The following is a 144,179-nucleotide window of genomic DNA, read 5'->3' as shown; positions in this document are numbered from 1 at the left end:
ATTTTATCTCAGCGACTCCTTGTTCTTATTTCGTCTATAATCCCCCCCCCACCCCGCTCCAATCCTAAATTTTCCCAAAGCCTAACCTAAAATTTAGAGCCAACTCATTTAGTTTGCGTTCCCTTCAGCAGATTTTCTAAGGAAGTCTAGATCCCTGACTCTCTTAACCTTTTCTCAGGCGGGCTTCCCGTCCATCCACCTCCTGCTGGGAAAGAGGAATCCAAAGGTGGTGTTAATCGTGGATGAGCTCAAGTCGGGGACATCAGGGCCAGTCTCGGTTTGAGTAAACAGTTGCTTGGAAACGTAGTCCTTTTTTGCAGATGTAAGAATAGGGTATGCTGGACATATTTACTTTATGTCAGATTAGACTTAAAGAGTCTACTGAGGCTGTCTGGTTGCCAAAAATGTTTCAAATGTTTCTGGAAAATGTGCAGTAGCTTGTTTTTCCCTGCCTGCATTAAGCCTTCCAGGACAGACAGCAAATCACCAGCCTGTTGAGATTGAGCCTGGGCAATTTCTCTTCAAAAGCAGAGGAGAAGGCAAGGTCATACATCAGCTACCAAGTTTCAGCAGTGGCAGCCTGGGTGTCAGGACTTCTGGGTCCTCAGTCCAAACTCCCCATGGCCTACAGGACCCTGTGCAAACCCTTCATCATTTCTGAGCCTCAGTATTCTCTTCTGCCTTCCTGGATTGCCATGGTAAGAAGGCAACTGTACTAATTCCGGCTTGTAGCAAAGGGTTCTGTCTCATGAAAACGCTACAAATCAGACATCTTGTCTGCCAAATGAAAATAGGCCCCAAGCCCACTTCATCCCCAACTCCCCAGTTGAGGTTTTGTTGACTGTTAGAACCTCATAGAATAATTTGCACCCATAGTCTTGAGGTAATTGAGACCAACGGAATGTAAGTGACTTCAGAATGGCTTTGTAAAGAATTTGGCAGTGCAAGAAATGATTAAGGGGTCAATCAATCGATGGTAATAATAATAATAATTACAGGAATTTGTTAAATGCTTACTTTGTGCCAAGCAAAGTTCTAAGCACTGGGGTAGGTACAAGGTAATCAGACTGTCCCAAATCAGGCTCCCAATCCTAATCCACATTTTGCAGGTGAGGGAACTGAGGCACAGATACATTAAGTGGCTAGTCCAAGGTAAAACAGCAGACAAGTGGCAGAGCCGAGATCAGAACCTATGTCCTCTGACTCCAAAGCCCATGTTCTTGCCACTAAGCCATGCTGGTATTTTATTGAGTGCTTACTGTATGCAAACCGCTATACTCGGAGCTTGGGAGAGTATGGCACAGCAGAATTGGTGGACACGTTCCCTACCCATAACGAGCTCACAGTTTAGAGAGGAAGACATTTCTGGAAAGAAACAGGAAAGATATCCAAACACCAGTGCAGTCACACTTGATCTAGAGCAAGATGAAAATGAAGGTCAGCCCTTATTAGGGGAATATATATACATATGGATATGGATATACACAGAAACACACATATAAGAACAAAGAAGAAGGACAGGACACAGACTTTCAGAAACAGGGAGGGCAGTGTAGTCTGGGGGGTTTCAGAAGGCCCTTGTTCTAGAACCTGTTCTGCTCCAAACCATGCTGTGTGTTTTTAGGTGTCACTTCATTTCCCTGAGCCTCAGTTCTCCCTGTCAAGATTAGACAGTTGACCTCAAAGCACTTCAGAAAAATAAAAGTGCTGTATAAATCACGGCACTGTTATAATTGCTTTTGACTTTCAGACAGTACAACATCAGCGGAAATTTAAGGCACATTCAAAATTGAGGATTAATGGCAGTGAATCAGAGGGAGACTTTATATTTTCCCCCAAAGCCCAGTGTAGCAATAGACAGAGAACCTGGCCATAACAGCAACACTCTTTTTCTCAGTAATTTGTCGCAGGAAAGGGGATTTGATTGGCTGTCTTCTCAACGATTTCTGATGGCAAAACTAGGTCAGCTCGTGTTTAGTATCTAATTATTTACTCAGTGCCAGAAGAAAGCTATTCGTCATTTCTGCATACTGCTAAACTGCAGAACCATGTCAATTTGAAATCTTGAAATAACAACTAGATGGATGATTTTACCTCAGATTGGCTTGATAAAGACTTCAAAGGGCTGTGAAGCCCAGATCTAACAAACCCCATGCATGGATTGCTTTTCCATTGGGGTTAGAGGAAATTTGGCCTGAGTTGGGAGAAATAGGAATAGGTTGGGGACAGAAGGTAATCCCAGTTGCATCACTGGTATGCTGTGCATCCTGCGGCAAGTCTCTTAGCCTCTCTGGGCTCTGGTTGTCCTAACTACAAAAGGGAGGAAGCAGATATGATGTAAATTATAAATGGGAATAAGAGGCTTAACATGAATAAATACTGAAGTTCATGGAGTGAAGGAAAGGGAATACAATGTAAAGCTTATCTGATTTCCCTCTTTACTAGATCTCAGGCTGTGTGTGTGTGTGTGTGTGTGTGTGTGTGTGTGTGATTTTTGAGATGAGACTATGATAATAACGATAATAATAATTGTGGTATTTGTTAAGTGCTTACTATGCGTAAGCACCGCTCTAAGTCCTTGGATAAATACACTACAATCAGATATGGCACAGTCCCTTTTTCTACATAGAGTTCACAGTCTAATTTGGAGGGTGGATTCATGCTATAGATGATGAAATTGAGGAAGAAAGAAGCTAAGTGACTTGACTTAGGATACAAAGTAGGCAGTTGGCAGAGCTGAGTTTTGAATCCAGACACCCTACTGGATTCCTCTGCTCTCTCTAGTAGGCTATGCACCTTTGAGAAACTCAGGGGCTGGCTGGGATCAGTAGTTTGTGACAACAGAAACTTCCCATCATTTCAGGACCAAGTTCTCTGTTTATTCCTCCGACCACTGACAATCCACGTTTCTAAACTGGTCTAAGAACAGAAACCCAACTTCCTCCACAACCAAAAGATCAGTTGTACTCTCCTAAGTTCTTAGTACGGTGCTCTGCACTAGCAGTGCTCAATAAATATTGGTGATTGATTGATTGACTGACAGGGTATAAGGATGTTAAGACGTTGTGGGAAGGGCTACCCACCCACTGTAGCTCTCTACTCTCCGTGGGACCCAAGGATGAAGGAACCTGAAATCAGTTTCTGGAAGTTCATAAGGAGGTCAAGATGGATGGCTTGGGTGAGCAGGTACCAACACCCAAGCTAAATCAATCAGTGGTATTTATTGAGGGCTTACTGAGGTCAGATCATTGTACTAAGTGCTCAGGAGAGCACAATACTGTTGAGAGATTTGATCTGTGCTTTCAAGTAGCTCAGAATCCACTGCAGGAGACAGACATTAAAATAAATTAAAGGTTGGGGATATGCATAATATATGCATATGAGAGGTGGGGGTGGGGTATCAAAGTGCTTAAGGGGCATGAACTTCAATGAATTAATTTATATTAATGTCTGTCTCCCCCTCTAGGCTGTTAGCTGCTTGTGGGCAGGGAACATGTCTACCGATTCTGTTGATTTGTACTCTCCCAAACTATTATTATGGTGCTCTGCACATAGTAAGAACTCATTAAATATCACTGGTTGACTGATTAAACTCCAGGGAATAGATTACACTGAGGGAAGGGGAACAGCATGAGGAGATGAGAAGTTGGTCAGGGAAGGCTTCCTGGATGTGATATGATTTTAGTAGGTAGAACTTGGAAGCTGGGGAGATTGGTATCCTGTCAGATATGAAGAGGGAGGGCATGAGCAAGGGGTAGATGTGAGAGAGGTGAGATCAAGGCACAGACAGTAAGTATGTGCTGTCAAACTAACAGTGTACTTAGGCTTTGTGGCTCAGGAGCCCCCTGTATTCATTCAATCATATTTATTGAGTGTTTACTGCATGCAGAACACTGTACTAAGCGCTTGGGAGCATACAATACAACAACAAAAGGACACATTTCTTGACCATAACGAGCTTTAAGTCTAGAGGGGGAAAGAGTTGAAAAGAATCATAGGGGGAAGGAGGGTAGAAGAAGTGGGGCAAGATCGGGTAGGAGTGGGAAGCAGTATGGTTTAGTGGACAGAGCACAGGCCAGGAAGTCAGAAGCACGTGGGTTCGAATCTTGACTCTTCCACTTGTCTGCAGCTTTACCTTGGACCAGTCACTTTGCTTCTCTGTGCCTCAATAACCTCATCTGTAAAATGGGGATTAAGACTGTGAGCCCCATGTGGGACTGGGACTGTGTCCAACCTGATTATCTTGTATATCTCCCAGCACTTAGAATAGTGCTTGACACAGAGTAAGCACTTAATGAATACCATCATCATCAGGAAGAGAGGATGCAGTGAACTAGTGATCAGACAGGGGAGATATGAAATTCTCTTGGCTTAAACACTAGTGGGAGAGGAGAAGAAAAAGGTCCTCACTGAAATGGGTCCAGGAGAGTCATTCTCTTCAGCCATAAAGGTCCCAGTCAATCAGTGGTATTAAGTGCTTACTGTGAACAGAACACCATATTAAACATTTGGGAAAGTAAAATACAGCAGAGTTGATTGATGGGATCCTTGCCCATAGAGAACTTCCAGTCTAAAGGGGGAGACAGACTTTAAATAAATAACCTTGGAAAAGGCCCCCAGATTCCAAACAGCTCCTGTCCATCTACCAGGTCTGTTTTTTGCCTGTGGCGACTCGGTGTTGGATTAAACTATTTGCTCAGAAAATAACAAAGACGAGCACAAGGAAAGGATGCAGACAGCTGTGGAACCATCCTAGTAAGGCTCCCGAGAAGAACCCTCGACTCTGATCTTGTTTCCGTGAAGAGGTTAGAGATGGCTGTAGTCCCCCTCACACCTCCTATAATTCCTCATAGAGATTAGAGGTCAAGGAAGATAAAGACATTTTTCCATCTCCTCCCCACTTAAAGGGTGTTCTCCACAAAGAGAAACTTGGAAAATTATGGCTGGGAAAGGAGTTACCTCAGAAGAGACATCTCACCGAACATCGCATGGCATCAGTTAGCTGGGAATACCGAAAATTAGCCAATGAAATTAGCACGGGCCTGGGGTCTAAATGAAATCAGGCAGCCACCTGAAAAGACATTTATCATACTCTGCCTCTGCCTCCTCTGCTGATTTTGTTTGGTTTGCACAGGAGAGAAAAAGTAGGTGACTGTTCCAGAAAGATGTACTTGTGCTCTTTGAGGCCAAGAGTAGGGAGAGAGCAGGCTATAGGAAATATGACATTTTCACTGCAAATTAAGTAGGTTTTGCTGATTCCTTGTTAACACAAAGCCAACGTGGATAAAAGAGCAAAAAAGGTTATTTAAGGAGGACTTATGTCTCACTTCCATAAAGATGCTTGGGTCCCCTGGAGAGAAAACACAGGAAAGAAACAAGGCTGGTTTTAATGGAGCTTAGCTAAATGTTATGTTTGGCATTTGGGGACTAAGATTCAATGAGGAAAAAGATGATGTTACCAAGGCTGCTATGGAATAATAACAGGAAAGTGAACGTAGAAGGCCAGTCTGCTAAACTTGATTTTCACCCTTGAGGTTAGAAAGTTTACAGGCACAGAGTACATGCTGTATATTGTTTGGTTTTCAATCCATTTTCTGTCTCTTTATTACAGCCAAACTACTGCTGCTTTCTCTTACAAAGACAAATAAGACAGTTAACAAGGCTCCCTTGTTACATTTTTCTGCCTGGAGACAGATGACAGTCGGCAGAATTGAGTACATCAATTTTTTAGGGGGAGGGGGAGGAAAGGCATCTAGCAAAAGGTTTCAGAAGAGGGTATGAAACATTGAGATGAATCGTTTGTTTATCTTTGGTTCAAGCCAGAGGACTTCTTCCCCCCCGACCCCACCGCCTCCCCTCCATCCCCCAAAAATGTAAACTTTGAATATTTAGGGAAGCAGCCTTGCCTAGTGGAAAGAGAATGGGTCTGGGAGCCCAAGGACTTGAGTTCTAATCTCATTTCTGCCACTTGCCCGCTATGTGACCTTGGGCAAATCATTCAACTTCTCTAGGCCTGTTTCTTCATCTGTAAAACAAGAATTCAATACCTGTTCTCCATCCTTCTTAGACTGTGAGCCCCATGTGAGACAGGGACTCTGCGCAACCTGATTAACTTGCATCAACCCCAGTGCTTAGAACAGTGCTTGACACACAGTAGGAGCTTAACAAATACCATAAACAAGTTGGTCTTCCGCATAGAAATAACCAGCAAAAATACACAGCTAATTGGTCAGTGGTGTTTCCCTTAATCCACGTTTTACCCAAACAGTTCCGAATGCATTCCATATTTCTAAATATCAGAGTATTTAGACCAGCCTTAAAAATCTCCATAGACATGACTACATCACCATTTTTTAAAAAAACAAATCCACATTCCAACCCTGTAAACTGTTTCAGAGGCCAAAGCAGCTCTGAAAGGTGTCATTACAGTTTGTGTCTGCTGAGCACAAAGACCTCAGTCTTTGAAGCAGGGAAATGGGGCCAAGGAGAAATGTTCCGAAAATCGAGGTGATTGTGCCCAGCCAGAAAGGAGAGGCGAGCTCACTGCTGGAGAAAATATCATATGCTAGGGCTCCTTCACCAGAAACATTTCAGACATCCGAAATTGGTTATGGGGTCAGGCTGACCACCAGTGAAGTCAGTTTTCCATTATTTATAATCCTAGCTCCCAGGACACTATGCCCAGCATAAAACCTTCTTGGCTTTCAAAACGTTAAGAAAGTGGTCCAAGGCCAGTGTCTGCTGTATTCTAAGCCCCGAGGAGTCTGAAATTCTGCTCCTCTAGCCACAGGTACCCTCTCCCTCTCCCATGCCCTTGTCTTCCATATTGTTTTTGTGAAGGAACATAGTCTAAGAGGAAAGAGCACAGGACTAGGAGTCAGAGGACATGGGTTCTAATTCCCACTTAGCCAGCTGCTGGCCATATAAGCTTGGGCAAGTTGACTTCACTCCTCTGTGCCTTGGTTTCCTCAGCTATAAAATATATTACTTAAAAAATATTTTTCTTGCTTTTTTATGAAATTTGTTAAGCATTTACTATGTACGAGGCACTATAATAACGCTGGGGTAGATACAAGATAATCAGGATGGACACAGTCCCTGGCCCACATAGGGCTCAAAGTCTTAATCCCCATTTTACAGATGAGGTAAATGAGATAAAGAGAAGTGAAGTGACTTGGACAACATCACACAGCAGACAAGTGGCAGAGTTGGGATTAGAACCCCCATCCTCTGACTCCCAGGCCCATGCGCTTTCCACTAGGCAATGCTGTTTCCATTCTCCCTCCTATTTAAACTATGAGCCCAACAAGCCACAGGGCTATGTCCTACCCAATTATCCTGTATCTATCCTAAAGTTCAGTGCAAATGTTTGACACATTGAAGGGCTTAACAAGTATAACAATTATTATTTCATCCTTCCTTATGTGTCTGTCACCCACCCCCTCTCCCCTTCCTCTCCGAGGTCCTGTGATTCTCAGGTCTGTGTTCTTTCCATTAGGCCATGCAGCTTCCCTAGATGTTTGAAGTTTATATTTGTATTTGGAAGGAGGCCTCTGGTTTGAACCTGCAGGTCACTAGCAAGAGAAAAACAGTCGGACTTGGAGAGTGAGATGGGATGGATGTTCAAGATGCAAGATGGGGGATATTTCCATCCTCTACTCTAAATGAACCAGCATTTGGAATCAGCAAGGGACTCCCATGCGCCACCCTCTTACCTTACTTCTCTGATTTTCTAGAACAACCCAGCCTGCACACTTTGCTCCTCTAATGCCAACTTACTCACTGTTCCTCGATCTCATCTAGTTCACCACTGACCCTGTTTCCCACATCCTGCCTCTGTCCTGGAACTCTCTCTCCCTTCATATCTGCCAGACCATCACTCTTGTCACTGTCAAAGCCTTATTAAAAGCACATCTCCTCCAAGAGACTATTCCTTATCTTTCTCACTCCCTTCTGCAGCACTTTGCACTTGGATTTGCACACTTTATTCAGCCCTCTCTCAGCTCTACAGCACATATGTACATTCCCATAATTTATTTGTATTAATGCCTGTCTTCCCCTGTAGAACGTAAGCTCCTTGCAGACAGTGAACCTATCTACCAATTCTGTCATATTGTACTCTCCTAATCACATAGTACAGTTCTCTGCACACAGTAAGCACTCAATAAATCCAATTAATTGATGATAAAAGAGTGGGAGAGGTGTGCTGTCCCCAAATTACAGCCATGAATTCATAGTGTGCTTTGAATTTCCTACTCCTAATAACATGATGATTTGTGATCCTCATGAATCATAGCAAACTTAAAAATAACCCACATTCAAGATGTCTGTCTGTCTCTCTCTCTCTCAAAGAAAAAGCCAATACTGTAAGACATAGAGCACGTCGTTTGTCAGTAGCATTAGTGGTAAACTCTGATCTGTTCATTTTCCCCATGTGCAAATGAGATCATTAAATCACCTCTTTTTTTGCTAGGTGCTACTATGTTGGTATTTGTTAAGCGCTTACTCTGTGCAGAGCACTGTTCTAAGTGCTGGGGTAGAAACAGGGTCATCAGGTTGTCCCACGTGAAGCTCACAGTCTCTATCCCCATTTTACAGATGAGGTAATTGAGGCACAGAGAAGTTAAGTGACTTGCCCAGAGTCACACAGCTGACAAGTGGCAGAGCCGGGATTCAAACCCATGATCTCTGACTCCCAAGCCCAGGCTCTTTCCACCGAGCCAACACTGCTTCTCTGTGCCAAGTTCTGTACAAACCACTGGGGTAGGTACAAGCTAATTAGTTTGAACACAGTCCATGACCCACATGGGGCTCATTGTCTTAATCCCCATTTTACAGATGAAGTAACTGAGACACAGAGAAGTTAAGTGACTTGCCCAAAGGCCCCTCAGTGGATAAGTGGTGGATCCAGGACTTTATCTTTCCACTAAACCATGCTGCCTCTCCCCACAGTTCAGTCATTTTGTCTAACCTCCTGCCTCAAGATAAGATTCCACTTAAACCAATCCAAAGAGATGGATATCTGCATTCGTCTTAGAGATTTGAAAGGAAGGAATTTTGCAACTTGGCTCAGAAACTCGTTCCAGTGTCGAACAACAGTTACTGTGGGGAAAGTCTAACTGAACTCACCCCTCAACTTTCACTTGCTCTGTTTCCAAAGCACAGGTCGTACTTGATGGAGAGGTTGGAAAGCTCAGCCCAGAGGCAAGCTTTGAGATTCCCAGATGAAAGGTGAAGCTCTTTCCCTCTGGTTTATCTCCACATTTCAAGCAGTTCAGTTAGTTTGCAATTTGCACCTACTCCATGTGATGCACAAACACCACATATAAAACTGATGTATTGATCTTGGTGGGAACTGAAACCTGATTTTTCCCCAAGAAAGACAAGAAGGAAAAACTGACCCCTGAACATCAACTTGACACCTCTGATAATGTAACCTGGCTAGGAGCAATGATACCATATCCCTTTATGAACTGGGAAAGAGATTTGTCCCCAGAATAAGGGAAACGCTAATGTCTAAGCACAGCAATTTCAAAACGTTTATGTTCTTTCAACTTCTGACATAAATCTTCCCCGAAAACTCATACATCATTTACCATTCAGCTAACGACGATATGTTTTATGGCTTCTCTTAGTAAAACACATTACAATGCAATCTGTTTTTGTACAATGTCACTCCCAGGAAAAGGAACTGAAAACCTAGAGCAATTTATGAAGTCCTTTTTAAGTAAAAAATGCATTTGTGTGAAGATCTCCAGATACTACTGCAAATACTGGTTAAGCCAATTCTTTCATGAATTTTCCTGGTCCCTGTTACTCCCAGCTAGAGGGCAGACCTGGAAATGGACAATTCTATGACTTTTTTGTCACTAGAGAGAAAATGCCATCAAAAAACAGAGGAATAACAAATGAAATCTGATATTCAGTATGGAATAGCAGTAACTGTAAAACAGAGAACCTCTGCACCTATACATTTTCCCAGCTCTAGAAACGTGTTCATGAGCCAAAAGACCATCTCAAGCCCTCAAAGTGTCAAGGAGGCTGGGGTAAGGAGGCCGAGGAGCAGCGTGCCCTAGTGGAAAGAACACATGTCTGAGAGTCAGAGGACCTGGATTCTAATCCCTGCTCCACCACCTTCCTGCCATATGACTCACTTAACCTCACTGGGCCTCCTTCTCATTTATACTGTGAGCTCTATGTTGGACTGGGACTGTGTACAACCTGATGATCTTGTACCTACCCCAGGGTTTAGTGCAATGTGCCCTTAGTGCTTAACAAGTACCGTTAAAAAAAATGCATGGGATGCAACCCCATCATTTGTGGACATAGACAACTTGGCAAAGGTTTTCAGGCTTAGAATTTGCTAGAATCATATAATAGCTCATGGCAGTCAGAAGGAAGGGTCAAGTTAGAGCTCAGCATCGCCCTGGAAGGTGGATTTATCTTGATGAAGGCAAGGAGAGAAGGATTCTTCGGAAGTTCCACGGCATTGATTTCTTTGAGATAGCACAGTTGTATATTCCTTTTCTCTCCCTCCATGCTTCTCCACTTCCTAGACCCATCAGTTGTCTGTTTTAAATGGGAGTGGACGTATACCTTGTGTGTCAGATCCTGATACGTGCCATTTGACAACGTGCATTTCGTTAATAATAATAATAATAATAATGTTGGTATTTGTTAAGCGCTTACTATGTGCCGAGCACTGTTCTAAGCGCTGGGGTAGACATAGGGGAATCAGGTTGTCCCACGTGGGGCTCACAGTCTTAATCCCCATTTTACAGATGAGGGAACTGAGGCACAGAGAAGTTAAGTGACTTGCCCAGAGTCACACAGCCGACAAGTGGCAGAGCTGGGATTCGAACTCATGAGCCCTGACTCCAAAGCCTGTGCTCTTTCCACTGAGCCACGCTGCTTCGTTAATGAAAAACCTTATACCTTATAGTTGATAAAATCCAGAATGAATTCAGTTAGATCTGGAGCCAGCAGCTAGATTTAGGGATCTCCAGAAATACATGTCTTTCCCAGTAGTCTGAATCAACATACTCCACCCCTTCAAGATCAGGTCTCTGTAGAGTCATAATGAGAAGCAACACAATTCTTGTTCCTGCCTCTATAACAATCAATCAATCGATGACATTTATTGAGAGTTTACTGAGTGCAGAGCACTGTACTAAGCATTTCGGAGAGCACAATACAACAGAGTTAGTAGATACATTCCCTGCATGCAACAACCTTGCAGTCTAGAGGGGGAGACAGACATTAATTGAAAATAATTTATAGATTCATATGTAGATGCTGGTGGGCTGAGGGTGGGACAAATACCAAATGCCCAAATGTCTCAGATGCAAGTGCATAGACAACACAGAATGGAGAAGGAGCCCGGGAGAGGAGGGGTTAGTCGGGTAAAGCCTCTTCGAGGAGATATGACCTTCATAAGTCTTGGAAGGTGAGGAGAGTGGTGGTCTGGTATATATGGAGGAGGAGGGAATTCCAGACCAGATGGAGGATGTGGGAAAGGGTCAGTGGTGACACCTCCATAACTATAAAATGTCAAGAGTCTCTGACAGGTACATTGATTTATGCTCTGCAAACATGTATTTATCACAAGCAGTTGAGGGTGGAACCTTTCTTTTTTTGATACAGGTTATTTATAGGTGGATCCAAGATCCTGATATGTTCCAAGAACAATGACTGTATTTGTTAAGTGCTTACTATGTGTCAAGCACTTTTCTAAGCACTGCTATAAATACAAGATCATCAGATTGGACAAAGTCCCTGTTCTACAGTCTTCATCCCCATTTTCAGATGAGGTAACTGAGGCACAGAGGAGCTAAGTGATTTGCCCAAGGTAACACAGCAGACAATTTGGAGGAGCTGGAATTAGAACCCATGTCCTTCTGACTCCCAGGCCTGTGTTCTAAACACTGGACTATGCTACTTCCCTGCTTCTAAGAGACAGAAGAATAAAATTCAAGTTTCATTATCTTTTTCACTAAGTATGAGGACTGAACTCCACAATTTCAAGTCTAGGCCTGGCTCCCGGTCATAAAACTTCCATCTAAATGGCCCAAGGTGGTAGAAACTTTTTTAGGAAGAGGTCCCTCTTCTGCAATCTTTCCATCTTAGCTAAGGAGCAAAAAGGTGCTGTTGGATGGAGAGACCGGCAGAATTAATGAAGTAGTAGGGCATGGCCCATCAGACCCTTTTGAAGCCAAAAGGTAAGCGGAAATTGAAGACTCAGAACTCTCCAGTTCACATCTTCAGAAATTTTGAGTCCTTTCTTTGATCTGCCAGGGTGGTGCTTCTTGCAGCAAGCCATGGGCTGGAACTCAGAGGCCGTGAGAGGGACACAGGTGGGAGTAGACAAAGCAGAACAGAGACAGGAGCGGCCCACCACAGTGACATGAAGGAAAGTATCATAGGATGAGGTGGAGGAGGTCATAGACACTCCAGATGGTCTTGGATACATGGCCCTTGCTCGCTCAGGTGGTGGCTGAAGGCCCAGTGGTTCAGGATGATGATTCCTGAACTATCTTGGCTTTAAAGAGGGAGGACCAGGAGCGGCAGGGCAGGCAGAATGGGCCGGAATACTGAAACCATGCAGCAAAGAAGCAGGACAGAAGCAAAGGCCATGGGGAGAGGAAGTGATGTAGCAGAGATAGACTAGACAGTGAGTCTTAGACCCAGTCCCTTTCAGTGTCTGTGTCTTGAATCTGTGAGTGCATATGGCCTTTGTTGGGGGAAGGAATTGCTGACGAGTAACATGGATGTGAAAGTGCCAGCCTGATGGGAATATCATCACTGAGAAGCAGTGTGGTCTAGTAGAAAAACCCTTGTCTAGGAGTCAGAGAACCTAGGTTCTAATCCCAACTCTGCCACTTGCCTGCTGTGTGACCTTAGGCAAGTGACTAAACGCCACTGGGTTTCAGTTGCCTCATCTGTAAAATGGGGATTAAGACTGTGAGCCCCATGAGGGACACGAAGTGTGTCCAACCTAATTATCTTGTTTCAGACCCAATGCAGCACTACTCTAGACTTTGAAATGCCATCAGCAGAAGGTGGATGTTCCAGGGAGGTTCTGAAAGCAGGTAACAACCCAGAATCAGGAGTTATGGATTCTCACTGAAGGTGTCCAATCGACCTGAAGTCACCGAGTACACCACTGCAGGAGTGGTGTCAACTCTTTTACCCACCTTGTGACTCTTAGAACTGAGTGGCAGAGGAAGAAGTCAAGGAAACAGCAAAGCTGGAGAGATGGCCAGACAGGTTGGTCTTTTTCTCATCCAACCCCACAGATGGATGTGTTTGGAGTGTGTATGTTTGTGAAGGAAGAAGTTTATGGAGGTTGAGTTTAGGGGCCAAGATAATGGAGAGTTAATGTCGCCAATCTTTCACACCCTAACCCGCAGGAAAATCGGGCTGCGCCTCAGTGGCTGAGGTAGAGGCATTTAAGATTGCAGTAGATGATTAGAACAATGCTTAAAGGGGTATCTCTGAACCAAGTGATGCTGGCAGTCGAGGTGGAGGCCCTAGACACCAGCGAGACAGCCTGAGTGAAGGCAGTCTAAGTGACAGCTCACAGACAACTGTTTTTCTCCTCTACTTCAGCGTAGACATAACCTTGCAGAGATCCCAGCTCTTCTCCTTGTGGTCTACGGCTTCCAGGGTTCAGCCAGGAGCCGATGCGTGCCAGTCGATTTGGGGGTGTCAAGTCTGGAAAGGGGATTATATCAATGGGGCAAGGAATGGGAAGATCCACCTTTAGGACTGTGGAGCACAGGAAAAGACCAGACAAGGATAATAACCCAGTGAAAGGGGTTGTCCATGTTGACCACAGTGAGAAAAGAAAGCTAAAGAGGGAGAAAACCCCGGAGTTCGGGGCCTTCCTTCTACAGAGCCCTGTGGCCACAATGGCCCAAAACCAATGATGAAAAACTCAAGGATACCGTCGCCAGCCAAGGCTTCACTCAGGAGTGGAATGGGACCTTCTTGGGAGAAAGAAGGAAATGCTTATTACCGAGACTTTCATTTGTCTGCTTTCACCTTCTCCGGAGGTACTTTTTTTTGGGCAGTTCAAGCTTCCACAAATGGTCCGAGGAGTCATCTTTTCGTGGATAATTTGAGTCAGCCTGTAAAGGTCAGTTTGCTCAAATGGAAAGCTCTGGGCAGGTCGACCAAAGGGTGAAGAACATATTTCCTTTGGGCTCTCCCTTTTGGGCCAACAGGGATTGAGAGGAGGGCAACACCCCAGGTTTTTCTCCACGTCCTATGGGACACCCACTTGAATATGTCGTGCTTCTTTCCTCTCCTTACAGATGTTTTATTGCTCTGTCTCGCCAGTAACAGTGCACAGAGGAGATTCCTCTTTCTCCCTCACCCCCTCAGAAACCCTGGCTTCATTCACATTTCAGGATGTGAAACGAGATCCAGAAAGGCCGAGCCAAAGCAGTAACTCCTAGACTCCCACCCACCTCTAAATGAACGTCCTGTTAGCCTGGGTTGTGCTATGTCTGTCCTTCCAGGAGGCCTAAGCTGGCGGAGAAACCTTTGGCAGGTCAAAGGTCTCTGTCAATACCTGCTTGGGAGAATAAATCTGATTAGTGATCTAGAGGAATAACCCCTAGCCCCAGGCCCTGATGCAGCTGTTGCCTTAAGTCCAAGTCCCTATCCTGAATCACTGCCAAAGAGCCACTTCAAGTGTGTCTATGTGACCTAAGCACTTGGATTCTCACCCCTCCCATTCCCCTCAATAGCACTTTTGTTTATGCTTTTAAGATCTGCTTTTTCCTCCTACCTGTAATTTATTTTAGTTTCTATCATCTCCCCAGCTATACTGTAAGCTCCTTGAGGGCAGGGATCGTGCCTATCAACTCTATCATACTCTCCCAACTGCTTAGTACAGAGTAAGCACTCGATAAATACGATTGATTGAAAATTCAGTTACCCACTTCTCTTATGCCTCCCAGGTTTTTTCTGGAAGGTTGTTCTTTCCATCTCTGGATGCGAGGTGATTTTTAATAGATCATTAAGACTAGACTCCTTCGCCTGACAGGAGGCTTTTAGGTTTGTCCTTCCTCTTGCTTTTACCACCTAGGAAAAATTTTTGTCTGCCTCCCCCATTAAATTGCAAGAGCCTTGAGGGACGGACACATGTGTGTGTGTTTGTATGTGTCTGAGAGAGACAGAGACAGAAACAGAGAGAGATACTGGTGTACTCTCACAAGAGTGTGGTTCAGTGACTAGGGCTTTGTTGGAACTCAGTATCATTGATTGATTGGCCTGGCACACGGAAAGGAAACATGAATGATTTGGGTTTTTGACGACTAGGGAATCAGTTCCAGAAGCTCTTGGATGACACAGGCGAAGATATGGGATCAATGGAGCCAGCAGTGTTTTAAGGGAACACATCAATAGGATCATAGCAAGGAGGTGGGGGTGGGGGTTAATGGTCCAGAATAAGCATTTAGAAGTAGCACTGAAGTTTCTGTCGCCAAAGAATTTTTGAAGCAGAGAGCCAACTTTCCAGTCAATTAATAGATTAAATTTATTGAGCACTTATGTGCAGACCCTTGAATTAAGGGCTTGGAGGATATAATAAAATAGGTAGACATGATCCCTGCCCTCAAGAACTTCACTGAGTCTGCACTCTTGGAGGCAGAAGGCTGAAGTAGGGATTCCTTCTGGTCGAGATGTCTTATCAGTTGTATCAATTGAGGGCCTACTGTGTGCAGTGCACTGTACTGAGCACTTGGGAGAATGCAGTGTAACAGAGAGGGTAGTCACGTTCCCTGTCCACATTAGAGCTTACAGTCTCGAGGGGGAGACAGACATTACTATAAATAAATAGGAAGTTTAAGGGTCTTCAAATCCCTCATATATATCCCCAGCCCAGGGCATGGATTCCTAGTTGTTTTACCACATGCCTTTCCCCCCAGACCCAAAAGAAGATCCCCATCTCAGATCCTGCACAGTCTGGGCTGATTTATCCCCCTCCTCTGATTTGGCAAAGCCACATAGTTGTTTCACGATGAGTCACAACAAATTCCAACCTTTCCCTGGGCCCCATCAACATTTCACTCTGGCTTCCCCTTCTCTTCTTCCCCCTCCCACTGCACTCCAGTTTCCTGAGACAGGGTGACTCCCAAGACTGCAATTCCCTGGGCTCATGCCTTTCCTTGTGTAACCCACAAGCTCAGTTTGGTTTTCTGGGAATCCCTTTCCTCAGTCCAGACATTGCTGATGGAAAAAGTGGAGGAAGAGGAAAAACTGAAAAAGTCAGGATTGGCAGGGGGTGAGGTCAGCTGCCCTCTTGATGAGGCTCAGGGGCCTTTGACTAGACTTAATATTTAGGATTCAGGCAAGGTGTGGTTTAGGGATCAGTTTAGACAGACAGAAAAATATCTCTTTACTGAATTTTTCCTTGCCTAATAGCATACACAGGTACATGACAGGGGTGTAATTTGAATGAGTCATTTGTTTGAATTGCAAATGTCAGTCAATGAATCGCATTTATTGAGAACGTACTGTGTGCAGAGCACTGTATTAAGCACTTGAGAGAGTGCAATTGAACAATATAACAGACACATTCCCAGCCCTGGACTTCCTATGAGATCTACCAATCACTAGTAGAAAGCGTTGAATTGCGACCCAACGTGGCACACTTGTCCCCGTGATTGACATCTGTCAGTCATATGACGCAATCCGATGCTGACCTGGCACGCTCCATCCTGCTCTGCTTCCTGGGCAGCAGCTCCAGATGAATGGCCTGGGTGGGCCCTGGTGCCAGGGATCCTGGTGCGGGGGTTAGTTCTTGGGAAAGAGACCCAGAGAAGAGGTTTCATAATCAGGCATTTTTAAGCCAGGCATCCGCTCCCAGATCCACTCTCTTCCTACCTCTGTTATCCACACGCATCCCCAGTGGAAGAAGTTTTGCGGCAGAGACGCCATCCCCTCTTCCTCTACCCTGGGTCAGCTCTGAGGAAGAGGTCTTGGAGTCGAGGTCTCTCCCCAAGTACACTTCCAAACCCCACAGTACACAGTCCATCCCCCCTTTCTCCGCCGTGAGGATCATCCCAGAGAGCAGCCTCTGTGGTTGCTTGGGAGCCCTGTCTGTTCCTTGGCCGTGCAGCCCGGGAGTGGTTCAGAGAGGTGGTTCAGGGAGAGATGTGAAAAAGATAATCAAAAGGAGGGTGGTTTCCTAGTAGTTAATTCCTAAATAATTGAAAATGGGAGAAGAACATAATTTAAGTATTATTAAATTCTCTTCCCTGCCCACCCTTCCTTCACCTACCCCACCTTCAATTCACTGCGGGACCACCACCGACCGGCACGCCCGACACCCGTCTTGTGGTTGTCCTCGGTCCTCTGCTCTCCAGCTTCACAGAAAGTCCCACCTCCCTCTTCCCCGGCTCCGCCCCCCAGTCCCATGATAGGGCGACGTCATAATTGGAATTTTGAAGACGATCAATCAGAAGCTGATATATACCGCTCATTTATGGGCTCATCAAGTAGGATTTCACCTGATTAACGCGTCATAGCAGCAAATGCGCCAATCTGTCGTAGAATTGTTTACACTTCCCTTGAAGGTAGGCTCTGAGAGACAGTGGGAGCAACCCAGTCCTAATCCCCATTTCTCTCCCTAATAGACGAATCCCCTCCCAACCAGGAGAGACCAAACCATCTGCTTTAGGAGAAGGGCTGGGCTGGGAGGCAAAGGATATCCTGAACTCCGTTCAGGTTCCCGCAGAGAGAAGGAGTGCATTTTTCAGATTCTTGCAGATTAAGAGTTCCTATTTGATTACAGAGGGGCCATGGAGAGCCGCACTTTTCCAAATCTGTTCAAATCAATTGGACACACCAAGGAAAGCGACTGTGTCCTGCACATTGAAACAGCCCCAGGCGGAGAGCTTTAGCCAGAGAGCCTGATATCCTCGCTCAACTGCCTCTCCTTCTGCAACCAGTCCCCATCTGCTGGATTCCCGTGCGTGAGGATGGAATTCGGTGGGGTCGCTGTCTACTCCAGCTCTTTACAGAATCCCTGACCCACAGTCAGTTAGTCAGTCAGCCAATCATATTTATTGAGTGCCTACTGTCTGCAGAGCACTGTACTGAGTGCTTGGGAGAGTACAGTATAACAATCTAACAGACACATTCCCTGCCCATGACGATCTTACGGTCAGGCACGTGGCTGGGGACAGGGCATCAGCAGGAGGGAAGGGAGAGAGACGGAAAGAGGACGACAGAATTTCCCACCTAACAATTCCTTCCTCTGGAATGGAGGGCTGATAAATTCCCCTGTAGGTGGTGCTCAAGTCCCTTTGCCTTGGGGAACACAAAGCTGAGAGAAATGTTTGATTATCTTCGTCCATAAATATCACGGACAGAGCTGATTATGGGGTGGGAGGGGATGTTCCGTTCTGTTGGATAAGGATGGTCTTTGCAGATCCCCAACTTAGAAAGAGCAGTTAGCAACTATTTCCCAAATATGAAATGGGAGAGGATAGTTGAAATAAGAAGCAGCAGCATAGCTCAGTGGAAAGAGCACGGGCTGTGGAGTCAGAGGTCATGGGTTCAAATTCCCGCTCTGCCACTTGTCAGCTGTGTGACCGTGGGCAAGTCACTTCACTTCTCTGGGCCTCAGTTACCTCATCTGGAAAATGGGGATTAAGACTGTGAGTCTCACGTGGGACGACCTGATTACCCTGTATCTACCCCAGCACTTAGAACAGTGCTCTGCACATAGTAAGCGCTCAACAGATACCAACATTGTTACTGGAAAAAACACAGGCCTAGAGTGAGAGGACCTGAGTTGTAATCCCATTTCTGCCATTTGTCTGGGCCTCAGTTCTTCATCTGTAAATTGGGGATTAAGACGGAGAGCCCCAAGTGGGACATGGACTGTGTCCAACCTGACTGGCTTGTATCTAACCCAGTGCGTAGTACAGTGTCTGGCACATAGTAGACACTTAACAAATACCATTTTTAAAAATGTCAGCTGATATCTGAAGGATGGGGGAGTTGTCTACAGTGATGAGAATGTCAAAGAGATGGCGGGTCTGAGTGAGAAGATGAGGAATTCTGTTTCGGATATGTGAGGTTTTAGGTGCTGGTGGAAGATCCAAGTAGATATGTGACAAGCAGAAAGGTGAGATTGCAGAGAAGGAGAGAGGTCACGCTGGAGAAGTAGGTTTGGAAATCATCCATGAATAGATCATAGTTGAAGTTGTGTAAATCCAAAGGAGTGGATGTAGATGGAGAAATTCATTCAATAGTATTTATTGAGCGCTTACTATATGCAGAGCACTGTACTAAGCACTTGGAATGTACAATTCGGCAACAGGCAGAGGCAATCCCTTCCCTGTGACGGGCTCACAGTCTAATAAAGGACACCTGAACTGAGCTTTGAGGGACTCCCACTATTAGAGAGTGGGAAGCAGGGGAGAAGCCTGCTAAAAAAAACTTTGGAGTAGCAGACGGTGTCAGTGAAGCCCAAGTTAGATAATACTTCCATTCAATTTCAATTTAATTTAATCGTATTTATTGAGTGCTTACTGTGTGTAGAGCACTATATTAAGCACTTGGGAGAATAAGGGATGGTCTGTAGTTTGAAGGCAGCTGAAAGTTTGAGGAGGATTAGGGTGGAGTATAGGCCTTTGGATTTGGCAAGAAGGAGGTCATTGGCAACATTAGGGCAGTTTCCATGAACTGAAGGGGATGGAAGCAGATTAGAAGAGGTCACAGTCTAGGTAGGAGGGAGTAGAGTTTTCCATTTTACAGGTGAGAGAACTGAGGCACAGAGAAGTGACTTTCCCAAGGTCACGTAGCAGACACGTGGCAAAGCTGGGATTAGAACCTAGGTCCTCTGAGTCCCAAGCCCGTGCTCTTTCCGCTTCTCCATTTTCTTGATTTTCAACTGGTGTGACAAATTATATAATGTCTTATTCCTGGAAATAGCCAATTTAAATGGACAGTAAAGGTCAAGGTGGCTACTGAAATGGCTATCCTGGCAACTACCTGCTGGTTTGTGGCACTATGACACGGCATTGGCATTATGCTGTGGCCACTTATCAAACGGTATTAATCAAAGGCATTTTTTGAGCACTTACTGAGTGCAAAGCACTACAGTAAGTGGTTGAAAGCCTAAAGCAATAAAGTTTGTGGAGCTCATAGTTTATAGTAGATGATATAAATTAAAATTAATAAATTACAGGTATGTTCCTAAGTGCTTATTAAGTGTTTTCTCTGGCAGAATACTGTACAAAATGCTTAGGAATCAATCAATCAGTGTTATTTAATTTCTGTTCAGATCATTAGTTATTTGGCCTCAAAGCCAGGAACCTACAGAAGTGGCCAGCGAGAGGAAACTAGTGGTCAGAATCAAATGGAGGGTGTCCGGCAAAATCCTCAAAGAGGATCATTCAGCCTCATACAGGGGCCCACCGGGCCCAGTGAGAAATGGGAAAGCCAGGGACTTTCTGTGGAACAACCAAAAAAAGAAAAAAGTCTTCAAGGAGCCCCTGGAGTGAAAAGAGCATTCTCTTGCCCAGTGACTCAAGGAGATCTTAGTTCATATTGACATTTTTCCCAGGCACCAAGCCACACCCACAGTCTTTCTGGATGCGATGTTTCTCCAACTGAATGTTCTGTTGGCCTTGAGCATAGCAGAGCTAAGGACTGAGTCCCAGCCTCGTCTAAGTCCCGATCAGCCTGATGCTTGGCTGGGTGATTCTGTAGTGTGAGCCTGTCGGGACATCTGGCTTCCTCCTCTGTTTCATGATTTCTTTCCTTTCACCCTTCCCCCAAAGTAAAGTTCTCTGGGAACAGGATTCTGATAGTCATATCTCTGACTAGAGAAAACAAGATTTTCTCTTCCCCAGCATGTCTGCATAGATTGAACAGCTCCTGGTCCATGTGGCCAGGGTTGGGTTTCCGGGACCGACATCCAAAACCAAAAGATATTCCCACGTTTCCCTGGGGTAACACACAAGATGAGGAAATTAGGGACTACCCTGAGGATTCTGAGTACAACATATATTACGGTATTCAGGTTCAGAGAAGCTGTGAGTTTGGTGAAGGAGAGGGGCCTGGAACCTTCAAGCAGATTGGGTATGAGACTGGACTGAAGGTTTCAGCCTTTGCTCCTAGGAGAATATTGGTATCCCTAGTTGATGTATCTCCCTCTGGGCAGATTTATCCACATAGAGATCCTCTCCCTCCCTGCTTGTGCTATGGATCTTTGGGAAGGGTTGATCCTATGTCGTCTTCCCTGCAGGGCCCTCCTAGTAAGTGCTCAGTAATTTCCATAGATTGATTGATTGCTGCCTCTCTGATACCAAGACATAAACAACAGTCCAAGACTTTCTATATGCAAATCTGGAGGTCTCAAAGGACATACAGGCAGAGTACTGTGCTGTACTCTGTCAAGGGCAGATTCAACGAAAACCTCCCTATCACTTGCCAACTGTTTGTGTAGTGGATAAAGCATAGGCCTGGGAGCTCTGATCCCGGCTCTGACACTTGTCTGCTGTGTGACCTTGGACAAGTCACTTCACTTCTCTGTACCTCAGTTCCCTCATCTGTAAAATGAGGTCCAAGACTTGAGCCCCACATGTGACAGGGACTGTGTCCAAGTCAATTTGCTTATATCCACCCCAATGCTTAGTAAAGTGTCTGGCATATAGTAAGCACTTAAACCCCATCATCTGGTAGGCCATTTTTAGCATTTCTTTCTCCGACTCCATGCTTTTTCAAATACAGTGTTAGGAAGCGCCCCCTTTTTTCCCCATGACCTTTACCTCAAAAACCCTGAACCTTTCTCCCCCACCACAGGCCACAAGCTCCACCCCAGCTTCTGCCGCAGGTGTCTTTTTCCACCAAAGTGGTGGGAAAGAGGATGAAGCAGCAACTGCAAATCTGTCCCTGCTGCTGATCCCAACCTATCTCTGTTTCCAGTCCCTTTTGCTCTTTAGCTTTGGCCAGGGCTGAAACAAGACCGGTGAGATATAGGAAGGCCACCTCCCCAAAGCTGCAGGCCTGCAAACCCAAGGTTAAAGAGGGAGAGAGAAGCAGCATGGCCTAGTGGAAAGAACACAGGCCCGGGAGTCAGAGGACCTGGGTTCTATTACCGGCTCTGCCACCAGTCTGTTGTGCAACCTTGGGCAAGTCATTTAACTTTTCTATGCCTCAGTAACCTCGTCTGTAAAATAGAGATCAAGACTGTGAACCCCATGTGGGACATGGACTGTGTCCAACCTGATTACCTTGTGTCCTCAACAGCTCTTAGAACGGTACTCGATGCATCATGAAAAGGAAAAAAAAATAAAAGGTGGGTGAGTACAAGCAAGGAAAGAAAATATATGGCCAAACCTTGGCTGATGGCTGGCAGCATGTAGGAGATTTCCAGTGATTTTGCCAGCAGCAGCTTCTGAGAATATCCATTCCTTTGACCCATAAGTGTCGGAGAATTGAACTGTTGCCCAGTGCTCTTGAGCCTTGTTAATTCCTGGTATATTTGTTCAGGCAGGACTTACTTTGTAGCTCTTCAGCATCTATTTGGAAAACAGAGTGAACTAGTGGAAATAGCATGGGTCTGGGAGTCAGAGGATCTGGATTCTAATCCCGGCTCTGCCACTTACATGCTGTGTGACCTTGGGTAAGTCACTTCACTTCTCTGTACCTAAGGGATTCAATACCTAATAATAATAATAATGATTGTGGTATTAGTTAAGCACTTACTCTGTGCCAAACTGTTCTAAGTGCTAGGGTGAATTCCATCAAAACCAGTTGGACACGGTCCCTGTCCCACATGGGGCTCAAAATCTTAATTCTTATTTTATAGATGAGGAGCTGAGGCACAGAGAAGTTAAGTGACTTGTCCAAGATCACACAGCAGGCACGTGGCAGAGTCGGGATTAGAACGTAGACCTTTCTGACCCCCAGGCCCGTGCTCTCTCCACTAGGCCATGCTGCTTCTGGGCCCCATGTGGGACCTGAATAGCCTGAATCTACCCCAGTGCTTAGTACAGTGCTTAGAACATATAAACACATCAAATATCACAATTATTATTGTTAGAGAGAGAGGGGCAGTGACTGTTTTCCCTTCGTACGGAGGGGTAAATTGAGACCTGAAGCAATAAAATGACTCCTCTGGCTGCTCTCTGCAGCCCCATCACATTCATTCATTAATTCATTCAAACATATTTATTGAACACTCACTATGTGCAGAGCACTGTATTCAGCACTTGGGAGAGTACAATACAACAATAAACAGACACATTCCCTGCCCACCATGAGTTTACATTCTAGAAGGAGGGAGACAGACATCAATATGAACAAATAAATTACAGATATATACATTAGTGCTGTGGGGCTGGGAAGGGTGATGAACAAAGGGAGCAGGTCAGGGCTATGCAAAAGGGAGTGGGAGAAGAGGAAAAGGGGGCTTAGTCAGGAAAGTCCTCTTGGAGGAGATGTGCCTTCAGTAAGGTTTTGAAGATGGGGAGAGCAATTGTCAGTCGGCTTTGGGAGAGGAGAGCGATCCAGGCCAGGCAGGACATGGGAGAGGGGTCGGCAGCGAGATAGACGAGATTGAGGTACAGCATTAGAGGAGTGAAGTGTTTGGGCTGGGTTGTAGTAGGAGAGTAACGAGGTGAGGTAGGAGGGGGCAAGGTGATTGAACGCTTTAAATCCAATGGTGAGGAGTGTTCGTTTGATGTGGAGGTGGAAGGGCAACTACTGAAGTTTTTTGAGGAGTGGATGACATGTCCTGAATGTTTTTGTAGGAAAGTGATCCAAGCAGCAGAGTGAAGAATGGACTGGAGTGGGGAGAGACAGGAGGCTGGAAGGTCAGCAAGGAGGTTGATGCGGTCATCCAGGCAGGGTAGGATGAGTGATTAGCTTGCCTCTGAATTGGAGAAGGAAACAAGAAAAGAGGGAGGGGGGACGAGGGATGGCTCTTCACCGTACTACCGCCTTGTCTCCAATGCAAACAGAAATAAACATGGGGGGAAATGAAGGCACCCATCACTGCATGCTCCAGGAGGGAATCGGGCTCCAAGTCGACAGCCCTTCCTTTCCCAGATGAGGACCACTGAAAGACTGCAAGTTTCGATCAATCAATCCATATTTATTGAGCAATTACTGGGTCCTCTAGACTGTAAGCAACTTTGTTCTATTGTCACCACCCAAGTGTTTCGTACAGTGCTCTGAACACAGTAAGAGCTCGATAAATACGACTGAGTGATTCCCGAGCCCTGGTTGATATGGTGAGCCCCAACTGATGGTAAGTGTAACCAGGGGTTCCTCCCACATGAAAACCTCTTCAACTGTGAATTGTCTCCCTTTTTGGATTGTAAACTCCTTGCATCTTTTATCTCTTCTGGACTCTCTCAGGCATTTGATAAGGTGCTCAACTCATAGAAAGTGTTTAACGAATGATCGATTGACCAAACTCAGTAGTGTTTGCTATTAATCATAATAATAATAATGATGTTTGTTTAACACTCACTATGTGCCAGGCACTGTCCTAAGCGCTGGGATGGATACAAGCAGATCAGGTTAGACACAGTCTCTGTTCCACGTAGGGCTCACAGTCTCAATTCTCATTTTACAGATGAGGTACCCGAGGCACCGAGAAGAGAAGTGACTTGCCTAAGGTCACACAGCAGACAAGTGGCAGAGTCAGGATTAGAACCCATGACCATCTGACTCTATCCACTCCACCATGCTCCCTCTGCTGCTTCTTGTCATTTTGCCCTAGCTGGAAGGATAGCAGTTGGCTTCCAAATCAGCCTAGCAAATAAACTATCTGGTAGTGGAGGCAGGACAGAGGTCACCATAGGCAGGGCATGGCTGACCCATGCCAACGCTCTGGATCATCAAATCCTAAAAATGTACTTTTCCTTTTAAACCGGGTGCTAGAATACCATGTCCATTTTGGTCACTGTCCTTGAAGAAGGATGAAAAGAAACCAGAGAGCACCCAGAGAAGAGTGATAAAAATGATGAAAGGGATATAAAATGGGTTCTAGGAATTGAATGTACAAATGGAAGAAGAAAGAGCTCAGGGATGAGCTGGCAACTGAAAAGGGACCCTCTCCAACTGGTAAATCCCACTATTATATTGGCCTTTTTAAGGCAGTAAAAGTGGGAGGTGAGTACTAGTAGGATGGGTGATTTTTTAGATGGGTGCTTAGAATCCAATCGATCACTCTTACCCCCTTCAAAGCCCTACTAAAAGCTCACCTCCTCCAAGAGGCCTTCCCAGACTAAGCGCCTCTTTACCTCTTCTTCAGGTCCCCCTCCCATCCACATCACCTCAACTCACTCCCCTTGCTCTCCCCCCAGCACCCTACAGCACTTAGGTATTTATGTATATATGTGTGATTCTATTTATTTCTATTGATTTCTGTATACTTGTTTTGATGTGTACGTATCTATAATTTTTTTTATTTATATTGATGCCTGTTTACTTATTTTGATATCTGTCTTCCCCCTGCTAGACTGTAAGCCCTGTGTGGGCAGGGATTGTCTCTCTTTATTGCTGAATTGTACTTTCCAAGTGCCTAACACAGTGCTCTGCACACAGTAAGTGCTTAATAAATATGATTGAATGAATGAATGAATCATGTTTATTGAACATTTACTCGATGCAGAGCACTGTACTAAACACTACTAGCTGAAAGAGGCATGGCATCTTTTCAATCAATCAATTGTATTTGTTGAGTGTTTACTGCGTGCAGAACACTGTACTAAGCTCTTGGGAGAGCACAGTATAACAGAGTTGGCAGACACATTCACTGCACTCAGTGAGCTTACAATCTAGAAGAGAACACAGACATCAATGTAAATAAATAAGTTACGGATATGTACATAAGTGCTGTGGGGCTGAGGGAGTGCCGGGCAGTGTAATTAAGCATTTGGGAGACTAATAATAATTATTACGGTATTTGTGTTAAGAACTCACTATGTGTCGAGTACTGTCCTTAGCACTGGGGTAGATAAAAATTCATCAGGTCAGAAACAGTCTCTGTCCAACAGTGGAATTGATAGACAAAAACCCTGCCTTCAAGGGGCTTACAATCTAGTGGGACTTAGCACAAATAATAATAATAACGATGGCATTTGTTAGGCGCTTACTATGTGCAAAGTACTGTTCTAAGCACTGGGGGGAAACAAGGTGATCAGGTTGTCCCACGTGGAGCTCCAGTCTTCATCCCCATTTTACAGATGAGGTAACTGAGGCTCAGAAGTTAAGTGACTTGCCCAAAGTCACACAGCTGACAAGTGGTGGAGCAGGAATTAGAACCCATGACCTCTGACTTCTAAGCCCGTGCTCTTTCCACTGAGCAACACTGCTTTGGCAAAGAGTTTGTGTTTAAAAATGTCATTATTAGTAGTATTATTGATACAAAAACCCAGTACTCCTTCTCTTTTGCTGGAGCCATGGGTGATCAGGTTCAAATTCTGGTTTCTATTGTCCCACTTACAACCAATCTCATGGAGGGGGGGGGAGAAAGACCACAAAACAAGTTTGAACTCTGGCCTTTCTCCATTGTGTCTGGGAGCACTGAACCAGGCAATTCAGTGACAGCCATTCATTTGAAAATGTCTCATTTTTTGCTCCTGCACCATCCTGAGGTGTATAAAGACATACGGCTAAGGGAGCAGCCAAGAGGATATATTGTTTGGGGGATCAGTGAAGGGGTTAGAACATTTTTAAAAAAATGGTATTTGTTAAGCACTATGTTCCAGGTGCTGTACTAAACACTGAGGTAGATACAAGATATTCAAGTTGGACATAGTTCTTGTCCCACAGAGGGCTCACAGTCTTAATCCCCATTACACAGATGAGGTTACTGAGGCACAGAGAAGATAAACTTGCCCAGGGTCACTCAGCTGACAAGTAGTAGAGCTGGGATTATTCATTTATTCATTCAATAGTACTTATTGAGGGCTTACTGTTCATTCATTCAACAGTATACTGTGTGTAAAGCACTGTACTAAGCACCTGGGAGAGTACAATATAACAAAAAATAGAAGCATTCCGTGCCCCAAACGAGCTTACAGTCTAGAAGGGTAAACAGACGTTAATATAAATTACAGATATTAGACTAGAATTCAAGTCCTCTGACTTCCAGTGTGTCGTACTCTATCCACTAGGGAACAATGCTCTCACCCTCTGGAACATACCTTGAGCAGTCTGAAGGAGTTGAGAAAGATTCCATTTCCTTTCTGGAGCCTCATCCCAGACTCGTCACCTCAAAACTACATCCTTCTGTATGCCTAACTCACGCGTCTCCAGCTGCATCTTCAGCCCATTTGCTTGTCTGCATGTTATTTCCTCAGTGCAGGTGGAGAAGGCAGCTAGCCACCATCCTTCTCCTAACAGCCCTGCAGCCGCTGTGCACTTATGACATCTCTTCTCTGGAATAAATCACCCTAAACCCATTCACTCTGCTTCAGAACAATAGTGGCCTCGAGGGAGAGCCCATCTGGTTCCTCCCTGCGTCGCCGCACTTCAGAGCAGCCCCAAAATTTGGCAACAGATGATCTGAGGGTTTGGATATTTTATGGGATTTGTTAAGCACTTACTAGGTACTATGTTAAGCACAGATGGGCACTGTATTAACCGCTGAGGTAGATAAAAGATGATCAGGTTGGACACGGTCTCTGTCCCACATAGAGCTCACAGTCTTAATCCCCATTTTACAGATAATAATAGCAATAATAGTAATAATAATAGCAATAATGGCATTTGTTAAATGCTTACTCTGCCAAGTTACTCTACTGAGTGCTGGGGTAGATACAAGATAATCAGGCCCTACATGGGGCTCACAGACTAAGTAGGAGGGAGAACAGGTTTTGCACCCTGTTTTGCAGAGAAGGGAACTAAGGCACAGAGAGGTTAAGGGACTCACTCAAGGTTTTACAGCAAGAAACTGACGGAGCTGGGATTAGCCAGATATTTGTGAGGAAGTAGCTCTTAGAACCCTCAAGTGGCTCTGGGTCCCTTGAACTCGGAAACCCCACTGCTCATACGTCTCCAATTTTCAGCTACATAGTGCCTCCCGGCTTCCTTCTAGAATTTCTACCTCTTCTCAGAATGAAAACCAAAAATGGATACGGCATCGAGATAAAGGTCCAACTGCTGTCCGAGTGAGGGGATCACTTCAGGGTTCTTTGATTATGGGATTTCTTCTTCATAACAAATAGTGAACTAAAAATGCACATGCCTCTAAATCATGCTTCTTATACTGTGAGCCCCACATCGGACAGGAACTGAGCCGATCTTTTATTCCAGTGCTTAGTACAGTGTTCGGCCCATAGTAAGCGCTAAACAAATACCGCAGTGATTATCATCATTACGTTTTCTCTCTTCTCCTGAAGGATCAGGTCCTGACAAATGCTAGATGTTCTTGTCCTAACCCAGTCCTGGAATCTTCCATATTGGGTCCCCTCAGATCATTCCTTGACTGCAAGTACGTTGTGAGTTGCAGGGATGAACGCTGGCAGAAACTGGAAAGGACCAAGATTGTTCTTCTGTCATCACTGCAGGTGCTCACCAAGCATTTTGAAGTGACTTGATAAAATGGTCAGGCTTTCTCTCCAAATCCTGGCAAATCCCACCCTCTGCTGTCCCAGGGGATTGCGGGTGAACATTGAGAAAACATGGGAAAACAACTATTTTAGTAGAGGAGAGCAAGAAGGAGGATTTGTCTTTTGAAAAAATAAGCACCTCCCCAAAAGAAAGTGAAAATTTTTCCTCTTTCTCCCCAAAATAAATTGTCTGGTCTCGTCTCCCTTCTCTGATTCAAAACCCAGAAGCAGGGGTTGGGTATCCTTTCCTTTTTATTATTATTTTTTGCAATGAGACGGCCACTGGGTCTTCATATTTTCCCACTTACATCATCCAGCATGGTTTGAATCTGCAGTGATTGGTAAACCCTCAAAGGCATAATTGCAGTTGTCTTTGCAAAGTAAAATCAGATGTTTTTTTCCAAGCCCGCCTTCCCTCCCTCCCCTCCCCCGCTTCTTTTTATTATGTTCCTTGGGTCATTTCCAGATGTTTCCTACAACAACAACCCTCACACACAAAAAAAAAATTCACAGAGCGTCCGGGTGAGGCCATAGTGGGGTTGAAGGAGCCGCGTGGCAAGGGAGGGGTCTGCGGGTTGGAGGCGGTGGTCAGCCGTGATTCTCTAGAAGAAAACTTCAGCAGCTCTGATGCGATAAGGGTGGGCTTCCTTCCTTGAACTGGCAAGATCCGCTGAATGGGAAGCCCATCCCAAGCCCAGACCTGAGGCTACCTTGTAGTCTCTGCCTCCTGAAATTTGCTCTCTCTCCATGGTCTCAGGTTGAAGCTGCCAGGATGTTCAGCATGAGAGGAAGACTCACCCATTCTGGGACCCATGAAGCAGTTTTAAAAGCCAAGTTTGTGATGTTCCTCAAAGGTCTCAGCTTCTTCAAGTTTATGAAGCACTTTGAGAAGCACCATGGCCTAGTGGCAAGAGCATAGGCTTGGGAGTCAGAAGGACCTGAGTTCTAATCCCTGTTCTGCCCCTCGTCTGCAGCGCGACCTTGAGCAAGTCATTTCTCTTTGCCTCAGTTACCTCATATGTAAAATGGGAATTAAGACTGCGAGCTCTCTATGGTACAGTGACTGCATCCAACCCGATTAGCTTTTATCTACCCCAGCACTTAGCACAGTGCCTGACACATAGTATGCTCTAAACAAATAGAGCATGGGCCTGGGAGTCAGAAGGACCTGGATTCTAATCCCAACTCTGCCCCTTGTCTGCTGTGTGACCCCAAGTCACTTAACTTCTCTGTGCCTCATTTACCTCATCAGTAAAATGGGAATTAAGACTGTGATCCCCATGAGGGACAGGGATTTTGCCCAACCTGATGATCCTATATCTATCCCAGCACTTAATATACTCCCTGGCACATAGTACACACTTAAATACCATAAAATAAAATAAAAACCATTTAAGAAAAAGAAATGGCTCAACTGCCCTGACCCATTATTCACAGCAAGATTGGGTCTTTGAGGATGGACAACTCTTCTCTGGTAGCACAGGTAGAGGGAAGAGATGGATGGCACTTGGGTCCAGGATGCTGAGCCCTAAAGGGGAGGAGGGTCTTCAGACCAACAATGGATTCCCAGTTTCAGGAAGTTCCAGAGCGACCTAGGAAAGGGGCCAAAGTCCCCAATTGCCCATTGTTAACCTGGTGTCCTTCTAACTCTATTTTCACTCCTCCGTTCTTTGTCAGATGAGGAACTGGGGTCCCAAAAAATGACATCATGCACGTCACGTCAACATGCAGGATGATGTCATGTGATATCATGCAGCTGCCATTTTGGCAGACATCCTTCCCGTTCAACCCAAGCCTGGAGCATTTCTCTGGGGTCCCCTGACTTTCACAGTGGCTCCTCCCGAGCCCGTGCAGACCCCAATGCTGTGCCTTAGTTATAGACCTCGACAGTAGAAACTGCTGTGAAAGGAAGTGGGAATCTCAGCACTGTAATAATGAACATAAAGGCCTGGTACCAGTTCTGTACTGGGCAGCAGATAGGCCAGCTGAAACCGGTCTGCCCGTTGTAAAGTCGGACAAATGGCATCCCAGTTGAGGATATGTTTAAGGGTCTCTGAGCTCTGATTGGTTTTTTGAAATTCAGTTCACCTATTTGGCCCCCTTCTCCCATTCTCCCAGGACATTTCATCCAAAATGCAGGAAGGTAGAGGGCATTTCATTTGTAAGAGACATTCATCTTTTCCACATAGATTCCAGATGAGGGCTGGGACTGTGCAGGAAGAGAGATTCATCACTGGCTCAGCAACTTCACCATAGGGACAATGTAAATGCTGACTGCGGGTAGCAGTCTACAAACGCCGGAGAAGAAACACAACTGCTCTCAAGGACTATCATCACTAAGTAGAGAAGGAAAGGGGGGAAGGAAATCAACTCTCCTGAACACGAACAACATTTGAGAACAATATTAAGGAGAAATGAAACAGGAGGGGATATTTGGCACATAACAACAGTAGTTCAAGCGGGGTTTAAGCAATGACATGGGCGAGAAGTCCATGATGAATAACTAGACGTGCAGTTATGCAAAGGTAAACTCCTTGCAGCAGGGACCTTCGGCTATTTGTACTGCAAGCTCCAAAATGCTCAGTACAGGGTTTTGCACACGAGAACAGAATCCATCTCATCGATAGGTGAATAGTCCTGAAAGTCTGTGCAGAACTTTTATAGGCTACTGTCCCAGGCCTCAGTGCCCAGAGCTCCCCAGCAAGGTCAGGAGAGCTACACAAACTAGCAGCAATCTTCAATAATAATAATAATAATATCAATTATAGCATTTGTTAAGAATGTGCCAGATGCTGTTCAAAGCACTGTGGTAGATACAAGATAATCAGGGTGTACACAATCCCTGTCCCACAGTAGGGCTCACAGTCTTAATCCCCATGTGGGAACTGAGGCATAGAAAAGTTAAGTGACTTACTTTTAATTGATTTTAATTAGTTAATTGATAACACAATTTCATCAAGCATTATAACTTTTGCCCTAGCCATAAAATTAGGCTTAGCCCATAGACACACAGCAGACAAGTGGTGGAGGCAGGATTAGAATTCAGGTCCTTCTGACTCCAAAACCCATGCTCTATCCACTAAGCCACATAGCTAGTCCAGGGACTTAATGTCTCTGGGAACAACGCTGCTGTATTTTACTCTCCCAAGCTCTTAGCATAGTGCTCTGTACACAATAAGCGCTCTGGCCCAGTGAATACATCACGGGCCTGGGAGTCAGAAAGGTCAGGGTTCTAACCCCTGCACCGCCACTTGTCTGGTATGTGATTTTGGGCAAGTCATTTTGCTTTTCTGTGCCTCAGTTCTGTCATCTGTAGAATGCGGATTAAGACAGTGAGCCCCATGTGGGACACGGACTGTGACCAACCTGATTAACTAGTATTTACCCCAGCGCTTAGTACAGTGCCTGACAATCAGTGCTTAACAAGTGCCATTTTAAAATGGATAAATAAATGCTACCGACTACGGGAGCAAAGCTCAGTTTTCTTCAACCAGGCTGCCGCTTCAGTGAACGGAGTTGGGGCTGTCCCACCAGATCTCAAAGGAGGGGAGGAAGGTGGTGCGGTCTCCTTGGAGAGCTTTGGAGAACCCTAGCCTAATGCTCGAAGTTGCAGTTGTCTCACCTCTCTAGATTGTAAGCTCACTTGGGGAAGGGAATGTGTCTATTTTGTACTGAAGTCTCCCGAGCCTTTAGTCCCATGCTCTGCACACAGTTAGTGCTCAATAAATACGGCTGAATGAATGAATTGTTACCCAAACACCCTTCCCTAGCCAGGCCAGGGGCTTGCCTTACTGGCCAGCCAGGATGAGAAGGAGCAGAAAGCCGAAAGTTCCCCAAGCAAGCCTCTCACCACTCATGCCAGACCGTGGAGAAAGCAAGCAGATGGAGTACTCTCCTCTGACCTTGGGGAGGTAGACTCAGCAGGTCGTACCGCAAAAATAGAGTCATCCTCGCTCACCCTACCAGAAAGAGGGAGTGCGATTAAAGGAAGAGTGCGATTAAAGGAACCTTTTCAAATGGGAAGCAGTGGGGCCTAATAGAGAGAACGTATCCGGGGAGTCAGAGGATCTGGGTGCTAATTCCTACTCTGCCACTTGTCTGCTGTGTGACTTTGGGTAAGCTACTTAAGTTCTCTCTATCTCACTTCCTGCATCTGTAAAACGGGAATTAACGGGGGTTGTCCCATGTGGGGCCCACGGTTTTAATCCTTATTTTCCAGATGAGGTAACTGAGGCACAGAGAAGTGAAGTGACTTGCCTAAGGTCACACAGCAGACAAGTGGTGGAGTCGGGATCATGCTTAGAACAGTGCTTGACATACAATAAGCACGTGATGAATACGATAATTGAACTGTTCCCGGCCTTTGGCTTGCTCCCAGGACCTCCCATTAGCAGAAGTCTAATAAATCAATCAATAGTATGCATTAATTGCTTGCTTTGTGCCCTGAGCCCTTGAGACGGTACAGTAGAGTAGACATGATCCCTGTCCTCAAAGAGCTTACAAATCAAGGGGACAGGGCAAAGACTCCAGGTGGATCACCTGCAAACAGCAACTCTGGGAGGGAGAAAACACCAAGCACCGGAACTGGAGAGGGAGAAGACCGGACAACGGAAGCTGAGGGCATAAGTGCTTAGTACAGTGTTCTGTGCACAGTAAGCACTCAATAAATATGATTGATAAATACAACTGATTAATTGAACATAGGATATGAGCAAGATAAAGTTAGCAGCGTTTGATCCTGCCTGCTCCTAAGTTTCTGGCCTCTTTGCAATTCTGTTGTATTATACTTTCCAAACACTCAGTACAGCGCTCTAAATCTGTAAACACTCAATAAGTAGAATTGATATTGATTTCAACTGGATGAGAGGTTACAACCCACCTAGAGGCAGGGATAAGCTGGGGAACCTACACGGAATGGAAAGAGATTGTTTTCCAAAGGGTTCAGAGAAGCAAAACATCCAAAAGTTTGTTTCGTGCAAGTTGAGCTGGATTGGCAGGGATTCAATCTGTTATAGTGTTATACCGTACTCTCCCAAGCGCTTAGTTCAGTCCTCTGCACACCAGAAGCACTCATTAAATACCAATGATTGATTTAGCAACTGGAGGTATTTTTCTGGGCAGCAGCACGCGCCCTAGTCTGTTGGAGTTCCGATGACCAGGCAAATGTAGAATTGTCACCATGAAATCAATGGTAATTATTAATTTATGTTAATAAATATTATTAATTTATTCATATTAGAGTATGTTTCCCCCGTAGACTGTAAACTCACTGCTGGCAGGGAATGTGTCTGTTATATTGTACTCTCCCAAGCACTTAGTACAGTGGTCTGCACACAGTAAGCACTCATTAATGACTGACCGACAGAGCACTGTACTAAATGCCTGAGAGAGTAATAATAATAATAATAATGTTGGTATTTGTTAAGCGCTTACTATGTGCAGAGCACTGTTCTAAGCGCTGGGGTAGATGCAGGGTAATCAGGTTGTCCCACGTGAGGTTCACAGTTAATCCCCATTTTACATTTGAGGTAACTGAGGTACAGAGAAGTTAAGTGACTTGCCCACAGTCGCACAGCTGACCAGTAGCAGAGCCAGGAGTCGAACCCATAACCTCTGACTCCAAAGCCCAGGCTCTTTCCACTGAGCCGTGCTGCTTCCCTACTATATATACTATGAGAGATTTGGTAGACACAATCCCTGGCCACCAGGAGCTAAAAGCCTAGAGTGATAGTCCAACAGTAATATAAATAACCTAATAGTTATGTACATAAATTCTGTGGAGTTTAAGGTGGGGTGAATACCAAATGCCCAAAGAGTAAGAAAATGCTCAAAGAGTAGCCTTAAAGTCAAGCTTCAGCCACTGTAAATTATAGTTATCATGACTGTGATATTTAGAGAAGCAGCATTGCATAGTGGACAGAGCACAGACCTGGGAGTCAGAAGGTCATGGGTTCCAATCCTGACTCTGCCACTCTTCTGTTGTACGACCTTGGCAGATCACTTCGCTTCTCTGGGCCTCAGTTGCCTCATCTGTAAAATGGGGATTGAGACGGTGACCCCCATGTGGGACAGGGACTGTGTCCAACCCAATTTGCTTGTATCCACCCCAGAGTTTAGTACAGTCCTTGGCACATAATAAGCACTTAAATACCGTAATTATTATTATTATGTGCTTACTGTGTGCCAGAGATTGTAGTAGGCACTGGGGGGGAGGTGAGAGGGGATACAAGTAAATCGGGTTGGACACAATCCCTGTCCCACGAGGGGCTCACAGTCTCAATCCCCATTTTACAGATGAGGTAACTGAGGCAACAGAGAAGCGAAATGATGATAGAACTATTCATTAAGCATTGACCCTGTGCCAAGCACTGGAGTAGAAACAAGATAATCAGGTCAAACACAGTCCCAGTCCCATATGAGACTCACAGCCTAAGGGGGAAGAAGAATGATTCCCCATTTTACAGATGAGGAAACTGAGGCCCAGAGAAGTGAAATGATTTATTCAAGGTCAAAGATCATTCATTTATTCATTCAATCGTATTTATTGAGTATTTACTGTGTGCAGAGGACTGTACTAAGCGCTCGGAAAGTACATTTCGGCCCCCAAGATAAGGAAAGATGAGGAAAGGTCAGGCAAGTGGCAGAGGCAGGATTAGAACCCAGGCCTTCTGCCAGATTCCTTATGTTCTTTCCACTAGGCCACGCTGCTTCTCACAAACCTGGGCAAGTCCCAGGCACAAATACGTTGCTGAAGAGGCCTCAGAGAGCATGAAGCCCCTGCTTAAGGCGGACTGAGAAATGAGTGAGAACCTGATCCCAGCTAGTAGGGGGAGGCAGATAGGTTCAGTTCTGCCCCAACATGTGCTTTCAATACACATTTTGGCTAATAGACGATGAGGGAATATTATTCCAACAGCGCTAGCCTGTTTGGACTCGGCTTGACACATTATCGAAAAAACAGGTTGCATAAAAGAGCCTGCAGAATCAGAACTAACGAGAAATAATCGAACAGTCCTTAGTAGCGTATGACTGTTTACTTTGGAAGAGAAGCGGTGTGGTCTAGTGATTAGAGCACGGGCCTGGGCGTCAGAAGGACCTGGGTTCTAATCCCTGCTATGCGACTTTTTGCTATGTGACCTTGGGTGAGTCACTTCACTTCTCTGTGCCTCAAGTTATCTCATGTCTAAAATGGGAAAGGAGACTGTAAGCACCCCATAGGGGAAGGGACTGTGTCCAACAGGATTTGCATGGATCCACCCCAGTGTTTATTACGGTGCTTGGCACATAATAAGCACTTAATACCACTAATAATAATAATAATAATAACTGTGGCACCTTGTTAAGCACTTACTCTGTTCCAGGCACGGTACTAAGCACTGGGATAGATTCAAGCTAGTCAGGTTGGACACAGTACCTGTCCCACAGACGACGCACAGTCTCAATCCCCATTTTACAGATGAGATAACTGAGGCCCAGAGAAGTGACTTGTCTATCTCCTCCCTCCTCACAAGTGCCACCCCCTCCACCTGCCCTTTGGACTCCATTCCCGCTCCCCTTATAAAAACCATCCCTCTTTCCCTCCTCTCCTCCTTAACTTCTATCTTTAACCACTCACTCTCCAATGGCTTCTTTCCCTCCGCCTTCAAACATGCCCATTTCTCCCCCATTCTAAAAAACCCCTCTCTCTCGACCCCACTACCCCTCCAGTTATCGCCCTATCTCCCTCCTACCCTTCCTTTCCAAACTCCAAGAACGAGTCGCCTACACTCGCTGCCTTGAATTCCTCAACTCCAAATCTCTCCTGGACCCCTTCCAATCTGGCTTCCGTCCCTCCACTCTACCGAGACTGCTCTCTCAAAGGTCACCCGTGACCTCCGTCTTGCCAAATCCAATGGCTCCTACTCTATCCTAATTCTCCTCGACCTCTCAACTGCCTTTGACACTGTCGACCATCCCCTTCTCCTCCACACCTTATCCCACCTTGGCTTCACGGACTCCATCCTCTCCCGGTTCTCCTCTTATCTCTCTGGCCGGTCATTCTCGGTCTCCTTCGCGGGCTCCTCCTCCCCCTCCCATACACCAACTGTAGGGGTTTCTCAAGGGTCAGTTCTCGGCCCTCTTTGGTTCTCCATCTACACTCACTCCCTCGGTGAACTCATTCGCTCCCACAGCTTCAATTATCATCTCTATGCAGATGACACTCAAATCTACATCTCTGCCCCTGTCTTCTCCCCCTTGCTTCAGGCTCCTATCTCCTCCTGCCTCCACGACTCCTCCACCTGGATGTCTGCCCGACCTAAATCTCAACATGTCCAAAACTGAGCTCCTTATCTTCCCTCCCAAGCCCTGTCCTCTTCCTGACTTCCCTGTCACTGTGGACGGTAACACCGTGCTTCCCGTCTCTCAAGCCCGCATCCTTGGTGTCATCCTTGACTCGGCTCTCTCATTCACCCCACACATCCAATCCGTCACCAATGCCTGCCGGTCTCACCTTTACAATATCACCAAGATCCTCCCTATACTCTCCACCCACACGGCTATCTTACTGGTACAGGCTCTCATAATATTCCGGCTGGATTATTGTGTCAGCCTTCTCTCTGATCCCCCTTCCTTCTGTCTCTCCCCGCTCCAGTCTATTCTTCATTCCGCCGCCCGGCTCGTCTTCCTGCAGAAACGCTCTGGGCATGTCACTCCCCTCCTTAAAAACCTCCAGTGGCTGCCTATCAATCTCTGCATGAAACAAAAACTCCTCCCTCTGGGCTTCAAGGTGCATCTGGGCATCACCTTGCCCCCTCCTACCTTACCTCCCTTCTCTGTTTCTATTGCCCACCCCGCACGCTCCGCTCCTCTGCCGCTCACCTCCTCACCGTCCCCCCTTCATGCCTGTCCCGCCGTCGACCCCCGGGCCATGTCCTCCCGCTGTCCCTGAATGCCCTCCCTCCTCACTTCCGCCAAACTAATTCTCTTCCCCTTTTCAAAGCCCTCCTGAGAGCTCACCTCCTCCAAGAGGCCTTCTCAGCCTGAGCTTCCCCTTCTCACTTTGCTCCCCCTCTGCCCTCTGCTCCTCCCCCTTCACCTCCCCTCAGCTAAGCCACCTTTCCCTCTAGTTCTCCCCTTCTCCCTTCCCCTCCCCTCAGTGTGCTCATTTGTATATATTTTTTTCCCTATTTATTTTGTTCATGAGGTGTACATCCCCTTGATTCTATTTATCGTGATTATGTTGTCTTGTTTCTGTCCATCTGTCTCCCCCAATTAGACTGCAAGCCCATCATTGGGCAGGGATTGTCTCTGTCTGTTGCCAAATTGTCCATTCCAAGAGCACATAGTAAGCGCTCAATAAATACTATTGAATGAATGAATGAACTAAGGTCACACAGCAGACAAGTGGCAGAGTCAGTTCCTTCTGACTTCCAGGCCTGTTCTCTCTCCACCAAGCCATGCTACTTCTTCTTGCTGTTCTCATTATTATTATTCTTATAATTATTATGAACTTGGGAGAGAACAGAAAAGGTTTCCCTTATAATGAGGTTTTGCAGCAAAAACTTGATGCTCGCCTCAGAGGAGCACCCAGAGTACAGGGAGGGAAAAACTTTACAGGTGTAGTCTGAGCAGCAGCCACAGCGGCAGCATTTACTGAACATCTCCTTGCTACAGCGTGCTGTGCTAGGTGCTTGGGAAGTACAGAGTAACCAACTTGACACATTCCTTGCCCATAGGAAGCTGGTGTTCTTAAAGGAAAGACAAATCTAAACATTTTTAAAGCTAGAGGGGTCAAAATGAATAAACTTAGTGAAATGATAATAAATACATATAAATAAATGAATGCATAAAATAATATCAATAAATATAAATACATTTATCAATAATTTTATTAGTAAAATAAACTCATATACATGAGTGTGAAGAAGGGTACACATAATTCATACATGCTAGAGCTGGCTGAAGCAGAAGCAGCATGGCTCAGTGGAAAGAGCCCGTGCTTGGGAGTCATAGGTCATGGGTTCGAATCCCAGCTCTGCCTCTTGTCTGCTGTGTGACTGTGGGCAAGTCCATTAACTTCTCTGTGCCGCAGTTATCTTTAAAATGGGGATTAACTGTGAGCCTCACGTGGGACAACCTGATTACCCTGTATCTACCCCAGTCCTTAGAACAGTGCTCTGCACATAGTAAGCGCTTAAATACCAACATTATTATTATTACTATAGTGGATAGCGCATGGGCTTGGGAGTCAGAAAATCATGGGTTCTAATCCTGGCTCTGCCACTCGTCTGCTGTGTGACCTCGAGCAAGTCACTTCACTTCTCTGGGCCTCAGTTATCTCATCTAGAAAAAGGAGATTGAGACTGTGAGCCCCACATGGGACAAGGGACTGTGTTCAACCCAATTTGCTTGTAACCACCCTAGAGCTTAGTACAGTGCCTAGCACATATTAAGTGCTTAACAAGTATCACCATTATTATTAAGGAATGGTAAAGTTCAGGGTGCTGGGAAATTAATTGGGAATAGCTTGGTGGAGGATGTGGGATGTTGGAGGGATCTGAATGTGGGGAGAGTTGGGGTCTGCTTGATTGATCAATCAACCAATGATAATGATTGGGTACTTACTATGTGCAGAGCATTGTACTAATCGCTTGGGGGAGTACCCTACAACAGAATTAGTAGAAACGCTTCCTGCCCATAATGAGCTTATAGTCTAATCTGAAGAGGGAGTTCCAAGCTGGCGTAATATAACAGGAGTGAAGAGATAATATAACAGGAGTGAAGAGATAGAGGCAGAGGAATTGAAAGGGAGGGACAGCTAAAAAACTGGCTAGGGAGAAGGAGGGAGTTGGGGAAAAGAGAGAGAAGAGAGCAGATAGGTAAGATGAGGCCCATGAGTCTTGACACCCTGGGATGGATTGGCCAGCATCTAAATGAAAGGGCAGATGACAAACCTTCATCAGTCACTCAGTCATATTTATTGAACACCTACTATGTGCAGAGCCTAGTACTGAACATTTGGGAGAGTGTAACAGAATTAGCAGACATGATCCTTGCCCTCTAGAAGTTTACAATCTAGTTGGGGAGAAATACGCTCAATGAATTACAGAGAGGAGGAAGTAATAAGAGTATAAAAATATGTACTGTATTTCAGGAAACTGTGAGTGAAGTGCTCAAGTGGCGTGAGAGCACTGAAATGGTAGCTGGGGAGACCCAAGGTAAGGCGATTAAATATAAATCAGGAAAGGCCTCCTGGAGGAGAAGTGATTTCAGCAGGGCTTTAAAAATGGAGCAGTTTTTTCTTGTTGCTTTTTGTTTTTCCACTGTATCTGTTAAGTGTTTACTATGTGCCAGGCATTATACTAAGTGCTGGGGTAGATACAAACTAATCAGGTTGGACACAATCCATGGGGCTCAAAGTATTAATTCCCCTTTTACATATGAGGCTTAGAGGAGATAAGTGACTTGTCCAAGGTCATACAGCAGGCATGTGGCAGAGCCAGAATTAGAACCCAGGTCCTTCCGACTCCCAGACCCATGTTCTATCCACTAGGCAAAGCTGCTTCACAAGTTACGGTTTGTCATGTGAAGCGGGAAGGAGTTCTTATCAGTGGTATATAGTAAGTGCTTACTTTGCGCAGAGCACTGTATTTAATGCTCGAAAGAGTACAAAAGAATCGGTAGAAGGGTGAGCAAAAGACGAAGCAGCATTGCCTAGTGGAAAGACCATGGGCTTGGCGGGGAGGAAACTGGGGTTCTAATCCTGGCCCCTTCACTTGCCCTCTGTGATCTTGGGCAAATCACTTCACTTCTTTGGACCTCAGTTTCCTCATCTCTCCAAATGGGATTACAGTCTCTGCCTCAGAATGGATATGCACTTCCTTCTCTGGGCCTGCTCTCCCCTTGTTCTGCCCCAGATCGGGTCAGGGGCAGAATTTTACAAGCTTCACAGCTCAATCCACACCAAATATTTCAAGGCAATTAAAGAGGATTACCTGTTCTGTCTCAAACTTACACTGTGAGCCCTGTATGGGACAAGGACAACATCTGATCTGATGATATTAAATCTATCCCAGTACCTAGTACAGTGACAGAGCATAGCAAACACTTGAATAACATGAGAGTGAGGCACAGTAAATAGCTTGGCTTGGGAGGGACAAAGAGGGTGAGCTGGGAAGCAGTGTGGCCCAGTGGATAAAGCAAGGCCCTGGGAGTCAGAAGGACCTGAGTTCTAATCCTGGCTACCACTTGTACGCTGTGTGACCCTGGACAAATCACTTCACTTCTCTGTGCCTCAGTTACCTCATCTGTAAAACTGAGCTCTATGTGAGATATGGACTGTGTCTAATCTTATTAGCTTGTATCTACCCCAGTGCTTTGAACAGTGCCTGGCACACAGTAAGTCCTTAAAACCATCAAAAATACAAAAAGAAAAAGCTGGGGTGGAGTGGGAAAAAAGTGAGGATAGATAATAACGATAAAAATAATAACAATTGTATTTGTTATGCACTTACTATGCATCTGGCACCATACTAAGTGCTGAGGTGAATATAAGCAAAGTGGGTTGGACACAGTCCCTGTCCAAAGTAGGGCTCAATGATCTTAATCCCCATTTTACTGATAACAGGCACAGAGAAGTGAAGTGACTCGTGTAAGATCACACAGCAGACAAATGACAGACCCAGGGTTAGAACCCACATCCTTCTGAGTCGCAGGCCCATTCTACTCCTGGGGAGAGAGCTGATGTAATGCCTTAGAGCCACTTTGAATCTTTTAAAGGCCCAGAAGGATGCAAAAGGAAGCTGCCACTGGGGATGACAGGGTCAAGATAGAGGAGGACAAGGGACCCGAGAAGGACTTCCAGTGGAGGACAGTATCCTACAGGAACCTGTTTACTTGGCTTGCAAACGACCAGGACAAGTGGCCACGACAGAGGAATCACTCCCTCCTGCCTCCCCCGCATTCCCCTCATAGCCCAATCCCAAAGTGAACTCCACCTGGGAGACCCCAGAGCCACTCTCCACGGGAGACTCCAGCCCCATGTACAGAGCCGAATCCAGTTCGATTGCTTTTTGAAAAAACAGTCATGAGATCCTCTATTCAGAGGCTCCAGTTAACATCTGGCTAGCCTGTCGGGAATGTCCCGTGAGGCAACCCAGCTCCACCCCAGAACGGATTTGCATTTCCTTCCCCAGCCCAGCTGTCCCCTTGTTCCGCCCAAAACCGTGTCAGAGGCTGAACTTACAAATTGTATAGCTCATTCCACACCACATATTTCAAGAAACTGTATACTGCGGGTGGGGGATGAAAAAAAAAACCCTGAAGGCCAGAACTGGAGGGGCTGAAAACGGTTCGCCCTAGCAGAAAGAAATCCACCATTCTGGCACTGAAGCCCCTGAAAGCTGTTCAACTCTTCAAAAACAAAGTTCAGTTCCATGTCATGCAATATCGATCCCATTTTTCTTTTCCTGTCATTCCTAGGGCAGGTCGGGGAAAAGATTCTATATTGAAGGAAACGAGTCACATAGTCACTTAGAATGACAAGGTCTTTCTGGTATCCCACATCAGCTTGGAACCTGTTGGCACACTGAAACACGAACACGGTGTTATCCTGAGGTATAAAATGCACCTCTCACCTGAACGGGCTTTATTGCTTTTGTTCTTGTCTGTCCCCCCCCCCCCCCCCGATTAGACTGTAAGCCCGTCACAGGGCAGGGACTGCCTCTATCTGTTACGGATTTGTTCATTCCAAGCGCTTTAGTGCAGAGCACGGTGCTCTGCACATAGTAAGCACTCAATAAATACTATTGAATGAACAGGAAAGAAGGAGATGGAGCGAGGGAGGGTCATTAAGGGAGAAGCCGCGTGGCTTAGCGGAAAGAGCACAGGCTGGGGATTCAGAGTTCATGGGTTCAAATCCCAGCTCTGCCGCTTGTCAGCTGTGTGACTTTGGGCAAGTTACTTAACTTCTCTATGCCTCAGTGACCTCATCTGCAAAATGGGGATTAAGACTGTGAGTCTCACGTGGGACAACCTGATCATCTTGCATCCTCCCCAGCTCTTAGGACAGTGCTTTGCACATAGTAAGTGCTTAACAAATGTCATCTTTATTGAGAGCATTTTACTGGAATCAGAGTGAATGTTCCAGTGGCTAAAGAGTGTTTGAGACTGGGGGATTGTGGTAGACTGCCGAAGACATCCTTCCTCAGGAGACAGAGCGGGGCTGTCAGTGAGTGAGCAGGCCCCCTTTAAATCTTAGTTACCTCTGGGCTTAGGAGAAGGCTTGGAAGTGCAATAGTGCCATCTGGTGGATGGGTAGCCCAAAACAACTGCAATTGTCTGCCCAAATCTTCAGCTCCAGTTCCACTTTTGCAATTTGCATCAGTTGCCCACTATCTCTTTCTCTCACTCTCTCTCTCTCCCTCTCTCTCCCCCCGCCTCCTCCCCCCCCATTTCCCAACCCCAACACACTTTGCAGGAACAAACTATAACAGCTATCTCCAGTGTTTCTACCTTAGGTCTACACCACGTTCCATGCATTTTTCAGGAGTTGGTGCAATTTAGTACCTTTCCTAGGAAACTGGAAGGTGAGATGGGGAGGACAGGGGTGGGGAGGAATGCCTGACCACTCGCTGGTCCCCAGCCCGACCTCTTGGAGGGGATTTGGAAAAGCCTACCTGACCAACGATTAGAACTATAGGAAGGTTGTGTTGTGTTGGACCAGGTCTGGAGTGGTAAAGAGCAAGAGGACTATGCAATCTATGATATTTATTGAGCCTTACTCTGTGCAGTAAGGCTCAATAAGCACGTATAAGAGTACAATAAACTACAGTGACTGTAAGCTCATTGTGAGCAGGGACTATGTCTGTTTATTGTTTTAGTGTAATAATAATGTTGGTATTTGTTAAACGCCTACTATGTGCAGAGCACTGTTCTAATCCAAGCACTTAGTAACACTGCTTTGCACACAGAGTGCTCAATAAATACAAGTGAATGAAGGAATTACATGATATCTTCCCTCAAGGGGAGCAGATATTAAAATACATTACAGATAGGAAGTGCAATTGAGTATGAAGTTATGCACAAAAATGCCATACTGGTGGAGTGAGAACCTGAGCTCTTATTGAGCAATCAATCGTATTTATTGAGCACTTACTATGTGCAGAGCACTGTACTAAGCGCTTGGGAGAGTACAATACAACAAAATTGGCGGACATGCTCCCTGCCCAGAAAGAGCTTACACAGACTCAAATAGACGGTGACATTGTAGGCAGGAGAAATAAGGGTAGGGGAAGACTTCCTGAAGAGAGATGTGATTTTAGTAGGGCTTTGAAGATATGGGGAGTAGTGATGAGCTAGATGTGAAGTCCCCTAGACCGTAAGTTCATTGTAGGCAGGTAACGTGCCTACCAACTCTGTTGTACTGTACTCTCCTAAGTGTTTAGTACAGTGCTCTGCACACATTAAGGGGTCGATAAATGTCATTAATATTGATGACGATGTGCAAGGCCAGGGAGTTCCTTCCATAATAATGAACTTCTATTCTTCTGTTGCTAATGTTGAAGTACTGTTTTTGCTGAATTCACCCAGTAATAGCTAACCCTGCGCATTTGCCCTCTCCTTTACTTTTGGACTGTGAGCACCTCTGGGGAACGAGGATGGTATCTGAAAACATTTGTATCTTTCGCCAGTGTTGAGTACTGTGCACTTTGGAACTGTTTGATAAATGGCAAATAGTACAGCAAGGCTCTGTAGGGTGGGCAGAGGAAAAGAAAGGAGTGAGTGCTACCATGTTGCTCTGACTACTGCATCAGCCTCCTCTCTGACCTTGTTACACGTGCACTCTCTCTCTCTCCAGAGCTGCTGCTGCCTGGGTCATTTCTCAAAAACATCATTCTGCACTTATTTCCCCACTGCACAAAAGCCTCCAGTGGCCGCCCAGCCATCTCCCCAACCAGAAAATCCTCCCCATCGACTTTAAGGCTCTCAATCAATTCTCCTCACCTTACCTAAACTCACTCTTCACCCACTACAACCCAGTCCACACATTTCGCTCCTCTACACCCCAACCTCTGGGCCTCAATCCCGTGTTTCTCGCCAACGACTCCTTGATAACATCCTCTCTTCTGCTTCATATCTGACAGATCACCACTCTCACCATCTTCTAAGGCCTAAAATTGTATCTCCTCCAGAAAGCCTTCCCTGAGTATCTGTTCATCTTCTCACCCTAATCTCCCTTTCTGAGTTGCCTACGAATGTGGATATGTACCCCTAATCACTTGGATCACTCACCCCGACCCCATAGCTTACATCCATAGCCTACTACTTTATTGCTTACCCTATCTGTAATTTGTTTTTACATCTGTCTCCCACACTAAATTGTCATTTCATAGAAGGCTGGGATTGTTTCTACCAACTCTATTTTATTCTCCCAACCATTTGATAGAGTGCTCTGTACACAATAAATGCTCCAAAAATGCCATAGATTGGTCTCCTAATTAAAGTCCTTGATGTTAATGCATATGCTTCCATGCTCACAGAGTGGTAGCATGAAGCTCTTTCAAGAATGTATTGCCCTATCCCCTGAGAGTTGCCTCCTGAAAATTGGGAAAATTAAAGGGAGGAGAAGATTTGTGGAAGAGGTCCAGGAATTCAGTTTGCAAATGTTTTGAGCTTGAGGTCCCCAGGGGACATCCATGTAGAGATACACTGGAGGCAGGAAGAAATGCAAGTCTACAGAGAAGGAGAGAGTTTGGAGCTGAAGTAGTTTTGAATTTTAAGTAAAACATTAGATGTTAAATTTCACTGGAGTCATCTACCTCTAGAGGAGGAGAAGGGTCTCTAAAAGTACCTTAAGATCCTTGATCTTAAGCAGCATGGCCTAGTGGATAGGGTATTGGCCTGGGAGTCATGAGCACTTGATTTTTAATCCCTGCTCCGCCACTTGTCCACTGTGTGATTCTGGGTACGTGACTGAACTTCTCTGTGCCTCATTTGTCTCATCTGTAAAATGGGGATTAAAATTGTGAGGTCCACATGAGACATGAACTGTGTCCAACCTGATTAACTATGTACTCTTTCAAGCACTTAGTATCATGCTCTGCACATAATAAGCACTCAAATATGATATTCATCTACCCCATCACTTGGTACAGTGCCTGGCATATGGTAAGCACCTAAATACCATTATATTTTTTATTAATTAACCTATAGGGCTCCCTCAGACACAGGAAAAGCTAATGGTGAATAGAAAACTCCTGTGTGGAGTTTGGGTTTATCCAGCTCTCCCTTCCCATCCTCAGCTAGGTTAAGAAATTCCCGGAGCCCAACTTCTTCCTCAGTGTAGGTCAAGAGAGTCCAACACCAGTCCTGCCACAGAATCTCAAGTGGTTTTCTGGCCTGCCAGAATATCCAAACCTTGCCCCTATTAATCAACCCATGGTATTCACTGAGCACTCACTCTGTGTAGAGCACTGTACTAAGTACCGAGAAGAGTACAATGGAGAAAACAGGGCCACAGAGTGAGCAGCACTTTGTGCTGCTTTTGAGCAAAGTCTTTCCATGCAGCGGGAAACTTTTATGTGCTCTCAGTAGGAAGCCAGACTCGCTCTTTATGGTTAGGGGAAGCAGCGTGGCTCAGTGGAAAGAGCCTGGGCTTTGGAGTCAGAGGTCATGGGTTTGAATCCCTGCTCTGCCACTTGTCAGCTGTGTGACTGTGGGCAAGTCACTTCACTTCTCTGTGCCTCAGTTACCTCATCTGTAAAATGGGGATTGATTGTGAGCCTCACGTGGGACAACCTGATTACCCTGTATCTACCTCAGCACTTAGAACAGTGCTTGGCACATAGTAAGCGCTTAACAAATACCAACATTATTGTTATTATTACTGAAAAAAAAGAAGAAAATAAAACTTGCCAGGATTTACGGAGAGAGGAGAAGGCCTCTGCTCTCTCCCAAATGTGTTAGAGTCCTCAGGGAAAGGGCTCCATCCCTATCATGCCTTTGGCTTGGATTCTAGAGTTTTTACGTTATTTATGATCCAACCTGAAGAAAGAGAAAGTGGAAGGTAATGCAAACGCCTAGCACCCAGCTTTTCACAGAATGGACGTTCTCATTACTGGACAGTGGCTTCTCTAAACAAACCTTTGCTCCTCCCCATCTCCTAGATAGCCAAGTGTTTAGTATGGTGCTTTGCATAGAGTAAGCATTCAATAAATACAATTGCAGGAATGAATGAATAATCCCGGTGCCCTGGGCTAGAGGGGACTTCTCAGTGCTTTCCGTGTTCATCACAGGGCCAAGAGCCCACGTATAGGAGCTTAAGAGAGACTCGTGGCTGATGAACATAAGAGATTTGCACAACCCTGAACAGCTGAAGCATCTCGGCATTTCACTGCTTCCTAAAAACCCATTAACTGGGGAGTAGCATGGCCTATTGGATAGAGCACGGGCCTTGGAGTCAGAAGGACTTGGGTTCAATTCTGTCTATGCCATTGTCTGCTGTGTGGTCTTGGGCAAGTCTTTTAACCTCTCTGTGCCTCAGTTAGCTCATCTGTAAAAGGGGGATTAAGACTGTGAGCCCCATGTGAAATAGAGACAATACCCAAACTGATCACCTTGGATCTACCCCAGGACTTAGAACGGTACCTGGCACATAGCAAACATTTAATACCACTACTGTTATTGTTATTAGAAAATGGAGGAAATTGCTCCCTGACTTCACCTTTTATGTCACAAACCTTTTCTCATTCCTCCTCCCCCTAAGCCCCTGTGCAAACTATTTATAGCTGAATTCAACTATGCAGGAATTGAGATTTAGTCAGGGGTCTGCATGCACTGACCCCCATGTGGAGCAGGTCAGACCAGAGCCTTCAGCCCCTCTTGGTTCCTGGCAGCTAGAGGGTAGGGCTGTGATGCATTGCCAATTATATTGACCAGAAACACCCCATGCAAGGGTGGGAGATGGATTAATACCTTTGGATGACGGGCTGCTCGCCCACAGAATTAAACTTTCAAACTGGAGGACAGACTGTGTACAAGGCTAAGGGGCATATGTGCATTTTATTGGATTTTCTTTTAGACTTTCCTGTACATTTAAGTCAGTGTTGGCATTAAACAGACTCCTCACCCTGTTTCTACCCGGCCCCTTATGCTGATTGGAGGAGCCAGAGACAGAGTGGTTTATAAAGCACCATATGGGATTCATGTAAAAGAATCACATTTGATTAAAATGAGACAGAAATACCGTCCTCCACGGAAGGCAGATTGCTTGAAGGATTTACTCCTAAATATAGTCCTCATGTCACAATAATCCAAGTCTTAATTCCTCACATACAGCTGTAGCATCTCCCCTTAAAGGGCTGGTTGTCAGCCCAGTTGTTTGCACAGCAGGGCACTGGGCTCTTGTGAGCTGGAATTTCACAGACAGTGAGGAGATTTCTGCCAAGGAATTTGACCTGAGGATTTAAAGGTTTCTGGGAATTCAAAAACTCCTATCAGCTTATTGAAACTCAAGGTCCCCTGGTATGCAATAAGCTACCAACCCCAGCTTCCACTGAGAACAGAACAACTCTGCAGGAAACTGGAACTTGGACTGTTTGGGGGTCTCCCTCCTCATCATTCAGTGGGCAATCCCGGCTTTATGCTTGGTAAATGCTTGGGCTAGGGTCGGGGACTAAGACCACCCTACCTGACCACGACCAGGGGCAATCAACCCCAGGTCTCTTACTTGGGCGGGTAAGAAAATGCTCTGTAGTTTCTTTGAGGCATACATACCTTAATGTGATTGCAGAAGGCAACGCTAAATAATTTCATATTTTTGGAACTTGGGACTCGTGAGCTTATGTGCCAATGATATGCACATTAGACGTGAAGCCAAGAGCTCTGGTGCTTTTACAGGAAAAGGATGGGACCCCTGAAAATGGGGATTGTAAGCAATAAAATGGAATAAAGGGTCATGAAATCCTTTCTCCAGTCTTTCTAGGCTCCACCCTTAACTACGCACATTCCAAGAGGAAGGACGTAGGGGATTGGAGGTGGATATGGGTGTCACACAAGTTTCTGGCTTTGTAATAAATCTTAACTTGTCTGAGGAGAAGTCTCTTTTATTGCTTTTGGCAAAATATGAAAATGCAACTAAAATAGAGCTGAAAATGTAATGAGAGAGCAATATGTATTCGTTGAACCTTCATGTGCGTATGGCCTGGTGGTTCCCATTAGGGGATTTCACAGTGATAAACGTCCACTTTCCCCCTAACCACATTGTCCAACAATCACATAATCCATCTTTGACTAATGAGAACTTTGAGACACAGTGGCCCCACTGCTCTCTGGGAAGACACCTAAAAAAGACCTCTAAGAGCTTGCAATTTAAGTGGGAAAGGAAGGCTTCCTACCACACATGTGGTTGAGTTCTGAAGCTTTTTCTTCAGAAGACGGAAACCGAAACCAGCGTCACTGCCTAGTGGAAAGACCATGGGCCTGGGGGGTCAGAGGACCTGGCTTCTAATCCCAACCCCATCCCTTGTCTGCTGTGAGACCTTGGGCAAGTCACCTCTGTGTTTCTCTGTTACCTCATCTGTAAAATGGGGATTAGGACTGTGAGTCACATGTGGCACACGGACTGTATCCAACCTGATAAACTTGTATCTACCCCAGCCCTTAGTGCAGTGTCTGGAACATAATAAACACCTTAAAAAATAACCCCAATCTAGGAGCAAATTCAGTCATCAAATGTTTAGTATGATGCTAAGATGATATGGGCTACAAGCTCCAGCCAAGACGCAGGTAATAGTTTTGCAAAGGCCCAAACAACTATGGCCCAAACAGACTCCCAAAGAAAGCAAGGACAAATTCGGGATTGAACCAGTACCACAAATCAGGAGGGTTGATGACAGAAAAACCCAAAGTTGAAGTTTACAAGGCAATATTTAAAGCCAGAGAGGTTCAAGGTTTCCAAGGCCAAGCTGATGATCTGATTAACAGAAGCCAGATACCTTGTGTTTCTGTCATATGATCGTCTGAAAGCTTACTTTGGGGAAATAGCTGGAAAAAGGAGTCTAAAAAAACCCTTACATTAATTAATCTTAGCTTCCTTTTCACCTCAGGTATAGTTTGAACATAGTGGGATACTTTTCCCCACGGAGAGCCCTTCAGTCTGGGTCTCAGGGGAACATGCAGGTTCAGTACACCACAAGACCAAAAAAAGTCTTTAGTTGTCTTCTAGCTTCTCGCTGAGGAGAATTAGACCCTGCCCCTGGGGGCTGGGGTTTCTCACTAGAGACTGGGGAGCCAATCTCTTCCCAGAGTGCCCCAATAACTTTTGAGAAGTACAAGCAAAGCCAGCCCTTTTGCACCTTGGGATTTGAAATTCAGATTTCCTTCTGGACAATTCTTCTCCTAGATCTCCTTAGGATTTTAAAAGCACCAAGATGCAGTTGTGGCCTTGTTCTCTAATATGCATGTAGCCTTAAAAATGACTTGGGATGATTACACAAATGGCCTTAAAAATGACTAGGGATATAAGCACAATTCTCCCAAGTGCTTAGTACAGTGGTCTGCACACAGTAAATGCTCAATAAATATGACTGACACACACACACACATGGTTTTTCTAACCCCTGAATACTCTGTTAGGGATTTTGGTCCCCTTCTAGAGGGCCATTTACCTGTCCTACCTCATCACCCACCTGCTGATCATGTCCCTCTGATCAATTTTCTGTAGGTCACTATGTGAAGCAAAGCATCCATTTCCATCATCACGCTGGGCAGAATATACTTTCCCTCCAAAGCTTGCTCCCTTCTGCATCCATCTTCGTGACTTACAGGAACCTCCGGGAGAGCCAAATCATTCCCGTACTTCAGGGGAATTTTATGGACGATTGTGCTGCCCTGGAGAAATATTAACAAAAGGTTTACTTTCCTCTCTGCTCAGGGCAGGTGTCAACTTAGCCACGGCAACCAGAATTATGGATGTGATGTCTGAAGCTCTCTGGCTGCAGGTAAATTGTTTGGCTGCATGACAACAGCAGCAACCACCAGGAAAAAAAAAATCTCAGATTTATTCCATGATCTACTACTAAATTATCACTGCAGAAAAAGGCCAAGGTTTGGATCTAAAATATTTGGAGGTTGGTCATCAATTGTCTAGCCTGTCACTGGAAAACCAGGGCTGTGATTTCACAGCAGCCAGTGTAAATAGGCTTCTCAGATTGTAATTTGCAAAGTGGCAATTGATTTAATTATTATGTGCCATAGTGAAGGAAGAGTTAAGAGCGACCGGCAGGGTCACTGGAGATAGAGGCTCCATTCTTCTCTTTAAGCAATGCATAAGCAGTACTGAAGCAGTAAACAGGAGTTTAAACTAACATGAGCCATTTTGTATGAGTCCAAGCAGTTTATGTTGGAACTCACGTTCGTTTGCACTAAGAGTGTCACGCTCAGAGGGTCAGGGTTTCATTCTGCTGCTGATAAATAAAAAACCAAAACCCTAAATGGGATCTTGTTATATGCAATGCAATTACTGGGAGAGGACAACAGTTGTCCACGTCTCTCCCCAACCCCCGCAAACCAATCCAGCATTCATTCTGACTGGTACCAACGGGCTGCTCCGCTCAGGAGAACGGTAGCATAGTTGTCCTCCTGAGCATTCATTTGCAAAATGCCTTGGGATTAATCTTTTACCTACCAGTGCATGCTAAAAGGAGTTCATCAGGCATAATGGATAGAGCACAGGCCTGGGAGTCAGAAGGCCATGGGTTCTAATCCTGACTCTGCCATTTGTCTGCTGTGTGACCTTGGGTAAGTCAGTTAGCTTCTCTGTGCCTCAGTTACCTCATTCGTAAAATGGGGATTAAGACCATGAGCCCCTTGTCGGACAGGAACTGCGACCAACCCAATTTGCTTGTTTCCCCCCAGCGCTTAGTACAGTGCCTGGCCCACAGTAAATGCTTAACAAGTATCATAAACCTTCCCCACAGTATCTTAGATACACAGCTTCATATAGGAATAAGACTGAATACATAAAAAGCTTATACACTCCAAATTAATAATAATTTTGGTATTTGTTAAATGCTTACCATGTGCCAAAAACCGTACATTCAAGAGAAGCAGGTCTCCCATGGGGTTCAAAGTCTAAGAAGGAGGGAGAATGGGTATTGAGTCCCCATTTTGAAGATATGGGAACTGAGATACAGAGAAGTTAAGTGACTTGTCCAAGATCACACAGCAGGCCCATGGTGGAATAGGTATTAGAACTCAGGATCTCTGACTCCCAGGCCCATGCTCTTTCCACTAGGAAACACTGTTTCTCCACTCACATGGAGGACCTTCTAATTTTCTCTAGACCATAAGCTCATTGAGGCCAGGGAACATACCTACCAACTTTATTAAATTGTACTCTCACAAGTGCTCAGTACAGTGCTTGGCATACAATAAGCACTCAGTACGGTAGGTTGACTGTTAGTGCTGTTACTCACTCTGGATTTATGTGGAACCCCTTCTCCCGCCCTTAACATACCATCAAGAAAATCCCTATAAAAGGACTCTCAGTCCCAGGGTTCCACAAAAGAGTTGCTTTAGTGGGTCACCCTAACTCCATGGGAGAACTGAAGGATCAGGGTGACTATCAGGTGACTGGAGTGCTAAGAGGATGTGAATATTCCTTTCAATGATGCTTAGGTATTTGTTCATGATTATGGTCTGAGTTAAGTGATCTGTGCCAGGCACTGCACTAAACCCTAGGGTAGATACAGGCTAAGCAGGTTGGACACAGTCCCTACATCACAAGAGGCTTTTAGTCAAAGGCAGAGGAAGAACAGGTATTGACAACTCATTTTACAGATGAGGAAACTGAGGCACAGTTTCCCAGCTGTCACCCAGCAGAGGAATGATGGAGCAGAGATTACAAATCCCTCCTTCTCTTGACTCCCAGGCCTATACTCTTTCCACTAGACCGTGTTGCTTCAGTTTACTGCAAATCACCCTCATGAGTTTGTAATCGGTGGTACCAACATGCCCAAGATAGACTTCTGAAAGGTTTAATACTTTATAATTAGCTTGTTTTTGTAGTGGGGCAGAAGTGGGAGGTGGGGAAGGTTATCGAAGTGATTGATGACTGTGGTATTTGTAAAGCACTTACTATGTGCCAGACACTGTACTAAGAGCTGGGATGGATGCAAGCAAATCAGGTCACAGTCCCTGTCCCACCTGGAGTTCATAATCTCAATCCTCATGTCAGCTGTGTGACTGAGCAAGTCACTTAACTTCTCTGTGCCTCAGTTACCTCATCTATAAAATGAAGATTAAGACTGAGCCTCAGGTAGGACAACCTGATTACCCTGTATCTACCCCAGCACTTAGAACAGTGCTCTGTACCTAGTAAGCGCTTAACAAATACCAACATTATTTTACAGATATGAGGTAAAAGGCAGAGAGATGTGAATTTACTTACCTAAGGTCACACAGCAGACAAGGGGCAGGCCTGGATTAGAATCCAGGTCCCTACTATATACACATGATGTGAGGGTTAAAAATTGAGGCAAATCTAATAACATACTAAAAACCCATACCCTAGGTTGACGTTTTTCTGCCCCCCAGACTCAAAGAACGTTTACTGGGAAGAGTGAAGGTTGTTGCCCTTAAAACAAACATGAGGATCTTGTTCAGGTTTTGCTGTTGTGACAAGGCTTTTAATACCCCTTGCAGCGGGCAGCTCTCTGAGTCCCTCCTGTCATCACACATCCCAAAAAACAAGGCCTGGGATCTCAGACCCTGGGGGTCTCACCCTGTGAAAAGTCTGTCTGCTGGGATGCCACATGGGTGGTGAAACCAGGTGGCACAGATTAGATGGAACTCCTTTATTGACATGGTTTCAGTTATTTACAGGCCAGCTCCCAGCTCCAACACTTCTAGTTCTGTTTCTAGCGCTTTCTTAATGCAATCCGATGGGCCATGTAGAGAACACCAGATAAGGATAGCTTAGAGAATCAGTGCACACTCAGAAAGAGCACAGACCTAGGTCTTTTAAATAGTATTTTGCAATAGTATTTGTTAAGAGCTATGTACCAAGCACTGTATCAAGCACCAAGGTAGATACAAGTAAATCAGATTGAACAGCCCCGTCCCCTATAGGTCTCGGCCGTAATCCCCATTTTACCGATGGGGTAACTGAGGCAGAGAGAAGTGAAGTAACTTGCCCAAGGTCACACAGCATATAAGTGGCAGAGCCAATATTAGAACCCAGCTCTTTCTGACTCCAGGCCCACACGCTATCCAGTTGGCCACACTGCTTCTCTTCCTGGGTTCTAAATTCCACTCCCTCAGTTTGCCTGTTGCCTGATCTTGGGAAGGTCACTTAACTGAGCCATAAAGAAGTTTCCCCATCTGTAAAATAGAAATGAAATACCAATTCTCTCTCTCCCTTGGATGGTGATCCCCTTGTGGGGAAGAACTATGTCTGATTTGATTAATAATAATAATAGTTATTATTATGGTATTGTTAAACGTTTATGTGTCAGGCACTGTACTAAGCACTGGGGTGGATATAAGCAAATTGGGTTGGATACAGTCCTTTGTGCCACCTGGGGCTCATAGTCTCAACCCCCTTTTACAGATGAGGTAACTGAGGCACAGAGAAGTTAAATGACTTGCCCAAGGTCACACAGCATACAAGTGGTGTAATGGAATTAGAACCCATGACCTGTCTCCCAGACCTTTGCTCTACTCACTACACCGTGCTGAGTGTATTTAGCGTAATGGTTGGCACACAGTAGCATTTAGCAATTATCAATTAATGACAGTTGTTAAATGCAGAGCACCATACTAAGTGCTTTGAAGAGTACAGTGCCACAGAGTAAACATACTCCCTTGCCCCAAGGAGTTTACCTAGAGCAGGAAACAGTATTAATATAAATAGACAGGTATGGGCAATTGCTGAGAACCTGAAGGTAAGACAAATACCAAATGCCCAAAGGTCACGTTCCAAGTGCATGGACAACAAAGAAAGGACAGGGATTTAGGGGAAAAGAAGGATTATTTACAGACTTCGAGATGAGGTTGTGTCCATTAGCCTTGAGGTACTGACTGTGGGATAATTTGGAAAAAGAGTAAGCCCCATCTGCTTTTCTGAAAGTCAATAAATCCTAGATTCTAGACTGTGAGCTCATTGTGGGTAGGAATGTGTCTGTTGCTAGATTTACTCTCCCATGTGCTTCATACACTAAGCACTCAAATACAACTGAATGAGTGAATATTTACTCACTACTCTGTGCAGGGAACTGTAGTAAGCACCTGTGAGAGTACAATATAACAATACCACAGAGCTGGTAGACTCATTCCATACCCACAAGGAGCTCAAAGTCTAGAGGAAGAGACAGTTATTAATATAACTAACATATATGACTCCTAAAGAATAAATTCAGAAACATCCTCTAGACTATAAGCTCACTGTACTCTCCCAAGTGCTTAGTACACAGTAAGTACTCAAATATTTATCAAGTGGGCCTATACACTCATAAGTGCACACACAACACCAGACAGGGTCAGCCCCCTAAAAGTCAGACAAAAAGCCACCCCCTTTCTCCACCTGACTCCACACTCCCTTTCAGCCACAGAAATCAAACATTTGGGGCTCTTCTCCCTCTATCACTCACCTTGTCACAGGCCCTCCAACTAGGAGATGCTACACACAACCAGAAAAAAAGAAAGTGCAATAAACTCTGAGTCCTGTGAATAAGATGGGTCCTCAAAATGCCTTTTCAGTAGCCAAGCACTTGATCACACCCCCTCACTGCCTTTCTCACCCCCAAATCCAAGAAGTCTGAACTTCAACAGCAGAGGAGTCTCTTCCTGGGTTCTTAAAGGGCTGCACATCCTCAGAGGCTATTCACAACACCTGTTACATCTCAATCCTGATCATGCAGACCAGCTTTCCTGATCCTGAACTTCCATTTTGGAAGAAGGAAGAACCCACACCCTCCTCTCCCTGCAGCCCAAACACACCTTTCTAGACCACTCAGTACTGTCTCCCATTTTATGGTTCACAGAGCGTGCATATATCCTAAAAATCCAGACTGAGGAACAGAGTCACCTTGTTTAAAAATAAAAAAAGATAGGCTCAACTGTGAGCACATTCATCTGATGGTGGGGAAGCTACTGGAGAGGAAGGCTCAGTGCACCCTAGGCCCTAGCGGGAATAAGGTTGGCAGAGATGAAAGTTTACGAGTGGCACCGTGCCAACCGCTAACACTAGAACCGATTCCTCTGCTTAGGTTCCTGGTTCTGAAATGTCAGGTCTGAGCCTCATCTGTCTATCCTGATTAGAGACTCCATCGTTAATGGATGCCCACTTCAGTAGATATTTCTCTTCCTAAATGGAAGGGCAGAAGAATGGGATTCTAGGAGTGAAATGAGAGTGGATGGGAGACAAGTGGATCAGGGCTTCTGCTGACACCACCATCTCTACTTCCACCTGCCTGGTGGGGAAAGAAAAGAGGGGGTGGGGAGGAACAGGCCCCTATTCACTGGCCCAGGACCAGGGCATGTGTGGACTGCCATGACATTCTTCCATGGTAGCCCATTAGGTTCAGGTCAGTGTTTTGGCGAATACTGGACTTGGATGAAGAGGGACTGTCCTGATAATAATAATAATAATAATGTTGGTATTTGTTAAGCACTTTCTATGTGCCGAGTGCTGGGGTAGATTCAAGGGAATCAGGTTGTCCCACGTGGGGCTCACAGTCTTAATCCCCATTTTACAGTTGAGGTAACTGAGGCACCGAGAAGTGAAGTGACTTGCCCAAAGTCACACAGCTGACAGGTGGCAGAGCCGGGATTAGAACCCATGACCCCCGACTCCTAAACCCGTGCTCTTTCCACTGAGCCACGCTGCTGATGATGGAAGATCCTGCTTGCCACAGAGAAGCACCATGGCTTAGTAGATAGAACACAGGTCTTGGAGTCAGAAGGACCTGTGTTCTAATCCCAGCTCTGCCACTTGTCTGCTGTTGATCTCGGGCAAGTCACTTCACTTCTCTGGGCCTCAGTGACCTCATCTGTAAAATGGGGACTAAGACTGTGAGTCCCATAGGGGACAGGGGCTGTGTCCAATCTGCTTGTATCCAACTCAGCACTTAGTACAGTGCCTGGCACAACCTAAGTGCTTAACAAATTCATTCATTCAGTAGTATTTATTGAGCACTTACTCTGCGCAGAGCACTGTACTAAGCACTGTACTTAGTGCTTAGTACTTGGAATGTACAATTCGGCAACATATAGAGACAGTCCCTGCCCATTGATGGGCTTACAGTCTAATCGAGGGAGACAGACAAAAACAATAGCAAAAAATACAATCGAGGGGATGCACACCTCACTAACAAAATAAATAGGGTAATAAAAATATATACAAATGAGCACAGTGCTGAGGGGAGGGGAAGGGAGGGGGGAAGAGCAGAGGGAAAGGGGTGGAAAAAGGGGCTTCTTAGCTGAGGGGAGGTGAAGGGCGGGCAGAGAGGCAGCAGAGGGAGCAGAGGAAAAAGGGGAAGTTCAGTCTGAGAAGGCCTCTTGGAGGAGGTGAGCTCTCAGGAGGGCTTTGAAAAGGGGGAGAGAATTAGTTTGGCGGAGGTGAGGAGGGAGGACATTCAGGGACAGCGGGAGGACATGGCCCGGGGGTCGACGGCGGGACATGCATGAAGGGGAGACGGTGAGGAGGTGAGCGGCAGAGGAGCGGAGTGTACGGGGTGGGCAGTAGAAACAGAGAAGGGAGGTGAGGTAGGAGGGGGCAAGGTGATGGAGAGCCTTGAAGCCCAGAGTGAGAAGCTTTTGTTTTGTGTGGAGGTCAATAGGCAACCACTGGAGGTTTTTAAGAAGGGGAGTGACATGCCCAGAGCGTTTCTGCAGGAAGATGAGCCGGGTGGCGGAATGAAGAATAGACTGGAGCAGGGAGAGAGAGGAGGAAGGGAGATCAGAGAGAAGACTGACACAGTAATCCAGCCGAGATATTACGAGAACCTGTACCGGTAAGATAGATAGCCGTTCGGGTGGAGAGGAAAGGGAGGATCTTGGCGATATTGTAAAGGTGAGGCCGGCAGGTTTTGGTGATGGATTGGATGTGTGGGGTGAATGAGAGAGCTGATACTACAAATACCACAACTATTATTATTATCTCTCCTTTTGGGCACTCACCTTATCCCACCTTCATCCTCAAGTATAATAATAATGATGGTATTTGTTAAGCACTTACTATGTGCAAAGCACTGTTCTCAGCCCTGGCGGGGGCTGGGGGAATACAAGGTGATCAGGTTGTCCCAAGTAAGGTTCAAAGTCTTAATCCCCATTTTACAGATGAGGGAACCGAGGCACAGAGAAGTTAAGTGACTTGCCCAAAAACACACAACTGAAAAGTGGCAGAGCCAGGATTAGAACCCATGACCTCTGACTCCCAAGTCCGTGCTCTTTCCAGTGAGCCAAGTATCTGATCACCAAGGTAACACCGATGGTCCACCCAGTTAAATATTCTATCTTGGATTGGCAGTAGCATGCTTGGAAAACCCATTTCACGGTTGCCTCCATGATTCCATCCGAACCGCCTAACGTCGCTTACCTTTTCCCTCTGCATCCAATCAATCGATGATATTTACTGAGTATTTATGATGAGCAAAGCACTGGAATAAGCACTCGTGTGGTGTCGGGGAGCAGGACTCCTTCCCAATGGAAAACAAATTCGTCAGGTAGGAGTCATAGTTGGGACTTGCTTCATAAATTAATTAATAATTAATTGTGGTATTTGTTAAGCATTGTACTAAGCACTGGGGTAGACACAAGATAACTAATTTGGACACAGTCCATGTCTCATTCGGAGTGCACAGTTTAGGTAGAAGGGAGAAGAATTTAATCTACATTTTAAAAATAAGGAAATTGAGGTACAGAGAAGTGAAGTGATTTGCCCAAAGTCATGCAACAGACAAGTGGTTGATCCAGGATTAGAACCCAGATCCTTTGACACCCAGGTTAGTGCTCTTTCCACTAGGCCACACTATTTTACTGGGTATATTTGCCAGCCCGTAGGGATCCATATTTCAGGAAACTGTATGGTTCACCAAGAGTAAGACCCTCAAACCAATAGCAAGCTCAGCCTCACTTAGGACTTAATAATAATAGCTATGGTATTTCCTAAGTGCTTACTACATGTCAGGCACTGTACTAAACGCTGCAGTGGATACTACCAAATCAGGTTGGACACAGTCTCTATCCCATGTGAGGTTCACAGTCTCAAACCCCACTTTACAGAGGAGGTAACTGAGACCTAGAGAAGAGAAGTGACTTGCAAGCAAGTGGCAGAGCCTGGATTTGAACCCAGGTCCTTCTAATTGCCAGGTCCGTGCTCTATCCACTACGCCATGCTAATCCCCAGTCTGGCCTCTCTCACATTCAGGGTCCCAGGCAGGTTTCCTTGGATCAGAAGGAGATTCCCAGCTGACTGGAAAATCTCTGAGCACCTCAAAATCATTCTACCTTTCCTCCGGGGCCCTGAAGTTTGTGCATGAATGAATCCAAAGCCCTCTGGAACCGACAGGTAATTTTGCCCTAAGCAATGACCTGGGGCAGTAATTCTATAGGTTTTCCTTCCCCTGCATGACAGAGTGTTTCCTTTTGTTTGTTTCAAGCCTTCCACCTTGTCTTGGCTTCTGACATTTGCGAGGTGCTTACTTTGGGCAAAGTACTGTTCTAAACTGGGGAAAAGTACAGCACTTCGAATCAGACTAGCTCTTGGACTAGAGAGGTGTCACAGTCTCAGTGGTGACAGGAGAACAGACATTCTGGGAAAGAAATAGCGGGCGAATTCATGAAACGCCAACCCAACAATAAGCGACGCATCATTACTCAGGAGGAACTGTCATCGGGCTTCTTGATCTAAACTGTCACCACCTATCCAATGTTCTAAGCAGATTTAGGAGCTTCTGCCTGCTCTGATCTAAGAAAATACATCTCCCCCTAGACGGAAAATTCATCCTCTAGACTGTAAACTTGTTGTGGGCAAGGAACCTGACTGCTAGTGCTTTTTTTCCATGGTATTTGTAATGTGCCAGGCACTCCACTAAGCGCTGGGGTACATACAAGTCCATCAGGTTGGACACAGTTCCTATCCCACATGGGGCTCAGAGTCTTAGTCTCCATTTTACAGTTGAAGCAACTGAGGCTCAGAGAAGTGAAGTGACTTGCCCAAGGTCACACAGCAAACAGTTGGCAGAGCAGGGATAAGAACCCCGGGTTTCCGACTCCCAGGCCAGTGCTCTATCCACTAGGCCATGCTGTGGTCAACCCTAATGGTGAGATTATGTTTACTGAGTTGTCTTTTGTACTGTTTGACCGTGGCACCTTATTTTCCCTCCAGTAGACACTGAAGCTTATTACATAAGATCCATGCAGATTATACCACATTGTCATGGTCTGAGAGAAGTCAGTCACTGATGGGCACCCCTCACACTAGTTGGAGAAGGGGCTAGAAAAGGTGCCCTAAAATTTGCCTGCCAAACCAATCTCAAAAACGGATCCTCAGAAAATAACATCTGGGGGTCTCTCAGTCTTGCACTGCTATATCACAAAGAAAATTCCAACCAAATAGGATAAACCCGGTAAGCCATAAGGAACTTGTTTTCTGCTTACGCAAGAAGGAACGGAGTGACCGTTGCTTACTGGACTTCATTCAATCATATTTATTGAGCACTTACTGTATGCAGAGCACTCTTGTAAGCACTTGGAGAGTATAATATAAGAATATATAACAGACCCAACCCTTGCCCCAAATGAGGTTTTCAGTCATACCTATAAAATGGGACAGGACCTCCCTCTTGAGTGAGCCACCTTCAATCCAAAGGCCAGCGAGAGAGATTTCCCAAAAACAGAATTCTGCATTCACCATGGCACTGATAGTGCACTGTTCATGCAGTTGCCATGCACGTCTCGATCACTCAACTGTATTTATTGAGTGTTTACCATAAACAGAGCAGTGCATTAGGAAGAGTACAGTATAATTATGGCATTTGTTAAGCACTTACTATGTGCCAGGCACTGTACTGAGCCCTGGGATGGATACAAGCGCATCGGGTTGGACACGGTCTCTGTCCCACGTAGTGTCCAGAGTCTCAATCCCCATTTTACAGATGAGGGAAATGAGCCCCAGAGAAGTTAAATGACTTGCCCAAGGTCATACAGCAGACAAGTGGCGGAGCCAGGAATAGAGCTCACGACCTTCTGGCATCCAGGCCTGTGCTCTATCAACTAAGTCATGCTGCTACCCAGAGTTTGATGCTTCCCAGAGTATAAGAGAGTTGGTAGACATGTTCCCTGCCCACAGTGAGCTTGCAATCTAAAGAACACTCTCTCAGATACACTCTGATTCAGACACAGGTAAGGGTAATATCCTCATTACCCTATTTATTTTGTTAATGAGATGTACATCACCCTGATTCTATTTATTTGCTATTGTTTTAATGAGATGTTCTTCCCCTCGATTCTATTTATTGCCATTGTTCTTGTCTGTCCGTCTCCCCCGATTAGACTGTAAGCCCGTCAAACGGCAGGGACGGTCTCTATCTGTTACCGATTTGTACATTCCAAGCGCTTAGTACAGTGCTCTCACATAGTAAGCGCTCAATAAATACTATTGAATGAATGAATAAAGATGGAGCAAAGGGAGGGTAGAGGGATAGTGCAAACTGGTGAACCTTTTTAATGATGATGATGATAACAATATTTGTTTAATGCTTACCACGACTGTGGTAAATACAATACAGTAACAGAGTCCCTGTCCCACACAGGGCTCCTAGCCTAAGGGGCAGGGAAAACAGGCATTTATTCCCCTTTTAACAGAGGAAAATAACTGAGGCCTAGAAAAGTTAAATGACTTCCCCAAAGTCCCACAAGAGGCAAGTGGAGGAACTGCGATTAGAACCCAGATCCCCTGACTCCCAGGCCCGTGCTCTTTCCACTAATCCCAGCTTCTTCGGGACCAGATTACAGTTGATCCAGGTCTTTCCGGAACGTGTTGACCTGCTATAGATGAGAGCAGTTCCTTGCCCCTTCCTGGGACCAGGACTCGAAAGTGGACTGGACTAGCCCAGGTCTGACAGCTGGAAGCAGACCCACAACACTAAAGTACATCGTTGTCTTATGCTGTCAAGTCATATCCAACCCATAGCGACGCCACGGACCCCTCTCTCCCAGAACGCCCTACCTCCATCTGCAATCGTTCTGGTAGTGCATCCGTAGAGTTTTCTTGGTCAAAATACGGAAGCGGTTCACCACTGCCCCCTTCCACGCAGTAAACCTGAGTCTCCGCCCTCGACTCTCTCCCAGGCCGCTGCTGCCCAGCACAGGTGAGTTTTGATTTGTAGCAGATTGTCTTCCACTCGCAAGCCACTGCCCAAGCTAGGAATGGAATGGACAGGCCTCTGCTTGACTCTCCCTCCCATAGTCGAGACTGGTAGAGTACCGGAAACTCTCCAGGTGCGACCCTGAGAGGGGCTTAAGTACATATCCGTAACATTTTTGAAAAGCAGCACGGCTCAGTGGATAGAGCACGGGCCTGGGACACAGAAGGTAGTGGGTTCTAATCCCGGCTCCTCCACTTGTCGGCCGTGTGACCTTAGGTAAGTCACTTCACTTCTCTGCACCACAGTTCCCTCATCTGTAAAATGGGGATTGAGATCGTGAGCCCCACGTGGAACAGGGACTGTGCCCAACCCGATTTGCTTGTAACCACCTCAGCATTCGGTACACTTCCTGACCCACAGTTAAGCGCTTAACAAATACCACAGTGATTATTGATTGTGAATGTCTCCCCCTCCTTTGTCCGCCTTGAGGGAAGGAACACGCCTAATCAACGTTGTGATAGTGTATTCAGTCAAGTGCTTAGTACAGTGGTCTGGATACAGTAAGCGGTCAATAAATGCCACCGATTGACTGATTGATATTAACCCCCAGGTTGTCAGACTGCTTTGGCTTCATGGAGAGCTCACCTCCTCCAGGAGGCCTTCCCAGACTGAGCCTCCCCTTTTCCCTCTGCTCCCTCTGCTCCCTCTCTGCTCCCCCTTCACTTCCCCTCAGCTAAGCCCCCTTTCCCCCTTTTCCCTCTGCTCCTCCCCCCTCCCTTCCCCTCACCTCAGAACTGTGCTCGTTTGTTAGAGAAGCAGCGTGGCTCACTGGAAAGAGCCCAGGCTTGGGAGTCAGAGGTCATGGGTTCGAATCCCAGCTCTGCCACTTGTCAGCTGTGTGACTGTGGGCAAGTCACTTCACTTCTCTGGGCCTCTGTTACCTCATCTGTAAAATGGGGATTAACTGTGAGCCTCATGTGGGACAACCTGATTACCCTGTATCTACCCCAGCGCTTAGAACAGTGCTCCGCACATAGTAAGAGCTTAACAAATACCAACATTATTATATATTTTTATTACCCTATTTATTTTGTTAATGAGGTGTATGTCCCCTTGATTCTATCGTGATTAAGTTGGTCTTGTTTTCTGTCCGTCTGCCTCCCCCGATTAGACCGTAAGCCCATCCATGGGCCGGGATTGTCTCTCTCTGTTGCCGAACTGTCCATTCCAAGCGCTTAGGACAGTGCTCCGCACAACATCACCCTGATTCTATTTATCTGCTATTGTTTTAATGAGATGTTCTTCCCCTCGATTCTATTTATTGCCATTGTTCTTGTCTGCCTGTCTCCCCCGATTAGACTGTAAGCCCGTCAAAGGGCAGGGACTGTCTCTATCTGTTACTGATTTGTCCATTCCAAGCGCTTAGTACAGGGCTCTGCACATAGTAAGCGCTCAATAAATGCTAGTGAATGAATAGTAAGCCTCAATAAATACAATGGAATGAATGAATTATTGCAGTGGCCCCTGTCTTGCCTGCTTTTCTTCCCCCTTTAGCTGTAAGGATTCCACCCACCAGCAGGTGGCAGCATCGCTTTACTCTTGGGAGCCGCCAACCCTTAGGAGCCGGGCCATAAACTTTCCCACTGCAAAATCCCGATTTTTGAGGGATTAAACTGGGGAAAGGCCTGGTGCAGACAGATTCCAGGGGTAAAGAAGACTTAGCGATTGATGCTGTAAAGTCCCACCTAGCCCAAACTCCCTCTGAGACTGTGACCCTGTCACTGGGCAAGGATTGTCTCTCTCCGTTGCCCAATTGGACATTTCAAGCGCGTAGTACCGCGCTCTGCACATAGCGCTCAGTAAATACCACTGAATGAATGAAATCAAAATTCCTAATCAATCGATCAATCAATCGCATTTATCGAGCACTTACTATGTACTAAGAGCTCGGGAGACTACGATACAAGAGAGTTGGTAGACACCTCCCCTGTCCACAACGAGCCAAAGAAGAGGGTGCATTATTTGGCCAGCAAATTGGGTGCGTTATTTGGCCTCAGCTCCAGCTGTGGTTTACTTTCCGTGCATCCTTATTTCTGACTCCTTCGGCCACCCAAGTCTAAGAGAAGCAGCGTGGCTCAGTGGAAAGAGCCCGGGTTTGGGAGTCAGAGGTCATGGGTTCGAATGCAGACTCTGCCACTTGTCAGCTGTGTGACTTTGGGCAAGTCACTTAACTTCTCAGTGACCTCAACTGTAAAATGGGGATTAAGACTGTGAGCCCCTCGTGGGACAACCTGATCACCTTGTGGCCTCCCAGCGCTTAGGACGGTGCTTTGCACATAGTAAGTGCTGAACAAATACCAGCAAGCGTGGCTCAGCGGAAAGAGCACAGGCTCGGGAGTCAGAGGTCATGGGTTCGAATCCCAGTTCTGCCACTTGCCAGCTGTGTGACTGTGAGCAAGTCACTTAACTTCTCAGTGACCTCATCTGTAAAATGGGGATTAAGACTGTGAGCCTCACGTGGGACAACCTGATTACCCTGTATCTACCCCAGCGCTTAGAACAGTGCTCTGCACATAGTAAGCGCTTAACAAATACCAGCATTATCATTATTATTATTATTGTTATTATTAAGGTGGTGCACAGAGGGAAGGGGGATGGATCTGATCAGATCTAGCTTGTCTCTCCTCAGCAGTGTCCCATATGAGAGTGGGCTGTGTGGGGTAGCAGTCGAGAGGACGAGGGCGTGAGACTGAGGAGGAATGCTGTGTCTGGAGGGGAATCTAATGAGATTTCAACGCTGAGAGCATTTTAGTACACCAGGTTGAGTGTAGATCTGGGGGCATTGAGAGGCCGAAGGAGGCTAGGAAATGTACAGGCGGAGAAGACGGTTCTTCGGACGAGAGAACCCAGATGGCATTCTCCCGCTGGATTTCTGCAATCAATCCATACCCTACCTGAAGGCCAGGCCCGCGTTCACCGGCAAGAACTGAGGTCGCTTCTCTCTTGGAAAGCAATTACCCTGAGAATTTCCTTTAGATGAGGCTCAGCTGGGAATGGGCAGTTGCCCGTTGAAAGCCCTGGAGTCTCTGCCACAGGACACGGTGACCCAGTCCCCAGTCGAATGAACTCTCCAAGGGTCTGGGATGGAGGAAGCCATTCACTTTGGTTCTTGGCTCTTCTCTGATCATTCTCTCTTAAACCAATCTGACATCACTATTCTCCCCTCAGTCCTTTACCTCTAATCATCCCATCCCTGTCCTTCTTTCCTGTCACCAGCCCACATCCCCCTCCAACCAAGTCAGTTCCCATCAGCTCATTCCCATTCAAATCCTCCTTTATTATCCCTAGTCAATAGGGGCCCGTGGAGTCCCCAGTCCACAATAGGAATGCTTCCCTTCATCCTTTACCTGTTCTTCACTCAGTCACCGCTCCCTCTTGCCATCAGTGAAACCTCGGTCTCCCCAGGTAACAATGTCTCTCCTGCCCCTCTCTCTTCAGAAAGGGGCTTCATCTTCTCCCACTCCCCAAAACTCACTGGGATGGGGGAGGAGATGGCTTCCTCCTTGACCCCCAGTGGAACTTGTACCAAATCCTCCCCACTTTCCCTTCCTGTGAGGCCCATAACATCCACCTCAACCACCTACTCCAATTGCTCGTTACAGTTATCTACCATCCCCAGGCTCCACCTCCAACCTTCTAAACCATTTTGATCCCTTTTTTACTTTGCTTCTCTCTTTCTAGACTATAAGCTCCTTGTGGTAGGGAACATGTCTACCAACTCTGTCATAATGTACTCTCCTCAGCAGTAAACTCGCAATAAATACAATTAATTAACTGATTGAGTGATTTCTACATCCCTTCACTGATCTTCAGGGACTTCAATATCCACATGGAATGTTCCCAGTGACCCTCCTGCAGTCCGCTTCCTCTCAGTCCTCAACTTCGGCAGGCTCCTGCTCCGCACCACCTAACCCACTTACCAATTTGGTAACACATTTGATCTAATCATCTCTAGTCACTGTGAAATCTCTAAGATCTCAATAAATACCACTGATTGATTGATTAACCTCACCAACTCTGAAATTCTATTCTCTGACCACAAACTCCTCCAGTGACTTCTCTCACCACAAAACTGTTCTGTTCTTATTCATTCATTCATTCAATCGTCTTTGTTAAGTGCTTACTGTGTGCTGAGCACTGTACTAAGCGCTTGGAATGTACAATTCGGCAACAGATAGAGACAATCCCCGCCCAACAACGGGCTCACAGTCTAAATGGGGGAGACGGACAGCAAAACAAAACAAGTAGTCAGGCATCAATGCCACTTGTCAGCTGTGTGACTGTGGGCAAGTCACTTCACTTCTCTGTGCCTCAGTTTCCTCATCTGTAAAATGGAGATTGACTGTGAGCCCCACGTGGGACAACCTGATTCCCCTGTGTCTACCCCAGTGCTTAGAACAGTGCTCTGCACATAGTAAGGGCTTAACGAATAACAACATTACTATCAAAATAGATGAATAGAATCATACATATATACACATCATTAATATAATAGAGTAATAAATAATGTATACAAATATACACAAGTGCTGTGGGGAGGGGAAGGGGGTAGAGCAGAGGGAGGGAGTAGGGGGAATGGGGAGGGGAGGAGGGGCAGAGGGAAGGGGAGGGCTCAGTCTGAGAAGGCCTCCTGGAGGAGGTGAGCTCTGAGTAGGGCTCTGAAGAGGGGAAGAGAGTCTCTGATCTCTTAACTCCTTCCAATTTTCCAAAGTCTTCATGACCTATTTGGTCTCCATACCCACCTACCTTCTCTTGACTTACAAATCCACACCCTCAATACCACCCTCCATCAATCAATTGTATTTACTGAGGGCTGTGAACAGAGCACTGTACTAAACATATGGGAGAGTACAGCACTACAATATAACAGCCACATTCCCTGCCCACAATGAACTTACACTCTAGAGTTCAGTCTCTCAACTTAACTCAACTTTCTCTCTCCCCTATCTCTACGTCAATCTCACATCACCAACCTGCAACCTCGGATCACCTCCGTAGTACACTTCCCTCAGTCTTTTGCTCAAGCCAGAAGACAGATGCTGATGGAAATCCAGGCATCAAGTTGATAATAATAATAATAATGAAGGCATTTGTTAAGCGCTTACTATGTGCAAAGCACTGTTCTAAGCGCTGGGGAGGATACAAGGTGATCAGGTTGTCCCACGTGGAGCTCAGAGTCTTTATCCCCACTTTACTTATGGGGTAACTGAGGCACAGAGAGGTTAAGTGACTTGCCCAAAGTCACACAGCTGGCAAGTGGCTGAGCCAGGATTTGAACCCATGACCTCTGACTCCCAAGCCCATGCTCTTTCCACTGAGCCACAGTGATACCATCCTTTTAATCCATCCTCACCTACTATATCTCTGCCCCCTCCTCAACCTGGCAACAGTATTTCTCCATCCTGATTGACTCCCATGCCCATTACCCACGCCATAGATTTCAGACATTTAACTCCCTCCTTCAGCCTCCTGTCCCCTGGCCTCTCCTATCTCTTCTCCATTGCCCCGACTCCCTCCCTCTGCTCTACCCCCTTCCCCTCTCCACAGCACTTGTGTATATTTGTTCATATTTATTGCTGTATTTATTTCATTAATGATGTGCATTTATCTATGGTTCTATTTATCTATTTTGATGGTAGTGATGACTGTCTACTTGTCTTGTTTTGTTGTCTGTTTCCCCTTCTAGACTGTGAGTCCATTGTTGGGTAGGGATTGTCTCTATCTGTTGCCGGATTGTACTTTCCAAGCGCTTAGTACCGGGCTCTGCACACAGTAAGCGCTCAATAAATATGACTGAATGAATGAATCTCTTGTCCCTAATAACTTTGCCATAGATTTCACTGATGAAATTGAAATCTCCCCTGCATCTCTTTGGTCCTTCCCTCCACCTGCCCCATCTGTGAATCTTCCATCCCACATAGCAGTAGCTCACAAGAAGATCACCCACCTCCTCATAATAGCTACACCCTCCACCTGGGCCTGCAGCCCCATTCTTTCACACCTTATTAAAATATTTGAACTCTCCCTTCTTTGCCCCCTTACTGCCATTCTCAACCATTCACTCTTCAATGCCTCTTCCCCCACTGCTTTCAAACATGCCCAAGTATACCCTATCCTAGAAACACCCTCACTTGATCCTATGGCACACTCCAATTATCACCCCATCTCCCTCATTCCAAAGCTCCTTGAGAAAATTGTCTATACTGCTACTTCCAATTCCTCTCCTCCAATTCTCCTCTCCAAACTGGCTTCTGTTCCCCTCCACTCCATGGAAGCTGCCTTCTCCAAGGTCATCAATGACCTTCTTGCCAAATCCAATGGCTTCTACTCCATCCAAATGCCCCTTGAACTCTCAGCTGCCTTCGACATTTCTGGACCACCCCTTTCTCCTGGAAACTTTATCTAACCTTGGTTTCTTTGACACTGTCCTCTCTTGGTTCTCCTCCTATCTCTTTGGTCTCTTCTTCTCAGTCTCTTTCACCTCCTCCTCCTTTGCCTCAGCCCCTTTGGGAGTCTCTCTAGGTTCAGTTCCGGGTCCCTACCTATTCTCCATATACACTTTGGAGGACTGATTCACTCCCATGGCTTCAACTACCAACTCTTCAAGGATAATTCGCCAAACCATCACTCCCTCTTGGCAGTCTTGCATTTCTTTCTGCATTCAGGATTGCTGACCCCTCATATTTCACACATCCAGAATAGAATTCCTCACCCAAACCTTGTCCTCCACCAGATTTTCCCTGAATATAGACAATACCACCTTCCTCCCTGTCTCAGAAACACTGTCAAAGCATTATGTGGCCCAGCGGAAAGAGCACGGGGCTCAAAGTCAGAGGACTTGGCTCCACCACTTGTCTGCTGTGTGACCTTGGGCAAGTTACTTAACATTTCTGGGCCTCAGTTACCACATCTGTAGAATGGGGATTAAGACTGAGCCCTGTGTGGGACAGAGACTGTGTCCAATCTTGTATTTACCCCACTGTGGTGCAGTGCTGGGCACGTCGTAAGTGCTTAACAGATACCATTAAAAAATCCACCGATTTATTGGCATGCAAATAGTTCCCTCCTTAGCCATGCCTTCCCCTTGGGCATCAGTCAGAAAAATGGATCGACACTGCCTGTAGAAAACTCCAAGACAGAGCTGAGGGCAACGGATCTGATTCTAACTGAGAAAGACGGCCCCTCCCTTTCTCCCCCTCCTCCACCCGCCCTTCTGCTAGTGTCTACTTCCTGCAGTTCTTAGACTCCTTGGACATCTCCCATGACTAAGGCCGGATGAGATTAGAGCCTTCTTAACTCAAGAGACCCGTGAAGAAGCCAGGATTAGGCAAAAAGTGCTGAAAATGGGGAGAGGAATTTCCCTGGGAGAGAAAGAAAAAGGTGTGTGTTTCTTTATCAATCACTCAATCGTTCAGTGGTATTTAATGAGTACTATATACGGAGCACTGTACTAAGGGCTTAAGAAAGTACAACAGAATTAGCAGACACATCCCCTGCCATTATGAGCTTAAAGTCTAGAGCGAGAGACAGAAGTTAATGTAAGTACATAATTTATAATATATAATTTTAAAATGTAAATGCAAGGGCAGAGACGTAGCCCCTTTAAAACTTTAAAACTATGTCTTGATCTATAGGTTCCAGTACCAAATACATACTCCCCCTGAAGACTATAAGCTGCTTGAGAGCAGAGATTGGGTCTGCCAACTCTATTGTATTGTACTTTCCCAAGTGTTTAGTACAGCGCTCTGCACACAGTGAGTGCTCAAGCAATACCATTGATTGGTAGCTAGCGTGTTCACAGGTTAGATCCTGGTTTTGACTGCATGTTGGCTGGGTCACAGAAAATGTTTATGAGGTCCACAGATGTCCAAAGAGTCTGTCTTACAATGGGCCAGACCAGATAACGTACTGCCTTCTGATGTCCAAACTGAACCAGCCACTGATGGAGCAGGCCTCCTCTGTGGTAAATATTGATTCTGTTGGTCCATAGCCAGACTGTATCCCCAACGCCACCACTCCAGGGCCTGCCCAGCTGTTGAACTCAGCTCCCCTCTGCTGAAGCTCATCTCTCTTGAGTTGGACCTGCGTGACCAAAGTACTCCTCACTGATGTCGAACCCAAGATGCCAGAACCGATTGGAAAGAGAGCGTGAGGTCCAGCATTCCCCATGGGATAAACACGCCAAGCGCAACGGCTCTGCTCCGGACAGTCAGCCCCGGGCAGGTGTCACTATGGAAACCAGATGTAATGGAGAGGCCAGCACACAGGTTGCTAAGCAGCACCAGACAGAAGGCGGAAGTTCTCCGCTCCAACAATCTGAGCCGGGTCAGGACCTAAGGTGGCTGAACTGAGCTTCCAAGGAACTGTCTATAAGGGCTCGATTAGTAGCGTGGCACCAAACATAAATTGAGCTAAAGGTGGACTCTCTAGGCCCCTCCCCTCTGGCAAGGGCTTTTTGTCTCTAGGGTGAGGAGACCGAGAGAGATTGTGCCCATCTTACAACAGCAGTGAACTTTCTGGAAACGGGAAGTATGTATAGGGGTTTTTCTGGCGCCTCTAGGTTTAAGGGCTTGACCCATGGAGACAAGTAAGCAAGTAAAGATGAAAACTCGTTATGGGCAGGAAGCATGCTTGCTGATTCTGCAGAGCACCTTACAAAGCACTTGGGAGAGTACTGTGTGCTCTGCTCACAGTAAGTGCTCAATAAAGACTACTGATTGATTGACGTGCCTCACACAGCTCCGCGGGGTGGGACATCTGAGGAGAATGAGCGGCAGCAGGATACCCAAACAGTTGTCAAATTGAGAAACCGAAAGTAAGGAGGGTAAAGGAAGAGTTTTAAGGACCTGGTAAAACAATGCCTTAGACATTACTGCTTCCCAGTTGAAAACTGGGAGTCAAATGCTGAGGACAGACCTGCATGGTGCACAGCCATCACGAAGGGAGTGGTTGTTGAGCAAAAGCTTCACATGGAGCGACGAGGAAGCAAAAGAGAAAACAGCATCAGACGCTGCAAACATTAAACACCACAACACAACAGAAGACAACCTTTTTGTGAGGCCAAGATGGCCGGGACTGTTGCTTCCTTATTATCCTTTTCAAGCACACACCTGTATCAGTGGGGTCTTCGAATGCAAAGGACAGCTAGATTAAGGTATGTGAAGCAAGTGTAAAGAATGTCTTACCTTGTTGATTCCTTGAACATCCTAGTGTAAGGTTGGTAATAGGAAAAAGAATAAAATAAGCCTGGTGAATCTGGAATATTTATCTGTAGGATTACTTTGAAGTCAACATGACAGAGGATAGACCAGAGAGTAACTTGAGGGGTCCCAAGGACTTTCTAAGTGGGGAGGCAGTGCTCTGCACATAGTAAGCGCTCAATAAATACTATTGAATGAATGAATGAGACAGGTAGAGAGACATTTATTCCTGACAACTGGTGATGATGATCATGGTGATGATGATTATGGTATTTATTAACTGCTTACTATGTGTCAAACTCTGTTCAACACACTAACGCAGACCCTCAACTAACCAACTCATATCTAAGTGTTAGCCTGTACCACCCAGGCACAAAAGCCCTTTTAGCCTGCCTGCTGCTAGCCATGCTCACTTGCCCCAGGCAATAGTAGACCCAGGGATTAAGTTAGATGAGCACTTTAGAGGAAGCAGCATGGCCGAGTGGATTGAGCACAGGCCTAGAGTCAGAAAGACCTGGGTTCTGAATCTGGCTCTGCCTTGTGTCTGGCTGTGTGACCTTAGGCAAGTCACTTCATTCAATAGTATTTATTGAGCGCTTACTATGTGCAGAGCACTGTACTAAGTGCTTGGAATGTACAATTCAGCAACAGATAGAGACAATCCCTGCCCAATGACGGGCTCACAGTCTATACCAGGGAGACAGACTGCAAAGCAAAACAGAGCAAAACAAAAACAAGACAACATTATCAAGATAAATAGAATCAAGGAGATATACACCTCATTAACAAAATATATAGGGTAATAAATAATATATTCAAATGAGCACTGAATGAGCAATGAGCACAGTGCAGAGGGGAGGGGAAAAGGGAAGAGCAGAGGGTGGAGGGGAGAGGAGGGGAGGAGCGGGGGGGAAGGGGGACTCAGTCTGGGAAGGCCTCCTGGAGGAGGTGAGTTCTCAGTAGGGCATTGAAGAGGGGAAGAGAGCTAGTTTGGCGGAGGTGAAGAGGGAGGGCATTCCAGGTCAGAGGTAGCGTGTGGGCCAGTGGTCGACGGCGGGAGAGGCAAGAACGAGGCACAGTGAGGAGGTTAGAGGCGGAGGAGCGGAGCGTGCAGGGTGGGCAGTAGAAAGCGAGAAGGGAGGTGAGGTAGGAGGGGGCAAGGTGTCGGAGACCCTTGAAGCTAAGGATGAGGAGTTTTTGTTTTGTAGGCCTCAGTTAAAAAACATGGTATTTGTTAATGGCTTACTATGTGCCAGGAACTGTATTAAGCGCTGGGGTGGATACAAGCAAATCGAGTTGGATGCACTCCCTGTTCCACTTGGGGCTCACAGTCTCAATCCCTATTTTACAGATGAGGCAACTGAAGCACAGAGAAATAAAGTGACTTGCTCAAGGTCACACAGCAGACAAGTGGCGGAGAAGGATTAGGATCCATGACCCCCTGACTCCCAGGCCCGTGCTCTATCCACTACACCCTGCTGCTTCCCAGTTACCTCATCTGTAAAACGAAGATTAAGACTGTGGGACAAGGACTGTCCCCAACCTGATTAGCTTGCATCTACTCGAGTACTCAGAACACATAGTAAGCACTTAACAAATATCATCATCATCAGCGATGTAGTCAAGCACTCAATCCTATTTATTGAGCGCTTAATGTGTGCAGAGCATTGCACTGAGCGGTTGGGTCAGTACAATATAACAGACCTGGCAGGCATGTTCCCTGACCATAACAAGTTTACAATCTAAAGGACTTTGTTAAAATGGCAAAAAGTCATAGAATCTTGAGGTCACCTGGCCTTTGCCCCCAGTAACTCCTTGATAGTTCAGAAAGGTAGCCCACTGACTTTGCCCCCAGTAACTCGTTGTTAGTTCAGAAAGGTAGCCCACTGACTTCTTGGGGACCAGCCTTTTCTCCTGGAACCACTCACTTTGGCTTCTCTGACACTATCTTTTTCTGGTTTCCCTCCTACCTCTCTGTCCATTCCTTGTTGATCTCTTTTGCTGGATTCTTGTCTGCCTCCCTCTAAGTGGGGAGGTCCCTTCAGGCTCATAAATAAAATTTGTATTTGTTAAGCACTTACTATGTGCAAAGCACTGTTCTAAGAGCTGGGGGATACAAGGTGATCAGGTTGTCCCACGTGGGGCTCACAGTTTTAATCCCCATTTGGCAGATGAGGTAACTGAAGCACAGAGAAGTTAAGTGACTTGCCCAAGGTCACACAGCTGACCAGCAGCAGAGCGGGGATTAGAACCCGTGACCTCTGACTCCCAAGCCCGTGTTCTTTCCACTGACCCACGCTGCTTCTCAAAATTGGGTCCCCTTCTATTTTCTGTCAACACCCATGGCTTTGGGGAACTCAAGTGCTCCCATGGCCTCAACCTCCACCTCTATACTGATGACTCAGTAGACCTAATCTCTCTCCTTTGCATTCTCCTTTTTTTGGTGGTATTTCTTAAGTGTTTATTATGTGTCAAACAAGTCCCTGTCCTGCATGGGGCTCTAATTCTAAGTAGGAGGGAGAACACATATTTAATCAACAGTAAGCTCATTATGGGCAAGGAACGTGTCTGCTAATTCTGTTGTATTGCACTCTCCCAAGTGTTTTATACAGTGCTCTGCACAGAGTATGCATTCAATAAATAAGATTGATTTTACAGTGGAGGAAACAGGTACAGAGAAGTTAAGTGACTCCCCCAAGGTCACACAGCAAGCAATTGGCAGAGCTGGGTTTAGAGCCAAGGTCCTCTTACTCCCAGGCCCATTCTCTTTCAACTAATAATAATAATTATTAGAAGATTTGTTTAGCGCTTATTATGTGCCAGTCACTATATTTAGTGCTGGGCTGGATGCAAGCAAATTAGGTGGGACACAGTCCCTTGTCCCACGTGGGGCTCACAGTCTCAATCCCTATTTCACAGATGAGGTAACTGAGGCACAGAAGAGTTAAGTGACTTGGCCAAGAGCACACCACAGACAAGTGACAGAGCCGAGATTTGAACCCAGGACCTTCTGACTCTCATGCCCATACTCTATCCACTCTGCCATGCTGCTCCGGGACATCTCTACTTGCCTCCCTCCTACTTATCTTGTGAGCCTCATGTGGAACAGGGACTATACCTGACCTGATTAATCTGAACCTACCCCAATGCTTAAAACACTGCTTGACACATATTAAGCGCTTAACAAATACCATAAAAAATAAAATAAAATAAAAATGTCCTGCCGGCATCTCTGCTCGGCATGCGCAAAACTGAACTTTTCACTTTTTCCTCCTAAATCTCTTCTCCCCCTGATGTAGTAGCAGCATGGCTGAGTGGAAAGAGCCCAGGCTTAGGAGTCAGAAGTCATGGGTTCTAATTTCGGCTCTGCCCCTTGTCTGCTGTGTGACCATGGGCAAGTCACTTAACTTCTCTGTGACTCAATTCCCTCATCTGTGAAATGGGGATTAAGACTTTAAGACTGTGAGCCCCATGTGGGACATCCTGATTACCTTGTATCTACCCCAGTGCTTAGAACAGTGCTGGGCACATAGTAAGCACTTAACAAATGCCACCATTATTATTATTTCCCCATCGCGGTAGATAACACCATCACCCTCTCCACCCTTCAAGCCAACAACCTTGGCATTATTGTCGATGTCTCATTCTCTTTTAACCCACATATTCCGTCACCAAATCCTGCCGTCCTATCTTTACAGCATCTCCAGAATCCACCCTTTCCTTGCCATCTTAACTGCTGCCATGCTAGGGGAAGCACTTGACGTATGCTGACTTGACTTCTGTGTCAGCTTTCTTGCTGATTTCCCTGCCCCCAGCCTCTCCCTTCTCCAGTCCAATCTTCTCTATGGTGCTGGGATGATTTTTCTGAAACATCATTCTGCACGTTTCTCTATTTCTTCAACATCACCAGTGGTTGCCCATTCCTCTCTGCATCCAACAGAAATTCCTGATGACTTGTTTTAAGGCACGCAATCCGCTCTCTCCCCTGCTACTTATCCTCATCTTTCCACTACAACCCACTTCACTACCTTGGTTTCTTTCCAACCGACCTTGCTAACCTGGGGAGGTTGACATTCCTCTCCACATCAAGCAGAAACTCCTCACTGATGGATTTAAGGAATTCAATCAACTCTTTTCTCTTTACTTCTCTCATCTCTCCTGCCACCTACCTCTTGCTCAAGCCCTTCCTACTGCTTTGGTCCTCTCTCCCCCTTTCACGTGCAGGACTTCTGCTCTCTCCATCTCCAAAGCCTTTCTAAAATTGAAACTCTGCCAAGAAGTCTTCTCTGATTAATCCTGTATCTCCCCATTCTATTTCCCCCCGCTACCACCATGTCAACATACTGTCGTGTCCCCTGTGCACTTGAGTATCTTCAAAGCCTTTCTAAAATCTCAACTCCACCAGGAAGTCTTCTCGGATTAATCTTTTATTTCCCCACTCTATTTCCTCCACTACTATGTCACCTATGCACTTGAGTTCTTGAACTTATGTACATGTATTGATACTTGGTTGCTTCCCTTACCCCTAATTTATTTTTAGGTCTGTCTCCCCCACTAGATTGTAAGCTTCTCGAGGTTAGGGATCGTGTCTACTACCTCTTCTGGTCTTTTCCAAGTGTTTAAAATAGTGCTCTGCATAGAGCAAGCACTCAGAAAATATGACTGATTGTTTGATTGACTGAGATCAATCCGGGGTGACTGTGACATCCATTTCCTTTGAGACCTTTAAAAGAGAACTTGACCTTCCCCAAGTGCTCCGACAATCTTCAGTCTCCCTAGACCAAGCAGTGATTCCAGAAGGCCCTCCAGGAAGCCAGAGAAGAAGAGTGGCACACGCTGCTTATACGTAACAGATTTTATTACATTAAACAATAATAGGTTGATACCAACAAGTTCAAGAGAAGTTCAACATAGGCGCTTTGATCCCTGCAGAAGCAAGAAAAACACCCAAAGGGTTTCTCTGTCTTCCTGGGCCCCTTTTTGCCTCGCAGGCTGATGGCAAGCCTGGAGGCCTGTGAAAAAAACACATCACTATCAGTAGGAGGTCCCTTGTATCTCCTCAGTACCAAAGCGATGTTTGCCCCAGTGAGACGGAGAAAGAGGGAAGGAGGAAGGAAAGATAAAAATAAAAGCCAATTTGAATGGGCAGAGTTTGGGGGTTTGCTTGTTTATATAACCATATATCGCTATATAGATACATAACCAAAGGGAACACCTTTCCATCACCGATGTGAACTGGAGGTAAAACCCACCACAAAGGAGAAACTAAGCCCTGGAACTCGATGTCACGCTCCAACCTTGAACTCTGGATGGAGCATAGGAAAAACTTTCTGCTCCTTGAAGCCTCTTTCCCAAGAGCCAGTCATCAGCCTCAGAATTTGGGGCTGGAGTCTGTTCTCCTGTGGTTACCAAAGATCCTCTTCAAATTGCTCACTCTCATCTCCATCTCAGCTTTCAATACAGCCTTTGGCCCTCAACCCTCTTCATTTCCTTACTCCGTTGTTATTCGTTTCCCGTGGAATCCTGGAGAGAGATGGACCGAGCTCCTTTATTTAAGGTCAAAAGGATTCCCTTCTCCCCATTTTTGCATATTAATTGAATGGTGTGACCAAAGCCAGAGGCTGGGATGGCTCTTCCCAGTCAAATTACGCCCGGAGTCTTGTACTGTTTCTCCCTTACCATTAGACCCGGTCTGTGGAAAGCTGTGAAAATTGCTCTCTGCTTCGGGACCAACGGCAAGTACAATCTTGTTGTTCCATAAAAGACACGGAGTCCGAATTTGAGACTCTTGCTAACGGCTTCCGTTCCCAAACAGGGCACGTTAGGGGACAAAGGGGTGATGTTACCAGACAACATCCTTTAGCTGAAGACACGACCGGCTCCGCAACCGACAGAGCTCCTGCTAAGAGTGCTCAAAGCTGAACCCCGGAGGCCGGAGGCCGTGAGGGCCCTTGAACAGCAGGGCTTCAAGTGCCTTCATCTTGCTGTTCCCTCTCCCACGGAGGAGCAGAGGTGCCTTGGGATCTCAGGGCAGCCCTGGCCCTCAGACTGTTTGGAGACAAAGAGCATTTATCCCAGGAGATGAAGCCAGATGGTGGGTATTATTAACCTGCTATTAATCAAGCAGTTATATTACATCATTTATTTTGAGGTTCCACCGTGAAGCCAACGAGGGCTGGTAGGCACTGAATCATCAGGTTAAAGAGTCGCCTCTGGCCAGGGCATGCAGCAAAACACCAACCGGAGAGGGTCTTCCAGTAACACGCCTCTCCGGCTGGCATCTGGACACCACAGGCTGCTCTCGTCCCGGGGAACATTCAGCCCAGATGCAGGGCAGGGCCTCAGCCTGAAATCCTTCAGGGCCGAGCTGTCTGGGAAAGAGAAGGAGGAAGCGAAAAACAGGAAGAAGGAAAAGGATGGGGAAAGAGACCCAGGATGCCCTTTTGGTGTCTAGAAAGTACCCTCTGGAATGGCTGGGGCTAGACTGTCACGGGGTCCTCTCTGGTCTGGTAGCCAGAAAGCCAAATGGGGCTTGGGCCATGGCGGCAGGGAGCTGGACCGTTTCCCGGCTCATCTTCCCCCACACGGGGAACTTGATCCACTTCATGTTCCCAGCAGCACAGTGGTGTTCATTGAGCGCTTACTGTGTGCAGAGCACTGTACTAAGCGCTTGGGAGAGTACAATAGAGTTGGTAGACATGTCTCCCTGCCCACAAGGAGCTGGGCTTCGGCTGCTCTCGCCCTTCATCGGAACCCCAGTGTGGATCAGCAGCATTGGGAAACCCAGTGGCATCTGATCGCAACAGCAGACCCCTCAGCTTCGGAGCTCCCCGCTGAAAGAGCCCAGAGATGGACCCTCTCCCAAGTAATTCAGGGGAGATCCGGAGAGAGGGGACCCTCTGCCCTGCTTTGAATCCAGCAGGGCACAAGGTGGTGTTTGCCCACCGGCTCACTCAGGTCCAGGTGACACATTCTCAAAGCTCTGACCTTGTGACTCGTGGAGAGCCCGTTTCCAACCTTAAAACGATGTACACTCATACAGAACAAAAAGAGAGCTCGAACTGTATTATAGTTTAAAATGCTCTTATATTTTCTTTTTTTTTTCCATTTTTATCTCTTTTTCTTCAATTCTAATACCATTGTTCATCAAAACCCTGGCGTTTGCAGCAGCAATTCTTTAGTGAACAATAATATACGGAAGTGATTTCACAGTAAAACAGAGCTGCGAGAACGCCAGGTTACGCAACGAAAACAGAACAGGACTAAAAAAATTTCAAAGGGGGAAGAAAACCCTTGAAGTTCCATTCTGAAAAAACCCCAGATTTTTAAAGAGATTTAATATAAAGCCTTTAAACACGTTTAAAAGACTCCCCCTCTTTCACGTCTCCATTGCCGAGTTCGAACATTTACAGAGAAAGTGTATACAACAATCTCTAGAAGCAGAAACAAAACAACAACAAAAAACCCAACATATCCTCCAAGAATACATGAGGGATAAAATTACATTTGTACAAAAATAGATTTTTTTTTACCTTTACTGATGCTTTAGACATTTTTCTTATCTTTACTCTTTTTTATTTACTTGTCATTCTTTCTAAATTATTAGCTATGAATCTCGTCACAGCTAAGGCATTGCTAAAGATTGGGAATTGCTAAAGCTATTATCACACCACCTGTTGCTCCAAAGCATCTTAAAATAGATGCATCTCCTTGTCTTGAGATATTCACCTGAACCCGGATTTTACCAAATGAGGGGTCCTTATGTACTTGCTTGCATGAAGCAAATTTTCAAGAAAACAGAAAAAGAATTGATTAAAAATAAACACAAAACATTTGTAATTGCTATGGGTATAATATATGTATATGTGAGTGGGGATATATATACAGTGTATATATCTACAGTACATACATGTATACGCACGCACATATGTATCAACTTAAAATAGATCATGCACCCTATTCACTGATGGGGACAACATCAGCTGATTATCCAATGCTTTGCAGATTTCAAACACGCTTTCCGCAGGGGCTCAGGGACAACCACGCCCCTCCCTGGGTGGATGGTTTTGCCCAGAACTCCCTTGCCTGTGTGGACTGAAAGGATTGGGGGACCAAGGAAATGGGGTCCCCTGAGGGAAATGAGAGGAAATTCCCACACTGGTGGTGGTTCCCATGGAATCCCATCATCATAAATGGTATTTATTGAGCTCCTACTGTGTGCAGAGCACTGAACTAAGCGCTGTACTGGTTGACCCCAAGAGTCTTCCAGGAAGAGCCCCGTCCCCCCAACATCCACAACCTCCCCAAGCAAGGAATGCTCCAGGATTCCCTCAATTCAGAAGGGAGGTGAAAGGCCGGTGGTTTGCAGATCTCTGAGACCACAAGTCCCAGGTGAAAGATGAACTCATTCACCGTGTTGCCAGCCTCGAGAAGCTCCTCATGGGTCAATCAGCTTCCAAAGCAAGATGGATTTGGGGAAATGATGCTTTGCAAGCTGGGACAGCCTGGGCATTCCATGGCTCCTCTGACCCATCTGGACCAACGGGACTTTTCCCTTCACATGCTGGGTAGTTGCCAGCATGACAAACCACAAAAGTGGAGACAGACACACACAGAGTTGGGGGAGAGCGTGCTTGGGAAGATTTTGAGCGGTCTCTAGTTTTTTTCATGATTAGTAACAGGATCTGCCCTACTTCAAACCTTTCTCTTCCCCCGGCTCCGCTGCTGTGGATATGGGCCTCAACCAGGGGTGAAGGCCAATCAATCAATCAATCAATCAATTAATCAATCACATTTACTTAGCACTTACTTTATGCAGAGCAATGTACTAAGGGCTTGGGAGCTTGGAGTCTAGAGAGGGAGACACATTGCTATAAACCAATGAGGGAGCTGACTTTCTCAGGATTCCTAACATATATCCCTTGAGCTCCATTTCAGAACCAACCTCTCCAGAGTCCAGTGGAAAAGCAGCGGGAATGGGAGAGCAAAGGTTGGCTAACGAGCTGATGTGTGTGCTATCTTTAGAAAATTAAAGATTGTCCCACCAAATAATAATAATAATAATTATGAAGAAAAATCTCCTTAATTGAACCAGATTTTTGTGAAGATACTAAATGTCTGGTTAAATAAAAGTCCTATCTCTCTATTGAATAATGTGCCTTTGTTACCCACATATCACCTCTTCAACAAGCGGTATTATGTTTATAATAATAACAATAATAATAATGATAATGAAAAGAGGGGGAAAAAAGCCAGAGTGGAAAAAAAAATACAAATGCTTGAGTCAAATAAAACCTAAGATGTTCTCATGCAAAAGGTGAGGGATTGGGGTGGGGTGACTTTAAGGCTGCAGTGGTATGTGATTTTCGGGTTGCTCCTCACTGGAATGACTGGGAAGGCCAAAGCGAGAAGTTCATTTTTCCCTTCCTTTAGGACTCGACACAAGATAACCGATCCAAACACAGAAAGTCCCCAAGAGTATGGGTCTTCGTAGGGTCTGCGATCCATCTAATCCCAACCAGACAAACAGTAGCATCAAGCAGTTCCAGAACCTCACGTCCCACAATGGATCAGGAAAGATGAAACCCATAGGGAAGGATTGAAATTTTGCCCTCTTGCTATTCGTTATATGTTCCTCCACCTCACCCAAACTGCCCCATCCTAGCAATAGATGACTGTGGCCAGCAGTGCTTAGGCATGGGAATAAGGATACGTTATTTCTGATAAGAGCTGATCCAGGGCCAAGACTGAAATCGTTTCCTAGTTTGACCTTTTTTTTGAAGACGGTATGCTGTCGTGGTGTACATCCAGCTCCCTTACAATGCATTGATTGCGTTTTTGGAAAGCCGCTCCTCGTTCAGAAAAACTCACACTCTAGTATTCACCATACCACACGCACATCCACACAGCCACTCCTTCCAACATCACGTCACGCTGTATCCACACTTAACACTGATGGAAGAAACTTCTCTAATTCCCTCATAACATTCTAGATCAGAGACAAATTGAAAATACGTGCTCTGGAAGAACTGAGTGCATTGGATCAATAATCCACTTCCCTAAGGGGCAGATAAAACAATTAAAGATGCAACAGAGACTCCAAAATGGCCCTTACCTATTTTTCTGCCTCCCGCTAGCCGCCAGCTAGTCCCTGGCTTCTTTCATCATCATTACCATCAACTGTACTCATGGAGCACTTAGAGTGTGCAGGGAACTGTACTAAGCGTTTGGGGGAGTACAATACAACAGAGCCGGTAGACACATTCCCGGTCCCTGTAAGGCCCAGGTTAGACTGAGGGGCAGAAATGAATCAAAAGTCCTCCAGGTATTTTTGGCCTAGAGACGGTCCCCGTTGAAATAAGCGATTGGAAGAGGCGTGGGGTGAGTAGCGGCACTAACAGCTGGGGCTCCTTTCCTGGAGCCGACCAGAGCGATCAATTACTGTGCAATTACTGTGGGCAGAACACAGCACTATACTAAGTGCTTGGGTGAGTACAATATAGCAAAGTTGGTAGACTTGTTCCCTGCCCACAAAGAGCTGACAATCTAGAGGAGAAGAGAGCCTGGCTCAAACCAGAGTCCCACATCTCCTCACCTCAAATGGCTGCATTCATTACAAAGCAGGTACTTAAAGGGCCGGCTGCAGCTAACGGTCCGGGCTTTCGGAGGACAGAGAAAGAACTATTTGCAGAAATTTTATAACCTGCCATTACTCTCCCAGCGTGGGCAGGGGGGTGACTGACAGAGGGATGTCATTCTTGGCTTTTGCAGGTGGAGTCTTCCAGACTAATCATGGACACTTCCTTTGTCCTCCTATATTCTCAGTTGCTCCTTGCTCTCTTCTCCTTCCCCTCATTCCCACTCCCATGATTTGCCTTCTGCAGAGGGAGCAGCCTGGGTCATGAGTGGGGAAAATGTTCCTTCCCAGAACTTCTTCATGTCCCCAGGGGCTTCCATTGGAAAATGTGCACCGGAAACGTATGAGGAGGATGGGGAGGAGGAAGCAGAAGAGGAAGAGAAGGAGGTGGAGAACAAGGATGAGAGTGCTGAAGACTGCAGAAATGGGGCCAAATAAAGCAAAGTGAGTGTCGGGAAGCATGGAAAGACACTCCCACTGGCTTAACCTGGCAAAGGGAGCAGCACACGTCTGAAACGCGAAGGTAAATAGAGCTGAATGCTGAGGGAAAAAGTGTCATTTGCCTGTGGAAGTCTTCCAAAGAGTAGCAAGGCAGTTATTCAAAATGGGGGAGGCCCCGAAGGACATTCTTAGGCCTGGGAAGTGAGCCGAGGCAGGGACGTGCTCTCCATTACCAACATACAGGGAGCATACCGGCCCAGAGTTAGCCCTGTCAGGGAGCTCTCTGAGAAAAGCAAACTAACGACTTTACTGGATCAAATCTCCACTCTCCCTGGTCTGGCGGGTCTGTTTCCCAGAGAACCTGCCGGTCACCTCCACAACAGCATATCTAGGATAGAGCTCGGATGGCACACACCAACGTGGTCCTTGGGTCCCAAATTTTCTGGTCTGGCTGGTACATATTTAGATCAAGCCTGGCTAGGGGTAGTCACCCCATGTGTCCATCTGTCAGTTGGTCTGTCAGAACTAGTTGCAAAGTATTGGACAAGACCTTCCAGACAACTGTTTCCACTACTTCTTTATTTGCAATGTTCTCTCTAGATCTCTTTTCTGGGGATCCCACATCTCACCCTCCCTAAGGGTGATATGACCCATGATTCTGAAGACCATCCAACTCCTTGTTTTAGTTTGATGCTCTGAATCTGTGTGAATAATAAGAACTAGATCAAGGTCCTCCATGGAAGCACACAACTGACATGGGCCCTAAGTGCTCTCTAGTTATCCAATAACAGGATTTGATATCCCCCAGAAGGCACTTGGGCATCCGGTCTATGATAGAAACTATTCTCGTTCCACTTTTCCGCAAGGGATGTCTGTTCCCAACCCTGTCTCCTCTGGAATGACACACAGGTGGTCACCAATACCCAGAAGCCTCACCTTACAAAGTGCTCCCCATGGGCCTGGCATTAAGGAAATTTTCCTGGTCAACTGGTTGGGAGGAGTCTGGCCTTGCCCCTCAGGATCCTGAGCCTCCAGCTTCCTTCCAAGAGGCTGGTGAAGAGCTAAGCAGATGAGCAACTCTGATCGAGGGAGAACCAAACACAGTGATCAGGGTCCTTATTTCTCAGTGGCTAGTCCCTGAAATATCCAGAGACTTTCCCTAATGACAAAACAACAACCCCCTTAGAAGAGAAGAAGTCTGGGCATCGGAACAACGAGCAAAGGCCAAAACGCGGATTTAGGAAAGGACTTGAACGGTTCGACAGGCAGCCGGGTAGGAGGACAGAAGGGGTATGTTCGGTATCAGGAGAGGTTTGAACCACTGCAGCTTTAAAGCAACCTCTAAAAACCTGTGCATTGAAGTTGACTCCAGTTTAGATTGGCTCCATTACTGAGAGAATTGTCTTTGGAAAAATGGCTCACCCTACTGCTCTGGGTGGAGGTGAGTGGGGTGTTCAGTGGCAACAGCTGAACCAGCCCCGACCTAAAAGAAGGAGGGGAGGTGGTAGGCTTGGCATGACCAGCTGCTATGCTAGAGGGGGTCATTCGGAAAATCAAGATGACGGGTAACCCCCTGATGCCTGTTCCCCAGCCCTTTCTCTCCCTTTTCCTTTACTGAGGGGGCACTGGGCGCCTAAACAAACAGGCTGGTGACGGGAACCGCCAAACCACCAATACTGAGAGAATGTTTCTTCTTTTTGAAGAAATCAATACTTGACAATTTAAAAACAAAAAGTGAGTGATTTCCAAAACAAACCAACCAAAGAACCCTCTATCCTCCACGAGTGGAGGCCAGAGAGAAGGTGAACCCCACAGACCCCACTTTTCCCCGCTCTCTATTCAGTCTCCCACCCTACGCCATCCAACACCAATTTCAGATCACTCTTTAAACTCAAATGAGAAAAAAACCCAGCCGAGAAAGGGCAATGGATGAAGAGGGAAGCTGGCTTGGTAGGCTACTGGACCAGTTTTCTCTCGTTTTACTTCTTTAAACCCAATGCCCAACATCTCAAGAAAATCAATAAAAACATTCAATAAGAACCATCGATTTCTTTGATGGAGCGATGACCAAGTGAGCCAGAAAAGTCAAATTCGGCACCCGGGACAAGAAAGGCCATGGTTGCCGTCTGGGTTGGAGAGAGAAGAGCAAACGTGGTCTCTGGCATCAATGGGGAGGTGGGGGGAGGTAAGCGGGAGGTGGATTAGATCTCGGCTTGTCCCAACTGCTGCTCCCGGCGGGTGGAAGGACTGACCCGGCCTTAAGGGGGTTTTCTAAGTCATTTGGTGTGGCGCTTCCAGCATCTCCATCAGAAAGGTGTCAATGGGCGTGTCGCCTATTAGTTTGAAGAAGAAGAGGTGCTCGAGGCATTTCAGGCCGATGGACCGGAGGGCAGGGAGACGGAGCAAGAGCTTTGCAAACCTACAGGTGGAAGGTGGTTGGGGGGGAGGGAGAGAAGAGGAAGGAAGCATGAATGGCATGGTTTAAAAGCACCTTTCCACTTCAGAAGTGATCCCGAATATTTAGGCTTTAAAATACACGTTGGATGGAATTGTCTGGATTTTTTCTTTGGTGTGGGAAGGGGTGGCAGATTAAATAACAAGATGATTCGGGCCAAAGTAGCTTAGGCAACTTGAATTTTCTGGCACATTTCAGGGCTATCAGCTTCCAATCTTGCATCTTTCCCTGTATCCCTCAAGGTGCTCCCACCTGGCTTACCATCTCCCCCCCTCCCCCCACAGCCTTGTGAACCTGAACCGTGAGAGCGATGCGGAAGCCTGCCCCTCTCCTGGACTTCAGCTAACTCCCCGGGATTTTGATTTTGTCACCTGTAAGGGGAAAATGAGAACCACACCCAATGCCCTGCTTGGGGGGAAGCTGCTACATTAATGAAGCAAGGAAGCTGATGGATTGTCAGAAACTCTCAAGTGTGCATCAAGAGTTTCTGACCAATCAACAACATCCTCCCTGACACTCCCCAAGAAGAAAGGAAGAGTAGTCAAGGAGAGAATCACACCAGCCACATGAACCCAGCAAGGGGCCAGTAAAATCAGGTAGCCCACATTTGGGTCTCTCTCTATTCCCCTGCCCTACCATGTCCTAGCTCCCCCAGGCCAGCTGTCTTGGAGCCCCTCTCCCGCCTCTGTTCCCATACCTCCCGTCACTTGGCAGGTCCCTTAATGTTGGTATTTATTAAACACTTACTATGTGCCAAGCACTGTTCTAAGCACTGGGGTAGATACAAGCCAATCAGGATGGACACAGTCCCTGTCCAACATGGAGCTCACCGTCTTAATCCCCATTTTACAGATGAGATAACTGAGGCTCAGAGAAGTGAAGCGACTTGCCCAAAGTCACACCGTAGACAAGTGGCAGAGCCGGAATTAGAACCCAGATCCTTCTGACTCCCATGCCTGCACTCTATCCACTAGGCCATGCTGCTTCATACTAATCCCTTAGATTAAAAATTTGACCAAGGCTCCTTTCTATCGGCAGAGAAGGAAGCAGATTCAGATTTTCTCAGCCTGCTCAGTCCCTGCAGTCTAGTAGAACTGGCAAAATTCAACCAAGAGGGTGGAGCCTCTCTTTACTGCTCTTTCCTGGGTTTTGTGTTATCCAAGGGTCACTAGGATCTAAGTCATTGCTGAGAGCTTGTCAGCTTCTCTTGGAATGAACAGGTTTTCTTTAAGAGCTATTGCTGGCCTGGGCATCAAACTGAATCAAGGGACAGGGAAGGATTAAGATCTAACTCAGGACCTTCTTGTAAACAGAGGTAGATTCTGGGGGCGAAGCATGAGTGGATGTCTCTTTAAGACAACTGCACGTCGAGCTCCCCTCTCACCCTGCATACCTAAAGTTCCCTGTATGGATATTAAAGGAGGGTCAGTGGTGGGGGAGGGGGTGATGCTTATTAATAATTAACAAAACATCTTTTTATTTTTCTTGTGGTTTGTTGCCATACAATCAGTGTTTTAAAAAAGGAAAATGCAGTTTAAAGGCTGGAGCGACGCCAGGGAACTGGCTGTTTTCTGCTGAGCTGGCGAGAACACAGGGCTCCCAGCCAGGAAAAACAAATCAACCCTGCCATCCCCATCCAGGAAGTTTCACGTTAAACCAAACCAGATGATGGCCGTGGCTCCTCGGACACATTTAACTGTGAGCGTGCCGGCCCGTGGCTCGGGCTGGAGACCCGGGGTCAGGGTGGGGAGAGGGTGACTTGGGCGCTAAATTGGGCCTGTCACCTGACTTCACCCTCCCTCCTGTCTGCTTGGAGCATGGGGTGGGCCTTGGAACTGGGAGCTGGGCAGTGGAGTAGGGGCTGGCATACAGGGGTGACAGTTCTTGGGGTTGGAGTTCGGGTGTTCTCTTCTTTTGATTTCCCCTATTTTGCCCTGGGGAAACCGGCCTGCTCACCCTTGGAAAAAACCCAGAAACCCATTCAGAACTTACTGTCTGCTCCCTGCCTCGGGAGGAAGTCACAGCCCTGGGTTACCTAGTTGATGTCCTGTTTCACAGGGAAACTTGATTTTTTTTTTTAAATGAGATTTCATAAGTGCTTATCATGTGCCAGTCACTGTATCAACCTTTGAAGTGGATTTGAGATAATCAGGTTGAATACAGTCCCTGTCCCACATGGAGCTCACAGTCTTAATCCCCATTTTACAGATGGGGTAATGGAAGAATAGAGAAGTGAAATGACTTGCCCAAGGTCACAGAACGGACAAGTGACAGATCTGGAATTAGAACCCAAGTCCTCTATCAGGCCCGGGCTCTTTCCACTAGGCCATGCTGCTTCTCTTGGAAGATTAGCTTCACCAGCTTGCTCCTGCCCCTTCCTGGCGCTCCTGCTAACCTCCCAACTGTGGCATCCAAGCATAGGATCTTCCTGGTGGTTTGGGGCTGCCCCGCCCCAGCACCCTTTGCCTGCCTGTCCCCAACCCCCGGGGCAGGAAAGAGTCAGACAGACACTCACCTTCCTGGCTGGTCGGGATACTTGTGTTTGCAGTAAGCCTCGAGGGATGCGTAAACTTTCTCCCGCAGAGCCTCAACCTCGGCAGGGTTGGAGAGGCCCTTTGAGTCTGCAACGACAAACACGCCAAAGGTGAGTTTGGGGCTGAGGTAGGTGAGCCTGCCAGGAAGATCAACAGCCCCACGGCAACCCCAACAGCCCCCAGGCTCTTTGGAGGGGCCACCCTGTTTCTGCTGCTGGGGGGCTGGGTAACCCTCAGTGATTCAGGCCTCTGTCGATTTCAACACTGCCAAACGTCTCCAAGTAAGGAATCGGAAGGTTCGGTCTAACCAAGCCAATCCGATGAATGTCAGCTCAATCCCTATTTTTAAGCTCCTTGGGGGTGGGGGTCGTGTCTACTAGCTCTACTGTACTCTCCCAAGCACTTAGCACAATACTCTGCACCTAATAAGTGTTCAAGAAATACAACTGACTGATGGATAAGCTACTGGCTTGAGATGTGGCTTTAAACATCGGCATCATTACCACTGTCTTGTCTCAGGCACTGGTGACCTATTGAATGGGTCTGGGGCTGGGGGAAATCCTTTTCAGCTTATATTAAATTTGACCAGGTAACCTTATAGCTAAGGACAAATCACCAGGTCAGCCACTGCTTAAGGACATTAGCCCCTTCGGGGCCAGGACCACCACCTTCAGGACATGCTTTTCAGCATCTCAAAATCTCAAGTGTCCAGTGCCTGTTAACTGATAATGACGATTATGAGGTTTCCATATCAATTTCCTAGAGAAGGCTAACCTCTCTCTAGAGCTCTTTATTAGACATTTTTTCCAAGTGAGAAGTTTGGTACCTCTCTCGACACTTAAGACCGATTTCACCTATTCATCTGTTCCCCATTGTTCGACTTGTATAGCTCGTAAATGGTCTGTTGTGATTAAACGAATAGCCAAGCGGCAAAGCGGTCTGAAGAACAGAGGATTTGGGTTATGAAACAGGCATTTTTAACTTCCCCATGGTCCTCAATGCGCTGACTCTAAAAATCTTGACGATCTCCGAACCCAGTCCAAGTCCACCAGTCTAATCTGTTTCACCAACCGCTTCACTTCTCCCGCAGGCTTGATCAATCTCAAGACCTCAGGACCCTCGGCATTGCCTTTCTCATTCTGATTCCTCAAAGGGAACACTCTAGACTGTTCCACTTTACTTGTCCAGGCTTCAGTTCCCCCATCTGCATAATGGGGATTCAATATCTGTGCTCCCTTCCTACTCAAAATGTGAACTCCAGGTATGATTAGATTATCTCGTATCTACGCCTAAGCTTAATAAAGTGCTTAGCACATAGTAAGCACTTAAAAAATACCACAGTTATTATTAAAATCTGTCCCAACCCCCTTCCTTTCCCTCATCTCAGCCATTTCTGTGGTTTTTGGTTTCAAGCAAGGGGCTTCTGGAAGTTTTCCGTCCACATCTCTGCCAAGGTCCACGGTCCTCAGAGTCTGCTTGTTGAAAGGGGGAGATATTTTCCAGGAGACCGTTTCATTCCTGAACCTGCCAGACTGGATCCGACAGGGTCAACTTCTTCACCCTCTAGAGCTGAATTTCTCTAATACTGAGCTGATCCACATGACTGTTCCCTCCCCTCCACCCTCTTCCACTGGCCCGGTCCATCCCGCAAACCCAAAATGGGGATTTGAATATTCAATTTTCTGATTCGGAAGTTGGAGGTGGCCATCATCCGGGGGTGTGTTTCAGGCCGATAGCAGTGCAGGAAGTGTCAGAAGATACCTGTGCTTCATTAGCTTGCTAGGCAGCCTGTTCCCTTCAATCTTTACGTGGAAAAGCTTTCAAATGTCCCTATGGTCTGGGAGGGCCTCAAGACTCCTTGCCCACCACCATGGGTTGCAGACTGACCTATGAGGCTAAGCCAAACAGGTGCAATTGAGTTTGGGCCCGAGATATTGCAACCCAGAGACATACTAGAGGGTTATTAGAGCTTTGGGTGAGGGATTGTGGATCGTTGGTAAAAAGCACTCTGAGGAATTTCTGGAGGGGAGGGGTGGTGAGGGGACTGAGGGGGAATGAGGGGATTAAGAAAGGGACCACTGAGAAAGGGAAAGGGAGCTGAGAGAGGAACCCATGTTCCTATTTACTAATTATGGTACTCGTTAAGTGCATACTATGTGCCAAGCACTGTTCTAAGCTCTGGGGTAGAAACAATTTAATCAGGTTGGACACAGTCCCTGTCCCATGTGGGGCTCACAATCTCAATCCCCATTTTACAGATGAGATAACTGAGGCCTAGAGAAATGAAATGACTCTCCAGGTGGAGGATCCGGGATTAGAACCCATAACCTTCTGACTCCCAGGCCAGTGCTCTTTCCACTATGCCATGCTATTTATTCATTTTACTTTATTTTATTTTATTGGGTGCTTACTGTGTGCAAACTCCAGAAGATAAGCCATGCTCTGCATGATGTACACTTTCTAATACGGGTTGGGAAACAATGTTTTTCTTCTGATGATATTTACTAAGCGCTTACTATGTGTCAAATACCGTTCCAACCCCTGTGGTAGATACAAGTTAATCAGATTGGACACAGTCCCAGTCTCTGTCTGGCAGCTCCTGAACACTAAAAACCAAAGCTCTTGGTCCAGTTGCCTCAAGACCTAAAGCCAGCTAACATGTCTCTCTATTTCATCCTTGCAATTTTCCCAGGCCCTAAAAAAAAACTAGCCTGGATATTCTTGGGTGAGGAGAAGGGAAAAAGCAGGAATCAATGTCTTCCCACCAGCTCTCTCCCCAGCTTTAGTCCTAGTGGGGCTGACCTGCCCTAGAAAATAGATGGATTGATCAGATAGATAGATCAGAACTAACTTCCAAAAGATGGCTTCATAGAATTTTGGGAGTGTTTAACCATTCTCAGAGGCCCAAAGATACAGCTGAGGTGGGGAAAGAAGGAGAAGGAGGAGGAACTTTAGGGTAAGGAACAGGGCTGCCATGCGTTGTAGGGTCAAGGGGAAAGGAACGAATGGGGGAATGGAGAATCCACAAGAATCCAGAACACCAATTGTAAAGCACAAAGAAATGGAAAATAATAATAATAATGGTATTTGTTAAGCGCTATGTGCCAAGCACTGCTCTAAACACTGGGGTAGATATAGAGTAATCAGGTTGTCCCACGTGGGGCTCAGACTTTTAATCCCCGTTTTATAGATGAGGTAACTGAGGCACAGAGAAGTGAAGTGATTTGCCCAAGGTCACACAGCAGACAAATGTCAGAGCCAGGATTAGAACCCACGTCCTCTGTCTCCCAAGCTCATGCTCTTTCCACTAAGCCACACTGAGACCCAAATGTTGAAAAGGGGATTCTCAAACCACCTTCAGTTGCCAAATGGGGGAGAGGGTTCTGGATTAAAGTCTCTGGAAAGCCCTGTTCCAACAAGAGGACCATTAATCCTGGGAATATCACTGGGTCCCAGGTCACTTGGACCAGAAGGAAACCAGAGAATTGAGCATTGGTTGAACTCCAGGCTGATGCTGGCAGACAGAATTGGAATTTCAATGCGGGGAAGCTGTAAGTACCAGGGTTGAAGAGGACGATGGCTCGCAAGCAGCCCAACTCCGTCTTGTCCATCTGCATGTCTCGCATTTTGGACACGAGTTCTGTCAGGACTCTGTGGGGGAAGGGAAAAAAAGAAATGAAAAAAGAAAAGCAACGAAACAAGGCCTTTCATCCCAAGTGCACCTTCACAATTAATCAGTGTGTCAGGATCCTGTCACCCCGAAGAGATAACTGAGGGCTGAAACTGGGATGGGCTTCTGAGAAAAATGGAAAAAAGGAATGTCACGCTAGGGGAATTCTTGACCAAAAATGGGAAGGAAAGGCTAGAACCAGTGTAAAATTCAATGTCGCTGCCAGTTCTTTTCAGCTTTGCCTTTTCTGTTATTCCAAGTGCTCAGGTTCAACAAAAGCTTCCCACTCCCTGAACCAGCGTCTCTGGATCTCTCAGTGGGAAAACGGGCCCTGGGCCTTTGGAACTGGGGTGATAGGTCAGGACCCCTGAGTCCAATTCCTAAATCTGTCTCCTATTTGGATCCTCCTGGTCTGTAAAATGAGTCCATGGGGGATCTTTGTGAGGTTCAGCCAATCTTTTCAAAGCCCTGAGGATCCCGGAACCTATGCTGTTCCTGAACACATTTTCTCAAATGATATTCATGAGCTCAAAACTAGCACATGGGGCTCAGTTCCCAGTTCTGAGTGTATTCTGCCCTAGCCTCAGAAGCCTGCCCCACATCCTTTCCCATCCCCTTGGGGTGGTGAAGCGGGTCAGGGAGAAAAGGAGGAGGAGGAGAAGGAGGAGGAGTTTGAAGACCAGAAGGATCTGGCCAGTACAGTATCCTGGCATTGTTCTTCCTGCCCTCTATTCCAGCAATCCTGGGGTTCTGCTCCAAGGTTGCTGGGGCTAGGCCTCACCAACACCTGGTGTGGAAGGAAATTTTCACATCCATACTGATTACTTGGTTACTTGAAGAACGCAAGAAGAGGGGCCAGGGAGAAGTCAGAGATTGAGTTCTCATTTCTTGTCTCAAAAATTCCTTGCCTCTTGGAAGAGCATACACTGTAGAGCCAGTTTTGCTAGAAAGTGGAGGCTAAAGCAAACCAAAGAGAAATAGGCAAATAATGTTTGCAAAACCCCAGGGATCCATCTGCCCAACCCTCCTTTACTTAGCCCTACCCACAACCCCAGCTTTCGATTTTCCTCCAAATGGACAGGTCTTGGATCTTGTTCTAAACCAGGGGCAGAAACTGCCAGGGAGCGTGGTAGGGAAAATCATTCTTAACGGAGGCATGGAATGTCAAAAGAGAAGGACTCAGGCCCTCCCTGCCACCCAGTCCGAGGCTGGCCCCCACCTGTCGAAGATGGCGCCGACTCCCGCGCTGTGGGCACTGTTCCGATGGACGTGCAGGCCTGTGGCGAGGAGGATGCCATCTTTCACTGCTATTGAGCGGTGAGAGAAGGAGGCGATGAGCAGCTCATTCCAGCCTAGAAGGGAAGGACATATGGATCTTGGATTATACAGCAGAGAGCCCACCTTGGCAAGGGACAGTGAGAAGCTGAGCCAAGGCCTCCTACTGAAATCCCACCTCCTCCAGAAGGCATTACCTGATCAGTTTTCTTCTTCCCAGTTCACATCCTCATAACTAACACCACAGTACTTCAGCCCTCCAAACCACCCATAGCAGTTTTATACATATAGATTGCATATTTTACTATTTAAGCACTCTTTATTGTCTTCCCCAAAAGAGGGCAAGTTTCTTGTGAAAAGGAAACGTGTCACTATTCTGTGCTTCCCAAGTGCCTGTTAGACTTCACCGCACTAAGGGGGAACTCGATATTTATATGCTACTACTATTTATTTACTTGTTCATCTTTCCTTTCTCTTTTACCTCCTAAGGGAAATTTATTAGGGGTCTGTCTCTTCTGGTATACTGTAAGCTTTTTGATGGCAGGGGTAGTGTTTTTTTCTTCTGCAGTACTCTCCTCTCTCCCAAATGCTGAACGCAGCCTTCTACACACAGTGGACCCTCAATAAATAGAATGACTTAATCATAAATGCTAGGAATTGATTGACTTGACTTTCCCAATTTAGGGTTCTTCACTAAGCCAAGCCCATTGCAGACTGAATCTTTCTAGTATTTGCAACAAGCTCCCCTGGTGAGCCTGTCTGGATAGATCCGCGGCCAGTAGGTCCAAGAAGGATATTAAAGGGATAATAATAATGATGTTGGTATTTGTTAAGCGCTTACTAGGTGCAGAGCACTGTTCTAAGCACTGGGAGAGATACAGGGTAATCGGGTTGTCCCACATGAGGCTCACAGTCTATATCCCCATTTTACAGATGAGGGAACTGAGGCACAGAGAAGTTAAATGACTTTCCCACAGTCACACAGATGACAAGTGGCAGAGCCGGGATTTGAACCCAGGACCTCTGACTTCCAAGCCCATGCTCTTTCCACTGAGCTACGCAGCCAAGCCTGAAGAGAAAGCAGTGTGGGCTAGTGGAGAGACCCTGGGCCTGGGATTCAAAAAGACTTGGTTTCTAATCCTGACTCTGTCACTTGTCTGCCATTGGAACAGGTCACTTCACTTCTCTGTGCCTCAGCTACCTCATCTGTAAAATGGAGATTAAGACTGTGAACCCCGTGTGGACCAGGGACTGTGTCCAATCTGATTATTTTGTATCTATCCAGCACTAAGTACAGTGTCTGACACAGAGTTTCCACTTGATCAATACCATTAAAAAAGAAAAAAAAGAGTCAGATTCAGAGGTGATGATTCCACGAGTGTATTGTCAGAGGAAATGTTTGGAATGTTCAGTGTCCTCAGAAAGGTTCAGATGTTTGGACAACTGATTCAGAGGTGGGTTATTAGAGAGAGAAGGTAAGCTTACTAAAAGACTCGAGAAAAGTTATATATGTTCACTAGACCCTATATGTTGGAAGTTAGACGTCCAACTTTGGGGATGGAGATCAAGGAGGGCAGTCATCGAACTGTTCTCTGAAGCACTCTGTTCCTTCTGTTGGAGATGGAATATTGATGGTAGTACTATCTTAGGCTCCCTTTACCAAACCCTGTACTCTATTCCTCAAGGAGAACAAAACATGCAAGTGGCGTGGGGGGAGGGTGGGAGGTGTTTTAGACCAAATCTGGAAGCAGAACTCAAATTTTCTTGGAAATGACTGCTCATTAAAGATTCCAGGGTATTTCTCCAAGAACTTTGGGTGAGACCACCTCCTACACCCTTTGGGACTTGAAATCAGCAGCTCTACCAGTCAGCTGTTGTTCTAATCAGAGTGGGGTGAGGCAGGGAGTGGCGGCCCAAAAGTCATGGGGTAAAAAACAGAGGCTTCGCCATCACTGATCTACTACAGCCCAGACCACCCACTGTGCTCCTCTAGCACCAGCTTGCTCGCTGTGCCCCGATCTCATCTATCTCACTGCCAACCCCTCACCCACATCCTACCTCTGGCCTGGAACTCCCTCCTACTCCGTAAATGCCAGACCACCACTCTCCCCACCTTTAAAACTTTACTGAGGAAACATCTCCTCCAACAGGCCTTCCCCGATTAAGGCCTCTGTTCCCCAACTCTCTCTACTTTCCGCATTATATTGAATATATAGTCTTTGGGCACTTGATATTCACCCCACCTTCAGTCTCACAGCACTTAGGTACATAGCTGTAATGCATTTATTCATATTAATGTCTGTCTTCCCCTCTAGACTGTAAGTTTCTGGTAGATAAGGAGCATATCTACCGACTCTGTTGTATTGTACTCTCCCAAACTCTTAGTACAGTGCTCTGCACTCAGAAAACACTCAGTGAATATAATTGATTGATTGATTCCCCTACCCCCACACCTGAAAAGTGACCAGGGCAATGCCTTCCCATGGTCTCCGTGGATTAGACACCTACGAACTCTCATCAGTCTCAATCAGAAGAGACTCTTCAAGATGCAGAAAAACCTAATCATCTAGAGAACAGCAAAATAAGATGATCAATGGGATCGAAGACAGCTGTTCTGTGGAAAGGTTAAAGGCACTGGGATAATTTAGCCTGGTGGCAATGATGGTCAATGAAAGGTCTTTATGGATTAGGAGGCTGTTCACTCGTCCATTGGGGACTGAAAAAAAGGAAGCGGATTTAAGGTCAAGCAGGAGTGTTTTAAGCTGGATAAAGGAAGAAGACTCTTCCTATTAGGTGGAAACCACCTAGAGTAGGTTACCAAAGCAGCCATCATACTGGGTAGTTCAGTTGTTCACTTTCCTTGAAGCAGAGAGCGGATCCCTCTCACTTATCCAGATTCCTTCGAGTTTTAGGATTCATCGAGTCCACGATTTCCAAACCCAACGAAAGCACCAAGAGCTAATCAAGTTCACAGACTCTGGCTAGTCCCTGGGAATGTTGGAGGAACTGAAAGTAGCCAGGAAACGGCAGGCTAGTGTCCCACAGTCCAAACTCAACCAGGCCAAAGAAAAGAGAAGAAATGGCAGTTTGAGGACATCACAGACACTGACTAAGAGAAGGGCTGATATCAGAGTGACCACTTCCCTAAATCTGAACCTCACAGCACCAGACCTCCTGTTTCCATGGCCCTCCCACCTCAACATCCTAGGATCGATCTTATGCACAACGCTCCCAGCACTAGGCACGTTTCTGAGGTGGTAAGCCTCGTTTCTCCTGTCGCCTTATTTGGCAGAGCACGTTTGGAAAAGACAGAAGGGTGGCTAAACCCAGATGGTTTTCTTCCCCCTGGAGTAACCCCCAAGATTGTTAAATCATTTAAGAATCCACAGAAAGGCAGGTGGGGGCTCCATCCCCTTCTGTCTGCTCCAAGGACATGGCTCCTTTTAATTCTGCTGCCGCAGATGCATGAATGAATTCAACCGGCGCTCTTAGCTAAGTTATAATCCTTAAATATTTCATGGGCAGCTGCTCTCTGCAGGCTGCTCTCTATGCTCAATAATACATAAAGCCGCGGGTTAAAAGACTTCAGGGAGGTTATCTGAGTCCCCACTGGATAAAGACACGTGGAGTCCTATTCTCCACCGGCATCTTCCTTGAAGTTCTTCCTCAGGCCTGGGGTTCGGCACAATCAGGATCATAGGCTCACTGCTCAGCTACATTACAACCAGGGCATGAGATGACGCCAGCATCAGATCGGCTCAGAGAAGGCCCCTCCTCCCTTGCGGCTCCAGCGGCTCCATTCTTCCCCCATCAACCTCCATGTGAGAGAATGGACCAAGCAGTAGTCTGAAGAGAACCCTATTGGGACTGGCTCAGGAGCACCTTGAAGGAGAAGGGTCAGGCAGATTAGCGTGGGAAGTCAGGGAGTCCTCAGCTAGGGCACGGAGCCTGCTTCCAAGGCCTGGCCCCAGGAAATTCATTGTCGTGAGGCATTAGATGCATCTGTAATTCCCACACCTGGGGCTTTGCACTTCAGCTGCACTGTTGAGCCACAAGTCTTCCCGGTCTCCTCCAACATGAATGGATTCCCAGTGTTATTATGGAGGGCTCTAAGGCCCCCAAGAAATGAGTGGGGGCCAGGGATCCAGTTAACAGCCCAAACCAGGATCCTCTGCAATATGCTCAGTTTCTAGCTTGTGAGCTCGTTGTGAACAGGGAATGTGGCTTCTTATTGTTGCATTGTACTCTCCCAAGCACTTAGTAGAGTGCTTAGCTCTCAATAAATCTGACTAACTGCTCAATCCACTCACCTAGATCTCTGATTCCCATGCCTACAGTAAGTGCACGTGCTTGCCAACGCTGGGCCCTTCAGGGGAAGGAAGAGACTGTCATGTGAGAACAGAATATATAAGAAAGGCCTAAGTCTGACACCCTCAAAGTGAGAGTTTCATAATGGGACCGACCCCAAGGTGAGCCACAGCGCAGACCCATCAGCCTGCCCTGTGGATAACTGAAGTTGACAAACAAGGGACCATTATTCATAAGATTCCACTGAAGCGTGGGGTGGTAGATCAAAATAAATAGAAGGAAACACTTCTTCATCCAGGGGATGGTAAGCAAATGCAATGCATTACTTCAATAAGTTTTAGAGGAAGATTCATAAACACACAGTCCATAATGGGCTACAAAATGGAAAGTTGTGAATGCAGAGGGAGTAGTAGATGGCAGTAGAGTCCAACCCAATACATGAGAATACATTTGGGTGTGGGAGTGCCAGCATGATGGGAATATCATCATTGAGAAGCAGCATGGTCTAGGATAAATAATCTGTGCCTGGGATTCAGAGGACCTGGGTTTTAATCCAACTCTTCCACTTAGCTGCTGTGTGACCTCGGACAAGTCGCTTTAGCTAATCTGTGCTTGTTACCTCATCTGTAAAATGGGGATGAAGACTGTGAACCCCACGTGGGGCATGGACTGTGCTCAACCTGATTAATTTCTTTCTACCTCAGCACTTAGAACAGCGACTGGCACATAATAAGCGCTTAAAAAAAGTCATAAAAAAAGAGGTCAACCATCACGCTGCTCCCCTAAGCCCTTCGATGCTGGATGGACCGCGGGTCTGACCAAGTAAAGGAATGGCTTACGGCCTTTCCAAGGTGACAAACAGCTATAAACCATGGAATCGACGAAGGGCATGTCCACTTGAACATCAACAACTCACAGAAAACGCCTGAGGTATCTCCTGCCCACATGAGAAGGAAAAGAAGCTGGCTGAGGTTTGGAATAACAGGATTTGTCTTTCACAACCGAGAAAACATGGTGTAATCACGTTCCAGTTCTGAAACCAAGAGTAATGCCCAAGGTGCTGTTCCTGGGGACCTGAGCAGCTTAGAAGGAGTTGGTGACTTTAGTTTGGATTCAGGATCTAGTGAGATTCCCCACTGTGAATCCTCAGAAACAGCCTGCATCCAGCCACTCCAAAGGGCTGAAAGAAAAACAGTAATATCACAAAGCCCACCTCAATGTATGGATTTTGTTGTTTTATGAGTGACGAAGTTTCAGTTGGTTTTGCACAGGGCATGTCTACAGAATTCTGCCCTGTATGTTAGCCAATCAGATAGTGTAAATCATCTCTCAACATTCCACTCAGCTTATAATTATATCTCTTGCATCCCAGGGACTGAATGAGGAATTTGTGTTGCAATTCTCCAGCCTCTGAGTAACCAGATACCACACCAAATACGGCCTGAGCGGGCCAACTGACTTCTGGGCTTGAAGCTCCAGGCACTCTGGACCTGAATTTTTCCTGGTAGCCCAGAGCTGTTTTCCAGGCCGATATTCCCCATCTGCCCCAGAGGAACCCAATGCAGGGTCAAGCGTCCATATCGGGGGTGAATTTGTTCCATTCATTTCTTGGAGAAGGAAAAAGGACAGGTTGTCACTATCTTCTCGCCTCAAAGAACAATCTTTTCCACGTTACGCTATGGCTTTGCCAGATGTAGAGTCAGGACAGAAGGTCAATCTCAGATATAGGGGGCTGTTATGATCTCACAATTTTCACCAACCAATGGCATTTATTGAGCATCTACTGTGTACAGGGCATTGTACTAAGCACTTGGGAGAGTTTCATCTCCCAAATCTAGTGAGTTTCCTTGAATGTAACTCTTAATTTGACTCAAAATGGACTTCACTTGAGTTGTTCCTTTGAAAACAGAAAACTATAGGTCCACAGGCAAACTGAGCCAGGCTAATGACCTAACCAGTCGAGCCTTTTGCTTCTGACTGTGACACCAAATGTCTGTCAATTTTCCACCTTTGCTGAGGCCTCGGGCTGCCGATACGTGCCTGACTTCCAAAGGGAGACGAGACCAGCGAGTTACCGAGAGTGACTGGCAACTGGTTAGAAGCAGTTTTCCAGGGAGATTGGATGGAATGAAGAACTCAAGATAACCTAAAAGTGTGGTGGAACTAGAGAGGGGGAAGGATGCACTGAACTGCATTTTCAATGATTATCCTAGGTTCCCCTAGACGATGACTTCTGCATGAGGCCTTCCCTGAAGAAGGAGGCCCAGCCCTCCCTGGAGTCCCACTAGTGATTAAGAAACACAAACTTACCTGCTCTTAACAGAATAACCTGGTCATCCAAGGGCAGTTCTGAGAAATGGGGAATCCTCTTGGCCCATTCCACCAAGGTGAAGAGCTGTTTGTCTGCTGCTTGACATATGTTGGTGACAGGGTCATTGGGCTGCAAACCAAGAGAAGCAGGCTGAGAGGTAGAAAAACAGAATACAGGGGAAGACATCTTAGCAAAATTCCAGGATGACCCCACTACTCTGGAGGAATCTTCCAGAGCAAGTAGACTAGTTATCCGACCCACTGTGGCCTATTGGCTAGAGCACGGCCCTGGGAGTCAAAAGGACCTGGGTTCTAAAACCGCTCAACACCACTTTGCTGTGTGACTTTGGGCAGGTCACTTAACTTCTCTGTGCCTCAGGTCCCTCATCTGAAAAATGGGGATTCAGTACCTGTCCTCCCTCCTACTCAGATTGTGAGCCGCATGTGGGAACTGATAACCTTGTACCTATCCCAGCACTCAGTACAGGGCTTTTTACCATGATACCACTGTTTGGAATGAAACTAACTGAGGACCAAGGTTTGGAAGGGATTATTCCTTTAAGAGCTGGGAAAAGTGTGAGTGGAGCAGCGGATTCATTTTGGGATTGAAGACTCAGGCATTGCCAATACGGACCAAACAGCAAAACCCAAGGGGACAATCTAAACTCAGGGCATGAATGAGTTCTTACAGCACACTTTAGTCATTCACTTGTCTCATCTTGGGCTGAAATATAGTTCAAATCATAGTCACACTCACCTAGTCCTACTATTTTCCCCCAAACTCCCAAACGCTGGTGTGTCTTAAATGATATGTTCCCATTCCACTTAAACCTAAGGCAATTGACAGAAAACAAATGCCACATGACTTTGGGGTGAAATTGTAGGATTTAACCCTTGCAGACACGGATTTCTGGTTATGTGATATCGTGTTTGTGCAAGGAACCCAAATAGCTTGGGAATCCACCCGACTGACACTGAGCCCAGGAGGTCTGGGGGCCTGGGACCAGCCTCCTTCTGGACTCTGGGGAGAAGCATCCCATCGTGGCAGCAGGGGAAAGGGCACAAGTCAGGAGCTGGAGAAGCCCAAATTGCTCTTCGCCAGTCAGGAGGATGTTCTGGTGTCAGCATGCCTGGCCCGTTCTCTGGGGCAGGACTATGGAGGTTCCAGAAACACTCTCCCAGCTCCACAAACACTGAATTGGCATGAAGAGCTAGATTTACCACAAGCAGATTCATATCACAACAGGAATTTTCTACTAGAAAAATCAACTCCAAAAATGTGACTTGCCCCACGCAGACCCGGCCAATGAGTTAGCCAACGGTTGTCAACTAGGAGTACACGAACCCCTGGGAGTACTTCAAAGCACTCCAGAGGACAGAGCCAATTTGGCACAGAATGGGATCTCTAGGGAAGCCCAGGACAAGTGAGAAGAGAGTGTCTTTCCTTCTTCTCCAAGCTCTGAGGCATACAGGAACTGTTTTCTTTGGTCACCTGCTCTGACTGCTGCTGCTCTCTGCTAAAGGAGAACAATGGCTCTCTGTGAGAGTGTGTGTGTGTGTGTGTGTGTGTGTGTGTGTATGTGTGTATGTGTCTGAGAGAGAGAGAGAGAGGGAGGGAGGGATAGAGAATGGGTGAGGGAATAGAGTCATGTACATAGGTGGTAGGTGGGAATAGGACAGCATGTTGGGAATGTACATGGAAGATGGAGAACATGTGAGAGGGAATTAAATAATTGGGGTGGGTAGGCAACTTCAGGTGAAAGCTGGAGACTTTGGCGCTGCAGTTTCTAAAATTGTCTGAAAAAACTCTGATTTAGGTTGTTTCCAGTTATTGCCCATCCACCTCCACATCAAACAGGAACTCCTTACCATAGGCTTCAAAGCACTCAATCATCTTGCCCCTTCGTACCTTACTTCCCTGATTTCCTACTATGACCCAGCATGCACACTTCACTCCTCTAATGCCAAACTACTTACTGAACCTCAATCTCATCTATCTCGCCACTGACCCCTCACCCACATTCTGCCTCTGGCCTGGAACGCCCTCCCTCTTCATATTCGACACAGACGATTACTCTCCTGGGCTTCAAAGCCGTATTAGAAGTACATCTCCTCCATGAGGTCTTTCCAGACTAAGTCCTCATTTCCTCTTCTTTCACTCCCTTCTGTGTCGCCTTTGCACTTGGATTTGCACTCTTTATCTATCCCTTTCGCATTCCCACATCACTTATGCATATATCTGTCATTTATTTATATATATTAACGGCTGTCTCTCCCTCTGGACTGTAAATTCACTGTGGGCAGGGAATTTGTTTACCAACTCTGTTGTACTATACTCTCCCAAGCACTTAGTAAGGTATTCTGTGCACAGTAAGCGCTCAGTAAATATGACTGATTGATTGGTTGATTTAACCTAACCTGTAAGGTCTTTTTTCAGGTGGAAAAAACTACATCTTGGTGACTTTGCTAAGGTGCAGATGATACCGAGGCCTATACAGGGAGATGGAGCAGGGGCAAAAACTGTTTTTTATTTTAAATGGCATTTGTTAAGCACTTACTATGTGCCAGGCACACTACCATAGGCTTCCACCACGTTCACAGTCTTAATCCCCATTTTATAGATGAGGTAACCAAGGCACAGAGAAGTTAACTTGCCCAAGCTTACAAAGCAGACAAGTGGCTGAGCCGAGATTAAAGCCTAGAGAGAGTTCAGGGAGCATCTGATGAAGTGGGATTAGGGCTCAGGTAATTTGTAAATTCTCCCACCTGGACACCACCATCCACTCAATGGATTATTGCAAAACACCACGTGACATGCCTGGGGAGTTCCCACAATGATATAAACCAGGAGTTAGCTGTGGTTGGCGGATACCATAAATGGGTAAGTCTACAGGATCGCGATACATTCGGTTTTCCAATAATTCAGAGGTTATGTTCCTAATGCAGCCCACCTTAAGGAAAACCCCTGCTGCTGCATGTATGCCTTGATTGGCTTTGCAAGCATGTGCCCAACCACACCTTCTGACATTTCACAGTACTCAATCCAGAGAATTGCGCAAAGTCGGAAGAACGGTGCTCCCTAATAGCGTTCTATCCAAAACCAAGGAGTGAAAAATATGTTAAGGAAGAAGTGAAGTGATACGTGGCCTAGTGGAAAGAGCACGGGTCTGGGAGTCGGAGGACCTGGGTTCTAATCCAGGCTCTGCCACTTGCCTTCTGTGTGACCTTGGGCAAGTCACGTCTCTGGGCCTTAGTTTCCTCATCTGAAAAATGGGGATTCAATGCCTGTTCTCCCTCCTACTTAGACTGGGAGCTCCATGTGGGAGAGGGGCTGTGTCTGATCTGATTAACTTGTATCTGCTACAAGCTTAGAACTGTGCCTGACACATGGTTAGCACTTAACAAATACAATAATGATAATGATAATAATAACTGAGTGTCCCCCGGGGCTCCAGTCCCAACTCTCACCAGTGCTATCAGTCTCTCATCTACAAACCTAAGGCAAAAAAAGGCTTTTAGAAAGCCCCTTTGCGCATTGATTTATCCTGCAGGAATGCTAGGGTTTCATCATTCCATAAAACACAACAACTGGAGCATTAAAACGGGAGAAAAAAGCTCCCTTTGAAATAGTACCTAATAACAAAAACCATCTGCTTTTCAGTAGGACATTCAGTCTAAACAGACCAAATCCCTGTTTAAAGGAACTGCTAACAGCTCAAGTGGGATGGCGATTACAAATTGGATGATACTATTCACCGCTGTTGGAAAACCTTGGGGGACTAGGAGACTGGAAAGAGGACGGAAGAGCAGAAAAGCTCACATGCGTCTGCCTCTCATCTCAGTCTACTGCTACGTTAGACTGGGGGCTTGCTGAATCTGGCTTTGAGAATTAAAGAATGTAAAAGCGATAGTGTCTGTGTTATACTGTGGTGTGGTATTCTCCCAAGAGCTTAGTAGAGTGCTCTGCACACAGTAGGTGCTCAATACATACGATTGATTAATAGTAGTAATAGCATTTATTGAGCACCCACTGGGTACAATGCACTGTACATCTCTGGCTTGAGATGTATCAGACAGATGACACATTCCCTGCCCACGAAGCCCTTTAACTCCAATGAAGGGTGGAAAATAACAAATACCATTGATTTATATAAAAGTATTTATAAATCATTAAAATACACAATTGAATGTATAATCGACTAAATAATTTTCTACTCGGAAGTGCTGGGAATTGATATAGATAAATACATACATGGTAGAGAAAACTGATGGGTTTATATGACTTGGAATCCTGGAAATTCATCAGGAAGGCATGTTGGAGGTGGCAGATTTTCATAGGGGCTTTGGATATGGACAGGGCTGTGGCCTGTCAAGTTGGGAGAGGGTGAGAAGGAGGGAATCCCAAGTCAGGAGTTCCAAGTCAGGGGAACAGTGAGCAAGAGGGTACAAAATGGAGGCAGAGGAGTTAAGAGTGAGGTACACTTAGAAGGGAGAAAAAGAGAGCAGGTTGGGAGCAGGTGGGATAAATAATAATAATAATTATGGTATTTGTTAAGCACTTAACTATGTGCCAGTTACTGTACTAAGCACTGGGGTGGATACAAGAGATTGGGTTGGACACACTCCCTGTCCCACATGGGGCTCACTGTCTCAATCCCCATTTTACAGATGAGGTCACTGAGGCCCAGAAAAGTTAAGTGACTTTCCCGAAGTCACACAGCTGACAAGTGGCGGAGTTGGGATTAGAACCCGGGCTCTTTCCACTGAGTCACACTGCTTCTCACTGGTGGCGAGCCTCAAAGGCAATTGTGAGGAGTTTTTGCTTGACACAAAGGGACACGGGGAGGGTTCTGAGGAGTGGAGAAATGTATGCCAAGTGACACTTCAGGAATAAGCCCTGTGCAGCTGCCTATAATAGAGAGCGGAGAAGGGAGAGGCTGGAGGCAGGGAGACCAGTGAGGAGGCTGATACAGTACTATAGCTTTAAGATGATTACAGCTTGTACCCTAGTAGTAGCTGTTTGGTGTGAAGAGGAAGGAAAAGATGTGGGAGATGCTGTAGAGGAAGAATAAGCAAGATTTGACAGTAGATTGAATGTTACAGTTGAAGGAGGGCAAGGAGACAAAGATGATATTGAGGTTGTGGACTTCTGGTACAGGAAGGATGGTGGCATTATCGGCTGAGATAGGAAAATTAGGAGAAGGGAGGATGAGTAATTTGGTTTTAGTGGACTGTAGCTCCTTGTGTGCAAAAAATGTGCCTACCAACTCTGTTGTACTGTACTCTCCCAAGTACTCAGAACACTGCTCTGTACACAGTAAGCACTCAATAAATTCCATTGATAGACTGATTTAGTAGTTTGGGAGGCAGTGAGACCTTGTGGAAAGAATACAGGGCTGGGAGTAGTCCCAGTTCTGCTTCTTGCCTGCTGTGTGACCTTGGACAAGTTACTTAACCCCTTTGTGCCTCAGCATCCTCATCTCTAAAATGGGGAGAAACTACATGTTCTTAGGACTGTATCTGATGTATCTTTCATTTTGCACTTAGCCTGATGTTTGGCACAGAGAAAACACTTAATACATATTATTGCTATTATTATTATTGAGACAGAGATGGGTAAAGGTGAAAGATAAGGGAACAGAAAGATCTGAGAGGTGAATTACAAATATGACTCGATGCTCTTTAACTTCTTGTGTTAGCCACACCCATAACAAATGGCTCTGGGAGCTGGTTTGTGTCTCTATCTCTCAAGGACCTATGCTTACACAGGTGGGAGGGAGACAGAGTCGGGGAGGACCACGAGTTTGGGTTGCTGCCATTCTTCATTGTAAGTCCTGAATAAATACTTCAATTATTATTACTTGTTGGGTTTGAGGTGCCAGCAGGCATCTGGAGGTAAGAGGAGATGTGGGATTGCCAGTCAGATGAGAGATCAGGGCTAGGCAGATAGAACTGGAAGTTGTCCACATAAAGGTAATAGCTGAAGCTATGTAAGTGGAAGAGCTCAACAGAAATAATAATGATGATAATAATAATCTTTGATACACAATTACTAGGTGCTAAACATTATACTAAATGGTGGAGTAGACATGAGATAATCAGGGCGGACATGGTCCTTGTCCCTGTCACAAAATCTAAGTGGGAAGAAGAACAGGTATTTTAACCCCATATTACAGATGAGAAAATTAAGGCACAGAGAAGTTACAACTTGTCTGAAGTCACAAATGTGCAGAGTCATTACAGTACAATCAAAATGACAGGTAATAGCTCCAATCACCATAAACATTGAAGTCAAATGGTGAGGGTTACTGGAAGAATGGCCAAGCAAGAAAACTACAGCAAAAGAGATTAAGAGCTCACTATCCGCCACTGGTTGGGCAAAAAGGCGATATGACACTCTTTCCATTTACTGGGTGAAATATTCATCTTTTCACAATCAATTGATCAATAAATGGTATCTACTGAACATTCACTGAGTGCAGAGCACTGCTCTAACCACTTGAGAGAGTAAAAAACAACAAAGTTGGTAGATACAATAAGCAGACCTACAAGAAGCAGACCCAACAATAGACCCAAATGCCATTTGCCAGGTTTGGGACTGAAGTTAAGATCCAAATATCCCTAAATATTACATGGTGATTCCCAAGAAATTCTTAGAATTCCATTCCATAACCAGAGCAATGATCTACCCACCTGCTCTCACTATTGCAACTATTCGGAGCTCCCAGAAATCAGGACACCAACCACTTTAGTACTAAAAATTGCATGCCTAAATCCCAGGACTCCATGTCACTTTCATCCATAGGTGGCAAAAGTCGCTAGGGCTACCAGGGCAGATGCCTTGGCAACCACCTGCTGGTCTACAGCGCTAGGCTGGTCATCGGCAATTTGTTGTGGCCCTCATGTCTGTAAGTGGGTCTTGTTCATAAGCATCTTGCAGCAACCGCTGCACCACTGCACCACTGCCCACCTAGACACTTGTGACGCCCAGTGCCCCAGCGGGGCCACAACTGACAGAGATAAGGGGGTGGGAAGGGAAGGGAAGGGAAGGGAAGGGAAGGGAAGGGAAGGGAAGGGAAGGGAAGGGAAGGGAAGGGAAGGGAAGGGAAGGGAAGGGAAGGGAAGGGAAGGGAAGGGAAGGGAAGGGAAGGGAAGGGAAGGGAAGGGAAGGGAAGGGAAGGGAAGGGAAGGGAAGGGAAGGGAAGGGAAGGGAAGGGAAGGGAAGGGAAGGGAAGGGAAGGGACATTTCTGACTGAGATGTGTCTGGGTTTATACCGGGAGACTCCATCACTAAGATCATTAGGGCAAAGCCAGATGGGTGGGGATGGATCAAAGATACAGGGACCAGTGGAGTTACAGACCAGTGAGCAGAGATCTGGGAGGGAGAGAGGGAAAGGGGTGTCAGGCTGGAACTGAGAACACTGTTCAGGGATCCCAAATTGGAGAGCTCTTGTGAGATGGAGGAGGTATATTTAGGTCAAGATGATGTGAAGACAAACTCCTTTCATCTTGATAACCTAGAGAGAGATAAGGATATAGTGGCTGGAATTTGAAATACCAGGGAAGTCCTTTGCAAGTCTAGTGGAAAGATCATGGGCTGAGGAGTCATAGGGCCCGAGTTCTAATCCTGCATCTGCCACTTGCCTGTTGTGCAACCCCGAGCAAGTCACTTTTCATCCATTCAATCAAGCGTATTTATTGCGCACTTACTGTGTGCAGAGCACTGTACTAAGAGCTTGCGAAAGTACAATGCAACAACGAACAGACACATTCCCTGCCCACAACGACCTTACAGTCTAGAAGGGGGAAGACAGACATTAATATAAATAAATAATAATAAATAATTGACTTTTCTTTGCTTCAGTTTCCTCATCTGTAAAATGGTGATCCAGGCCTTTTCTCCCTCCTCCTTAGATTGAGAGCCCCATATGGGACTGGGACCGTGTCTGACCTGATTACCTTCTCCCCGGGGGCTAATTATAGTGCTTGTACATAGGAAGGGCTTACCAAATACCACAAATGTTATGAATATTATTAACTCCGTGGAGCTCTCGGTCTGCCTCGGACACTCAGGTTTCCAATCTGCCATGCCCCACGATCCAGGATGTGTGGGTCCCACCCAAGGGTCTGGAGTCTTCCTCTTGCTTAGCAGCTATGTCCCCTGGGGATGATGAGTTAGGATGATGGGAAGCCTGGCACCTCATGACATCTGACTGGCTCTCCTGGGTGTTGAGGATATTCAATCGGATGCGGCCTAAGAAATGGGCGTGGACTCCGGACATCAAAATGTCTCGGGGGGAGCTCTTTTAGGACTCACTGAATTGAGTACAGGAGATTTAGGTTAGACCTGAGAAAGAGGAATGGAACAGACTTACAAAGAAGACTGGGCAATTTCAACCATGGAAAGTATACTCACAGGCAGTTTAGGGGAGGCCAGCCTCTACCTCTTGAGGTCACTTCCAATAATAACAATGGCATTTGTTAAGCGCTCACTATGTGCAAAGCACAATGGATTTCTTGAGCGTTTTCTGTGTGCAGAGCACTGCACTAAACCCTTGTGAGAGTATGCTACAACAAGGGTGGTAGATATGATCCCTGCCTACAGCTTACAGTTTACAGGGTGAGACAGATATTACAATAGGTTAGATATAGGGGAAATAGTAGAGTGTAAGAATATTTATTTATATATGAGCTGTGAACTGGGGTGAGTGTCAAAGTACTTAAGGGGTACAGAGCCAAGTTCATAGTCAATGCAGAGGGGAGGGTGGATAGAGGAAATAAAATGCTTAGTTGAGGATGGTCTCGGAGAAGATGTGATTTTAGGAGGATTTTGAAGGCAGGGAAAGTTCTGCACTCAGTGCGCTCTCAGTAGATACCATTTACTGACTGACTGACTGACTGACTGACTGAGGAGAGTGGTGGACTGCTGGATATAAGAGAGAGAGCTCCAGGCCCGAGGGAGAATGTGGGCCAGGGAACGGTGGAGGGATAGAAAAGATCAAGGTACACTGAGCAGGTTGCGGACAGGAAGAAGATGGCAGGGGAAGATAAACCCATCAATAAAGCCATGCTTCAGTCCACATGCAAGAGCCCTGCTTTAATTACACTTCAGATCTATTTTCTGGGAACAGCCGCGGCGTTTACTGACAGAATTTTAATCACCGTAGCAGGAGAGGCAGCTTTCGAACATTATCCCCTGCAGCTCAGAGAGCCCTGCCTGTCTCAGCGTGTTTAGCAACTGAGCGGCAGGGTGCCTTCTCCAACCCTCCTTCCTCCGGGAAACAGTTCTCCCACTCCCTGGCCCCAGGGAGGGCACCACAGTGGAGCGTGTCAAAACGGACAAGCTCCAAGGGCACCGGTTCCTCCCAGAAATGGGGACTTGGGGGGCGTCTTCCGGGAGTCACTGACTTGAACCCCTTCCTTCAAATTCCATTTAAGAGTGTGTGGGCACCGATCCCCCGGGTTACAGGCTTCCCTTTCCTGCGGTCAGGGAACGGTGCTGAGACCGCAGAAGCCGGAGCCTCGGATAGAGGACGGATGGAAAAGGTGGACCCGATTGAGCCAGGATCCCCGCCGCTGTTGAGAAGGCGAGGAGTGTTGAGAAAATTCTGCGGATGGGACATTGGGAAGACTGCACAAGTCCAAACCAATGAGCCAGATCCCCGGCCCACAGAGCCTCTGGGACAGAACGATTCTGTTCTGGCTTTGGGAAAGGCTTCCCCAGTTCCTTCTTGGAGCTGGGAGAATGCTATTAAAAAGAAGCTCAGAGCACTTAATGCCTCTCTCCCACGTCCCCTCAAAGCCATTCCTTCTCTCCAACCCTGAATCCCTAAGGCTTCCTCTAGGCAGCTGCTACTCACGACCCAGGATCCCAAACCCCGGTCAACCCCTGGGCCATCTCCCCCTCTGCCTGATCTGGCTGATGACCCATTTTCTGTGCAATCCTCTCCACGCTGATCGCTCCTGGATGCCCTCCAACCCCCTTCGCTCTGCTGAGGCAGGCAGCACTCTCTGGATCGAAGGCTGGTAGTGGGTTTCAGGTTGTTTTATATGACTCCAGTGGGTATCGGTGCAGTGCCTACTGTCATGTGGGCTGCAGAGGTAGAGCAGAGGGACTTAAACACTCAAACAGAGCTTTGATTTTAATGTAGGAGTTAGGTTACTTAGAATTCAAGTGCAACTATAATGTCTGGGGATCTGCTGAAGACCCCAAATGGGGAACAGAACCCCAGTTCTTGGCCTTGAGGCTGAGGCAAATGGAAAACATCAAAATTCATCTATCTCTCATTTACCCACGCCATCCAGAGATATGGATCCATGGATAAATGAAACCTCCAGATAATCCAGCAATATTTTTCGCTATTAGTTTCAAACTTCCTCATCAAAACCTTCCCCACATCTACAGCTATCAAGCTGGGAAATGAATTCATTACATTTGACTTTTTCCTCCTTTTCCCTATCCCATCCACCTACTCTCTAACTTTCCCCCTCTTCTGACAGAGGTGGAAGTGATTGCCCAATGAAATGGCTGAAAGATGGATCAGTAAGAATGGAGAGGAGAAGGAGGAAGAGGAGGCAGAGGAGAAGAAAAAGTCAATAGACCTAATAAATCAAATTCTGATTCATTAAGACCTAACATAATTAAAACTATGCTGCTCTTTCTGTTCCCCAACTCAAAGCTTTGGAGGATTTATTAAAATTTCCACAGGGCGGGCAGGTGTACACTCTCTCTCCATCCATGTGACCAACACAGAGGCAAACATTGCTGCTTAGGGGTTAAGGAAGCCACTTCTAAGAGCCCATTATTCCAAGGACAGAGATGAACAGGAAAGCAGAGATGAACAGGAAGGCCCTTCACTTCCATGAATAAATATACCAAGCAATAGCTGAGAATATCAGGATTCAACCCAACCTATTATGAGATGTGATGACCAGATAAAGCTTTGTCTTTACTCTTTAGACTGTAATATCCTCGGGGGTAGGGAATCATGTCTTCTACTTCAAGTGTATCCTCTCATCCACATGGTTCAGTGCTCTGCACATAATTAGCACTAACTAAATACTATTAATGTATTGATAGATTTTGTTAATTTAACAGGAGTGTTGCTGCATTAACCACTATCACGAGAATCATTCCTTTTGGGCAAATTCTTGGTCCTGAAATGGTTCACTAATCATCCTCAATAGGTGACTATATCATCCTCATGCTCATCAATTCAGGGATCAATTTGGTTTTTATCCATCCTGACAACTGCTTGGCACCTATTCACGCAATGAATAATTAGTGCACTGGTTGAATGGAATGTGGAGAAGATGCAGTCCCTCTATGTCTTCGAGGAGGTGACATTTAATGGAGACCAGACAGCCAAATTGTCATTAGAGATGGATGTCTTTGGGGAGGATTGCTGGACTGTTAGTCTTGTAATGGGGAGACTGGGATGACAACCAAGAGTGAATCCAGATGTGTGTGTGTGTATGTGTGCATAGAGAAAACGAGAGAGATTGCACTGTCCAAATTCAAAGAGGACACTGCTGATGAAATTTTTATCAGTGGATGCAGGTTTTGACTGACGCATGACCAACAAGCCCTTCCATGCTGGTGTGAGCAAATGCTTCTCCTTGCGTCATCTGCTACCACGGAGCGCCTAGCACCCAAGAGAGGTGTCTTGCAAGGGGTGGCGGGCGTTGGGGTGGTGAGGGTGGGGGAGAAGTGATCGTCCCAAGAACAGGGGAGAAGCCTTGGAATCAAGAGGCGGAGAAGATCCATGGGGCCGAGGAAGGGCCCGATCGTGACTGCAGCGAAGGATGGCAGCCGGAAAGTGGCAGCAGAAGAGAAGGCAAAATCCTTGGGGGTGGAGATGGGAAAGATTGCGCAGAGAGACGCAGCACTCCCCCTCTTCCCACCCACTATTCTGGTGTTGCTCTGCCACCTGCCTTTTATCTCAGCACCACGAATGTCCCCATACTGACGGGAGCCACACAGCACAATAACAGGGCGTTTCAACAAGCCTCCTCCCTCCATTTAGATGCAACCCACATCCCCATTCACAGTAATGCCTGCTGAATTATGCAGGAACCAGCATTCAATTTGCTCCAAGAGGCGGGAGGAGATACAGTGCCAGATGAAGCCATTTATTTCAGCTTCCTCGCGGGGGTTTGTTTCCAACTCTGGGCACCTCTCGAAACGGCCTCCCGAAAGTATGTGAAATCCTCGCAGCTGGCAATTGGGGAAGCGGTCCCTGACCAGGCTGGTGGTCTCTGTCCTCCCATTAAAGGCCTTCCCAGCCATGGCGGGAGGGGTGGAGGGGGCGATCCCAATTCCACCCCACCCCCTTTAGTAAGGCACGGCCTGTGGGACCCATCCTGTTCAGCTCTTCAAAGCTCCCAAAGCCCAGAAGGCAATCCGCTCCACTCTGTTTGCAGCTCTCCAGGTTTCAGACACCCTGGTGTCTGGTGGCCTGGGGGTCTCGAACCTAGCCAGGGGAGAGAGAGGAGACTGGATTCTAGTGCCAGTTCTGTTGGCCTTGCTTTGTGAACTTGGCCAAATTACCTAACTTTTCTGTACTGTTTTTCTCCCTACAGAACAGGGATAGCAAGAGCTGCTGACAGGGATGTTGAGAGGATGAATGAGAAGATGACGAATGGGAAAACTCTTGGGAGAAAAGATGGATTTTTATCACTTGGTGCCTGGGAGTGTGATTCCCTGTGCATTCTGCTACTTTGCATATGGAAGGCACAACCCATCCCAGAGGTGGCTGAGTTTTCCCAGGGGAGCGATAATGATGCAGTTCCCCAAGGGACTGAGGGGATGCAGGGAGCACCCTGCAAAGTGAGGAAGTAATTCTGCTTTCTAAAGTGATTCTAACCAAAAAGCAATCTTGTGGACCTAGAAGAAGAGAGATTTTCAGTCCTGCAACTTCAGTCCCAGCCCAGAGTATAATCAACTCAGAGCTGAGCTGAGGCATCTGGCTGGCTTAGAGAAAGTCCGGCCTATTACCACCTGGAAGTAGCGTGACAATCCCCGGAGATAGGGCGGGCAGCTGCCTGTTGGAAACCTGCCCTCTGCGGCCTCCCAGGGCCAGAGAGGCTCTTGGAGAATCCAGCTAGCTAGCAGGATAAATTTAGTTCCCTGATTGTCTGCTTTGGGGCTGCCCCAGAAAAGGACAAGGACATGCGCAAAACCTCTTTCTTGGGTTGGTTGGGCGGAAGAAGGGGAAGAGAGTGTGTGAGGAGACTACTGGGAGTGAAGCACGGTAGTGAGCACCTAGTACCGTCAGACTGCTCAAGTTCTCCAGGGCTCCACCGCCAACTCCCTGTCCTCTTGTGACTTCAGGGGAAGCTCAAAGAAGCCGAGTGGTTGGGCGAGGAGCTAAGGAAAGAGGCTTTTTTGATCTTCCCTAATGAAGTCGGGTTCCCTTCCAAAGCAAGTTAACACAGCTCCCTGGTGGCACGGCTGAGTGCCCCGAGGGCTGAGCACTGTTTTCAGATGACCAGAAGGTAGGGAGACTCCGTGGGCACCCTTGGTATTTTGGCTCTACTCTACTTGGTCTGAAGGACACCCCAGGCTCTGGTGCCCCCCAACCCAGCCCTCTGGTGGAAGAGTCCATTTCATCCCAAAGGGGTCCAAGCACACCCTTTCCTTATCCGGATAACAGCTCTCCTATTTGGGTCTGAAGACTGGACTCATGCTTAAGAGGGTCCTCCCCACTAGCAGCATGCAACGTTTCCTGCTTTTTTCCACCAGATGGAAACTTCCCAATCCCCCAGTCTCCCTGGTTTGTTAGCTGAGTGACAAGTGAGGAGCGATGGGATGGGAGCAGAATACATCAAGGGAGGTTCATTTGTGGCCCCAGGGGGTAATTTGAGACTCAAAATTTCCCTTGGACTAAACTCTAATTGAGGCAGATTCACCTGGCGTTCACAATAAAATGACTTCTTTCACTGTAAGAATGCATCACCATCGGCCCCTTCTCCCAACCTACCTGTGGGGTTCTTATCATTCCCATTTTGCTGATGGGGAAGCTGAAGTTCAAGATCCACCCAAGAAGTCAATGGTGGGGCTGAGAAAAGAGCCCAGGAGTTCTTACTTCCAGATCAGTGAGTACTGCCATTGGAAGTTGTAGGAGTAGAAGCATATAAAATGGTATTTCCTGAGAGCTTACTATGTGCAGAGCACGGTACTAGGCACTTAGGAGAGTACAATGCAACAGAGTTGGAATTCCTGTTCCCTTCCCACAATGTGGTTAGAGTCCATTAAGTGCACATTTGGTACAGTGCACTGTATTAGGCCTTGGGTAGCATGAATAAAGACGTGATGTATTGTCTGCCCACAAGGAGCCTGCGCCCCTTTAATGGTGGGCTGAAGTACTGACTTTGGCTTCAGAGAAGAGTCTCCTCCTGATGACCAGCTACGATGCAATGACCGCCCTCACCCCGACCATTCCAGCTGCAGCTGACCCAAGCTCCCAAGGCAGAAGGCCTGAAGTGAGAGGTAAGGTGAGGCAAACTATTACTTACCGAATTGGGGTTTAATCCCATGTTCGCCTCGATATATGTTTCTGTCTTTGGTTCTACTGCCAGTTCGGCTTCCAGGATCTTCTCCACAGGCATGTCCTCATTGGCGCTACTCGTTGACTCCACCTCATTCTCGTTCCGATCCTTCCCTCGCTGCCTCTCCTCCTGCACAGCTGAGAAAGAGGAGAGGGAAGAGAAGAGGTGAGCTTTGGGAGGGGGGATCAGGGATGAGGAAAAGTTACCGATAGTCTTTTGGGGGTCAACATGGCGGAGCACCAGGCTCCTGGCCTAGGGAGGGTGACTTCCACAAGTTAGGTTGGGGAGCACAGGGATGGTTAAAGTTGATCCCTGTGCACGGGAGTACACCTCAAAAGAGCTGAAGACTGGGCACAGCATGGTATGATTTTCAAGAGAACTTAGCAAAGAGAAAAGAGCTGGAGAGAGCAGAGCTTTGACAGGCCTGAGGAAATGCCATGTTATGGAAGGGAAAGATGGGAACAAAGGTCAGTCATTGGGCGAAGTGAGGGAATGCCAGCAAGCAGGGCAGTAACTCCGAAAAAAGCTGAAGGTCTCCTTGGGTAAGGCGGCCGTCTTGGACACAGTGGTCAGAGGACCTGCTTGCCTGGAGAGGAGACGGGTCGAATACCGAATTAGTCATGTGGTCTGCACATGGACATGCCGGGACCACAGGCTCCGCGTCTCCCCTAAGGAAAGGCGTTCCTCTGTGTACCTTGAGTCATTCGATGACGGTCAGGAGTTTTCTATCGTCTTTGGTTCTTGGTTACCCTTTCAAGAAAAACACTCTGCCTGGGGCATGGAGCCACCCACCCGGCCACTCCTCACCTGCTTCTCTGCCTCCTTCCTTCCCTCTTTCCCTCTCTCCACCCCTACTCCATCCCACCACAAATCCACCCCCACATCTCTGGTAGTTTCTTCTTGGTCTCATTTTGGTTTTCTTATCCAGACACCAGTTGTCAATTTTGGACTGAACTAAAAAGAAAATGGTGGGGAGGTGCAGGGGCACCTTGAATGTTTGGATAGGGAAAAAAGAAAGTTTAATAATTAATAACTTTAAAGAAAGATCAAAGAGCTATCCCTGTGATTTGGTGGAACATGACATCTTGTTCTCCACCAGAGAAGCACACTATAAACCAAAAGGAAGAAAGGACGGGGGGAAATAGCACAAGAGAAACAGAGAGACAGAAAGACAAGTACAGACTCACAGAGAGAGAGAGGGAAAGAGAGGTAGAAGGAGAGGAGAGAGAGAGAGAGAAAAAGAGAGAGCGTTCAGATCCTCCTCAGGAAAACAATCTGTCCACCTGCCACAACCTTTACTTCCAGGGCAACCAACACTCCAGGGCCACTGGACGGAGAAAGACCTCTCATTATCCTGAGTCTTTGTTCTCCCTCTCTGGCTTCCCCTGAAGGATCAGCTAACCTCACTTTCTGCCACAGGTGCCAAAAGCTACCCACTCACCTACTCCCCCAGGCCTGACCTTCCAGGGAAAACCCCGGGAACAATGTGTACCGCGTCTCCCTCCTCCTCCACCCTGTTGCCCTCCTTCCCTTCCCACTCGATCATCCAGTCGGGGCAGCCATGGCACTTCCTCAATGGCACACGAGATCCAAATCTGACGCCCCTTGGAACTGATCCTCCCAGCTTCTTTCCAAAGCCCACAGTGAGACGCACATCACATGATCTGCATCACATCACGGTCTCCATCACATCGCATGGTCTACATCTCATCTGGCCAATCGACGGGTCTCGCTCACTCGCCGCCCCCTATGATCCTTCAGTAGATAAAGCCCCTTGAGATGACTCTTCACAAGACAATTCCTCCTGTGGCAAATGGCTACAAGCACGATCGGGCCCCGCTCCCAAGGGAGGAATCAATAAAACAAATGTATTTATTGAGCACTTACTGTGTGCAGAGCACTGTACTAAGCGCTTGGGAGAATACCACAGAACAGAGTTGGTAGACAAGTCCTGGCCCACGACAAGCTTGTCCGGCTTTGCTGAACAGAAATTTGCCTGTGCTTTAGTTCTGATCAAAGCAGACCATGCCAGGCAGCCATGAATTCCATGGCCCTCAATCTGAACCTGGTGCACTGGAAATAGACCAAGGCATCAGGGGATGGTTACGATTGATTAAATCATGGAAATTCAAACTGAAAGTAGCACATGCTGGATTTTCTCTTGCAGACCCATAACTTTCCAAGTTACACACGCACGCACACGAACACACTGTCCCCTCCCTGACCTCCCAAAACTCCATCGAAGCCCAGGAAAAGAGGGCAGCCAAGTGTAAGGCTGAGATTCCCGTCAGAATCCACCCTAGAAGGCCTTCCCGCTGTGAAAACTTTCTAATCGGCTACGGGACTCTTTTCCCAGTCTTTCCTGGTTGTTGTGAGCTGTTAATCATCTGCCAGATCCCACCCTAGAGGTGGTTGAACCAAAGTGATTATTGTAAATCTAACCCTGGTAAAAGGCTTGCGCTCCTCTGGGAGGAAAGGCATAATATAAAGGTAAAATACGGTTATGTTCGCCAATGGTGAAATCTCAAGGCCCCAGTGATACGTGCTGTGGTTTGTGAACATCCGAGTTAGCATCTTCCAGCCAGGATTGATCACACTACCACCATTAATAATAATAATAATAATAATGGTATTTGTTAAGCGCTCACTATGTGTCAGATACTGTACTAAGTGCTGGGTTAAAATCAAGATAATCGGGTTGGACACAGTCCCTTTCCCACATAGGGCTCCCAGTCTCAATCCCCATTTTACAGATGGGGTTACTGAGGCACTGAGAGTTTAAGTGACTATGTCTGAGGTCACACAGCAGGCTAGTGGCGGAGCTGGAATTAGAACCCACGTCATTCGGATTCTAAGGCCCGTACTTTATCCACTACGCCACAGTGCTTCTCTGCACACTGCATTCTCTTAGCCTCTTCTTACGTATGATCTATCTTGAGGGCCATGGCTAAGTTCAGTCTGAGGCGGAACCTGGGTGAATTGGCCAGTGCTTCCTGTTACATTAGAGGGGTCTGACTGGGTCCATTTCTGAAAAGATGGCATCATTCCATCTGGGTTCCCTGTCATTTTTTCATTCAATTGATGGTACTTTTGAGTGCCTATATTGTGCAGAGCCCCTTTACACTTGGGAGAGCACACAGAAATTTGCATCCGTGATTCCTGCCCTCAAAGAACTCTCATTCCAGTGGGTAAAATAGACATAAAAAGATTTTACAAATAAGCGGAGGATGTGCTCAAATAATAGAGAATGTAAAATGATAAGTATATTAGTGCCATGGGAAGAGCAAACGTGTTAGAGAGGAGGAAAGATGCTAAGGCATCAGGAAGGAAGATGTGATCTGGGGAGAAGAAAAAAATACCTGGGGAAAGTTTCACGGAACAGTGGGATTTCAGATGGGCTCCAGAGATGGGAGTACTATGGGCTGGAGGATTGAAAGGAGGAGGGAATTCTAGACAGTGAGAAGGGTGTGAGTGAGCGGTCTGAGGCGGGAAGGCCAAGCACAAGGACTGTGAGAAGGTAGGCTTGGGAGGGATGAATAGTGCAAGCTGGGGTGTAGTGAGACATGAGAGGATAAGTACCAGGGAGATGACTGGTGGAGTGCCTTAGAGTTTTCATCTGATGCAAAGCTGTATGGGTGACCATTGGCAGCTTTTGGGGATTGGAGCGAGGTGTGCAGAATGACATTGGGGAAAGATGATCTGAGCAGAAGTGTGGAACTAGAGAAGGAAAAAGCTGGAGGCAGGGAGACCACTGAGGAGGCTGTTACACTAGCCAAACCAGGATATGACAAGTAAGCTGTCCCATTTCTGGTCCAGAGCACCCAAAATACTGGGGGAGATGCAAGGTCCCAGGTAGGGTTCACAGTCTTAATCCTTAATCCCTATTTTACAGAGGCACAGAAAAGTTAAGTGACTTGCCCAAAGTCACACAGCTGATAAGTGGCGTTGCCGAAATTAGAACCCATGACCTTTGACCCCAAACCTGTGCTCTTTCCACTAAGCCATGCTCCTTCTCTAGCAGAAGCAGCGTGTACATAGGTGTACATAAGATGTGTACATAAGTGTGGGGCTGGGAGAGGGGAAGAACAAAGGGAGTATGTCAGAGTGATGCAGAAAGGAGTGGGAGAAGAGGAAAGAGGGGTTTAATCTGGAGGATGTGTGTTTTCAATAATTCTGATATACTGTACTCTCCCAAGTGTTCAGTACAGTGCCCTGCACAGAATGAGCACTCAATAAATACCACTGACAGACTGATTGTTTCTGGGATACATGTCAGACAGAGAGTATTTAAACCAAGCTGACCCAGGCTTGAAATCCTCTCAGAATAAAAATCAAGACAACTACTGGTGCACCAGTCAAAGGAGAAGCTGCCTTGCTCCAGGATAAAGTGATTGGCTGTTCTACTAGTCTGCCCGTGCAGTTCTATTTATTGCATTTACTTCTGTGCTCTGTGCCCCAGGGGGCACACGGCTGGTGGGGAAGAGAGAGCGCTCACCCCCCTAGCATGATCACTAACTGCTCCACATGGGTTCTCCATCCCGAAGCCTCAGGGCTGAGCCCCTGCAGACATTCCCAGTGGAAGGATCCACCACTTCTGTCCACTCTCTCTTCCCTCCCTCTCCTGGAAAGCCAGGATTCCTCAAAGATCTGCTTCCTGGTTTACTCCACAATAGATCCAGGAAGATCACCTTTAATTCCACCCCGCCCCCCACCCCATCCTTGGATTGCTGGTATTTTGTCTGTGATTCACCCTCCCTCGCCATTCTTTCGGAGGCTTGCACGGATCTGCGTTAGCTCACACGACGGCTGACAGCGAGTGGAGCCCGGTGAGAGGGAGAGCGGGAGTGCAGACCTGGGCTGTTCCTAAAGGAAGGCTGCCCGGCCCGTTACGGGAACTATGCCAAGCCTGCCCGCTGGACCCGGATCTGATGGCAGATCTCCCCATGCTCCTTGTCCCTGGACCACTGTTACTACTGCATGGACAGGGAACTAACTGCTTCTAACAGACAGCACCAAACTCCACTGAAGTTTTTTTCTTTATCCTGGGCTTTTATGGTTGGGCCAGGAGGAAAAGTCAGTCTTCCTCTTTTTAGTCTCGCTTCCCACCCTGACTGCCTCAGCAAAGCACCCGCAGCGCTGAGGATGGACTTAATAGGAAAAGGAATTGGGAACTCTCACAGATGTGGCTTAAACCGCTTGGAGAAGCAGTGTAGCCCACTGAAAAGAGCACAGGGTGGAGAGTCAGGGGGACTGGGTTTTCATCCTGGTTCTGCCACTTGGCTACCGTCTTACCTCGAGTATGTCACTTAATTTTTCTGCACCTCAGTTTCTTTCTCTGTAAAATGAGGGTCAGACACCTGTTCTCGCTCCCCCTTAGGCTTGTGGGACAAGCCTGTGTCTGATCTGTTAATATTATCATTACTATTATTATTATATTCTATTCTACAACAATGCTTAGTACAGTGCTTGGCACATGGACAGCATTTAACAAATCTTTCTTATGTGCCAAGAGTCAGAGGACTTGGATTCTAATCCCAGCTCTACCACTTGTCTTCTGGGTGACTTTGGGCAAGTCACTTCACATCTCTGTGCCTGTCATCTCACCTGTAAAATGAGAATAGAATAGGGAGAACCATGTAGGATATGGATTGTGTCCTTCCGATTAGCTTGTATCTATCCCGGCACTTAGTATAGTGCTGGTACATAGTAAGTGCTTCACAAGTGTTATAAAAAAACCCCAGTATCTTAATGATTATCATTAAGCCTGGGAAGCAGCATCAGAGAGTTGTCCTACATTCCTCCTCAGGGACAGAAGGTGATGATAAAGACACGTGGGACTCTACAGAGTGTGCTACTCTCCCCCATCTCTCCCTTTGTAACAGTAATAATAATAATTTTGGTATTAGGTAGGCACTTACTATGTGCCAGGCACTGTATTAAGCACTGGGGTGGATACTAGCAAATGTGGTTGAACACCAGTCCCTCCCCCACATCAGGCTCCCACTCTTAATCCCTATTTAATAAATGAGGTAACTGAGGCCCAGAGAACTGAAGTGTCTTGCCCAAGGTCACATAGCAGACAAGTAGCAGAGGCAGGATTAGAACCCATGTCCTCTGACTCCCAAGCCCATGCTCTATCCATTAGGCGGCGCTGCTTCTATAAATGAGCTGTAACTTCAGTTTTAGAGAAAAGCAGAGAGTAAACTGACATCAAGAGTGGTGCTCAGAAAGATGAAGCCATCCATTCTTTCCCCAAGACCTCAACCTTGTCTGTAAACTAACTAGAAGGAGTATTCCAGCCATCAAATACTCCCTCAGCCTCAAGTGCTTGAGTAGCTTAGCACTCTGCCCTCTCTCCCTCCAGGTTCACTAGCAGACTTCAAAGGAAACTCTGACGCATGGAGGAGCGAAGGTCTGGCCCCATTGCTCACAGCTGGAGAACCAAGTCACAGCAGGATGGGGTGTCCAACCTCCCCCTCCACGGGCAGATGCCCAATGGGTCCTGATATTTTCCTTCTTAACGGCAAAGAAGTAAATTACCTTCATCATCGCTTAGGTGTCTGCTCAAATCTAACAAAGGCTCACCTTCACAAACATAACACACAGCCACTTCTTGGAAACCGAAGTGTGGGGCTTGAGGGTGGGGGAGAGGAACTTAAAAGGCAGTAACGAGACGCTGTCTTCCACATGAAAATGGAGACGTCTCAAAGCAAGTACTTACTGATTTTGAGTGTGATACGCAGCCGCTGCAGGTGATAGTACAGAGTCAGAGACTTACCCAAAAAGGCCCAGAAAACAAGTCAGGAACGGCTGCAAAAATCCAACTTTGGGAGTCTTCGATCAGGTCCAGACTCCTGGCAATTACTTCTCCTTGAGAAATGTAGGGAAAAGATCTTCAAGGAGAACGGTTCCTGCAACATTGGATTTCCATTCAGCAGTGGCTCTTCTTAAAGCTGGAACTGGGTTAAGTGCTCTTTTCCCGGTGATGCACAGATCCTTGACGGTCTTGTCGAAGCCCCCAATGTGGTCAGGGGCAAACGCTGAGTTCTGTAATGTTTCTGCCTTGTGCTTACAGTTGTGGACCGGACCCAGGGGTTTTTCCTCCAGGAGAAACTGATGATGGCGATGATGAGCGTTCTTCAGCGACCCAGCAGGCCTAGCGCGCTCCCTCCATCTACAACTCTCCACAGTGGGTTTTTCCGATTGCAAATTTTCATGCCCCATCATCACACCCACTTTCTTTTCCTTCCCCTCCTTCTGGAGTTCAGGCCACTAGAGATTCACATTAGGCCTGGGTGTTATTCATCACTGCAGGTTGATTAAGAGGCAGCTGAAAGCTGACTAAGAGATGAACTCATTCTCGACAGAAGGGGTGGACCAGACAAGTGTACTACTGGAGAAGGGGCTGCATGTACTCAATAGTTCCACCATGGAGATAGGTAGGCAAAGCTGATTCCTTTGTGGGGAAGGAACAGCTAAAGGGATTCAGGTCAGCATGCAAATTCGAAAGTCCAAATGGTGCTACCAAGCTGTCTTTCTATACACCCAGGGAGTTTATCTCCTCAAAGTCTCTGGTGATGTCCATTCATTCATTCATTCATTCATTCATTCAATAGCATTTATTGAGCACTTACTATGTGCAGAGCACTGAACTAAGCGCTTGGAATGTACAAATCGGTAACAGATACAGTCCCTGCCCTATGACAGGCTTACAGTCTAATCGGGGGAGACGGACAGACAAGAACAATAGCAATAAATAGAATCAAGAATCTCCAGGGTGGAGACCTTCCCAGGAACTAACAAGAAATGAACATTCATTCATTCATTCATTCATTCATTCAACAGTATTTATTGAGCGCTTACCATGTGCAGAGCACTGGACTAAGTGCTTGGAATGTACAAATCGGCAGCCTAATGGCCTGTTGCAAAGCTACAACTGGGACTCTCTAGGGCTTTGAATCTTCACTGAGAAATTAATATGTGTATGTAAATTTTATCACACGTCAGCTGCATGGCAGCTGTCTGGAAATATTGAAACAGGAGTACCTGGTTCTTGCTGACTTCCCTGGTGTCTTGTGGGTTGGGATGGATGTTGCTCCATCCCTATAACAAAATGAAATTTAACAGTAAAGATCATTATATATAGATTTGTTTTTTTAGTTTCAACTACATCCGTCATCACTCACTTGGTGATGACAATTGGTCCTTGGGCCGAAGGGTGGGTGGTGATAGGCAACCCTGAGATAGAGAAGCAGCGGGACCTAATGGAAAGATCACAGGCCTGGGAGTCAGAAGGACCTGGGTTTTAATCCCAACTCTGCCACTTGTTTACTGTGTGACCTTGGACAAATAATTTAACTGCTTGGTGCCTCTGTTATCTCACCTGTAAAAATGGGGATTAACACTATGAGCACCACTTAAGATATGGATTGTGTCCACCTGATTAGCTTGTCTCTACTCTAGTGCTCAGTACAGTGTCTGGCACATAGTAAGCTCTTAACAAGTAGCATTAAGAAGAAGAAGAAGAAAAAAAAAAACTGTTCCAACCTGGGGATGCCCAGAAAGGGCAGAGGGGATGGACAATCTATCAGTGGCATCCACTGAGCACTTACTGTAAGCAGAGCACAGTACCAAGCACCTGGGAAAGTACAATACAACAGTAGACAGGATCTCTGCCCACAGGTAGCTTCCAACCTTCCCTCCAGAGAGGGTTCAAAGTCTCCAAATTACTGTATGTGTCTGGGACCTAACTCCCTTTCTTTAAGCGTCCTTACTAGGGGCCTTCCTGATGCTCTGAAAAGAGTGACTGCAAACACTTTTCATCTGGCTTTACGGAGCGTGGCTAGAAGGTGTAGGATCAAGCACAGAATAATAACGATGATGATGATAATATTCAATACTAATGATGATGATAATAGTTAGGATGGTAGTTGTTAAGCACTGTTCTAACCACTGGGGTTGATGCCAGATAGTCATGTCAGATGGAGCTCACATTTGAAGGAGGGAGTAGGAGGGGGAATAGATACTTGAATCCCCCTTCAACAGATGAGGAAACTGAGGCACCGAGAAGTGAAGTGACTTGCCCAGGCCAACCAGCAGGCAAGGTGCGGAGTGCGATTGGAACCAAGGTTTTCCAACTGCTAGGCCACACTGCTTCCTCCCTGAGCTGCCGATCCTTCCTTGGGGGCGGCTGCACGGCACGGAGGGAATGCTGCTCTGCGAGTGGGCCAGCCACAACCCCTGAGGGCCAAATATTTGTCGAACAAACTTTAAGAGGGATAATATGAATGATTAGATTCATTCACTCACTCATTCATTCAATCGTATTTACTGAGCACTTACTGTGTGCCGAGCACTATACTAAGCGCTTGGAAAGTACAGTTCAGCAATAAAGAGAGACAATCACTGTCCACACCACAATTTTTGACGTATTCTGAGGTTCTCCATTTTGCCCCATGAAACTCTCGAAGGCTTCCGGGGGGGGGGGGGGGGGGCGGAGGAGCAGATGTTTCTTGTAGGAAATATGAACTTGGGAACAGATAAAGGAAACTTCAACAGACTCACAGACAGTGCAGGAAGTCAGGAACATGCCCAAAAAACCTGGAACCCCAGCTGTCCACTTCAGTCCTACTCATCAGACATCTTGCTCTAAACCAACTTTCGTGTGGCCCCTACAAAATCCAGATGTTTCTACAAAGCAAAGTGAACAAACTCTGAACTACCCAGCCACTTTCCTTGGGCAGGCCCATGTGGAGGTTTATTTTTTTCCCCAAGGTGTTCTCCCATGGATGGTACTTGAAGATAATAATAATAATAATAATGATAATGTTGGTATTTGTTAAGCGCTTACTACGTGCCGAGCACTGTTCTAAGCACTGGGGTAGACATAGGGGAATCAGGTTGTCCCACGTGGGGCTCACAGTCTTCATCCCCATTTTACAGATGAGGGAACTGAGGCACAGAGAAGTGAAGTGACTTGCCCACAGTCACACAGCCAAGTGGCAGAGCTGGGATTCGAACTCATGAGCCCTGACTCCAAAGCCCATGCTCTTTCCACTGAGCCATGCTGCTTCTCAATAATGTTGGTATTTGTTAAGCGCTTACTATGTGCCGAGCACTGTTCTAAGCGCTGGGGTAGACACAGGAGAATCAGGTTGTCCCACTTGGGGCTCACAGTCTTCATCCCCATTTTACAGATGAGGGAACTGAGGCACAGAGAAGTGAAGTGACTTGCCCACAGTCACACAGCTGACACGTGGCAGAGCTGGGATTCGAACTCATGAACCCTGACTCCAAAGCCCGTGCTCTTTCCACTGAGCCACGCCGCTTCTCAATGGGGAAGATGGAAGAGTGTGGATTAAAGCAGCACTGAGGAAATATGCCAGAGTGGTAATGTCAGTGAAATAAGACCACCTAATACCGTGACCCTTTACTTTTCCAAGGAAAAGGAGGGAAACACAGCACCTGACCTTCTCTATTGGGATCTTTTTGCTTGAACCCTGGAATTTCTTGAGGCTTCAGCAGCAGCTTCCTATCAGCATTAAATTTAACCATCAAGATCTCTACAATCCATCAACCTATCAATAATATTAATTATACGCTTACTGTGTGCTGAGCAGTCTACTAAACAACAATCAGGTCTTACTATTTCAGTATCTATCCAAGGGAAATCACAGGTGTCTGAAGCTCTGACAGGTAACAGAAGGAGTATCCTCTAAATGCCAGGAGGACATGGCCTGAAGGAAGTGCAGTGGCCAGTTCTAAGAGGAAGCACCCTCAACCCCACAGCATTTGCGTACATATCTATAAACTACACATTATAAATCATTTATTTATATTAATGTCTGTCTCCCCCCTAGACTGTAAGCTTGTTGTGGGCAAGGAATGTGTCTACCAAATCTGTTGCACTGTAATAATAATAATGTTGGTATTTGTTAAGCACTTACTATGTGCAGAGCACTGTTCTAAGCGCTGGGGTAGATATAGGGTAATCAGGTAGTCCTATGTGAGGCTCACAGTCTTAATCCCCATTTTACAGATGAGGTAATTGAGGCACGGAGAAGTGAAGTGACTTGCCCAGTCACACAGCTGACAAGTGGCAGAGCCGGTATTCGAACCCATGACCTCTGACTCCCAAGCCCGGGCTCTTTCCACTGAACCACGCTGCTTCTCATGTACTCTCAGTACTCAGTACTCTCATGTACTGTACTCTCCCAAGTAATTAGTACAGTGCTCTGCACAAGGTAAGTGCTCAATAAATACCACTGATGAAGGATGACGATGACCCATTTGGCTGAGGTTTCCTCCAACCCCTCCTTTCGTAGTTCCTTGGTCTCATCTAGCATCACGGCTATCCCCAAAGTCCTCCCAAAGGACTTCCGGTTAAGCATCCCGTTTCTTCATGGCAGTCTCTTGACTGATGCATCGAGCCTCAGGCAACAAGGCAGGTCCATCTGCCCTTAAAATAAACCAGATCCAAAGGCTAAAATGCTTATAGACTGGACAGGAATTTAAATAAGGAAATGACCATGGACAACAGGACAGGTATTGGGAGAGGCTGAATTTCCCCGCCAACGCCTTTCCCAGAATGAGGCATCCTCAAAGCTTCTCTTGGTACTGATGTTTTGCTTCTTGTTTGTTTGTTTCCTTAGGGAAAATTAAGATTCTACAGCAGGCTTTAATTACCACTTAATTCAGTACTAGAGTAGTTGAGCGCTTGTTCCAAGTCCAAAATCTATACTTAAAAGAAATAGTGAGTTGGATGATTTTCCTGTGACTACCATTGTTTGTTTTTTCAACCCTGCTTTATGGCGTGGAAAATTCATTACTCGGGGCTGGAATTTTGGACTGGGTTTGTGATGCTATACTTTGGGCAAAACAGAGAACGGTTGAGTACAGCCAGGCAGGTGTCTTATCTAAACTAACTAAGAAGTTAGGTTAGGTTCACAGGAGCAGGAAGGCATGCAGATTACATAAACGAGGTAGTTTAAGGATACGATGTTTGTCGACGGTTGCGAGCTGAAAGGGGATGGAGCTTTAACTCTACTGGAGAGCGTTTCCATTTGGAAATACTGGGACTTTTGACTTGAATCCTCTGGACTCCTTTGACTCCCCCAGGATTTCTTTTTCTTTCCTTTCATTTCATCTCTGACCTCACAACTTTGTGTTGGCAGACAGCTGCGGGATTGGCAGTCCCTGGACACAACTGTTACTGTGAGTATTGAGAGGGAGCCAGGTAGATTCAGAGAGATTAGATCCAAAATGCGGCTGGAAAATCATACTTCATCTGGCCAGATGGGAGTTTCGAGATAATTTAGGTCTTTGCTTGCATTGTTGATTCCTTCAGATGGCTCTTTGGACCTTGTAGTTTCTGAAGGCAGAAGTGGATGATGTACTGATAGACGGGTTCTTATAAAAGTCAAGGTAACATGGCTTCCCCTCATCAACCAGGCCTATCTCTTAGACGCAGAGATTATGTTGGTCTGATGAGAGAGGCTTTTACTCATTTGGTCCAGTACCAAGGAGAGGTAACCTGGCATTATGCCTGAACCAGTGAAAATGTTGTTTCTTCATATTGTGGTGTTCAACAAGCCCCAGTTGGTGCAAAGAGGAGTCCCAACTGTGTCACAAGTTAAATAGTAGAAAATAGACACCAGGAAGTTTCAGGAATCTAAATTCAGTTGTAGTGTGGCAATGTAGTGTGGCACTGTTCAGGTAAATTGCACTCATTCTATAGCTCACAAATTTTTAAGTGCTGGGGTAGATAAAAAGCTAATCAGGTTGGATACAGTCTGTGTCCCATATGAGACTCAACGAAGGAACTGAGGCAAAGAGAAGTTAAGTAACTCATCCAAGGTCACACAGTAGACAAATGGTGGAGCTGAAAATAGGACTCCCAAGCTGGTGCCCTTTCCACTAGGCAATGCTGCTTTCCACCAGGCCTTGCTGGTTTTCAAGCTTCACCTGAGTTGCCTGGTGGTCTTTGACCAGACAATTTTAAGACTTCCCAAAGATTTTTGCCTGATTTCCATACACTCTTCTCCAGCCCTGTGACAAACATCACCAAGAGACCGCCTTATTGGTTCCTTGTTCTGGGTTCAGCAGTGAGTGGGATTTACTTAGTCATGTTAGTATGGACTTTCAAATAGCCCAGGGTAAAGACCTTTCTTCTGGATGTAGATGCCTCCTCATCTGCTGTCCCTAACCAATATCCTTTCTCTGGTCTTTTCTTTACTATTCTTTTGGTCTCTTTCCCTAATTCTTCCCTTATTTTAGTAGCATCAATACCACTAGGGAACATTCTGAGTACCCGGAAAATTTCTGGCTAGGCTGGGAGACCCAAAGTAAAAAATCCCACCCAAGGGGTCCAAAATGCTTTAGTCCTTTGACAATTATACCTCCAGGTGTTCTGAAGATTGAAAGAGGGACTTCCTCATGGTTTATGTTCAGACCTGGCTGGAGGGAAGGACAGGGAAGGATATATTGGCTGATCTCACTGGAAGTAATCCAAACATATTATCAAGTCCATTTCCTACACCCCAGAGCCCTTTTACATTTTAAGAGTCCAAATTTAAATGAGCAAGATATTGATACTACTTCTCCAGTCCCCCAAAATCATCATTAGTGTCCATTATCACTAACTCACCTACCTCACATGTTTTAATGTTGTCCATGGGGTTTATTAGTTATTTCTACTGTCAAGTTAATTTTATTCCTGCATGTCTCCACTTTAGATGCTAAGCTTCTAATGGGCAGGGACTTCTTTTTATTCTACTATTACTTTTCTACTTCTTGGGAAGCGGTGTTGCCTTGTGGAAAGAGCCCAGGACTGGTAATCATAGACTGGGTCCCAATCCCAGTGGTGCCACTTCCCAACTGGGTGACCTTGAGAAAGTCACCTCACTGCTTGGAACTTTAGTTTTTTCTTCTATAGAATGGGGATTAAATACTTAGAGAAGCAGCGTGGCTCAGTGGAAAGAGCACGGGCTTGGGAGTCAGAGGTCATGGGTTCTAATCCTGGCTCCGCCACTTGTCAGCTGTGTGACTTTGGGCAAGTCAATTCACTTCTCTGGGCCTCAGTTATCTCATCTGTAAAATGGGGATCAAGACTATGAGCCCCATGTGGGACAACCTGATCACCTTGTATCCCCCCAGCGCTTAGAACAGTGCTTTGCACATAGAAAGCGCTTAACAAATACCATCATTATTATTATTATTATTATTATTTTTACTTGTCCTTCCTTCTACTTAGACTGTGAGTCCCATGTGGGACAGGGACTGTGTCCAATCTACATGTACTGTATCTGTGTCAACACTCAGTACGGTGCTTGGCATATAGTGTTTTTTTGCAAATACCATAATTATTATTATTACTTTAGTATATGTCCAGGCACCCAGGACCTTACCCAGAGTAGACACTTCCAGAAATACTCTTGGTCATAATGGTGGGGATGGTGACGATGACGACGATGATGGCGATATGGTCTAGTCAGAATCTTTGGAACTTTCCAGTTTCTCTTGAATCCCTCAGTAAAATCCTAGCTCTAATCAATCAGTGGTATTTCTTGAGTACTTACTGTGTGCAGAACACCTTACTAAGGTTTTGGAAGAGTAAAATACAGCAGAGTGAGTCAACATGTTCCCTGAGCACAAAAACCTTGCAGTCTAGAGGCTCTGACTTAAAAAGGAAGAGAATGTCCTATTCTCTCAGGGCTAGCTGATTTAACCTTCACTTGCAACAGGAAGCTCCTCTCAAAGTCTCAAGAAATGTTCCGCAGAGAAATCGAACTTATCTTTCACAAGATGTCTCCCATCTGGGATGAGGAGCTACAAGGCCTCATGGGTAGAGCATGGCCTTGGGAGTCAGAGAATTCGGGTTCTAATCCCAGATCTGCCAGTTGTCTGCTGTGTGAATTTAGGCAAGTCATTGAATTTGTCTGAGCCTCAGTTTCCTCATCTGTAAAATGGGGACTTAATGCCTGGTCTCCCTCTAAGACTGTGAGCCCCATGTGGGACTGGAACTGTGTCCAACTTAGTTATCTTGCCTCTGCTCCAGAGCTTAGAACAGTGTGTACAGAGTAAGTGCTTAACAATATAATAATAATAATAATGATAATCTGAATTGGAGCACATTTCTAAGCATCTGAAGATAACTAGTTATTCTCCATAACCCCAGGCGCACAAAGAAGAAAAAAAAGGCCTTATTTTGTAGCCAAAGAGAGGTTGGTTAGGGGCAGGAGAGAGCTCCTTACTGTATCTGTTAAGTGTAAAATGGGGATTAACTGTGAGCCTCCCATGGGACAATCTGATTACCCTGTATCTACCCCAGTGCTTAGAACAGTGCTCTGCACATAGTAAGCGCTGAACAAATAACAACACTATTATTATTATTGTGTCAAGCACTGTTCTATACGCTGGGGTTGCTACAAACTAATCAGGTTGGACACAGTCCCTGTCCGACATGGGGCTCACAGTCTCAATTCCCATTTTACAGATGAGACAATTTAGGCACAGGGAAGTTAAGTGACTTGCCTGCAGTGGCACAGCAGACAGTTGGTGGAGTCGGGATTAGAACCCAGGTCCTTCTGACTCCCAGGGTACCCGTGAACAAAGAACAGGCATGTGGCAATATGAAGGAAGGGGGCTAGACCTGATGGCCTCTCGAGATCCCTTCCCCATTTAGGATTCTACGAGTACATTACCAAGCAATGAGCCAGCAGGCAGTATGCTCTCCCCTTCAGCCCCGTCTAAGGGGCAGGGGTGCTCAGGGCCCCCCGCTTCCCAGAGGGTTAGGGGAGCGGGTGGATAGAACAGGGAACCCTGCTCTCATTTCCTTCACAGGGGTGTGGTGAGAATTAATTAGCTAATGTTTGTTGAAAAGCTTTGAAGCTGTTAAGAGCTCTATAAGTGCTGAGTAGTATCATTATAAATATTATTATCGTTTTATTTATAGAACATGGGGAGGGGGGAGGGAGATTGGGGATTTATGTTTTGCCAGCTCCATCACCTTTTTGATTTAGTCATGTTTGAGTTATATTCCACTGGCGCCCAGAGGCCTCCAGGCAAAAGGCGTCTATAAATAAAATGCTTCATTAGTATTCTTACCCAGAGCTATGTCTTTTCGTTCTTGTTTTTTTTCTCTAATCGTAGACCGCGATTATTGAAAAGAGCAAAGGAAGGAAAACAAAGCTGGGAGGGAACCAGAGGGAGAAACGCAGAATAAAACTTGGGGCCTACAAGACTCAGTGGTCTTCCCCCTTCCCCTTCTTGTCACAGTGGTCTCGCCAGAGGTAGCTGGAGCATTTTGGAAAGCCCAAAGAGAAGACCGTCCCTATAACGATAATAATAATGATAACTGTGGGAGTTAAGTGCTTCCTAGGTGCCAAGAACTGTACTAAGCACTGGGGGAGTTACAAGATCATCAGTTGGGACTCAGTCCTGATCCCACGTGTGACTCACAGTCTAAGTAATAATGATCATAATTGTGGAATTTGTTAAGCCCTTACTATGTGCCAAGCACTATACTAAGTGCTGGGTAGACACAAGACCATCAGGTCCCACATGGGGCTCATAATCTAAGTAGGAGGAAGGCCAGGTATTGAATCCCCATTTTTACAGATGAGGGAACTGAGGCCCAAAGAAGTTAAGTGACCCGACCAAGGTCACAGAGCAGGCAAACGGTGGAGCCGGGATGAGAACACAGGTGTCTGACTCCCAGGTCTGTGCCCCAGAACAAGACCCGGATCCCCATTTTACAGATGAGGAAAATGAGGTACCGAGAAGATAAGTAACCTGTCCAAGGTCACACTGCAAGCAAGTGGGACATCCCTCTTTACAGCTTCTCCCCTCAGTAATAATAATAATTAGGGTATTTGTTAAGTTCTTACAATGTGCCAGGAACTGTACAAAGCACTCAGTAGCGTGGCCTCCTCCTGCAGTCAGTAGCCTGAGTCCCTCGCCCTAGTGGGAAGGGGCGGCGCGGGACATGGGGTCTGACATTAAGGGGCCTTCGATTGAACTCAAGAGTCTGGGTTTAGAAAGAATCCAAAATCTAGATCCCTACTCTGGGAGAGAGAGACAGATTATTCGGATCAGGATATCGGCTTCCCCTCAGATGGATTGGGGAAGTACGACTGAATAATGCTCTTTAAGACTGGCAACTGGGGGAAAATCAATCGATCAGTGATAATTATTGAGCACTTTCTGTGTGTGGAGCACTGTGGAGCTTGGGAGAGGACAATCAAACAAAATCAGCAGAGATATTCCCTGCCCACAAAGGAGCTTTCAGTCTAGAGAGAGAGGCGGTTAATTAAAATAAGTTACGGATAGGTACGTAAGTGTTGTGGGGCTAAGAGTGGGGTGAATATAGAGTGCTTAAAGGGTACGGATACAACATATCTGCAAGATCTCTTGCAGATACAGCCACCAGTACACAGTTACTCACATCCTCCAATTTCTGCTCTACTGGAACACCCAGATAGAGGGGGTCTGAATGCAGGAGACCAAAGTTTGCCGAGTGACAGTTAGTCCAGGGCCACAAGCAAGAGCATGAAAAATGGCTGCCCAGTGGCATTTCCCGCTTGATCTGCTTACTGAACTATTCACTGACTATCCTCAAATACTCTCGGCTCTGAAATGGGCAGGGATGGGAGAGTTGGGGAGATGAGGGGAAAAAAAGGCCAGGTTTGCTTTGTCTCTAACAGAGTCACAAGTGTTCTGAAACGGTGGATCTCAGGAGACAGTCTGGATCTCTTCGCTAAGCTCTTCAGTTTCTGAGAACCGTCCTCTGGGGCCTCTGAAATTTATAACCTGACTCATCCAGGAACACCAGGAACTAAATGAGAATGGTAAAAAGCTGCTTTGATATTCAGGGGAAACTCTCAGCTCCCTTGTGCAGGTTATGGGAGCGGCCCAGACTGGAATGTTTTTACGAAGGCAAGACGGCAGCCAGAGTCCTTTGACTGAGCCTGAAATCCTGATCGCTGTCCCCCAGACTTCCCCCTCCACTCTTCTGGCGCTTCCTCTCTCTGAGTCTGGTTTTTCCCCGTCACCGAGAAAAAGCAGGAACTAAAGCCTGTGGGACTCGGTGAGGTTTAATCTAGCCACGCTATTCCACTCTCATGCGGCATTCTTTGTAGGTGGGTGAGTTGGGACGGGAGTCTAAACTGTTGGTTTTTGACCAGGCAGTCTTGCTTTTTCTATTCCCCTGCAGGCTCAACACCGCTTTATTACCATTAATGAACACAGTTCTCCCCTATTACGAAGGGCATGAAAATATAGTTCTATGGGGTGATGAGGCAAAGTGAGAAGAAGCGTGGCCTAGTGGAAAGAGCATAGGCCTGGAAGTCAGAGGATCCAGGTTCTAATCCTCATCTGTCACTTGAATGTTGTGTGACCTTGGGCAAATCACTTAACTTCTCTGTGCCTCAGTTTCTTCAACTGCAAAATGAGGATTCAATACCTCTTCTCCCTCCTACTTAGACTGCGAGAGCCATGTGGGACAGGGACTGTGTCCAACCTTATTGATTTTCTACCCCAGCACTAGCACAGTGTTTGACGTGTAGAGAGAGCTTTACAAATAACATAAGAATGATAATCGTTATTAAAGTGTTGAAGAGGACTCAGAACACATCTGTATTTACACTGAAAAAAGAAGGGAAAGTTAAACTTCTAACTAGAAATAACGATAGCAATAATTGAAAGGTTCTGCATTAATAGAGGGCTATCAAGTCAAAATTCCCAATGCCTACTTCTTTCTCCTCTCTCCTAACCACCTGAGTCATAATAATGTTGGTATTTGTTAAGCGGTTACTATGTGCAGAGCACTGTTCTAAGCGCTGCGATAGACACAGGGTAATCAGTTTGTCCCACATGAGGCTCACAGTCTTAATCCCCATTTTACATATGAGGTCACTGAGGCACAGAGAAGTTAAGTGACTTGCCCACCGTCACACAGCTGACAAGCGGCAGAGCCAGGATTCGAACCCATGAGTCTATGGCAAGTATTATTCTTATCAATCAATCCATCAATGGTCTTTAATTATAAAGATGTAGAAACTAAGGCCCTGACCAGCTGGATGACCCAGTGAATTAGTGGCCAAAGTCAAAACTTTGAGTTCCCAGTCTGACCCTCTCTATCCATCTCGCTTTCCTCGTCTCTACCTCCTGACTTCAGGAAGCAGGAATGTCGGGATCCAGATGTTTCCATTCAAGTAGAACCAGCAGGGGACAGGAGGGTAAAGCCTCAAGAGAGCAGCCCTGGCATGGCTGGATCACAGATCTGCAAACAGCCAAAACCTCAATTAATGCACAGGTTTTGTCTTTCAGCTACAAAGTAATTGCAGGAGGTGCACTTTTAGTTTGGGGTTAAGGAGGAATCAATCGATCATATTTATGGAGCGCTTACTCTGTGCAGAGCACTGTACTAAGGGATTGACAGAGTAGAATACAACAGAGTTGGCAGACACGTTCCCTGTCCACCATGAGCTTACAGTCTACCTGGGAGGAAAGGGGAGGAGTGAGAGTGGGAGATGAAGAAGTAGCAAGGAGTTTCTCCAAACACCTCTCCTAGTCATTGCTGGATCCTGTCCAATGCACTCCCATGTTCTTTGATTTATTTTTTTTAATCCACGGGTGGTTGAGTATTTGATAAGGAAAAAAATTGTCCCCATTCATTCATTCAATAGTATTTATTGAACGCTTACTATGTGCAGAACACTGTACTAAGCGCTTGGAATGTACAGTTCGGCAGCAGACATTGAATCCCAGAAAGGTGGAAGATGAACCAAAGTCATCCAATCCTTAGCACGCACGCATATATGTCTGCTCAATATTTTGTTTTTACCACTCTAATTGAAAATACATTTCTGTTTGTCTCCCTCATTAGAGCATAAGCATCCTGTGGACCGGAACTGCGTCATTTCATTAATTTGTACTTCCCAAATGCTTAATACAGTGCACTGCACTTCCCAAATGCCTAGTACAGTGCACTGAACCATATGGGTGCACAATAAATGCTGTTACTACTAGTACTGCCTAGTGAATCAGAGGAGAGAGAGTGTGCATTAGGTCATCTATCTAGCTACTTCTCCGTGAGAAGCAGTGTTGCTTAGTGCACAGAGTGAGGGCACGGGAATCAGAGGATGTAGATTCTACCCCGGCTCTGACAGTTGCCTACTGCTTGACCTTGGGCACCTTCCTAACTTCTCAGTGCCTCCGTCTCCTCATCTGTAAAATGAGGATTCAATGCCTGATCTCCCTCCTACTTAGATTGGGAGCTGTCTGATTAGATTGTTTTATATTTACCCCAGCGCTTAGTACAGTCCTTGGTACATAGTAAACACCTAACATATATCATAATTATTATTATTTTCCTATTAGATGGCAGTGGCTCTCCCGGCTCTTCCAGGAAACAGATTAAAAGAACATGTCCCAGTCAATCATATTTATTGAGTGCTTACTGTGTGCACATCTTTGTAATAATCACTTAGGAGAGTACAATATGATAATATAACAAATACATTCCCTGCCCACAACGGGAACAAGCCCTGATCTCTTCTATTCTCTTCTGGAGCCCCTTGATTTCTGGCAAATTCCTTTTATGTTCCAATTCTTCTGAAATGAAGTCTTTCATAAATAACCCTCTGGTGCTAAAACACAGTCCCTGCCCTGCAGAGAAAATGTAGCAAAACAAGCATACAGCTTTTGTAAGCTTGTTATGGGCAGGGAATGTGTCTGCTAATTCTGTTGTATGGTACTCTCCCAAGCGTTTTGTACAGTGTTCTGCACCTAGAAAGTGCTGAGTAAATACAACTGATTGACTGATTGCCTGAAAAATGGGTGCCTTTCCCTCTCTGCAGGTAGACCTGTTGCCCACCTAAAAGGCGCAATCTTCAAAGCACCCATTATTTGAGCATTGTGGGGAGGTGGGTGATAGGAACATTGCTTTCTCATTACGGCAAACCCCCTTCCAAGGTCAGAAATTCAAGGCTTTGATTGCATGAAGCAGACTGGCCTAGTGAAGCAGCTAGTGGAGGAAGCCTGGGCCCGAGAGTCAGAAGGACCTGGGCTCTAATACTGGCTGTGCTCCATGTCTGCTGTGTGACCTTGGACAAGTCACTTAACTTAATAATGTTGGTATTTGTTAAGCGCTTACTATGTGCAGAGCACTGTTCTAAGTGCTGGGATAGACACAGGGGAATCAGGTTGTCCCACGTGGGGTTAACTTCTCTGTGCCTCAGTTGCCTCATCTGTAAAATGGGGCTTAAGACTGTGAGACCCGTGTGGGACAGGGACTGTGTACAACCTGATTAATTTGTATCTACCTCAGCACTTAGGACAGTGCTCGGCACATAGTAAGTGCTTAATGAGTACTATAATTATTATTATTACGTGTGAGTGTGACTTCAGAAATCAGACTGGACATATTATCCCCGCCTCAAACACACTCTCCTCACTCCCACCCTCCATCCTTGGCCCCTCGTGACTCTCGGCTGATTCAGAAGCTCACAACCAGACCTTGCCCCATGCAATAGCCCTTCTTGAGCAATTCCCTCCTCATCCAATCAAAACTTCCCACCTGGGAGCCCGGCTTCTGAGACAGAACCGATGTTTAGTGGAAGACTAAGTGCAAAACAACAAAGACGTAAGCATCCGGCAAGCACAGACACAGAACAAGATTTTTGGTAAATTATTTATCGGGTGAGTCGCTTGAGTTTCAGAACCAATAAAGCACCTAAGGCGGTAAGTATTAGCATCAGAATTCTTCCCTAAATTCATCAGAGGCCAGTGGGGAAGAAGGGCAGTTGGTTTCTTCCTGCAGAAAGGTCCCATTGTTTGTATTTTCTGACACGGAGTGATGTCCTGCTTCAAACCAAGACAATAAACGCTGAGCGCCAGGGGACCTCCGTTTGTTGCGTTTAAAGTAATGCCTCAAAGAAGCAAACAGCAGAGAATACTGCAGCCCAAACCTGCCTATATTAACTCCCCGATCTGCTGTGGAGTAAATATACAACTCCTTAAATAAGGACGTCTCTTTTCCTCGGGTATTTACGAGACTAGATGTTTTGGAGATGGTTTTACGTTTGCAAAACCCGTCTAACACTCTCCGCTTTGTTTCCATAGGTTTTCCAGCATAATTCTCCTCCACCACCAGGGAGATGTTTTACAGTTGTTTTGTTCTTCTGCTAGAGCCAGATAGCTTTGTAAGAGGGTTTTTTACTGCACATTCAAGACATATAAATACAGCAGGGGCTGAAGGAAAGGTATTTCCTTGACAGGAATCAGGTATTTATTTAACTGCTCATAAATCTGGTCTCAAGAGCAGCATATTTTCTAATGGAACCAGAATCTGAAGCCGTGGATTTATTAATTAGATATAAGAGTTTATACTAGAGCCTGTGTATATTTACACTAGGCACACAGAGCAGCAGGCCTGGATAAAATGAGTGCACCCAATCAAACCTTGCTTCACAGCAGGACAGAAATTCCATTCTGAGGCTGGAATATTTGACTCTTTCGAATGCTCACAGCCGACTTCCCTTCAAATTTGGGTTGTGGGCGGAAGAGAGCAGAGACTTCTCTCCACTGGACCTTAGATTGGGTTGAAACCCAGGTGTAGACCTCTCCCAAGGAGTCTGGGAGACACAAAGTTCAGAACAAAACCCAGAGATGTCCCTCACTGGGCTGCCCACTTTGGCAGCCGAACTGAGTATGCAGTTGATATTAAAGCTATCCCAACTGCAGGATACTTAGGGATAAAACAGTTTACACACTCGGATAAGTTTCATTGATAACGTTCTTCAACTTGAAAGATGAGCATCATCGAGATGGCCTCAACTCCAAAAGGGAAGATAGCAGCAGAATATGATCTGGGAGAAACAAACTCCATCTTCTCCTTTCAAAAGTGAGAATGAGTTGGGGATTTGGATGCAGAAGGAGGAACGCTGAGAGCCCTACAGGTCTGAGATGCGTTCGGGAAATCACCAAAATAGCACAAGAGCCTTTCTAAACGCCCCAAGGACCACAGCACTCCCCTTCTCCTTCCAGTGTGGCTGGATACACTCGCCAGTTTGGAAGACTGGCATAACACAGGGAAGCATCACGGATCAGTGGAAAGAGCATGAGCCTGGGAATTAGAGGACCTGGGTTCTAATCCTAGTTCTGTCACTCATTCATTCATTCATTCATTCAATAGTATTTATTGAGCGCTTACTATGTGCAGAGCACTGTACTAAGCGCTTGGAATGTACAAAGCGGTAACAGATGGAGACAGTCCCTGCCCTTTGACGGGCTTACAGTCTAATCCAAGGTTATAGGCTTGTGAGACAGGAAGGATGGTGGGAGGGAAAATCTACAGTGATGGGAAAGTCAGGGGGAGGACAGGGTTTGGGAGGGAAGATTAGGAAGTTCCATTTTAGACATTAAGTTCGAGGTGACGGGAGGACATCCAAGTAGGGATGTCTTGAAGGCAGGAAAAAATGCGAGACTGCAGAGGTCTGCTGTGTGATCTTGGGCAAGGCCTTTAACTTCTCTGGGCCTCAGTTACCTCATCTGTGAGGCAAGGTTTGATGAGGGGATTCATCAATCATTGGTATTTATTGAGCGCTTGGTATGTGCAGAGTACTAGACTGAGCGCTTGGGAGAATACAACAGATTTGGCAAACACGTTCCCTGCCCATAACAAGCTTACAGGGGGCCCCATATGGGACAGGGACTGTGTCCAATCTGACAAGCTTGCGTCTATCCCAGTGCTTAGTACAGTACCTGGCACATAGTAAGTGCTTAACATGTACCATAAAAACAAATAAATAAATATGTCTCCCCCGATTAGACTGTAAGCCCGTCAAAGGGCAGGGACTGTCTCTATCTGTTACCGATTTGTACATTCCAAGCGCTTAGTACAGTGCTCTGCACATAGTAAGCGCTCAATAAATACCATTGAATGAATGAATGAAAATATATTTTCCAAGAGGACAGGGTGAGCTGTTTAGAGAAAGGGACCATGGCTCAGCTCTCAGAGAGCTTGGGCGGTCTGTGGGTCGTAGCTGCTCTATACCCACTAATGGAATTGCTGTCTCTTCCTCTTCCTCCTCCCACCAACGGTCTATCATCAATCCTCAGAGAAGGGATTTATTTAGCTGTCCTGTGCTATCCTCATCCATCTCACTTCTAAAAATCGCCTGATGGCTCCGAGTCCATTGGCTATTCATTGTGGTCTTGCTCATTGTGATGAATGAATTTAGCCGCCGGTCTACCTGCACTCCAGCGAGACTCTCCTCTCCCAGGAGCAAGGGTTAATGAACCTGTTTGCCGGTAGTGCTGCCCTAGAGACCGCCACCATCGGAGGAATTTACTATTCGGATAAGCGGGAAAATTTATTATTTACTATATGGCTGCGCAAGGCAGCGGGGTGGAGCTTCAAGCTGGGCTGCAGGAGGGGCAACTTGAGGTTTAATGGATCACTAGCTCCCCTGTGACTACTTTGATTCTGGGAAGCCTCTCACATTGATTTCAGGGCCGGAGAAATTATAAGAAGGATTATTATCATTATTGTGGCATTTGTTAAGTGCCTACAAAGCAGTAGGATTGATGCAAGAGAAGCAGATTGGACAAAGACTCTGTTTCAAATGGAGCTCTCGGTCTAAAGCGGAGTGAGAACAGATACTGAATCCCCCTTTGATGGAAGAGATAACTGAGGCACAGAGAAGTTGAGTGACTTGCCCAAGATCATGCAACCATCAAGTGACAGCCTGGTTAGAACCAAAGTCCTCGGACTCCAAGGCCTGTGCTTTTTCCACTAGATCACGCCGTTTCAGAATGGCGCAGGTCAGCTCGGTGAGACGAGCCAGGGTCTAATTTGGGTCCGGCCCTGTTCTGCCCCCTGCCTTTTCAGGTTTTTTTTTTTTTTTATGGGATTTGTTAAGCACTTACTATGTGCCAGGCTGCAGAAGTTACAAACTACTCAGGTTGGACACAGTCCATGTTCCACACGGGCCTGTTTTCATCCCCAATTTACAGGTAAGGTAACTGAGGCACTAGGAAGTTAATAATAATAATGATAATAATTATGGAATTTGTTAAGCGCTTACTATATGTGAGGCACTGTTCTAAGCACAGGAGTGGATATGACCAAATGGGGTTGGACACAGTCCCTGTCCTACGTGGAGCTCACAGTCTCATTCCCTGTTTTACAGATGAGGTAACTGAGGCCCAGAGAAGTGAAGTGACTTGCCCGAGGTCACGCAGCAGACAAGTGGCGGAGCCGAGATTAGAACCCATAACCTCCTGACTCCCAGGCCCGTCCTCTATCCACTACGCCACGCTGCTTCTCAGCCTACCCACGAGGCAGTTGGTGTCAGTGATAAAAGGCAACCAGCTCCCCATTCCCACGTCGGACCTCTCGGCTCGGCCTGTTGATCCTCTTTTTCCTTGTAGAAACATGCCAGGAGTTGAGGATCTGGAGAGCTTTCTCCCTCCTCCCACCCAGCCTGGGCACGGTAAACAGGCCCCAGGCACTAAAACAAGAAGTCCGTGTGTACCCTTAGCAGCCAGGGGAAGCTAGGAGGTTGTGCAGCAGCCAAGACAGCATTCATACCCCAGCCCCCGCCCCTTAGCATTTAATGTATACACTTTGACTCAATTCTATCTTCAACCATTTATCTTGATTTCCACTCTGTAAATACTTTTCTGCCTGTCTTTCCAGTTAGAGTATCAGCTCCTTGTGGGCAAGGAATGAGTCAGTTGCTTAGCACAGAGCTCTGCGCAACAGAAAGTACTCAAGGAATCGACCGGTCATCTGGGCAGAGCGCTGTACTAAGAGTTTGAAGGAGTATAGTACAATAGTGTTGGCAGACACAAGGAGCTTGGTTGAGTCGATACTTCCTATGTACTTAGTAGAGCGCATTAAAATAATAAAAATAATAATGACGGTATCTGTTAAGTGCTTACTATGTGCCAAACACTGTTCTAAGTGCTGCTGGAGATACAAGGTCATCAGGCTGTCCCATGTGGGGCTCACAGTCTTAATCCTCATTTTACAGATGAGGTAACTGAGGCACAGAGAAGTTAAGCAACTTGTCCAAAGTCACAAAGCTGACTTTGGCGGAGCCGGAATTAGAACCCATGACCTATGCCTCCCAAGCCCGTGCTCTTTCCACTACGCCATGCTGCTTCTCATACAAGCAGTGAGTGTTCAAGAAATACCACTCCTTCTATTACTATTTTTCCTCCTCTTGCTATTACCGATACCCCAGGAATTAGCTAAGGAGAATGGAAGCTGCCAGGGCTTTTTCACTCTCCCACCCACCAGCATCTCTCATCTGCCCAAAGAAGGGCCATTTCTTACCCCTCTTAGCCGATTTCACCTCCCGAAATAGATCCTCCTCCAGCCTATAGGCAACAAGCAAATTCCTCCTCTCAGCTGCGCATTTCTAAGGCTCCCCCAGAGCCTTTTTGCGAGCAGCAGCAGGATGGCAAGCTCTGAGCCCACAGGGTCAAGATGGACGTGAAGTTGGCTTTGAGGTTTAAGGACTAGGTGGCTCTTCTCTTCACTCCCTGGATTTGGGAGATCAAAGCTGCCATGTCACTCAATCTCAAGGAATAATTCTAGCCCAAAGTCTAGGGGATTTGCAATCTTCCCACTCTGGTTCCACCAAAACGCATCCCCTGGAAAGCCAGTACGACCCAGAAGACCTCCAAAGTCTCTAGATTATAATCACCTACCAGACTGTAAATTCTTTTTTTTACGGGATTTGCCAAGCGCTTACTTCGAGTCAAGGACTGTTCTAAGTCCTAGGGTAGATGGAAGTTAATCAGATCAGACACAGTCCCTGTCCTACATGAAACTCAGCATCTACAGAGGAGGGAGAATGGGTATTGAATTCTCATTTTGCTCTTGTAGAAACTGAGGCACTGAGAAGTTAGAGACTTGACCAAGGTCACACAACAAGGCCTAGAGGATAGAGCACAAGCCTGGGAGTCAGAAGACCTGAGTTCTAATCCTGGCTAAGCACGTGACTGCTGTGTGACCTTAGACAACTCATTTCACTTCTCCATGCCTCAGTTACCCTATCTGTAAAATAGGGGTTCAAACTGTGAGGCCCATGTGGGATAGAGACTATGTCCAACTTGATTACCTCATATCTTTCCAATGTTCAGTTCAATGCCTGACACATGGTAAGTGCTTTACAAATAACATAAAAACAAAAGTGGTGGAGCCCAGGTCCTCTGGCTCCCAGGGCCTTACTTTACTCACTGGTCATTCTGCTTCCCTGCCCTCACTCTGGACAGGGGACATGTCTCCCAACTTCGTTTTACTGTACTCTCTCAAGTGCGTAGTACAGTACCGACACACAGAAAGTACTCGATAAATACCACTGACGGACGGATAAACCTTCATCGACTCGTCGACTTCCCCAAAGCCAGCGAGGACTGGACAGCACCAAGACCCCCTGTCAGCAAGTAGAACCAAAATGCACTGACCCCTCTTTCCCTGCAAACTCTGACCTGGGGACTCAGGACAGGGAATGGGGAGCAAAATCGAGCAGAAAAAGAGAGGATTCAGCCTCCATACCCATAGTGGCTGAAAGCTCGCTTGCAGAATTCAATACAGTGCGGATTCCTCCCTAATGGTGATGGCCTGTGACCCTTCTGCCCCCTCCTAATATGCTCTAATGGGTTTGCCTCAGGAGGAGCCAAGCACCCTAACTGGAGATTTGCCTCGGACAGCTGAAGAATCCCCACAGGCAAGTCCTTAGCTCACCCCATCCATCAGCCTAGCGGGCCACAACGTGTGACGCTCAGTTTAACGACCGTTTCGTACTAGAAGCCGTCCTGTCCATGAATCAAGGCCTGCAGCTCTGCTAGGCTACAGCTGTGGCCATCCGGCGGTGCGGAGAACAGTTGAGAAACGCAGGGGTTTGTGTCAAGGACAAAAGCAGCTATGACTCAGGGCGGCGTTCAGAGAGCCGGGGTTCAGCCTTTGCTTTCTAACCATAACCACACTCCAACCAGAACGAACAAACCTTAAAAGGAAACCGTCAACGCAGCACATGCCCCCAGGCTGAGGTTTTGGTTTCTTCAAGAGCTTGAGAAAACACAAAAGTTTCAATCAAAACATTTTCATTCTTTCTTTCCTTTTTAATATCAATGAGAGTGACACCCCCAAACGCTTCCGGATTTCCATCTCTTCCACCGACTCTGGGGAAACGCTGTCAGCGGCCAGGGGGTGCAAAGGGAATGGAAACTGGATCCACGGAGGAAAAGGAGAGAGAAAAATGAAATTCTCCTAAAGGAAAGGGGGTTAGCAAGCCATGGCACGGTGGGCAAACAGCCAACCGGCTCTAGCCCAGGAGGGGACCTCCTTTAAGTCTGAGCTGGCCTGCTGTCGGACATCCCTTCTCTAGTGTATAGGTCACGGGCCTGGGAATCAGAGGGTCATGGGCTCTAATCCCGGCTCCTTCACTTGTCTGCTATGTGTCACTGGGCAAATCACTTCACTTCTCTATGTCTCAGTTACCTCCTCTATAAAAGGGAATTGCGAATGTGAACCTCATGTGGAACAGAGACTCTGTCCAACCCAATCTGCATGTATCCACCCCAGCGTTTAGTACAGTCCCTGACACATAGTAGGTGCTTAATAAACATTGCAATAATAATAATTGTCATTACTGTTGTTTTAATTTTTTCACGATACTAAGTGCTTACTATGTGCCAGGCACTGTTCTAAACACTGGGTAGATCACAGCTCTTTGTTTTGGGCGCCTCCTCTCTGATCTCCCATTCTCCTGTCTCTCCCCGCTCCAGTCTATACTTCATTTCGCTGCCTGGATTATCTTTCTACAGAAACGCTCTGGGCATGTCACTCCCCTCCTTAAAAACCTCCAGTGGTTGCCTCTCAACCTCCGCATGAAACAAAAACTCCTCACTCTTGGCTTCAAAGCTCTCCATCACCTTGCCCCCTCCCATCTCACCTCCCTTCTTTCTACTGCCCACCCCGCACTGCTCACCTCCTCACTGTCCCCCGTTCACGCCGGTCCCGCCGTCGATCTCTGGCCCACGTTCTCCTGCTGTCCTGGAATGCCCTCCCTCCTCACCTCCACCAAACTCTCTTCCCCTCTTCAAAGCCCTACTGAGGGCTCACCTCTTCCAGGAGGCCTTCCCAGACTGAGCTACCCCCTTTACCTACTGCTCCCCCTCCACCCTCTGCTCCTTCCCCTTCCCCCTTCGCCTCCCCTCAGCTGAGCCCCCTTTCCCTCTGCTCCTCCCCCTCCCTCTCCCCTCAGCACTGTGCTCATTTGTATATATTTTTTATTACCCTATTTATTTCGTTAATGAGGTGTATATCCCCTTGATTCTATTTATCGTGATAATGTCTTGTTTTTGTTTCATTCTGTTTTGCTCTGCCGTCTGTCTCCCCCGATTAGACCGTGAGCCCGTCACTGGGCAGGGATTGTCTCTATCTGTTGCCCGAATTGTACATTCCAAGCACTTAGTACAGTGCTCCGCACATAGTAAGTGCTCAATAATATTGAATGAATAAATGAAGATAATCAGGCTGGACACAGCCTATGTCTCCCATGTGGCTCCCAGTGTTAATGCCCATTTTACAAGTGAGGTAACAGAGGCTCAGAGAAGTTACGTGACTCACCCAAGGTCACAGAGCAGACAAGTAGCAGAGCGGCCATTAGAACCCAGATCCTCTGACTGCCAGCCCCATGCTTTATCCACAAGGCCTTGCTGCTCCACTCAATATCACTGAATGACAATCGCATTGAATGAGGATCCCCTGTATGCTTAACAGTCTACTAGGCACTTGGGAGAGGGTGATTAAAGGCAGCATTCCTGCCCTTGAGGAATTTACAATCTAATGTTCTAATCACCTTTCATGAACCACCCCTTTCCAGCTGGAGTGCCCTGTTTTGGTAATCTCTGTCTCATCCCAATTTAATCAATCAATGGTATTTATTGAGCACTTGCTGTGTACAGAGCACCGTGCTAAGTGTTTGGGAGAGTTCAATAGAGTAGGTAGACATGATCCCTGCCCTTGTGGAGTTTACATTCTAGTAAAAAAAACTCTACTTAAAAATCAATCTCCTCCAGGGATTCTTCCCATTGTCACCTCCCTGATCGGCCCCATCCACCACAGCCTCTTAGTACTTGTATATTTCATGTTTCATATCTAGCTTGCCCAAAAGCCCGCACAATCCTCAAGGACAGAGGCTTTTTTCCCTCTATTAGTCCCCCCTGCCCCAAATGCCTGGAAGCACAGACTAGGGAAGCAAAATGGACTAGTAGGAAGAGCGCAGGCCTTGTGGTCAGAGGTCCTGGGTTCTAATCTGGACTCCATTACTTGCCTGCTGTGTGACCTTGGACAAATCACTTCACTTCTCTGTGACTCAGTTTCCTCATCTGTAAAATGGAGATTCGATACCTGTTCTCCCTCAGGTATTGGGACAGGGACTGTGTCTGACCTGATTTACTTGTATACAGAGTAGGTTGGCACAGAGTAGGTTCTTCACAAATGCTATATTACAATAATGACACAAGGTGGTTCCTAAATATGTACAGGACCAACACTGCTAGCTATTACCACCAATCTGGGGTGCAGTCTTCATGGATGGGAAAGTTCTTTTAGAACAGAAGCTTGAGAACGCCTCAGCGTAGAACCGAAACCCAGCATGACCCCAGCCCGACATAGGACCATCATTCTGGAGCACTGTCTGGAAAGGATCATCGCCTGATGACGGGTCTTTTTGGCCACATCCCCGCCAAGGAAGACATTTCAATGCATCGATG

The 144,179-nt window shown here is 46.4% G+C and overlaps 1 protein-coding gene and 1 non-coding gene across 3 annotated transcripts; both read right to left on the bottom strand.

Annotated features, from left to right (window-relative positions):
- Window positions 1-61,958: 61,958 nt before the first annotated feature.
- Window positions 61,959-62,096, bottom strand: LOC114811427. The gene has a single exon (XR_003759131.1). It is a non-coding gene; the product is annotated as a small nucleolar RNA SNORA7 (small nucleolar RNA).
- A 13,949-nt stretch (window positions 62,097-76,045) lies between these two features.
- Window positions 76,046-120,270, bottom strand: LOC100074625 (retinoic acid receptor RXR-alpha). Of its 2 annotated transcripts, none has more exons than XM_029062445.2 (7): window positions 120,163-120,270; window positions 113,352-113,521; window positions 98,835-98,985; window positions 92,161-92,293; window positions 90,831-90,922; window positions 87,253-87,358; window positions 76,046-84,701 (listed from the first exon to the last, which is right to left on the bottom strand). In XM_029062445.2, exons 2-7 carry the CDS (start codon window positions 113,442-113,444, stop codon window positions 84,554-84,556), a joined length of 723 nt encoding a protein of 240 aa, XP_028918278.1. In that variant the 5' UTR covers window positions 113,445-113,521; window positions 120,163-120,270; the 3' UTR covers window positions 76,046-84,553. The 2 variants fall into 2 exon arrangements, with proteins under 2 accessions (XP_028918278.1, XP_028918279.1); XM_029062446.2 differs by having other exon boundaries at window positions 98,835-98,964; window positions 120,163-120,268.
- Between the last annotated feature and the right edge of the window lie 23,909 nt (window positions 120,271-144,179).

Source organism: Ornithorhynchus anatinus, chromosome 4 (genome assembly GCF_004115215.2).
Source record: "Ornithorhynchus anatinus isolate Pmale09 chromosome 4, mOrnAna1.pri.v4, whole genome shotgun sequence".
NCBI lineage: Eukaryota > Metazoa > Chordata > Mammalia > Monotremata > Ornithorhynchidae > Ornithorhynchus > Ornithorhynchus anatinus.
Note: the sequence above shows the minus strand (reverse complement) of the source record. Positions and strands in the feature narration are given on the sequence as shown.

Coding starts and splice junctions, on each gene's coding strand:
- LOC100074625 (XM_029062445.2), bottom strand. CDS start 113,444: ATGCCTGTGGAGAAGATCCTGGAAGCCGAACTGGCAGTAGAACCAAAG. Junction 92,294..98,834: donor GGTTATTCTGTTAAGAGCAG/GTAAGTTTGTGT, acceptor CTTCCCTTCTAG/GCTGGAATGAGCTGCTCATC. Junction 84,702..87,252: donor TATCCCGACCAGCCAGGAAG/GTGAGTGTCTGT, acceptor TTCCACCTGTAG/GTTTGCAAAGCTCTTGCTCC.